The sequence below is a fragment of the Carettochelys insculpta genome, chromosome 30 (assembly GCF_033958435.1).
Source record: "Carettochelys insculpta isolate YL-2023 chromosome 30, ASM3395843v1, whole genome shotgun sequence".
NCBI classification, from domain to species: Eukaryota; Metazoa; Chordata; order Testudines; family Carettochelyidae; genus Carettochelys; species Carettochelys insculpta.
Window position 1 is genome coordinate 3,244,769 of NC_134166.1, and position 121,242 is coordinate 3,366,010.

The 121,242-nt window shown below is 56.1% G+C and overlaps 1 protein-coding gene and 1 non-coding gene across 2 annotated transcripts; one reads left to right on the forward strand and one right to left on the reverse strand.

Annotated features, from left to right (window-relative positions):
- The first annotated feature begins 4,490 nt into the window (after window positions 1–4,490).
- KIRREL1 (kirre like nephrin family adhesion molecule 1) lies at window positions 4,491–97,364 on the forward strand. Its single transcript, XM_074981077.1, has 15 exons — window positions 4,491–4,669; window positions 69,029–69,178; window positions 70,823–70,972; window positions 76,068–76,225; window positions 77,376–77,526; window positions 82,423–82,528; window positions 82,853–83,001; window positions 83,758–83,885; window positions 84,019–84,145; window positions 84,949–85,049; window positions 88,800–88,998; window positions 90,489–90,596; window positions 90,971–91,110; window positions 91,613–91,690; window positions 92,017–97,364. The coding sequence occupies exons 1-15, from the start codon at window positions 4,609–4,611 to the stop codon at window positions 92,485–92,487; spliced, it is 2,277 nt and encodes a 758-aa protein (XP_074837178.1). The 5' UTR covers window positions 4,491–4,608; the 3' UTR covers window positions 92,488–97,364.
- Window positions 97,365–98,293: 929 nt separating this feature from the next.
- LOC142004094 (small nucleolar RNA U3) lies at window positions 98,294–98,498 on the reverse strand. Its single transcript, XR_012642925.1, has one exon. It is a non-coding gene; the product is annotated as a small nucleolar RNA U3 (small nucleolar RNA).
- Window positions 98,499–121,242: the final 22,744 nt, after the last annotated feature.

The window sequence follows — 121,242 nt, forward strand, 5'->3', positions numbered from 1 at the left end:
GTTGCTTCTTATTGGCATCAGATCCACAAGCGACGTTTGGAGCAAGAGCTCATCCCGCTCAGAGAGGCCAACCCTCCCCCTTCCTCCCTGCTGCTCAGCAAGGGGCAGCGGGGTGCAAAGGGGTGAGAAAAAGTCCCTTCCAGTCAGTGGCATGTGCAGCCAGATGCACTGTGCATGCCACCAGCAGGGGCACCGAGCCACCAGTAATGGGCACTCGCAATGGAAGTGACCTGGTGCACAGGGGGCTGGAGGGCTGCTCAGGTTTGGACCCACCTCCCTGCCTTCCACACCCACACAGTGCTGGGGCGCTAGCCATGGGCACAGGTCCTGCACAGGGGCTGCCCCTAACTTCCAGCAGCCATTGTCCCTTCTGCTATGCACACAGGCCTGGCTAGGCCACAGCCCTTGGAGCTGCAGAGCCCTGCACAAGGGAGCTGGCCAGGAGATCACATGAAAAATCTCTGGGGGTATTGGAGCTGTACACGTAGATCTGAACGTTGGAGCTAGGCCTGAAGGGAAAGGGCCAATCCCCCAACCCCACAGGGCTGGGACAGGGCCACACATGGCTGCCTGAGTCCCTCTTAGCAGCATCTCACTCCTCCAGAGCTCCCAGGGTGTCTCCCAGAATCAGCCATAGGCCTAGCCCTTAGAAGATCTGCTGACGCCCGTCCCTAAAGCCTCCCACCCAACACTCCCCACATGCTGCTCTCCTCGCTGAGCCCAGAACTCTCAGTGGACTGGGCAGCACAGCATGCTGGAGACCCGCAAGGAAAGGGATGCAGAGAAGTCGGACCCTGGGAGGCCCAGAAAGCTGAGGAATGAGGCAGGTCCCCAAAGCTGCTGACCCCAGAGGCCCATGGGGTCAAATCTTGGTCACGTGGCCAGCAGTTGAGCACAGTTCTTCTCTGCAGGAGATGCTGCAGTCTCAGATCCCTCCCTGTCTAGGCACAGAGGTAGCTTATGTGAGTCTGTCTGGTGGTTACTGCCATCCTCTCTCCTCCACCTTGTCTATTTCTCTTGGGAGCTCTTCCAGGAGTCACTGTGCAGGCACATAGACAGTCCCTGCCCCAAAGCCCTTCCAGTCTACAGAGCCAAAGAGGGAATCAAAGGCACAGAAAGGAGTGTGGGAATAGAATCCAAGGGTCCGAGTCCCTGCACAGTCCCTACCCTTTGGGAACCACTGCCTCTCCCAGTGCCAGCTTGCAGGTGCAGAGAGAATGACACCAATGTAACTGAGAAGGTGCTGGGGGAAAAAAGTTACTAGAACTTTGCTGTTTTAAGCCCTCTCTCTTATTAGGCAAGTGAAAGATGATCCCTGAGATCCATTCTTGACCCTATCAACCCACACCGGGTGCAGCAGAAAAGAGAGAACACAAGCCAATTTGTGTGCGGCTGACAGCTTCAAAGCACCGGCAGGTGAGCTCAGCCCGAGACACCTGAGTGGAATTAGGCTCCCAATCTGCTATTCAGTAGGGCTCTCTGCTGAGCCTGGGAAGAGGAGGGCCACTGGAAAGCCCCAAGGGAAATCACTCTCAGCTCTGCGGTTGCTCAGAGCTCTCCCTATAGCACAGCATGCAAAATCTATGTGTCAGGCTCCCAGCTATTAGTGGCATTAGGGTAGTGGCTTTAGCCCCCAAATTTGGTCGGGATCTGCTTATGCTAGGCAATGCACCTATATAACGAAAGAGCTCCCGGTCCTTGAAGAGCCCAGTCCCGCTAAGTAGCCAGGACTAACTGAGGGAGTAACATCACACCCATGTTACAGCTGGAAAAACTGAGGCATGGAACAATTACGCCTTCCAGAAGACCTCCAGAAAAACCTCAGTAGAGCTGAGAAACGAAGCTGAAACTGATCCAGGGAGCACAAAAAGTCACTCCCCTGCTTTTCAGAGATGTTTGTGGCACAACAAACTGTTCTCTTCTTGTGCTCCCCTGCTTGTAAGAGCTCATGCCCTGCAGGAACCCATTTCGTCTCTGCCTGCCAGCCCAGTGGCTTATAGTTCCTTGCCCCAGGGTAAAAGAGTCACACAACCCAGAGCCCAGGGTCTTTACTTCAGGTTTCCAGCCACTAGGGATGAGCCCTGTGGGTCTTACACCCTGTTGCCTCAGGGCTTTCAAGTATCCTTAGCCCCTTACACCAGTGGACTTTGTACCCCCTTCCTAGGGAGCTTGGGGGAGGCCAGCCCCTTCCACTCCTCTGTGTTCCAGCCCAGGGAAGCTGCAGCAGGCTCCAAAGGTGCAATCATTTTACGAACTGAGCTAGTGAGCTCACGCTCACACCCATCACATTCTTGTCACGACTGTGAGATTCACCAGAGTCTGGGCAATTTCCCTTGCGGGGGCCGGGGGGTGGGGGAAGCTGCCTGCCTGAACACTGGGGCAAAAGCCGCTCCACTGACTCCCTTTTGGAAAGTTTTTTTTTTACAGGCCTAAGGGCTCGACACTGAAGTAAAACCAACAAACGCAAACGCTAAGATTTTGCCCAGAAAGACGACTTAGGCCTCTCTGATTCCTGTTGAAAATGCCTCACGCCTACAAGTGAAAAGATTTCTCAAGCCCCTGATATTTGGTGCCTGTAGTTTGGGCTTCTATAGTTTGATCAGATCGGTTTGCTCAAGAACAGAGGAATTTTCCTGTCTGTTTCCAGGCAGATGGTGAGGGCCAATGATACAGCCCTCCCCCCAACAGCAGAGATGTTAGAGGTTTGTGGGGAAGCACCCCAGGACGGGCATTTTCCTGTCTGTGTGTCCCTGTGGAGGTGTTCATGAGCTGTTCTCCCCTGCATGGCCCTGTACTTATGCTAAACACCTTGCACTTTGCTGTGGGGCTGGGGTACCCTGCCCAGCCCTTCAGACAAGCTCTGTGCAGCCAGAAAGATGTTTTGCTCCCCCACAATAGGAAATAGGGCCAAGAAAAGACAACCCCCACACACAGCCCCACACTTTGTCTGTGACTTGGGCGCTCCGAGCCAAAATGAAATACAGGGTCGCAACTTTCGTTAGGGGTCTGTGTTCAGAACCCTTGTGAATGTTGAGTTTTGCAAGTATGGGTGGTGGCGGGACTCAGAGCCCTGGGAAGCCGACACCACCAGTGCTCCTAGCCCAGGAGCCTGGGGGATGCTGAGGCAGCCACTGGCGCTCCCGGTCCCCAAGCCCTGGGGAAGCTGAGGCAGCCACTGGTGCTCCCGGTCCCAGAGCTGCTGGTGCTCCCAGCCCCGGAGCCCCAGGGAAGCTAGGTGAATTCATGAATGTGGCACTCGCAAATGTCAAGACTTGACTGTACAGGCAATGGGGCGTCCTGTCCCTTTAAAAACACAGAGCTAAGGCCTTCCTCTCCATCCTTGCCTCCCATGGATCTAGGGAGGGAGATACTGGGCTGGAGGGAGAGATGCTTGGAGGGGGGGACTGTGCAAAAGATGGGGGTGCAGGATGGAAGCCCAGCTCTCCAGGGAATGGGGTGAAGGGGGGAGGGATGCAGAGCAGACCTGGCTGAGCCAAGATGAAAGCATAAGAGACCCCCCAAAAATCTCTTCTTCAGTGCAGGATTCCGCCCTCCCATTTGCCCCCGTTAAGAATCCCCCCAACACACACACAGAGTCCCCCCCGTCAATGACTCCCCCGATTCACAGATTCCATCCCTCCAGGTTTCACCCCTCTTCTCACAGACCCCACCTCTGCCCCCCCACCTATATACTCCCTCCCCCGTCCGAGTTCTGCACCCCACCCTAACTCCAGGATCCTGCCTGCCCCTGCACTGTCTTCTGTCTTTGTCCAGATTTGGCCTCCCCATGTCAAAAATACCCCCATTCCCATAGGATCCCCTGCCCCATGCCTGGGATACCCCGCCCCAGTCAATTACCCTCTGCTCTGCCTCTACTCCCAGGTCAAAAATACCCCCATTCCCATAGGATCCCCTGCCCCATGCCTGGGATACCCCACCCCAGTCAATTACCCTCTGCTCTGCCTCTACTCCCAGGTCAAAAATAACCCCATTCCCATAGGATCCCCTGTCCCATGTCAAGAATTCTCCCCACATCCCAGATTGCCACCCCGCAAGTCAAGTACGCTCTGTCTCTGCCCAGAATCTACCCCCATGTCTAAAATGCCCCCACCTCTAAGAACCCCTCCCCCATGGCCTGGATTCCCCCTCTCCAATCAATTACCCCCTGCCCAGAATCTACCCCCATGTGTGATCCCTGTGCCACGTCCTGGACACCCCCACCCCCTTAATTAACCCTCTACCCCCCACGTCAAAATTGCTCCCCGCCTGGTACGATCCCCTCACGCCCTGGATCCCCCCCCACAGCTAACTACCCAGTACCCAGAATCCACCCCCGCTTCAAAATACCCCCACCCCCATGATCCCCTCCCCCTAGCCTGCACCCCCCGGGGCAGTCTGCTCCTCCCCCGCTCGCTCCCAGTGGTTCCTTCCCCGTCTCGCTCCAGCCCCTCGCTCCATCCAGCGCCGCCGCTCCGGAGCGAGCAGCCGGAGGGGCCCCTGCGCCCGAGCCGTGTGGACATGCTTCGGCAGCGGCGCTGAAGCCGGGCAGGGCGCGCAGGACACCCCCCGCCCGCCCCATTTGCCCCCCGCAGCCTCCGGGCCAGGAGCATGCGGCGGCTGCGGCTCTTGCTGCTCTGGGTGGCGAGTCTGGCGGATACTCGGGGCCAAGGTAAGGGGGGGGCTCGCCCCCACTCTTTTGTGTCCGCGAGGCGCGGGCTGGCGGGGGCGGAGGGGGAGTTTGCAAGTTGTTAGCGGCGGGAGGAGCGAGAGCACGAGGAGCAGGGGGGGGGGGCGATAGGGACAACCCCCCCCCCCAGCGCCCCACTAAAGCAACCCCCTTGCAAACGCGGGCCCTGATCCTGGCGTAACTCCGGTCGTGGCTCCGGATGGTTTAACCCCCTCCCGGGGAAGGGGGAGGGGGGCTCAGAACGCCCCCCCGTCCCACCGCTTCGGGGGGAAATCGGGGAGGGGGGTTGCGTCCGCTTGGATTTAAACCTGCGGGGGGGGGGTGTGTGAAAGCGGAGTCGCTTCCAATCCGCCGCCCCCCCTCGCCCCGCGTAAAATGCGGGGCGGGGGGGGGGGAATTCCCCGGCTGCTTCACTGCATTGAGGTTTTGTTGTTGCTCAGAGAAAAGTTTTGTGGCCCGAAGAGGGGGGGGGGCGCCCGGAAGGCTGAGGGGGGAAGGGAAGAAAAGGAGGCACAGCAGAGAGAAATCACACAGATGGCAGGGGAGGGGAGGGGGGCAGGAATGGGGAACGGGGGAGGGGCCTGGGAATGGCGTGGGGGGGGGGGGAGCGGGCTGCGAACTGAAATGCAAAAAGGGTGGGGGGATCTGAACCGTGTTTGTAGGACCCGGGCTGGCCAGGCCCTGGCGGGGTGCGGGGGGGGCGCTGATTTCCCGTGAATCTTCCCCCCCTTCCCGCCTGGGGAGTGGCCAGCAGGCCGAACCGCTGGCTGGGGAGTGGCTGGGGTTGTCCTGGTGGCAGGAGCCTTCCAGGGAGGGGGAGCTCGTGTCTGGGACGGCTGGAAGTTGGGGGGCTTTGTGACTGGCTGGCCTGGACATCCACGTGCCCCCTCCTGGCTCTGCCTTCCTGGGCATCTCTGCTGCCTTGTGCCCACAGGACAGGGGGGCGGTGTCTGGGGCAGGGGCCCCTTGGCTGGGACTCCCAGGTACTGGAGAGGGCAGGGGTGTGTGTGTGTGTGTGTGTGTGTGTGTGTGTGTGTGTGGTGGGGGGCTGGGAGGGTGTGGGGTTGGGGGGAAGATGCCCAGAGCCAAAGCAGCAACTTCAGATGTCTTCCCCCAGGAAGGCCTGACTCTGGAGGCTTCTGGCTAATAAGGCTGCAGGGGGTTGTTTATCTGGCTGGGAGCAAGGACCTGTGGAGCTGAAAGATTCAGGCTTGGTCCTTCCTTAGACAGCTGAGCTGTCTCTGAGGGACATGGAGGGACCCTAGGCTGCCACTGGGGGGAGAGAAAGCCCAGCCCCCCCAGGGCAGGCTCACCCACCAGGCTCTAGGCACTTGGGGTGTGGGAGTGATGGAGCCTGGCCGGTGCTCATCCTGCCTGGGAGCTGTTATGTCTGGTTGCATTTGTGGTCCCCGGTTGCACCAGGAGCTGTGCAGAGGCTGGGGAGATGGTCCCTGCCCCAGAGCACTCACAGGACAAAACCCGTAGGCCCGTGTTACGGAGAGGGCAGGGACCAGGCCAGGAGAAGCTTGCCTGAGAGCCCAGCCCCAACTGAGCCCTGCCCTCCCAAGTTTCAGGCTAGTGGCTCAGCCAGGCTGCCCTCTCTCCAGCTGCTGGTTGCTTGGCAGGCCCAGGGGTGGAATGAATTGGCTGGTTCTGGACTGTTGCAGGAATGGGGACTGGACTGTTGCAGGAATGTCATCACCTCTTGGGGCAAAATAATCCCCACCAAAGGGGAGCAGGAGCCTGGTTCCCAGTGCTGGGCTGGAGGGGTTCCTCCACAAGGGGATGAAATGCCCAAAGGGGCCAGTTTGCAAAGGTCCCTGGCCCTGCCAGCATCCTTGCGTCTGCAGGCCCCTCCTGCTACAACACTCATGGGTGGTGGTGGTGGGGGGCATTGCTAAAGCACTGGGAAGAAAATAAGACAAACAGGGTTTTAGGAGGGAAAAAAGCCTCTTAGACGGCAAGATCTTGGTGGTGATGGGGGGCTGGATAAATACATCTCCTCCTCCCCCGCCCTTCCCTTGCAAGGCTCTGGGAACCACCAGGGGTCTTCACTTAAATCCAAGGAACAAAAGCTGCAGCTTCCCGCCCCCCCCTGCAGCCGGTGACATGTGGATTTAATTGGAGAGAAGGTGGCCGTTATGCTGAGGGGGGTGTTTCAGGAGAGTGAGCAGAAACATTTCCCTTTTCAAAATCTAACTCTTGGAAAGCAGTGGGAGGGGGCCAAATGGTTGAGTCGGATTTATTCCTGCGGAAGGGCTGATCCAGAGGCTGGCTTATATCTTTGCCTGGGGGGGGAATACCCTTAGGAGAGCAAATGGCTTCGGAGGGTGGGAAGGGTTTAGGAAGCTGGATTCTAGGAAGAGGGGGCTTGGGACTGGAGTTGATTCCCTTTTGAATGACTCCCCTCCCCCACTTTTGTCCCTGCTCCCCCCTACGCCACATGATGCGATGAGACCCGCTTGTGTTATTTCCCCAGGGTGTGCAGGGGGATTCTTGTAAGTTTCTCATGCGGTTCCCCCCCCCCGCCCTTAGAAAGTTGTTTGGATGGATCAGTCTGGGGCAGGAGGGTGGTTCCTTCAAGGCTGGGGGGTGGGAGGGTGGTTGGGGAAAGAGATTGTTTTTCCCTCCCGAAGGAGATGATCATAAATGAGTGTGATAGCTGGAGGGGGAGGGGTGGTGTATGGGGGGTGGAGGCTGTGCCATTCATGTGGTCTGAAGGCACCCCCACCCCTTGCCCACAGCTGTTGAATGGGTTTCATCATTCTTCATTTCTCACTAAATAATTTTCGGTCTCTTATCTAAATGAAAGCCATTATTCTCCGCCCCATTTCAATCACTCCTGGTGATTGTGCCTCACACTGAAATATTTATTCATTTTCCCGGGGATTCGTTTTCTCTTTCTCCCAGGGGTTAGGGGTTTTTTTGCTCCCCTTTCCCTTCCTTTCAGGGAAGTGCTGCGAAATCACAACAGCGAAGCCTGCGGCTTATCAGAAGTGTGAGCTGGGGGCGGGGGAAATGTCACCCCATGAGGGTGGGAGGTGGCAGGCGTGCGGTTTTGGAGGGAGGGGTATGAGGAGGTAGATGATGGAGCCTGGCAATATCTGGGGTGAGGGGATAGTGGGTTTCCCAGATACCTCCCCTAACAGAAAGACGCAGGCCAAACGCTTGGTCCTGCACCCCCAGGGTGTAGCTTGCCCCATGCAACAGGGCCGGTGGCAGTAAAGTGCTCACTGATCTCTTGTCATGTGTCTCCCCCTAGGCACTTTGCATCTTGAAAGTGGAAGCTGATTGGGAGCTGGGACTCCTGGGCTCTGTCTCCCGCTTTGAGCGGGGAATGGGGGCTAGTGGGTAGTGCCAGGCGGGCTTGGAGCAAGGAAAGAGCCTTGGGTCCCTTTTCTGGTGTGCTGTGTCTGGCCTGCGTTCCTTACGTTGGTAGAACTGCCTCCCCTCTGGTATCTAGGCCTTGTGCCTGTCTAGGAAATGACGATAAAGATAAACCTCTCTCCTGGATGGCTGGGAGGTCTGAGGCTATGTTGTGAGCCCCAGCCAGCGACACCTGAGAAGAGAAAGGTTACAGACCTCACAGTCCCATTCTGCCTGGGCTTTGCCCTCTCCTCCAGCCTCAGTGGACAAGCCTGTGCCTGTGCATTTAATCCTCATCCCATCCTTCGTAACCCCCAACTTGGCTTCCCTTAGTGAAGACCAGGGTGCCATCCCTGGCCTCAGTTAGGATGGAGTTGCTAGGACTGGCGCATAGCAGGATAAATCCTTGAAAGACAGACAGACAGACAGAAAGGGGGGTGGGTAAATTGAATGTATCTCATTGTTTACTCTGCTGTTCTCATCAGTCAGTGAGTACATTACTAGTGAGTCTGATTTAGACAGACAGATGAGGTGGGAGGGGTTAGACAGATGGAGGGACGGACAGATACATAGATAGATAAGAGTATATGGGGCTAGATAGAGGGATAGGTACGGAGATGGACAGAGGCTGAAATAGGGTGTGTGGGATGGATGGATGTGGTGGGGTGTGGCTGGATGGTTAGAGGGTGACGTGGGGGGCTGGATTTAGGGATGTGTAGGTGGTAAGGGGAGTAGCGTGCATTGGGGTGGTTGGAGGGGCTGGCTGTTGGCTGGTTTGGTGGAGGAGTGTTCACAGGAATGGAGAGTTAAAGGGCTGCATAAGGAGATGGTCAGAATCTACAGTGCTAAGGGCAGTATAAGTGGTAGCCAGAGGGATACTAACGAGGATGGATGGGCAGGTGGGTTGGGAGGCGGATGATGGATGGACGGAGGGGTGGTAGAGCAGACAGACTGATGGGTGTGGATGGACAGAGAGATGAGAATGTGGATTGATGGATGGACATTGCAGCGTTAGTGCAGATAGACAGGCAGAGGAGCTGAGGTGCAGGTGGACAGAGGCAGTGCAGACAGACAGACAAAGGGCTGAGGTGCAGGTGGACAGAGGCAGTGCAGACAGACAGATGGGGTGGAGGTGGAGGTGGACAGAGGCAGTGCAGACGGACAGACACGGGGTGGGCGTGTGGCTGGACAGGCAGTGCAGACGGACGGACAGAGGGTGGATAGCCCGCCTCTGCCTGGAGAAGCGTTGAGCCAGCAGGACACGATTTCCAGTCCTGTGCAGATTTCACGCCCGGGGAGAGCTCGTGCACCTCCGCTCCTCTGCCCCCCAGGCACGGCCTCTGCGTTGCTGGCTCCCTCCCCCCACGCCCACATCCCTACGCGCCGCCAGACACCCCCCAGCGAGCAGCAGGTAAATATTGTGAGCGGCGCTGGCGGTAATAGCAGATTGATTAGTGCTGTGTAAAAACTCTGCTGCGCCCCCCCCCCCCCCCCCCCGCCACACACACCCACGCGCGCCGGCTGCTCCAGGGACCACTTCTTTGCCAGCCTCCTGCCTTCATGCGGCCTCATATAGCCTGGCCTGTCCACCCCACCTGGGGGGGTGGGGGCAGGGGACACTAGGGCAAGTGACTTCCCTTAGCAGCCCTGGCGGCCAGCACAGGGCTGAGCAGGGAGAGCCCCCTCAGCCAGCCGACCTCTATGGGGACAGGAGGAATACAAGGTGGTGTGGGGGGGGGGTGCTCTGCATCCACCCGTCTGTCTGTTCTCTGTCCGTGTGCCTGTCATGGCTGTCTCACTCAGCTTGCAGGCGGGGTGGAGGGAAAGGGGGATGTGTCATGCCCGGAGTATATTTCCTGCCCCGGTGATGTGTGGGGGTGATGTGACACTGCCCAGGCCTCCTTCTCCCAGGTAGCCCGTCGATGGGGCATGCAGGCTGCAAACTTTCCCATCTCTCCGTGGCCTGGTAGGTCTGCTGGAGCTGTTCCCTAGCCCCCTGCCTCCAGGACCTTGCTGTTGAGCCCCCCACACCCCCCCACACAACGCCTCCCACCCAGCACAGATAAGGAGGAGGATGAAGCCAACAGGTCCTCTGGCCTTGTCCTCACTGCGTGAGCAGCACCAGCCTCCAGTTGCCCTGTCCAGCCCTCTGACTCTGGCAGGGGCTCAGTGCCCTTTGCTGGCTGGTGTGGAGTTCCCCTACCTCCACCCCTCTGTATTTTTGACTCCGGCCCCTGGTGGCGTTTTCCACTCCCTCTCCAGGGCTGCCTCAGGGCCGGCCTTTCTCCTCCCACCCTGGTGCATAGGCCACTCGCGCCCTGCTGGAACCATGGGCCCGTCTGCGTTTCCAGATCAATTCCGTCGGCTGCAGGCATGCGCCTGGGCCCTCTCTGCCAGCCTCCATGCACCAGGGTCTGCTGCCAAAAGGCCAGAGCCCTGTATTTCCTTGGGCTGTTCCCCTACTGCATAGGTCTGCCTTACTCAGCTGCAGCGCCTCCCTTTCCCTGCCGAAACAGAGGTGGGGAGGGCTGTGTTCCCAGCCCCTTCCTGCATTTACAGCCCAAGCAGGGAAGTGACTTGTCCCAGGTCACACAGCAGGTCAGTGGTGGAGCAGGGACCAGAACCTGCCTTGTCAGGGAGCCCAGTGAGCACCTACCCATAGGCCCTATTGCTTTTTGCAGCAGCAGCATCATGGGAGTGGCTGTGAAAAAGGACGCCCCTCCCAACACCCAGGTGACTCCGAGCAGGCCCAGGCACCAATGGAGTGAGGGGAGCAGGGTGACCGGTGTCTGGTTTGGACGTAACACCTGGTCAGCCATGCCATCTGGGCCGTTGGTTGTCTGGCTGGCAGTGCCGCATCCCTGCCCGGCTCCAGGGTCAGGCAGCAGCCGGCATGTCTGGCTCCTAGGGGCGGCCAGAGGGGAGGGGTGTCTGCATGTTGCCCCACCCCCTGCCTGCAGGCAGAGATCCCATTGGCTGGAGCAGAGCATGGGGAGGAGCTAGTGTGACTGGCAAGCGCAGAGCGGGGGCACGGGGTGCCCACTTCCCTCCTGCCGCCCGGCGCGCTTCTTGTGGCGCTCCTGACATGGCTGAGCTGGAGGCGCAGGGCCTCCCTGCCCTGCCCTGCCGTGAGCCCGTCTGTGTGTGACCCCGCAGGCGCTGAGACCGGGGCCCAGGGAGAGGGAAGTCTCTGCTCTACAGCCTCGGCTGAGAGCCAGCTGGCCTCTAGCTCACGTGGTAGAGCACAGGGCTATAGCCCCTACGGCCGCAGGGTCGATCCCTTCTGCGGACAGCCCAGGACTGTCTGCGTTACATGTCTGTTGCCCCATTGCTGGCACCCCGGACTCGAGGGATGGGAGTCCCTGTGTCTGAGCGCTGGGAATGTGGCTGCATCCCTCTCAGTCCCAATGCCCCTTCATCCCTCCCTGCATCTGACCCACAGTCACTGCATCTGTCCCTGTCCCAACACCCCCATCACTGCATCCCTCCCATCCCACAGCCCCACACCCCCATGAGTCTTGTTCACCTCTGTACGCTGCTGCACTCCCATTACATCTCTACACACCCCTCCGCTTCCCACATCCTCCTGCACCTGTGGCCTTCTGAAGTACCCACACCTTCCTCTCTCCTTCACTGCCTGCCATCACCCCACCTTGCTTTCATCCTTGGCCTCTGTCCCACCTCCCACCCCATCTTTTCCCCTCCAGCTTTCACCCCCTTCCCAGCTGGGTGATTTAGGCAGTCCCTGGAAGAGTGTGCAGAAGAGTGTCTCTGTGTAGGCAAGTGTGTGCATGGTGACACTGTAAGTGTGTAAAAGACTTTGTGTCTTTGTGTAGGGGTGTGTGTGGACTGCCGTGTATGTGAGTACAATTTACAGTCTCGCTCTCTGACTTTTGTCCTTTTGCTGGCTTGTTCATGAAAAGTCGATGGCATGAAATATGTGCACGGTCATTTCATCGCAGAGATCAAAAAGAGAAGGGAGCTCTGAAAGGAAAGTGTCATTGGTTAGCAGGGGCCATGGCGTTGCTGAGCTCTGGCAGAGGAGCCAGTGTATCGTACATTTCCTGCCACCTTTGTCCAGCTGTGTTAGAAACACTTGCGTGCAGATTCTTTCTAGACATATGTCCAGCACCTACCGCCCTGGAGCTCTGATTTAGCTGGGGTTTCTAGGCCCCAGCCAAGAACTGTAATATTAACTCATGTGGAAGTGTGTGTCAGTACACACTAGCTTCGCACCTACGAATACCCATGTGATCTGCATGCAGGTGCAGGGGTCAGTTTCTACAGCTGAATTTATCCAGGTGTCTGGACAGGGTGCATGTTGTGGTTGTGCACTGTGGTTTCGTATGTCGGCTGCAGGAGTGGGCCTACATGGCCCCAGTCTGGCTGTGATAATGCCCAGTCCTCGTTCCACACCGAACATCACAATAACTTCAGTGAAGTAGAACCCTGGAGCTGGTTACAAAAAAATGGGAAGAGGCGAGGGGAAGAGTCAGGAATTCCACCTTTGTGGAATTTTGTGGTTTGAATTCTTTCACTGCCAGCTCTAACCCTTGGCCTTCAGCACTGGCCCTCTGACCATGCCAAGTCTGGTTAACAGGCTTTTTGGATTCCAGCAGGTTCAGCCTAGGGCCTAATTCTTGTGCACAAGTCTCTGCACCAGAAATGGTGCCCCCTTAGCATGATGGGGTTTTGCACCATCTTTGCATGGGTGCAAATCAGAAATGACATGCTGCCAAAGCCAATGCATGTTATGCCATTGATTTCAACAGGAGCGGGGTGGAACCCTAAGACAGCCTAATCTAGCTAAGAGATAGTGTGGTCTAGTGGCGAGAGCTTGACTCTGTTTACAGCCCTGACACTGACTTGCTGGGTGACCTTGGGTAAGTCACTTAGCCACACAGGTGTCAGTTTCGCTATCTGTAACCTGGGATACCGATGCATGCATTGCTGTGAAGCTGGTGGGTGTCTGCTCCTCCACAGGAACTAAGCACAGGCCTTGTTATTTACTTAGAGGTTAATCAATTTAATGTCAGGGATGCCCTGCCCTGAATGGCGTTTAGCAACACTATTCGAGCCATCCACAGTCCACCGTTTCTCCCTGTGTGAAGAGGCTCAGGGTTGCAAGGAAACTCTTGTCTGTCTGGGTGTGGGCATGTGCAAAGTGTAGGGAATCTGTGGAACTCCCTGCAGCAGGAAAAGCAGCAACTGAGTCTAGGACAGGCAGGAGGATGCGGGGGTTGCTGAGTGCAGAACAAGAGTGCTGAAAGATTCCTGGCCACGAAATTCTTGGGAATCCTCTTTGCCAGGGAAGCAGAAGGAACCTGTCGTTCAGGGCACTTTGAACACGTAGCTGGGGGTGGGAGCTTAGGGAAGGATCCTTCATCAACTGCGGGGAGATCAGACACATGGTGGTTATGCCCCCGTATGCCAGTCTGCAGAAAAGGACCATTAAACTAAGATATTTTACGTTGCAGAGCTACACGAAGGGACTTTAGTGTCACTGGGAATCAGGTCCCAAGGCTGTTCCAATAGTGAGGAGACAATTAAAAGGGCCCTCCACGCTCATGTGTCAAAGGCACATGGTGATTGTCCACCCCTGCCACTCTGATAGGGTGCAGTTAGCTGAGGGCACCCAGGGCCAAGTGGAAAAGGGGGTCTTTAGATTTCATGAACACTCACAGCCTTCTTGCGTGGCTGTGAAATTGCTGCCGTGCTTCACCCCAGAGGTGGCCACATTTCAGTGTCAGGAATCCTCACACAGCCCTTGCTTCATGCTTTTAAACAGCTGCAGCGTTCACCCCAGAGGTGGCCATATTTCAGCATCGGGGAGCAACCCCCATACAGTCTTGCTTTAAAACAGCTGCTGCACTCCACCCCAGAGGTGGCTGCAGTCTGGCAGTGGGAGACGCAATCCCAGCTGGCAGTGCATGCTTTGTGAAACACATCGTGGTTGTGAGATTGCCCTTGCACCAGGGCTTGTGCTGCCCCAAGGTGCAGGAGACTGGATGCCAGCAACAATGGCCCCCGCCTGCGAAAGCAAGCCTGCTGTGGAGCACACCTGGTGGCTCAGAAGTCTCAGGCTGGCTCGGTGCTGGCCCTGTTGAGAAGGGAGGATTTGAGCTAATAGTGGGTGAACCCTGGCCGTGCGGGGGCTGACCCAGCAAATTCTGTCCCCTGCCCTGCGTCACAGGCAAGAGATTTCTTGCTCCTCTGCCCATTTTAATATCCTGGGGAGCCTCCTCTCCCACCTGGATCGCCGGCACTCCGGCCCTCCCCAGCCCCTGCGCTCAAAGCCATGTAGGAAATGGGGATCTTGAGCGGGACCGGCTGGGGCCTTCAGCGATTAAAGGGCTCAAGTGCTGGGGAAGATGGAGCAGAGGCTGCTGCGCAGTTTGGCTCTCGCGGCCCTGTGCTCTCGCTCGCACAGTTGCTCAAGATCCTGTGGTTGCTCCATGGAGCTCTGCAGAGCCGGCGTGCTCGCTTGCTCCCCCGGCCCAGTGATCTCGCTCACTCGCTTCTTTGGCAGGCCTGTCACTCACCCCTTTGCTCCCCAAGCCAGTGTTCTTCCTCCCCTGTGCTTGCTGAGCTGGCGCACGTTAGCCTGGGCTTGCTCACCTGCTCTGTTGCTCGGCCTGTTGGCTTGCTTGAGGGCCTCTTTCTGTCCTTGGGCCCTGTTGTCAGTCCTGTGGGTGACTCTGCAGCCTCTCTTACAGGGTTGCCCTCATGTCCTTTGATTCTTTTTGCCTGAGAGGGCAGTGAAAGAAAGAAAGCAGGAAGTGCCACCTTGGAGACCATGTTTCATCAGCATCAAGGGCACCAGCTGTGGCAAAGTTTGTATGTCTGTTGCAAGAAATCATAAATGCCCCTCTGTGTGTCATAAGTCCTATAGTGCTAGCAGCTAGGGGAGATTCCCCACTAGTCCCCGTGCTAGGCCTCCTTTCAGTGTAGACTTGCTGATGCCTAAGGAGCCCAGACTCCCTGACTGCACAGTGAATATGGGGCAGTCGGGGCACTGAGGCCTGGCTGGATGTGCACCACCAATAGAAGCACAGGCTGCCAGCTGTGGGCACTCTGCTCATGAACTGAGCAGCACCTGACTCTCTCCTGGGCGGCCACCCGAGCACTCAGCTTACAGAGGACACCGGTCCCTTCCGTGCTCCTTTGAAATCAAGCCCCTTCTTGTTCCTCTGCTGTCCTAGCCCATTCCCTGGGTTGCCTCAGGTGAATCTAGATTTTTATGCAGCAAAAAGCCCCCGTCAGCTGCAATGCCCTGTGAAGCCTGGCAGGGAAGCAGCTAATAAGCCGTGGGCACAGGAGCGACAGAAGGGGGGCAGATAGATGCACTTGGTTGCGAGCAGTGCTAACAGGTTCCCTCTGGACTGAGGCCTGGGGAAACATGACTTCCCCAGAGTAGAAATCCATGTAGTGTCAAATATCGTTATCCCCAGGCACGTCAAGGGAGGGCACGCGGGTGAACAAGGAGGCCGGCATGGAGTGACGTGCACGTGGGTATGGCCGATCAGCTGGGCGCGAAAGAGCGCCCGGGGAGATGGCAGCTTGCAATCCACTTCCCCACCTAGCGGTGAGTTTCCCCAGAGTCCCCCTCTCCGATTTTACCACCCAGCACACAAGCAGGCAGAGGAGGGTACCCAAGGGAAAGCCAGTGGAATGGATTTCTAAGGCTGTTAACTATTAATCACGCTTTGCCCTTCTCTGGTGCCTGCCAGCCAGGGAGATCAAAGCTCTTCGCAACCCTTAGTGATTGTGCCCAGGAGCTGGGTAAAGATTTACAGATGGGGAAACTGAGGCATGAGGCAGAGATGTGTCTCACCCCAGCTGGCAGAGTCAAGAGTGGAACCCAGCAGTCTTGACCCTGCCTCTGGAGCCCCCATGGTCTAACCGTTAGCCCACATTCTCTCCCAGAGCTGGGAGTTAAACCCAGGAGCTGGAAGCAGTTTTCCTGTCCCGTGGAAGGGTTGGAGATTGTGAAGTATTTCCTGTTCTGCATTGGGACCAGCGTTCCCACTAACTTTTTCCATCCATGAGCAGAATAAGTTCTGCTAGGTGCACAGAGGCATGTGTGGATGTGCACCACCCATGGAAACACACACTGCTGGCTCTGGGCGCTCTGCTAATCAGCTGGGCAGCACCTGAATCTCTCTTGGGCAACTGCCCCAGCGCTCAGCTGACAGGGCATGCTGGTTGGCACCTTTAACTATTGTTCACAGAGAGCTAGGAAGAGAGGGAGACAGACCCAGCCCAGGACAGCCAAGAATCTGGTGTTTGGATGTTCATGCAAGATGGAGGAGAACACAGGGTCAGGTCCCTGTTCTTCCTGACACAGAGGAGGGACTGGCACCTAGCTGTCCTGTTTATATGTGCACACCTGTGCCTACCTAGGAACATACATGTGGCACGTGCGCACACACACACACACACACACACAGAAGGATGTACCGGGGCTCTCCAACAGGTCCACCCCATTTGCATACTCCTTCCTATGCGGAGCCGTGCCCCCTTGCACATAGATAATGCTGCCTGTAGGAGGGCACATCTGTCCAGCCTGCAGCACCCCACTGCCCCCTCTCCCCGACTGCTGGTCCTGGTAACTCAGGGATTATAGCTAACTCTCCATAAAGATCCCCCTAATTGCTGCCTTTCCTCAGGTTTTATCATCAAAGCCTCCGTTATTCCCTCTCCAGCCTCCTTTTCTTTTTATTATCTCTTAATTAATCACTCTGGCTTTCACACTTAGCCGATAATTATGGTCTCCTGGGCACCCGGCTCATTTTCATAACCTCCTGCTCTGAGTGGAGAGTGGGCGAGAGAATAGAGGAGACAGGAGGGAGGGAGGAAAAAGGAGAGACGAAGGGATGGGGCCTCATGTCGCCCTCTACAGGCCGCAGCTCACAGAGGATAAGGGACCTACTACTGCTGCAGCTCACAGGGATGCCAAGCCACATGCTTGAGCTGAAGCCCTCTACAATCAGCTGAGTTAGTTTGGCAGACCCTGGGCTGGGCCCTGCAGCCAGAGGCCCCACTGGTTTCAGCCTGGGTGTATGGAGCCCCGGGGGAGGGGTGCAGGCAGGGTATGGGATGCGATGGCTGAGCCGACCCAGGGCAGGCAGAGCCTGTTACCCAGATGCCTGGACAAACTGTGAGCTGGAAGGGAAATGTGGGAGGAGACGCAGCAGCACCCCACTTCCTCTGTGCCCTGCCACTGTTGAGAGTCCAGTCCTGCTTCGAGCAAGGGGCGAGTGACTCCCCAGGAAAGCTCTTAGCCAGGGCAGGGCTGGAGGCAGCAGGGTCTAGTGAGTAGGACAGTGGCCTGGGAGGCTGAGTGCTGGCCCTGCTGTGTGACTTGGGGCAAGTTGTTCCTGTGCCTCTTTGTGCCTCAGTTTCCCTTCTTAAATGATGAGCTTTAGTGTGACGGGACCATCCTTTGTCTTACCCAGAACCAGCACTTTGGGACGCAGGTTTGATACACTTTGGCCTTTCCATGGTGCAAGGAACAGATAATAGTAATCAGCTGTCTAGCCTATTTAGTGGATAAGCTCTCTGGGGCAGGGCGATGTCTCTGGCAAACCCTGGCACAGCCCAGGAGAGGGAGCGGCCGGATCCGTCGGCATGACACTGTTGCAAAAGAAGCAGCCTGATTCTGGGATGTGTTCACAGGAGTGGCATAAGCAAGGCTTGAGAAGTCATTCTTCCGCTCTACTCCATGCTGATTAGGCTGCAACTGGAGTAGTGTGTCCAGTTCTGGGCACCGCATTTCAGGAAAGATATGAAGAAATGGCAGAAGGTCCAGAGAAGAGCAACAAAAATGCTTTCAACATGACCTCGGAGGGAAGACTGAGAGAACTGGGTTGGTTTAGTTTGGAAAAGAGAAGACAGAGAGGGGACATAACAGCTTTCAAGTGCAAGTTGAATCTCTCTAGTCTGGCACTCTCTTGTCCAGCAACATCCGTATTCTGGCATGATGTTAGCCGGATGACCACTAATCAGGGGTGTGGACAAGTTTCCCACGCTCCCCATAACTTTGTTTCATGCCACCAGTCCTGGCTGTCATGTTCTGTGCTGTTATTTAGTCATAATTTATCCAAATGCCTTCTGAGAGCCCAGTAGGCAGTGCATGTGCTGGTAATGCTGTTCGACAACACTGACCTCCCATGATCCAGCCAGCTCTCAATATTTTCAAGTCATAACATGACTCCGGGAGCTGGTGTTTTTGCTAAAAAAAAAAGGTGTCATGGGTGTGTGTTTCCCACTTTGCTGGAAATGCAGAGGGGATGAGTTGTGATAGCCTCTACCTCTGAACGTCTTTTAGCCTACGTTATAGTAGCTCATGCTTTTAGTTCTGGATGCATGTGGTGGTTCGTTCCCTGTGTGACAGCCAAGAGGGCGGCTGTCACAGCTGCATGATTTAAAAAAGAAAAAAAAATCCACAATTTAGTGAAAGCAGTTTAAGACCCGCTCCCAGAACTGCATTATCTGTCAGTGTCAGCATCCAAAACACCAGACATGGGTGGGAATTTCTCTGTGGAACTTTTTTTTGGCCAGAAAATGCAAATATGTCAAGAATGAAACTTTTTGCAGGAAAGGGGACAGGTCTGACACACACATGTGGCTCTGCAAAGCTTGGAAGTGGTCAAAACATTTTCAAAATGACAAATTCTGGTTTGCCCTTCGAAAGGGCTGGTGGGTTTGCAATAGAAGCTCTTTTCCCATTTATTCTTTACATAAAAAATATAAAATGGTTGAAAAGTCCGAAGGAAACATTTCCAAATGAGTGGCATAAAATGTTTTGATCGTCAGATCGTGACGATTTTTGCAATTTCAACATTTCATCTCTGCAGGGTGGGAAGAATTCTGAGTTAAATGTTTGCAGGTCCTGGTGGCCTTTGCCAACCATAACAATGCAGTTTTCTCTCATGTTTTTTTCTCTGTCTTTTTCTTCTATCAGTTACTTTTCTGTGTTATTTGCCAGATCTGAAGAAGTGGGTCTGTCCCACGAAAGCTCACCACCTAATAGATACCGTTAGTTAGTTTTTAAGGTGCATAAATACCGTTAGTTAGTTTTTAAGGTGTTACAGGACTGCTTGCTTGCTTTGATGCAGAGCTGGTGTGTTTAGGTGAGAGAAAGAGTACATCTCAGTCCTTCGCCCTCTGACCTGGGGTCTCCTGGCTCTCTGGACTATGCTGACAAGGAGCTTACGTTACCTGTGCTGGGGGAAGTGGTGAGTTATGCTCATAGGAGACACAATTAAGCATGGATGAACTCAGAGCAGGGAGCAGCTTGCCTTGACTTTAACAGGGTTCAAAGAAGAACTAGAGAACTCATGGAGGTCCAATGGCTAGTAGCCAGGAAGGGTCCAAATGGTGTTCCTGGCCTCTGTTTGTCAGAGGCTGGAAACGGATATCAGGAGAGGGATCGCTTTGGTGATTCCCTCTTCTGTTCACTCCTTCTGGGGCACCTGGCACTGGCCACTGTTGGCAGGTGGGACACTGGCCTAGATGGACCTTTGGTCTGACCCAGTGTGGCTGTTCTTATGTTCTCATGTTGACTGTACGCTGGTGCAAATGGCTGCAAAGCAAGAGAGACTCCAACCCAGAAACCTCAAGAATGTTCTCATGTGCGCCCAGTCCCCCTCCCTGCTCCTGGCAGGGTAAAGGGGCCTTAAAGTGAGCGTGGCTATAATTTACCTGCAATTCAGGTCCACCACACCACACTGCCAGAGCCCTGTCCAGAGGTCTAGGTGTCCATCAGCCCTCTGGGCTGAGCAGAATTCCATGTTCCTGTCACCAACAGCTTGAGTGAGAGCGGACTGTTCTTTGTCTGTCAGCCAGCTGTCCGTCTGTCTGCCCTTCCCTGACACTCCAGGCTCGAATCTCACTGGATGGTGGGCAGGAGCTCTGGCAAGTGGAAAGGGGCCCCAAAGCGGGAACGGGGCCTCTCGATTGTACGTCACAGTGTTGCAAGTGGGGGTGTACCTGGGAGGCCTGTTTTACTTGCCCTCCACCTGTATCTCCCAGGCTTGCTGTATTTGGGAAAACAAAATAAGAGGCGAGAGAGACTGTAGTGAAAGGAAAAGGGGGAAACTTTTATTTCTCATCTGAGAGCAGTTGTATGCCTTGGAGGGGTTTCCATAGAAACAGCACAGAAAGGGAGATAGGCAAAATGTGTGTGTGCGCATGTGGGGCGGGCATCGGAGTGAGTGTTTAAAGGCATGAGAAAACCCATTCAGAGGCAATTAAGTAACAGACAGCAGGTTCCATAGGCACTGCCATTGCGACTGGATCCAAACCTTTTCTCTCCCACCCTCCCTGAAGCAATCAAGTCCTTGAATGAATGAATGAATGAAGGCAGGCTCTGTCCTCGCTCTCCTCCACCATCCCAGGGGTGCTGCATAAGAAGCACCTGGATGTGGGGAGAGAGGATCAGAACCTTTGTTCTTTGCATATTTACCAACCAGCGCGGCCCACTGGAGCTAAAGGAGGACTCCCTCGGCAGGCTGCAGTAGTAGGTCTTTTACCTTCTCTGTGGGCTGGCCACTAGAGGAGGCTACAAAAGGTAAGGCCTAATGCCCAGATCCCTGGAAATGCACCAGTCCTCAATTCTGGCCCCAAAGGGCAGCCAGAGCCATGCCAGCAGCCGCATCCCTTTGGAATGCCTGCAGTTGGGGGTTTTGGCCTCAGAAGCTCAAGGACCCCCTTCCCAGCTGGTGGGGTGGGCTTCTTCTAGCCCCCTTGCAAGACCTGGTGGGACCCTGCTGTGGCCCTGCATAGAGATAAAACACCATGTGGCTCATCAGATGGGATGGGGGGCATGAAACTTCTGATGTCACAGTGAGTCAAAAGCTTCCCAAGAACAAAGCCGGGCTAGTTTCCATGCCCCAGGGGAATGCATTTTCCTAACTCCGTAGTGGTGAGCAACTCTGAGCCTCATTAACCCTTTGAGGAGAGAGGTAGCTGAGTTCTCTCTGTTTTATTACTTGCTGGTGATGAAACTACCACTTGGTAAATAAAAGCTCCCAACAACATAAAGCGGATTTTCCAGAGGGCTGGGTGAATTGGCCAGTCTTCAGTCTTGCAAACAGTTATGCGTGGGCAGCACTTCACTGAGGGGCAGCCCAGTAGACCTTGCAAAGGAGTAAGAGGGTGGTTCAGTAGCAATGCTCCTAGCCTGTGGTGGGCTTGGTCCCACACGTGCTGCATTTCAGATCTAGGGCCTTTTGTTAAGTGCAAATTAAATCAATGCCATTTTGTGCATATGGAGAGGACACGTCAGGTGCTGATCTCTGGTCGAAACCAGCCCCATGGAGCTGGGGCAGAGCTGATGTTCTTTGCGTGGCTTTTGCTGCTGTGCCCATGGATGTGGGACAGATGGAATCTGCCTGGGAGAAGCAAGCAGGGCTCAGTACAGAACGTGTGGCGACAGGACTCTGGGGCTCTATCCCTTGCCCTGCCACCGAGTGGCTGCATCAGCCTGGGCAAGTTGCTGCATCTCCCTGTGCCTTGGGGCTGGTCGGCACATAAATTTCAGGTCTGTGTAGCTCCTGCGTACAGGCTGGGGTGAATTCTACAGCCTGGAGTGCCGCCAGTAGAAGGCTCAGGAGGCTTCTGTTGAAGCCCACTCCTCTGTTTTCCTGTAGCGAAGGAAAAACCCCTTCCGGCAGCATACGCCGCATCTACCCTGTGGGGTTGGGCTGGTGAAGGTAGTGCACCGGGGCTGTGCCCCTCTCATCCCCGATGTGCAGACAAGCCCTCGCTTCCCCATTCCCTCTGGGTGGAATACATTTTGTTTTCTGCACCCAGGCATACGTGAATGTGCACCACCCATAGAAACACACGCTGCTGGCGCTGGGTGCTCCGCCAATGGGCTGGGTGGCAGCCGAATAGCTCCTGGGCAGCCGCCTAAGTGCTTAGTTCACGGGGAACATTGGTTGCGGTGTGAGATTGCTCAGGGGCCCAACCCCCACCCCAGAGGTAGACGTTCCAGGTCCACAGGCTGCACTCTACATTGGGGGGGGGGGGCGACATATGGGGTGGGGGGTTATTTCAGGTCCAACTCTTGATTGTAGAGCTCAGCTGATTCTCCCCGTCTGTCTGGGAGATGCTTTAGACCTTGCTCGCTCTTTCCTCTTTCCTTCATGATCCCCTCAACCCCCAGCTCTGTCTCCCTGGGGTCAGAATCTAGCTGCTTTTCTGTCCCCCAACTGCTCCCCTCCCCCACCCGACACCTTGCTCCTCTCCCTGTAAAGCTAAAGGATCAAGGAGAAGTTGGGGGAGGGGCTCCTTAAACCCGGTCTTGGGGCGGGGTTGCCGCTTTCTCTGTTGGGGGGCTGCTTGCGTTCAGAAGGTGTGGGTGGGAGTGGAGAGGCCGGGGCTTTGATTCCTGCCTGGCAGACGACAAGGCTCAGGGGACTGGGTTGGGGAGTTTCTTTCATGTTGTTCAAGGCTTGGAACAAAAGGGGTCTCTGAGCTAGTAAGGAGCTGGGTGAGCCGGGAACTGGGATCAGGACCGCCCTGTGGGATGATGGAGCCACAGCAGAGAGTGGGGCGGGGGGGACGACAGAGACGTGGCAGGCCTGGAGGCAGAGGCTCATCAGCTAGCATTTCCATGACAGCAGGGCCAGAGAGGAGGCAGAGGAGAGACAGAAGGACCAGGACAGACAGACAGGCTTGCCAAGATGGGATCAGAGACAATCTTGAGGTGGCTCTGCCCCCTGCCAGCAGCACCCCTGTATGCAGGGAGACCTGGTGTTCAGGGGTCGCCCAGCCGGGCTACGGACTTGGACAAGGCTGGGATGGAGCTGGGTCCTGTGCCCCACGTAGGTTTCAGTGTGTCCTCCCCTCTGCTGTAATGAGGGCCAGGGTTTGGTGGGGCTAACCGAATATGAGTCACCTGGGTTATGAGCGTCACTGGCTCTGCCCACCCCTCCCCACTGAGAGGCTGGCTAGCCTGAGGCTGTGGTTGGGTGGTGGTTCTGTGTGTCAGCATGCCTCAGCATTATCATAATCAGGGCTGTGAGTTCAAATCCGCATGCTTCTACTGGTGTTCTTATGCCCTGCTAAGACAGGGAGAGTGGTAAGAAGAGAACTCCGAGGCTATAAGAAACCAGCAGGGGTGAGCAAACTTCTTACATCAGGCCCCACTTTTCATCCCTGAGAGGAGCTGCCACCCACGTTGTGCACCCTGGTGCTAAGAGATCTGGATGCAGCTTGTTCCCTTGAGCTGCAGATGTTGTATAACCCACACACCTAAGGGGTGGGTCACTGTCCCCTGTTGTGGCACCTAAGCCACTTACAGAGAAAGAATAAGTCTGCTTAGCAGCAGCTGGCTGTTAGCTCTGACTGTAGATGCTCCTGCACTAAGCTCCAGAGATCCTCAGTTTGAATCTGCCTGCAGGCAGTTATGTTTGCATCACCTTAGGTCTCTTCTGGAATTTCCCTCTCCAGTTCCGTTCCTGTTGCTATGCTGATGGCAAATAAAAAGACAGCAGAGCTTCTTGTTCCTAAAAACCTTCCAATTTTTAAGCCAGTCCCCTGATCTTTGGAGCATGATTGGTACCGACGGAGTGACGCTGTGAACTGGCCCAGCCGAGAGGCTGCCCTGTGAAAACTCTAGTGTTGCTCTGACCTGCCTGGTTTTGTGCAGCGCTGGCTACTCTGCGAGTGCTTAGACCCTGATTATCATAGCATCTGAGCAACTCACACTCTTTAAATGGATTTATCAACTTCCCAAGGAGTCAGGGAAAGACCTGGGTACAGGTGGGAAAAGATCCCATGGTACAGGTGGGGAAATTAAAGTACCGAGCAGCTTTACAGAGGTCACGCAGGAAGTTCGCAGCAGAGCAAGGACTGAACGGGGTTGTGTGAGTGTCAGTTTAGCGCAAGGGTGGGCAATAAGTTTTGAGGTTGGCCACCCCAAGGTTTTGCTAAGTGGTCGAGGGCTGTGCTTTCTTATGGGGTGTAGACTGGGAGGGATGCTGGGTGCAGGAGGGAGCTTGGGGTAGGGGCTGATGTGCAGGTTAGGGGGTGGGGTTTGAGAGGGAATTGGGGGCGAGTTGTGACCTGGGGTGTGGTACTAGGGTGCAGGGTCCAGAAGGGGGTGTGGGTGCAGGAAAGGATTCTTACCAGAGGGAGGGAGCTAGGAAGGGTGAAAGGTCTGGGAGGGAGTTGGGGTGCATGCCAGAAACAGGCTCTGGCCAATGGGAGCTGAGAATTTGTGCTGCGCTGACCCTGCTCTCAGCAAAATCTCTCAGCTCCCATTGGCTGGAAACCAAACAATGGGAGCTGAAAATTTGTGTGGCACTGCTTCTTCCCCCAGCACAATTTTTCAGCTCGCATTGGTTGGTTTTGTGCGCTGCTCTGGCCAATAGGAGCTGAGAGATTTTGCTGCAGGCAGGGGATAGGGGGGTGGAAGAGGATCACCCAAAGCTCTCTCCCTCCATAGCCTTAGGGACAGGTCATGGGCCAGATCAGAAGGCTTGGTGGGCCGGATATGGCCCACAGGCAGTATCTTGCCTGCCTCTGGTCTAGTGGGACCAGCTTGAAACACAGGGCTCTGTGCAGAATCAAGCAACCTCTCCTCCCACCCCAGCTCCCAACACCCCAAAAGTTTGAACCCCGGGTGGAATCACCCCCCTTCTCTGCTGGGGCTGCTCATTCTCCTGGCAGAGCAGAGGCAGGCGTGGGAGAGCGAGGGTTAATCACTAGCTTTCCTTTCCCTCTCTAGTCTTCCAGAGAACCTTGGCAGGAAATTTCTCAAATTCCAGGCTTGTAGGATCATTGCTGGGCTTTGACCGCAAGAGCAAGAGCAAGGGAGAGAGAGAGAGAGAGAGATAACTGCTCCAGCTCCAGATTTTCTCAGCAGGGATTACAAAATCCAGAGGGGGGACAGCAAGGAAGGATCCCCCCAGCAAATCTGCCCTGCTCAGGCCCTGGCTGATACACACAGGGCTGGAGGAAAAGCTCATTCCCCTCCAGAACCCAAACAGCGCCCCAACCTCCTTTTCCTAATGCGGGGGATCCCGAGAGGCCTCTCTTCCCTGTGTATGTGTCTGAAGTGGCAAGAGCCGTCTTGTTCCCCAGCCATGACGGAGCTGGAGTCATGATGTAGTGAGTGGCTCTTTTATTTGCCTCTTCTGGCTTCCGTTTGCCCCCAGGATCCCCGGAAGGCACCCCTGCAACCTGACAATCCCTGGGTTTTCACAGCACCAGAGAGGCGTGTACTCGTCTCCCATAGCCCAGCAGAGTTAATTAGCAGGGGGTCATATTATTTATTGTTTGCATTGTGGCTGCACCCAGCTGCTCGGCTTCCAGGGTGCTAGGTGCTGTGCAGCCGAGTGAGTAGGAGATGGGGCCTGCTCCAAAGACCTTGCCGCCTACACTGTCCACTGCGACCTTGCATCACTTTTGGGGGCTGCAGATGTCTAACAGGAAGGAGACTAGAGACTGGCAGAGTTCAGGGATCCAGGCGCTGAATCCGGCTCCACCCATCGTCCTGTGTAGATCTCTGCGTCTGTCTGCGCCTCCAGAGCTCTCTGTGTTCCAGCATTTCCTCTTCTTTCCATCCATGAGCGCAATACCCTGAGACATGTGCGGATGTCCACCACCAATAGAAGCACAGGCTGCTGGTGATGGGCCGCTGTGGGCCTTCTGCGAACCAGCTGGGCGGCCACCCAAGCGCTCAGCTTACAGGGAACACTGCTGTGTCCTCTCTGTGTGAAAGCCAGGGGCTAGGGAGGGAGTCAGGGCAGTGGAGAGAGGCTGCTGTACTGCCTTCGGGGCTGCACTTAGGCACCGGGCTGGGTGCCGCGGGACCAGGTGGCTGACCAGGTGGCTAACCAAGGTGGCTAAGCCAGTGCAAAACGGCTCCTAGAATAATGGGGAGTCCGGTAACCTGACGGCCCACGCGAGACGGGTACCACTCCGTGGGACCTGAGTCATTGCCATGCACCTCATCCGGTTGTATATACCTGTGCCAAGCAGGTTTTAAATCCCCATGTCAAGATGGTGGCGTTTGGCATCCACTTTGCAAGGCAGCAGGAAATCAGCTCCATCGGGGGCAGTCGCCCGCCACTAAGGTGCAGCCACCTCTGAGGTGGAACGCAGCAGCTGATTGCAAACACCCTAGAAGAGGTTAGCCCAGGAAGCAAAGAAGAATCCTGCTTCCAGTTAGGGATTGGCAGTCCCCTTCCACTCATGACTCCCCAAGCCTGAGCAAGCAGCTGATCCTACTTCTCTGCCCAGGCTGGGGGTGGGGTTGGGCTTCCTGCATCTTGGTGTTGAGCTGCGCCCGTTTCTGCACTGCCAGCTTTCTTGTCCTGGTTGTTTTAACGAGTTGCTTGCAAATGCAGAACAGCCCAAAGTTCTGGGTCAGGGCTGCCGGGAGAGGCCACCCGCCCGCTCCCCCCCATCCCCCGCGCCTCTGATGACTTTGCAGCCAGCCACAGTTAGGGAGGAATGTGCTGAAATTCCTTCCCATATTTTCTTTGAGTGCAGCAGATCCGAGGGGAGGGCACTGCAGGGAGGAGGACAAAGGGGAAAGGAGCAGGGCAGGGAGTCCTGCAAAGGAGGAGAGCGCCAGCCACCCCTCCAGCCGAGCTCTAATGACCTGTCCTGCTGGCTAATTACCCCTGCTGTCCTCCCAGGCAGGGAGAGGGTCCAGCTGGCAGGCATGAGGGAATGGCATGAGACAGGGAAGGAGATCCCCGCCCTGGCCTCTCCTGCTAGTGGATGCCAGGGGCGGGTGTCCTTTCTCTCCAGGGCCAGTCAGTGAGCAGGGAGCTCCCTGGGCCCCAGTGCTGAGGGTGCGAAAAGCGCCTGGGGCAGGGCAGGGCCTCATGCATGAGGCCTGACTGGGGGAGGCTGTTTTTTAATTAAACCCACCCATTTAGGTGCCTTCCCCAGCCCTGTCATACAGGGAATGTGCTTGGAGCGGATGCCAGGCCAAAGCTGGACTCTCCTGCATCTGTGGGCCAGGCTCTCTGCTGGTGTAAACCGGCAGGTCTGGGAGCTTCTGTGGAGCTGTGGATTAACACCGAGATGCTGGGTCTGGCCCACTGTTTGTGGGGAAGACAGTGGAAAAGGGGCGATGACTGGGGGTAGTTTGGGCTTGGCAGGAGGACCAGAGAGGGGAGAATAGGAACTAGGATGGGGATTGGAGAAGCTGGGGATCAGAGAGAGATGAGACTGAGCGTTGGGATGCCTGGATTCAGAACTGCCCGGCCATGTGTCCTAGCCCCTAGAGTGCATATCCACAATGGGGATTCTCCTTTAGCTCAGGCATGAAGGGCCTGGTGCTTTAGGAGGAGGGGGCGCTAAGCTCTGTCTCTGGACACTGCTGGGAGTGGGTGGAGCAGCATGCCCACCACTGTGGTGTTCTTGGGTAGCTGTGAATTCAGTTGCCAGATTAGTTTTGCTCTGGAGTTCTCCTGTCCCTGCCAGGGGTGGTGGTCCCAGGGCTGGCAGTGCCAGAGGGGAAGACAACACAGCCGGGGTTTATGGATTTGCTTTCAAATGCCATTTCTGTTCAGATTGGGTTTACGAGTGCCCGATGGCAGAACATTGAAGCACCTGGAAGTACCTCTGCCCCAAGGCGCAAATTCTAGTAACCATGGAGCTGCCCTCTCACTGAGATATTGAATCAAATCATGCCTAGTGACTGACCTTACGCTGGCCCCTGGCTCTTGAGGGACCATACTGGATGTTTTATCCCCAGTGGTCAGGGCCTTTTGGGCATACGTCGGTTTCACTCATGATCTTTACCTGGTGTTTTGATTAGGTCCGGGATCAAACATTTATCTGCTCCTGTAATCTGTCTGAGATTTCAAACACTGGTGGTTCACATGTTCATTGTGGGGTGTCGGAGACCCCTGGTTTGAATCCACTTGTTTCAGGCAATGTTCTCTCTATTTGTTCCCCCATCCCTGTCCGGAATAAATTTTATGCACTTCCAGGCACATATGACTGCGCACCACCCCCTGCTGCCGGCTGGGGGCACTGTGCTAGTCAGCTGGGGCTCTGACACACCGATGTGCTGTTCCATTTCTGTCCAGTAGAAGAAGCTGCAGCTGCTTCTGCCAAACCCGGAGCTGGGGCAGGTGAATAAAACCCAGGCCAACCAGTTAATGAGCATTATTTTCGGCCAAAGAGGATCAGTGCTGGGCAGGAGCAGGCACTGACTCATGCTTACATATGCTAAGCACAGAGGGCCCTCACATCTGCTCGCCCCGATTCGATTTGAATGATAATCCCATTATTAAGAGATGCCTTCATTAAGACATCTGTAGGGAGAGCGCTTACCAGCCACTTGGTGGAAGGAAGCCAGCCCTTCTTGAATATTTTTCCCTCCATTAATGATTACAGATTTTTTTTTAAACAAAAGTCTTAATTAGACATTGTTCCTAACAGGGATATTACACAAATTAATTAAACTCGAGCCAGTAAACAGCGCTGCTGCGTGATTCTGACAGCCGCAGACCTCAAGTTGCCTGTGAATGAAACACAAATAAGGATGAGGCGGGTGCTGATGGCTGGTCCTAAAATATATCGTGCATATATGCTCTTTGTGACTATCTGGAAGGGGAGGCAGCTAAGTCTAGTAGTGGAGGAGGCTGGGAGTCAGAACTCCTGGATGCTGTCCCTGGTAGGAGGATGGGTGTGGGGTCTAGTGGTTAGAGCAGTGGGTGTAGGATTCAGAACTCCTGAATTCTGTCCATGGCACTAGGAAGAGAGAGGGGTCTAGTGGTTAGAGCAGTAGTGTACGCAGGAACCAAGACTTCTGGATTCTGTGTTGGCACTAGGAGGACTGGCTGCTCTGAGAGGCAGCATGTCTAGTGGTGATAGAGGGAAATGGGAGTTGGGTCTGTGACTCAGCTCTAGGAGGCAGCATGGTCTAACGGTTAGAGCCAGATAGATCTGCTGAGGGAGAGGTGCTTTTCCCAATTCCTGCCTCAGGCAAATCCTTTTTCCTTAGTTTTCTGACCTACAAAGCACAGCTGCCGTTCACCTGCCTTGCAGGGGCATTGCGAATTAACGATTGCCTGGAAAGTGCACAGTGGGGTGGGCTGCACTGGCTTTGCCTGCCAGCTCCTGAAGCTTTGATGTTCCGAATATGCGGACCCCCGGCCTTCTGAGCCGTCCCGTCTCGCCTGGCTGCAGCCAGCTTCCTTCAGATGCCCCCTCCACTGAAAGGCTTCCTTAAATATCCACCTTCGTTGTGGCTGTGTGCCAAGCGGGCCTTGAGGAACCTTTCTGAGTCAGACCTCACTGGAGGTCAGGAAAGTTCTTCCTCCGCACGTCCCAGAGAGCAGCGACTTCCCTCTGGGCTTGGGAGCTCCAGTGCCACCGCAAAGCTCCAAGGAGACACTGGATTCCTCCCTGTTATTAACGGGATTGTGTCTGTCTAGATGCTCTGTTACTGTTATATCCCATGAGCACTTAGAAGCCCTAGGGGAGATCAGGGCTCCATTGTGCCAGGCGCTGAGGGTCCCTATCCCTAAAAGCTCACAAGCTGATCAGACAAAGGGCAAGAAGGGAAACCAAGGCACGGATGTAGCAACCTGCCCATGTTGAAGCTGGGAAGAGCTTATAGGTTGTGGTATATTGAAAGCTGAATTAAAATGGTAGGATTTCCCCTTAAAAGCCCCAGGTGTTCCTGGTGCTTCTTGCAGGCTAGAGCTGGAGGGACGTGTTGGATCTGGGGTTTATGCAGACCACCTAGAGTAGTAACCTAAGGTGATTTATATCTAGGGGAGCAGCCTGCTTCGTCTCTCTCTGCTTTGGGTTCTTGTGTTTAAAACTGGGGATTTATGATGTACAGCAGCATTACTCGGCAACCTTCCGAAAGCACTATTGAATGTTTTTTTACTAATCACTCTCTTTGTATGCCAGGAACGTAGGTCTCTCTGTCCTAGTCTCCCACCCATACCCATTAGGCCAGTGGTTCCCACCTTGGGATTCATGGATTCCTGGGGGGTCCATGAGAGTATTGTAGGGGGGTCCATGAAAGAAAACAAAAGGTAAATAAAAAAAATCATAGAAAATAAGTTTTAAATAAATTACAAAGTTACAATCAGTTGTTATTTTCAAATTAAACATCTTCCAGTAATGTTATTAATTGTCTGAAAATCTATGTGGTGCTTTCCTTTTCCCTTTAACGAAGCGTAGAATTGGCTTTGACAGGGTCCGCAAACAGTTTGACCGGTGGCTGGGGATCCATGAGTGGTTTAGGGGGGTGGTTGGGGATCAGCACTAGTGAAAAGATTGGGAGCCACTGTATTAGGTCATCTCCCCTGAATGCAGAGGAGCCCCTGCCAACCATCTGAGCTCGGGAACATCTGGAACCAGTTGGTGCGGTTGTGCCCTGCCACTCCCTTGGGGGTGGAATCAGAATTGTTCAGCCAAGTGTCATAGACCCTAGATGGGGAGACTAGAGAGGTGATTCTCCTTGCACTCTGGTAGGAGCGGGGCTGTACTTTCGGAGCAAGAAGGTTATTTGCTGCCTTGTCACTTATTGTCAGGAAGAAGAGGGCTGAAAGATTATTTCTCTGGCACATTCGTCCTCCTCTGCTTTCTCTCAGGTCACAAGAGGCAGCCCTGTGGTTCCTTTCCCTCTCACCATCCTGCCATTGCTGGCTGGGCACCTTCCCCACCCAGCCTGTCGCTCTGCCGCCTACTGGGAGCCAAGGCTCCTTCCTCCTGGTGCCCTGTTGGGCTCAGCTGCAGTCTCTCTCCGGGCCGGCTTCTGTCCTGCTCTCTCGCTGAGTGATGCCGAGGCCTTTCTCCTCCTTGTGGTTCACTTGTATTTTAGGGCCTAGGCGGGCACAAAGGGCCAGGTTGGCAGGATGACAACACTGCCGTTCAGCTGGCCCTGCTGGGTTTAATTACAGGACTCGGGCAAGCCCTGTGTGCCCCTCTCTGCCTCCAGGCAGGCCGGCTGGAGGGCTCGGCTCTCCGGATGGGAGCAGCGTGAACCAGAAGTGATGGGCTGGTCCTCCCTCTGTCCTGCCTGTCTGGTAGCCACTTGGCCCAGTGCAAAGCACATGGATTGCTGTGGTCCCATTTAGCCCTGGGGTAGACACCTCCATGGGGGTGGGAGTCAGGCCCAAAGTTGGTTTGAAAATTGTGGTAAGGGGTGGAATTATCATGTTTGAGTCAGTGGGGGTCAGATTCCCAGCTGGTGTAAATCTGCCGTAGCTTCATTGGAGTCAGTGGGGCCAGATCCGTAGTAACTGAGAAGGTCCTCTGGCTTTCTGCTCACAACCCTTCTCAATTCCTATGGACTCTGCCGACTGTGCTCTGGCATCCAGTGCAGACGATCCTGTGAGGCACACACACTGTGCTCTCTCGCAATCTACCATCTTCCTCCTACCTGCTGTGGTCTGGCACCCTGAACTCACGTCAGTCTGACTTGGGGGCTTGTTGGGGTGCAGAGAAAACCAAGTGGGATATAATTCCTACCTTGCTGCCTGCATACTCTAGTCTGGGGTGCTGGGGAGAGGTGGGTCCCTTGCATCCCCTCTGCTTTCAGGAACATCCTGAGGTGCAAAGCTGTCTCCCATCAGCTCCCTAGGGTGCAATCTGGGGACATGGCCAGGGCTTAGTTATGCCCTAGGTCAGGTGTCAGAAACCAAAATAACAAGAAGCGCTCTTTTGTTTTGTTTTGTTTTTGTTTTAATTTGGTAAAAACTCAGTAATTCAAGAGCCCCAAAGCATGTGAATGTAAGAGGGTCCTTAATAAATACCATCAAAGTGTACTTTTTGTAACCCCTGTTTTAAAAAAGTGTACACAGGGATTTGTAATGCGACACATTTACTGAAGGACGTTCACAAACTTTTTAAACATTCTCTTTCCTCACAATTTACATGCGTGTTTGTACCTTATCTTCCTGACCATCACTCCCCAACCCACTTGAGTTACGCCAATTTGACTTCATGTTTAATTTCCATTTTCTTTCTTAAAATGCGTGTTGCTGCTGTGAAAGGCAGTGCCGCCAGCTTCCTTCGCCTTTCCAAAATCAAGACTTTATCAGCAACACGATCAAAACACAGAGAGTATCGCATCCCCCAATGCACTGCACACATTAAAGGGAGAGTTAGCCAATATTTCGCCATTACGTATCATTTACCCTTTAGATCTGAGTTATTCATTCCCGGGGTTTTAGACATTCACTGTTTATCGAAAAGAATCAGGCAGGTGTTTTTACTTTGCAATTATTGTGTCAGGAGCCACAAACAAGTCCTCGAAGAGCTGCATGTCGCTCCAGAGCTGCGTGTAACAAACCCCTGTGCTAGGTACTTTGCAGCCATTGGGCTCGAGGAAGCAGCCCAGCGGACCCATAGCAGCACTCCCCCCTCCCTCTTGCCCCCCCCAACTGCTGCCTCCCCTTGTCTGACCCTTCCCTCTCTGCCCTGTACTATGACTCACCAGGCCAAGCTGCTGACTCTCCAAGCACCCTCCCCACAACTCCCTGGTACCACCTTGCCAGTCACCTGCTGCTCAGCAAAGCAAATCCCCCTGCAAGGCTGGGGCCAGCAGAGAGGGGAAAATCACTGTGGGAGGGAAGGATAGTTTCAGGGTTAGAGCAAGGTCTGGGCACCAGGACTCCTGAGTTCAGTAAATGGCACTGGGAGGGCACAGAGCCTAACTGGTTAGAGCAGGGTGGACAGTGTGGGCCAGGACCAACGCACCCTCTGATTTTTTCCATCCATGGGTGGAATAAATTTTGCTCTGTGCACCAAGGCATGCACATATGTGCACCACCTATAGAAACACAGGCTGCTGGCTGTGGGTGCTCTGCTAATCAGCTGGGTGGCACCTGAGTCTCTCCTGGGCAGTCAGCCAAGAGCTCAGCTTACAGGGAACACTGGCCAGGACTCCTGGTTTCTATCTCTGACTTCGGGAGGGGCATGGTGTCAGGTGGTTCCAGCAGGGAAGGGCCTGGGGGTCTCTGGGGAGCAGGACCCTTTGCTTCTGTTCGGGTCTGTGGGAGGGAAGTGAGGGTTAGGGGGTTAGAAAGGGGGTGGGGGAACTGGCTGTCAGGACTCCTGGGTTTCAGGGCTGTGCTAGCAAGGAAGGTCATGCACTGGCTGGAGGCCACTGGTCAGCTTGGGCTTGGCCTGGGAAGGCCAGTGGGAATGAGCGTGTTAGGGCTGAGGAGCTGCAGAGGCTGCTTTGGACCCAGAGGGGACCTGTCCGTGACCCTTACAGAGCAGCGGGCTCGGGTCTGGAAGTATCGCCCTGGGCTGGGGCTTTGGAGCAAATGGAAATGATAGGGAATGAAATCACATAGGATGAAACCCTGGCCCTGCTGAAATGGGTGAGGGGAGGGAGGGGAGAAATTGCCACTGATGCCAATGGGGGCAGGGTAACAGAGCAGAGCCTCTTCAGGACAGGGGCTGTCTCACACCCCCTGGCCGTACAGCACCTAGCGTACTGCGGTCCGGAGCTCCACCAGTGTTGCTGCAGTGCAAAGAATACTCCGAGGCAGAAGGCAGCGGGGTCTGAGCTAGAAGCCAAAGCAGCTTTTTCTTCCCTCTCACCCTCCCCCACTTCGCAGTGGTGGGGGGACTTAATCCACCATCCAGCAGAATATTTCTTTCCTCTGAAAGTTGCGGCTCATCCCTCGGCAGCTTAAATGGAGCTTGTCAGTAACACCAGGAGTGCCAGCTCCCACACCGCAGCCTTTGTCAGATTGGATCCCGCTCATGCACGAGGCCTGTCCCCTTTCAGAGAGTCAGCCCCGGCTGCATTATCAGGCGGGGTAGTCTTGCAGGAGGAGACAATCGTTGGGAAATGCACTTCTGTTATTGACACTGCGGCTTTTCTCTTTCTTTCTTTCTTTCTTCTCCCCATTGGCCTGGAACTGTGGGTTGGCAGAGTTCTGGGATTTATTTGCTCTTTGTTTTCCCATACTCCAGTTTTCCTTCCAATGGTTTTGTTCACGTGCAGAATAAATTTTGTGACCTGAGCTGAGGCGTGAGTGGATGTGCACCAGCGTGCCGAGTGAGTGCTGGGATCATTTAGAGGAGGTGGGACATGATGGCTCTGTTTTGGCAGCTGGCAGAACCGGCTGGGCCTCCTGCCAGAGCTTTGAGACATGGGTGTGAAGTGGCTGGGTGCTTTGGGAAGTGGGGCTCAGACTGTGGTTTGGTGTTTTCCAGAAGCACTCAGCACCCCCCTGGCTGGGAGTGGGGAGGAGGGAGCCCTGGTCATACCTTCATATGGTGGCCTGGTTGCTCCAGCCCCAGCTGCATGCACTCCGCCCCTCTCCCCCTGAAAACGGAGACAGACGCGTCCCTCACTCCATTCAGGAGCAGTGGGAGATCTCTGCCCCCACTCCCGAAGAGGCAGAGGTGGCAGAGGCCCCCCCCACCGCACTCCATGCTTACCCCCAGTGTATTGAGGGAGGGGCCTGCTGTGCTTGTCCCCCCAAAATCCCCCTCCCATTGGATAGAGTTTGGTGCAGCCCCCTTCTACCTCTGGGGCAGCATGTCTTGGATTTCACCCCGGTAGAGACGTATGGGGCAGCTTTCCCCTTTCTGAGTCGCTGGCTCAAGCTCTCTGCACACTCAGGCAGGTGTCAGCACAGCGCTGGCACCCACGTCCCCTTTCCCGGCTGTTCTCTGCACCCCGAGAGCTGGAAACTCACTTGGGTTTTCCGACGGGTGCGGAGGTTCTGAAGCAGGTCGGTGGCCAGCTCCTTCGTCAGACAAGGCAGTCTGGCTGGTCGGGCATGATGTGCCCCCGGTGAAACCATGCTGACTGTTCCTGGTCACTTTCCTTTCCACCAAGTGCTTCGAATGGATTCCTGAGGATCCCCTCCATGGTTACAAGCTGGGTGCTACATTTGCCTTTTTCCAGTCGCCCGGGACCTCCCCCCATCACCAGGAGTTTTCAAAGACACTGGCCAATGGCTCTGCAGCCATATCTGCCGGCTCCCTGTACAGCCTCAGATGCATTAAATCCGGCCCCATAGATCTGTGCATGTCCAGCTTTTCTAAATAGCCCTTAACCTTTTCTTTCCCCACTGAGCGCTTGCCAGCTCCTTCCCATTCTTTGCTGCCTAGCACGGCCCTCTGGGAGCTGGTCTTGTCTGTAAGGACAGAGGCAAAAAAAGCAACCAGTCTTTCATCTTTTCCTACGTCATCTGTCCCTAGGTTCCCTTCCCCATTCAGCAATGGCCCCAACCTTCCCTGGCTCCTTCTTGTTGCTCACATACCTGCAGCAACCCTTCCTGTTACCCTTCCCATCCCTTGCCAGCTGCCACTCCCATTGTGCTTTGGCTTTCCTGCTGGCTCCCTGGCACGCTCCAGCGATGTATTTATACTCCTCCCTGCTCATCTGTCCACGTTGCCACTTATTCCTTGTTGCATTTAAGTTCACCAGAGATTTCTCTGTTAGCTTGTTGCTCGTCGCGATGGTGTGTTCCTGTGCCTTCAGTACATCTTTAGAATGCTGCCAGCTGCCTGGGACTCCTTTCCCCCTCTTGTTAGCACCCCAGGGGACCCTGCCCTCAGCTCCTGAGGGAGCCCGTCTGCTGCAGGGCCTGTATTCGGCTGCTCTCCTTTTTCCTTGCGTCAGGATCCTGAACTCGGCCATCTCATGATCACGGCTGCCCAGGTTGGCACCCACATGTACCTCCCCTGCCCGTTCCTCCCTGTGTGCGAGCAGCCAGTCCAGCAGAGCCCAGCCCCCAGGTCAGTCCCTTCAGCGCTTGCACCAGGAAGTTGACCCTCCCAGCCAATGTCGGGGGATCGAAGTCCCCTGAGAGAACCAGGGCCTCTTAGTTGTTGCAAGAAAGTCTCCAGCTACCCAGCCTCTGTGGCACTGTCTGATCCCAGGTGGGTCCAGCTCTGCATATGGCGGCCAGGCTGTTCTCTGGATCACCAGCACTGGGTGTGAGCAGCAGCAGCTGGTTGCTCTCTGGAGCCAGCCTGGAGAGAAGGGCCCCTGCAGGCTGCGGGCAGAGGAGGCTTTGTTTGACCAGGGGCAAAGGGCACCATGCCTGGGAAGCAGGAATGCAGCTTTCCTGTCACCTCCCCCTCCTGGCCTGTCTCCCCTCCTCGTCTCCGAGTTCCCAGCTAACGTGCTTGTTCCCAATCCGAGCCCCCGGAGAACAAAGTCTGGGAGGGAGCCCAGCAAGGGCCGCCCCCGTGCACAGCAGGACAAGCGGTGGGACTGAGCCCCACAGCTGGGAGGGGTCAGGGTCAGCTGGGGATCGGACAGCTCACTGTTGCTTTACACCTGGGCCCCGATTCTGCGTTGCACTCCGGGTGCAGATGTGATCGAGGGCTGTGGTTGGTCCCCGCGGTGGCCTGCCAGCACGGTTGCACCCAGCCCAGGTCGTGGGCGGGCGTGAGAATTAGGCAGAGGGGCTCTGCTGGGCTTGAGGCAGCCCCAGCTCGCAGGGGGCTGCAGGGTCTGTGTCTGACTGGTGCAGCAAGTGAAGGGTTGAGAACCAGCCTGGGAATGGGACTGGACTGGCAGAGCTGGGGGGTCGGCCTGTGCGACAGCTTCCCCACCGCTGAGCACTCGTCAGTGGACACACAAACACATGGAGCTGAGACACATACAGAGAAAGCCGGTGCGTACACGCACAGGTGAAACACACGGTCGGCAAGTGCGCACGCACACACGCGCAGAGCCAGTACACACACACACACACACACACACACACACACAGAGCCGAGACACATACAGAGAGAGCCGGTGCATACATGCACAGGTGAAACACATGGTCAGCAAGTGCGTGCTCACACACGCGCAGAGCCAGTACACACACAGTGAGTGTGTGCGTGTGCACACAGAGCCAGTACACACACACAGACACACAGAGCCAGTACACACACAGTGTGTGTGCGTGTGCACACAGAGCCAGTACACACACACACACACACACAGAGCAAGTGTGTGAGCATGCACAGAGACAATAAACACAGTGAGTGTCTGCACACAGAGCCGATACACGCACAGCTGACACACACACACACACATGCAGAGCCAACACACACAGTCAGAGATTATGTGCTCTAATACACACACACGCTCAGAGACGATAAACAGTCAGTGGGTGTCTGCACACAGAGCCAATACACAGCTGACACACATGCGTGCGCAGAGCCAGTACACACGCGGTCAGCAAGTGCATGCTCACACGGAGCTCGTGCATTCACACACACAGCACCACTGCACACACATACACAAAGCTGGTGCGCTTGCACACCTTACAGCTCCAGTACACTTACGTAAGCACAGCTGGTGCGCGCAGACTGCACAGAGCCAATGCATGCACACACACGCACATTCACACACCCAGCCAATACACACACACACACACACACACACACACACAGAGCCAGTGCACGCAGACTGCACAGAGCCAATACATGCACACACACGCACATTCATACACACACACACACAGAGCCCACTCGTGTGTGCACACAGGCAGTGTGCGCACACACCCAATTTCTCTCTGACTTACGTCCATTCACACTCACCGCCCTCCGCTGCTCCCCCCTTTTCTCACTCTCCCGACCCAGCCAGCGCTTTTGTCTTTCTGCCTGGCTGCTCCCTTTCACTGGGATTAAAGAGAAAAAGAAAAAAGTTGTTCAGAAACTCCAGCGCCCGCTGGGGCCTTCTCCCAAAGCGCTGGGGCAGGTGGGAAGGAGACAATGAAAGGCCCGAGCTGTGGGAACAAGGGCTTAGCAGGAGCCAGCCCCGGTGTCCGGGGGGGGCAGTGTCACACACTGGGGGGAGCACAACCTCAGTGACCCTTGGGGAGTCCCACATTTGAGGAGACTTGGGGGCAGGGGAAGCTGATTTGCTGGGTTAATAAATGCAGGCGGACTCAGGAGGGGATGGGGGCAGTGGTAGGGAATTTGGGGCCGGTTGTTCATTGGGTTTTCCTGCCTCTGACCGGGAAGGGAGATGGACTGAGTGAGCCTAAGTCACAGGAGGAAGAGTGGTGGGGCCCAGGGATTCTGGGGGGATGGCGGGGGAGTTGCAGCGCAGTCCAGATTAGATCTGCCCAGCATTCAATGGAGAGTCAGTGGAAAAGAACCCAGGAGTCCTAGCTTGCAGGCCTCTATTCTGAGCACCTGTCTGCACAGCCTCAGTTATCTCCCCACTATGTCTGCTGGGGAGGGTGTGGCTGTGGAGGAGAGGTGTGCACAGGTTGGAATTGGCACATAGTACAGAAACTTGGCAATTGCTAAGCTGGATCAGAGCAGGGACCCAGCTAGCCTACAGAAGGCTGTTCTGGGATTCCCAGTCCCCCCAGGGGTGTTCCTTCCTGACCCCATTCATTAGAACTTGATGGATGCCCCGAAGCATGAGGGTTCTTAGCCTTTGTTTAACTGCTAATGTTTATTCTTCTAACTCTGGGTATTCACGTGATACATGTCTGGTCCTTCCTGGGCTCATGTTATGTTCTCGGCCTCAGCAACAAGCTGTGGAAAGCCTTGTAAATAACCGCTGCACAAGAAAGCATTTCAGCCCTTTGAATCTGCCACCTTTCAGTTCAATCCCCTCCCGTGCTGGGTGGATTTAGGACAGGAAGTCAGAAAAATGGGATCATACTAGACACAGGCTGCCAGGAGAGACAGAACTGACCCAAAAGGCCCAGTGCTCAAACTTTGCCCTGACCCAGGCATTCCTTTAAGCCTCTCAAAAAATGCAGAAGTGGTGAACTAGCCAAGGAGAGAGCAACTCCCCTTGCAAGATCTGTAAAGCACCTGCCTCAGTGCATATAACAAAACTTATTCTGCCCATGGATGGAAAAAGTCAGAGGGAACCCTGGTGCACAGCCGCAAATCAGGACCGCTGCTTCCCGGCGTGTGTGCATCTGTCTGTCTGTCACTTTCTGTGCGTAGGTGATCCTTGACTGGGGTTCCTATGCACTACCTTAACAATAATAGCGCATATATATACATGCACCACCGTCCTCTGCTGGATGGAACCAGGTCTGCCCAACTGTGTGTCATAAGCCCTGCAGAGCCAGCCCCTCTCGAGGATTCTCCTTTAGGTGTTAGGGCCTTGGCCTCTGGGCGCTGAGCTCCTTCCTCGTCGCCACTATGGAGCTCCAGACGTTGTAGCAATAGCCAGGTGGTCCTCAGTGGCCAGAGATTTGTTACTACCATGTATGCATGGGAATGGCTGAGCGTGGTGCATTTCAGTAGCAAATCCACCTCCCTCAGCTGCTCCTGGGATGCTGTGGTCAGCCCCGGTCACTTCATTACCAGTGCGATGCAGGGAGACGGGCGTTCAGAGGAGAGCAGCCCAACTGGCTCAGGGATTCATTTGAGAGGGAGATGAAACCAGCGAAATAGGCAGAGCTGAGCTGCAAGTGACAAGTGGCGGGGTGGGGGGCCGGGAAGCCAACTGCAAGGAGCAGGAGGTTGGCCCCTTCGACCCCAGGTAGCAGCTCCAAATACCTGGAGGAGAGAGACTTATGTGGCAGAAACAGAGGTAGAAGTAGCAAGAAAGGGACTGGAATGACCAGAGGGGTGAAGCCTGAATTGTTCACCCTGTGGTACAGCTGCCCCAGCAGGAGAAAGCAGCCCTAGAATGGCTGGACATGGCCCCTTGAAAATCTCCCCTTAGCAGAGCCAGCTCAGAAGAGGGGCCCCCCAAGCTCAGTTCACAGAGCCCAGGACTCTGCAGGGTCTGAGCAGAGGGACAAGGCACTCCAGCCAGCTCGCAAGAGGCCGAGGAATTGGTGCTCTGCAGTAGAAGAGCAAGGGCTTTGCAGGTGTAACTGCCCCCAGGCAGACTCACACCTGGGACCCCTGGAGCTTAGTACAGGCACCTCTGCAGTTAGAGCTGAAAGCCAGCTGACTCCCAGGTCTGGCTGCAAAGGAGACTCCTTTCTCTGTTGAAGTGCTCTAGGTGCTGCTACATGGGACAGTGATATGACCCACACCCAGTCGGTGCGCGGGTGACGCAGACAGCCCTGAAGGGTCTGAGAGCTGAGCCTGGAGGGTGAGCCAATGAGGGGCAGAGCCGTTCCTTTGCCTGGACTGAAATGGAATGGCTGGAAGCTGCAGACTTAGCCGAGCGGACAGCAGGGGGTGCTGGAATGGGAGAACCCTGCAGTGCCATTCCCTGGCTTTCCAGTACTGAGGTCCCCCTCCACACTGAGGCCCTGTGCAAATGGGGAGGTGATGGAAGGGTCTGCCCCTGCCCAGCCTCCTCACGTAGGGGCCGTGGCCAAAGTGCTTTGTACAGCAGCTGTTCTCTGCCTCCCTAGCACCCTTGGGATGGAAGATGGGCTCAGAGCAGAGTGTAAGTTAGAGTCACCTCCAGGCTGCTCTAACTCACACCAGGGCCCAGAATACTAGGGATGCCGATGGGGCAAAGCCACCTCCAGCCCCGCTCCTGGCACAGAACAGCAGGCTTGGGAAGCAGCCCTGGGGAGAAAGGCGCTGGCCCCGAGAGGCAAAACAGTCTGGACAGGGAAAGGAGATGGGGACAGACTGCAGGGCTGGCTACCCTGTGGGCTAGCACGGGATGGGCACGGATCCAGATGCTGGGGGGTGCTAATTCTGTTCGAGATCTCCTGGGCGCTAGGGCTCTGACGCAGCTGCTCAGGAAGCCAGCACCAGCAGGCTGCTCAACAGAGACTGGGGTTCAGCAGACGACTGGGTAGAATTACCCCAAGATCTGGGGGAAGCTTTGCTGTGACTTCTTAAACCTGGCCTGGCTATGACAAGCTGGGGTCCCAACTTGGACCCCCTCCCCATTCCAATACACACCCTGGAAGCTGCAGACTGAGGGTCTCCTATCTGCAGTATGGAGCTCTGGACACACGGTTGAGCTGTATGCTTCCTGCCAGTAGAGGGCAGTAGTGCAGTCCTGCTCCAGGGCTGACTTTCCCCGAGGTGTGGATGAAGCTCTGTGGGCACAGAGAGGCTCTGTATGCAAAGGTGGTCCATAGCTGTGCCCACATGGGAGAAACAGGGTTGAGAGAGCTGAGACTTTTGAAAAATCTGCCCTCCCACCCCCCAAATGGTCCACGCTTGAAGCCAGAGCAGAGGGAGTTGCCCAGATTCCTGTCAGATAATTCCGGCTTCCAGGGCTGAGAACTGGCCCCACATTCCATCCAGCAGCCGAGTCGTTGTAACATGGATAGGGAGGTGCGGGGTGAGGGTGGGGATTCGGGCTTGCAGGAAAAGAGGGATCGTGGGGGTGGGGGTGGGGTGGTATCAGCAGAGCTTCCACTAACACCAGAATCCCTGGCATGAGCAGCTTCTAATTGGCATTATGGCAGTGGTAGGTTGCAGCCACACTCAGGGCTGCATGTAACAGGAGGTCCACGGGGCAGGAGCATTATCCCAATGGGATAGCTGAAGCCTGGAGGGATAAGTACTTTGCCCAAGGTCACACAGGGGAGTCAGTGTCAGAACCAGGGATTGAAACACCTCTCAGGGGTCCAGGCCAGGTCTGACTCACAAGACCTGAGACTCGGGGCTATTGAGTTCTGTTCCCATCTCTGCCGCTGCCCCAATTTGCTTCTTGGTTCAATTGGCCAAGTTGGGCCCTGCAGCCTGCGGTAAATGCTTCGACACTGACGCACTGTGCAGCCTTGTGCACGTCACTCCATGCCGTGCCTGTTTCCCCCTTGATTCACTTGCCCTCGCATGGGCTCTTCAGCCCGTGGCAAACGTAGTTGACACCGACTCACTATGCAGCTTTGTGCATGATCTCTCCCACTGGGTCTTAGTTTCCCCACTGATTCAGGTAGCTGGAGGGGTGCTGGGTGGGTGGCAATAGGGCGGCTATGTGACATAATTAGTCAGTGCCTACAGAGCTCACCCCTCCCTTCCCACGAGTGCCAACCGCTGCCCACCGACAGGCGGCATTCTGTAAACTGCAGATAAGTCAGTGCCGTGAAAGAGCTTAAGGAACCTCTCGGTGGGAGCTCACCCCTGGGCTCGGCTGCTGGCCGAATTAACTGTCACTGAAGCAAAACAAATCGAGGCATTTCAGGAGGTTCGGCGAGTCCAGAATTGAACTGCCCGAGGGGCTGGGAGTCAGCGAGGGGCTGGGGCGGGGCACGTCTCCTACCCCAGCCCAGCACTGGTAAGTCCTTTTGCTTCTCTTCCTTTCTCTCGCCCCAGTGCCCGCATGCCATCCGCGTCCCCTCACTCCCCCACTGTCCTGAACCAGCCTCTGCCCCAGACTCTTGAGCTGCACCCACATGCCATGTACCCAGCACCATGTGGCAAAGGAGCCCCCCAGGCATTGAGCTGAGCCTGGTGCATTGTGCCCTGGCAGCTTCCCCAGACGATGCCACCGCTGGCTGTTTTTGGACACGTCTTCTCTTCTCCTGTTTTCCGTTTGCCCTGGTTTGCCTGGTTCCACTCCCACCCCGTGCTCCTCAGCCGTCCTTCCTGCAAAATCAGCCCTGACCACTGGCCCCAGGTGAGCTGGCCGTACTGCAGCCTCCGTCAGCCAAGAGAGATCAAACTGGTTGTCCTGCAAGGTCACCCCCCGCACCAGCAAAAATGCCACTCACCGAAGGTCGTGTGGTGAGTCAACGTGAGAACCCAGGAGTCCTGACTCCTGCTCTGTGGGGGCAGCCCCTTTCCTACAGCCAGGAATAGAGCCAAGGAGATCTGGTTCTCAGCCTCCTGCTTGTGCTGCCCGGGCCCTCTTCTAACCACTAGACCACATTGCCCAGCCAGGCTCCTGCACAGAGCCCAGGAGTCCTGACTGCCCACCTTGCTGTAACCTTTAGCTGATGCTTCTTTCTAGAGCTGTGAAGAAAAGCGGGAAGTCCTGACTGCCAACCCCTGCCTTGGTCCCCTGGAACGCTCGCTCTCTGCTGCTGGGGGCTGTGTCAGACCTCAGCAGAGCTGTCCCCACCCTACTCTCCAAGCCACTAGCTCCCACGCCCTGGGCAAGATCCAGGTGCTGGTCTAGACCCCTCTAGAAGCCGCGTGGAATGGACAGATGGGGTTCTGTGGAGGTTCCTGGGAGAGGAAGGGGGATGGTAGCCGCCTTTCTTGAGGGCCCCACCTTGGACACTTCTTTCTGGCTGTGCACATGCGCCCGTTGGCTGGTTGTAGGATCTCTTATAATTCCACACTGCTGTTTGCCCCCGCAGGGGTTGGGCTGCCCACGTTGGGTCTCTCGTTGGCAGGGTGCTGGACGAGGGACATTTGTGGGGCTTGGGCTGGCTCCCTTAGGTTGTTATTGTAAGGTTGCTTATGAGGGCTGCGCTATGTGCACTGTTGTTATTGTAGGGTCACTGCCAGGTACTCCGCTGAGTTCATGTAGTTGTTGGGATTTTTTCTGAATGGAAGCAGCTTTGCAAATTCTTTGCCTTTATAATCACTCCCAGATCTGGTGTGTGGGAAATGTCACTTTTGTACATCCCAGGGGCTAGCCACCCTCACCCCCAGCCTGCTGTCTAGTAGGGGCCCCAAGCAATGCCAGCTTGTCCGTGTGAAGCTGCAGAGCATTCTGGGAGCTCGTCCCTCCTCCGACACCGATTTACCGGACTGCAATACGGCAATTCATTTATTTTGTGGGCTTTTTTCCTCCCCATCCCTGGTTTGTATTTTATTGGTATCTTTGTGGCATTGAAAGTAATTGCGGGGGGATTTATATGTTCTCTGAGTCTGGAGTTCCTTTGTTTTTCTATATTATTATTATTAGAGGGGGAAATATTTAAGACTGCTCAGAAACGACAAATAGAACCCAATTCCATGGTGTCGTTTCACTTGGTATTTATGCCTCTCCTGGAGCGATTTTAATTGAAAATGGCTTTCTGTGTTCCCTCGGTAGCACATTTTTTGCTTGGCATCTAATTATGGCTCCCTCTGTATGCATGCAAGCTGGGCCCTCTGCGCAGGGTATCAGCTCATCGCTAGAGACAGAGACTTGAATGGAAAATTTCTGAATTGATTGTGAAGATGAACGTGGCCATGGTTTGACGGATGCCGCTTCTCCGGCAACCTCTTTCAATCAGCCTTCCCCTGTAACTGGCAGATGAGCAGATAAATAGTCAATGTTCAGGCCTGAATCCTATTTGGCAGCGCTTTGAAGGCTATTATGAATCTGTGAGGAGGGCCCAGCCAATCCAAACAGCGATCGGCTGGGAGGGCCGGATGGTTCACGCGAGGACCCATGTGAAAGGAAAACAAATGCATGAACCCCGTAGACCTTCCCCTGGATGAGAGTCTGAGAAATAGACACAATTAAAGCTCTTTGCATCGCTGTGAAATTTGCAAAGGACAAACAGTTCGTTATTCTTCATTGATTTGCATGGTGGCACCTGCTCTTGAGCTTTGAGGACAGGCATGTGCAGAGAAATAGTTTCTTTCCCACCTGCTGCTGAAATGCAGCCAGCTCCGGGGTGGAGCACAGTGGCTGTTTAAGAGAGCACAACAATGCAGTGCCCAGGGATAGATTACTCAGACCCAAGATGCAGCCACCTCTGGGGTGGGCTGTGGTAACCATTTTCCAGAGCAAAGGCAGTAAAGAAGGAATCCTCTGTCCATTTGGATGTGCAGAGGGCACTCAGTGGAGCAGAGTGGAACTAATTCCCCGACTGATCCTGGGTCAGGTGGCTAAAGCTTGCTCTGCAGGAAGTTTCATCACTACAAGAATTCACAGCCTCATTGTTGTCCTGTCCCAAAGACTCCTGCACCACAGCACTGCCTAGTCCAGCAGTGGGGCATTGTGGTCACTTCCTTTTTATAGGGGAGAGTGCCCCCTACTGACCCCTCTCATCCTCTCCCCTATCTCAGCATGCCCCTGCACACCATGCTGGGGTCTGTGCACTGGCTAGCCCTGTACCTCACCTGGGGCTTAGTGCATGTGAGCATGTCTCTTGCTACCTGTCTTTGAAGGAGTGTGGGCCAGCAGTTTGCGACTCAGGACTCCTGGATTCTTTCCTTAGCTTTGCCATGGACTTGCTGTGTGTCATGAGAAAAGTCAGGCCCTCCAGTGCCACAGTTTCCCCATCTGTAAAACGGGGATGATTATACCAGGGCCTGTCGAAGTGCATCCTAGAATATGTTAGGAGCTGTTAGAGGAGGTATCTGAACTCTAGCTATCATCTTTGAAAAGTCCTGGAAGTCAAGAGAGATCCCAGAAGACTGGAAAAGGGCAAACACAGTGCCCATCTGTAAAAAGGGTAATCCAGGAAACTACAGACCAGTCAGTTTGACTTCTGTGCCAGGAAAGATAATGGAGCAAGTAATTAAAGAATTCATCTGCAAACATCTGGAAGAAAATATGATCAGTAACAGCCAGCTTGGATTTGTAAAAATCAAATCATGTCAAACCCATCTGATGGCTTTCTTTGGGAGGATAACAAGCCTTGTGCATAGGGAGAAGCGATGGATGTTGTATACCTAGACTTTATAAGGCGTTTCAATACAGTTGTGCATTATCTCTTATCAATAAGCTAGGCAAATGTAACTTGGATGAGACTGCTATAAGGTGGGTGGATAGCCGTTCTCAGAGAGTAGTTATTAATGGTTTGCAGTCATACTGGAAGGGCATAACAAGTGGGGGTCCCCAGGGATCTGTTTTGGGACTGCTTCTATTCAATGTCTTCATCAACAATTTAAATATTGGCGCGAAGAGTCTGCTTAGTAAGTTTGCAGATGATACCAAGCTGGGAGCAGTTGCAACTGCTTTGGTGGATAGGCTCATAATTCAGAATGATCTGCACAGACTGAAGAAATGGTCTGAAGTAAACAGGATGATGCATAAATAAGGACAAATGCAAAGTACTCCACTTAGGAGGGAACAATCAGCTTCATACATACAGAATGGGAAGCGACTGTCTAGGAAGGAGTACCGTGAAAAGGGATTTAGGGGTCATAGTGGACTACAAGGTAAATATGAGTCAGCAGTGTGATGCTGTTGCAAAAAAAGCAAACCTGATTCTGGGATGTATTAACAGGAGTGTTGTGAGCAAGACACGAGAAATCATTCTTCCGCTCTACTCTGCGCTCATTAGGCCTTGATTGGAGCACTGTGTCCAGTTCCAGGTATAACATTTCAAGAAAGCTGTAGAGAAATTGGAGAAGGTCCAGAGAAGAGCAACAAGAATGATTAAAGGTCTTGAGAACATGAGCTGGGAGAAAAGACTGAAAGAACTGGGCTTGTTTAGTTTAGAAAAGAGAAGACTCAGAGGGGACATGACAGCGGTTTACAAGTACCTCAAAGAGGGTTACAAGGAGGAAGGAGAGAAGTTGTTCTTCTGGGGCTCTGAGGACAGGACAAGGAGCAATGGGCTTGAACTGCAGCAAGGCAGGTTTAGGTTGGACATAAGGAAAAATGTTGCTTTGGGAGGTTGTGGAATCTCCATCACTGGAGATATTTAAAATCAGGTTAGACAGACGTCTATCTGGGATGGTCGAGACGGTGCTTGGTGACTGCAGGGGACTGGACTCAATGACCTCTTGAGGTCCCATCCAGGTCTAGTGTTCTAGGATTCTGTGATACTTAACCAACTTCCTTGTGATCAGCTGTCATGGTGCTGTAAGTCTTGGTTCTGCAGAACCTTATTAGCATCAGTGGTCAGCTTGGCAAGAGGCAGTGTTGTCCAAAGGCTAGTACATTGCAGGGGAATCCGGGTTCTGTTCTGGCTGGAGGACCAAGGCCAGCAAGTCTTTTCCCATCCCGTACCTCAGTTTCCCCTCCCCACGCTTTTTGTCTCTTCAGCACAGGGGCTTGCTCCCTGTGTGTGTACAGCTCCTAGCGCTGTCAGGCTTCAATTTAGGGCTCCCTCTAGCCTGCCACAGTAATCAGTAGTAATGCTTCTAAATAGCAGGCTAACTAGAGACACTAATAACCCTGCTGTGCTTCTCCTGCCCACTTAAAAGCATATATAATGTATGTGGCGATGGTTCCGTGTCCTCTTTTTCCAGCTGAACACACACCCCTTGTTGTTTCAGCGCCTGACATGATAGCTCACAACAAGTTATTAAAAGGACCATGGTCCTATTCAGAACCTGCAATTCCCCCAGCTCCCAACACTTCCACTGAGCACAGCTGCTGGCAGAAGCAGCTTCCAGGCCTGAGGAGCAGCGGGAGAGGAAGAGACAGAAGAAAACGTGAGATTCACTGGGGTAGGGGACATGTTGCCACTAAACTTTTCCATCCGTGTGGGGAATAAATTTTTGATGTGCACCGAGGCTTGTGCGAATGTGCACCACCAAGAGAAACACAACAGCTGGCTATGGGTGCTCTGCTAATTAGTTGGGCATCATATGAGTTTCTCCTGCATGGCTGTGCAAATGCACAGCTTACTGGGAACACTGGTAGGGGGGTCTTTGCTTCCAGTCCCAAACTCTTTCTGTTAGCAGTTGTGTTCCACCCTAGAAGTGGCCGCATTTCAGTGCTGGGCCAGAGGAGGCTGATGCAGCTGTTCAGCAGCTGCCCATGGTGGCTGCATTTTCAGGTTGGAGGGATGCGCGGATATAATGGAGGCTGTCAGGCTGCCTGGACAGACAAACCGTAGAGTAGATAGACTGTTGGCAAAACGTTGTGGGAGCTTTCAGGTGGAGCCAGGAGGATTAAGCTGGCTCGTTTGGAACCTCTGAGCAGGCTCCCCTCTGTCTGTCGTGTGCTCCTGAGCCATCCCTCTGTCCCTGGCTGGCAGCAGACCACGGGCAGGGGTCCCACATCGTTGTCACTGAGAATAGGTCAAAATGTCACTCCTCTGCCCACTCTTCTCATCAGAGAAACGGCGCGTGACTGAAGGGCCCTCGCTGCTGATGGCATCGACCTGGGAGACCTGGCTCCACAGGTGCTGGGAAGGAGAGCGGCTGGTGGGCTCAGCCCCGGGCACTGGGTGGGGCTTTAGCCAAGGGCAGGTGCAGCTCCAATCATCAGGGAGGTTCAGTGCAGGGCAGAGGTTTGGCCAGCTGTGTTGGTATTTGGTGCATTGTGGTAGCACTGGAGGGGCCTGACCAAGATTAGGGGCCCATTGTTCTGAGTGCTGCCTGGGCATGATAAGAAACAGCCCTGAAGGGCTCCCAGCCTAGTGGGGTGAGGCAGGGTCATGGTCCCCATTATAACAGGGAAACTGAGGCACAGAGCGCTGTGGCACATGTAGTCAGTGGCAGAGCTGGACCAAGGACACAGATCTTCTGCAGAACAGCCCAGCACCTTAAGGAGTGAAGGGCCGGCTATGAAATTTGAAGGCAGATCCCAGCTCTGTGGTCTATAGGACTGGTTTAAGCCAAATCACAATAAAGCCCCAAAATCAGAGGGTTTGAGCTGGAAATCTGTGTATAGCTGGAGCCAAATCCTGCTTACCACGAGGAGGTGCTGTGTGATATTCAGGCAGCCACACCACAGAAGGGTCATTGTAGCAGGCCAGGTAGTGATATCAGTTTCACCAGCATGCCTATGGACTAGCTCATTGGCTTTCTGGGTTCTTTTCTGGTTTCCCCCCAGCATGACTGAGAATGGCATCTCTCCCACGGTCAGTAAAAACTCACCAAGGTGTCATTCAGGCCTGACCGTGGACAAAGCCAAGATCCTTGTACTCTGAAATCTCAGGCCCTGCTACCTGAACTGAAGTAGAATCCCCATTACGCTTGAGCACTATAGGGCTTATGACATATGGTTGTGCAATTGTGATTGTGTCCAGGAGAACTGTACAACTCATGTAAGAAAATAACACGGCTAAATATTATACCCAGCCTTGCTAACTTCCTGTGTTGTAGCATTTGCTTTCACCAGTAATCAGGGCTCAATGTATCACATGGTTAATAAAAATAACTTGTAAGGGGTTGTCTGTAGGGGTCCCTGTCCTGGACTAGGAGCCCAAGGTGCTAGGTGTTGTACAAACAGAAGAGAAAGACCCGTTCTTCCCTAGCTTTGTTGGAATCAACTGATTTACGTTGATTTAAGCTGAGAATTTTTCCCGTAGTGTTTTCATTTGACATAAAAGTGCCAGGAGGTCAGGTTTGCTCTGGTCCCTGATGGATGCAAACACTCCGCTACTCACCCTGACTCCAGCCGCCCCTAGTGGAACACCACTGCCATTACACGAGGGATAAATTTAGCCCCTCATTTCTGGCTGCCTGACCACAGTTGAAATGGTATCAACCCAGCCTGGCTCTATTGCCCTGTCAGACTGAGCTTGCGCTGGTTTGGAACAGCAATTCCTGTAAAATGAGCACTTGGGTGGCGACCCAGGAGGAATTCAGGTGCCGTCCAGCTGATATAGCAGAATGCCCACAGCCGGCAGTGTATGTTGGTGGGTGGTGCACATATGCACATGCTGTGGCGCATATAACAAAATTTATTCTGCACAGGGATGGGAAAAATCAGCGGCAGCATGGGTTTGGAATCTGTCAGCTTGCGGCATTGCTGACCGGTGCCCTGGAGTGGTCCAGGGCAGGCGTGAGACTTCACTGGATTGGAATGAAAGCAACGGGAGTTCAGTTTGCCCGAGTATAACCCAATAGACCAGGGGCCTGATCCTTGTTAACACTAACACCCCTTTTGCACCACACTGACAAGAGTCCAGCTGTGCACGTTTTAAGGGCCCTTTGCACAGCCAGAGTGGAGTCCAGGGTGAGGGAAACTCTGCTGCAGGGTGCAACATCATCAGTACTTCCTCCATTTCCATCCACTTGCCCATCCCCAGTCCGTGCACCCCCCCCACCCCCTGCAACTCCCTTCTCTGCCCCTCCCCCCAATCAGAAAATGAAATGATTGAGGCTGACGTCCGGTGGAGGTGTTTTCCACTCGTTTGGATGCGAAACGCCCCGTCTCTGTGGCCAGGAGATAATCGAGGTGGAATATTTGATCGGCCGGGAAATGAGGTGCTAAATTTGTTGTGAGATTGGTGTCACAACCAATCAAGCGCCTCTCTCCTGCTGGGAATGGGCAGTTAAATGAGAAATCATTAGGTTATTTCAGTGCCCAGGAGGGAGGGATTGGAGGAATAGAAGGAAGACGAGAGAGAGAATTAGAGAGGAGAGGGAAGAGAGAACGGAGGAACAAGGGAAGAGAGAACGGAGGAGCAAGGGAATGAAAGAAATCGTGAGCAGAAGCTGGCTGAGTCTCCTTACTGTTGGCAGCATCCAGGGGCCAGTGTTAATTACAGGCCCTGAAAAAACCACCCTGCCACGCAAAGGGGGCTCCTTGCAAACTGCACCAGGCCCAGCTGGTGTCAGAGAATTAAATTCTGCCCATCTCTGCTGTGTCAGCTCCCCGATATTCAGACATAGGGCAGACAAACTGGGGGATTGGTTTAAGAAGCAGGGAGATTAACAACAACATTATTGGAAGATGTGTAAGAACTGATTATAACTTTGCATGTTATTTTAAACATTTTCTGTGATCGCTTTTCTTTATCTTTTGTTTTTTCACGGACTCCCCCTGCAATATCTTCATGGACCCCCAGGTGTCACCAGACCCCAGGTTGGGAACAACTGGTCTAGGTGTTGAGCTTTTCTAGGAGGGGAAGGGTGTCCGTGTCTAACTTTTCTCTGCAAGCAGGAGGAGCTAGAGACTTGGCAGGAGGGTTAAAATGAACGTGGAGAGTCTCCCCAAATCACGTGACTCCAGGAGCTAGAGCTTGAAGGAGAATACCAAGCTGAGGCAGCTCGTGATGTGGTGTGATGGAGTGGGGGGAGTGCAAATGCGAGACTCAGGCTACGTATGAGAAACAAGCAGAATAGCTCCCAGTGGCTAAGGATGACCCTGGGGCTACAACTGGCAGGTTACCCTCTGCCCTGAACAAAGAGGAGGGAGGAGCCGAGCTGGGTTTGAATCGGGGGCGGCAGTTAGAGGCTAGGGGAAGAGCGAGCTGGAAGGCAGCCAGCCTGAGGAGGGGGAAAGCTACACCCCAGAGGGGCACCCCTCGGGGTCTTCTCCCCAGGACGGGTTGGAAGGACTGTCTCTGGTTGCTGTACTGTCGCTTCTGTGAGAAACTGGGGCATCTGTTGCCTAATAAACCTCCTGTTGTACCTGCTGAGTGAGAGTCACTCCTGCCAGCGGACAGGGTGCAGTGCAGGGGGACCCCTGAACCCCGTCACATGTGGTCGCAAGAGGTGGCTGTGCTGCTGTCACGTACGATTATTTATTCTTTGTGTGGTGGGAGCATCTGGGCAGCCCCAGTCATGGGCCAGCGTCTCCTGGCACTAGGTGCTGTACAGACAGATCAAAACCACTTCCCACCTCGTTCTAAGAGTAAGGATTTCTCACTCACTCTCTCGCTGTGGTGGGGCCCTGCCTCTTCCGTCCCAGCAGAAAGAAGGGAGTGACGACGGATTTGACGAGCCAACAGCTTTGAAAACATGGCCAGAAGGATCCAAGACCACAGTGCTCTTAGGCCTGTGTAACTTCATCTCTCCTGCATCAGCGCCGTATTGCACCCAACCCCTGCTGGATGTTTAATCAGCCTCTTAAACTCCAGTTGTAGCGCCAGGGATTATTTGATGTTCCAGTCGGTCTCGCTGTCTCTGAAATGTTCACTGCCCTTGCCAGAGCGACACTTCCCACAGTTTGGGGTTCACGCTGCCGCCCTGCTCCCAAGTGCCTTTTCCCTGCAGCTAAGAAGAACAAGACGGCCCTAAGTTCTTGCAAAATATACAAATAATGTAGAGTTCTGAATAGGCAGAAATTATGGAGCGGTGAGGGGAGGAACCAAATGGCTTTATTTGGAAGCAGCTGTGGGTAATTGGAGGGCGGAGAGGAAGGTTTAACCCCATCTGAGTCGGAGCTCAGAATTCCAGATGGATTCGTTAACACTGTAACCATTTGGCTTGGGCTGTGTTTCTGCAACTGTATGTCATTGCTGCCCTCTGCTGGATGGACTTGGAACTGCACAACTGTGTGTCATAGACCCTAGAGTGGCGCAAACAAAGGACAGCGGAGGTAGTTCATTTGTGTGTGAGAGACATTCCACTGCCTTCTGTTGGATTGATTCAGAGCTGCATGACTGTGTGTCAGAAGCCCTGTACTGCTAAAGATGGAGGAGGATTCTCCTTTAGTCCGTGTAGGAGCAGCCCAGGCTTTTGAAGTAGTAGAATGTGACGTCTGCTGGGTTTCTCTGTTGTGAAATTGAGTGACTTTCGAGAGGAGCACAGCGATGCCAGTGAGATCCTGGGTTGCCCCAAATTCGTTGCAGTCTGTTTTCCATCCATGATCCACAAAAAGAGAGAGGCCAAGGAGGCAGATCCCCAGATCACACAGGAGAGGAAAAGGCTGTCATGCCTGTAGCCGCACACCTGCACCTAGAGCCCGACGCCCAGCTGCTGCAAAGCAGAGACCTCAAGCAGGCCAGTTTCAATATATATACAATGTGCTGCCTGAGCCGCCCATCCCAGCTGGGCGATTTGGCACTGGCACCGAGTGACTGAGTCCTCCAGGGCCACCACCGTGGGTGGCACAAGCTGAAGTCAGTGGGAGCATCGCCAGAGCGTTCAGTGTGTGTGAAAGGCACTGGGATCCGTGAGTGTCCGACTGGAGAGCATCTCCCCACTTCCTGCCATCTCCCTCGCATTTGTTTTTATAATTCTGCCTTTTTAAAAATGAAAATAACTGGAGCGTCCTTCCCCTTAAGAGCTTTTCTATCTCTGACTTAAATACCAGGACACCAGCCACCCACTGTCTACTCAACAATCCCCCGCTGAGTAGAAACCCAAGGGCAAAATTGCCCTTCCTGGTTCAGAGTGCGCCTTGGTCATTACATATATTACAGTAACTGGAGTCCGTAGCTGAGATCGGGGGGACCCTGTGGTGCCGGGTGCTTCACAGCCCCAGAGTGAGACAGTCCTGCCCTGGAGAATTCATAGTCTGCACAAGTGAGACAATAGGAGGGTTTGTTAGCTCAATCTAACAGATAGGGAAACTGAGGCATGGGCTGGTGACATGCCCCGTGTTTCCTGTAAGTGGCCGCCCAGAAAAGATTCAGGTGCCACCCAGCTGGTTACTAGCGCAACCGTAGCTGCCCAGAGCCGGTAGCGTGTGTTTCTACTGGCAGTGCACATCTGGACATGCTTTGGTGCGTGTAACAAAATTGATTACACTCAGAGGTAGAAAAAATTAGAGGGAACACTGGTAATGGCTTGCTCAAGGTAACCCAAGATACTCTTGGTTGGAGGGGGGCCTAGAACTCAGGTGCCTGAATTTTGGCCAGTGCTCTGACCACTGGTCAACACTGCCCAATGAAGAGGGGAGCAGAGATGGCGGAGGCAGGGAGAAGGAACGGGGAGGAACTCACAGGGTAACAGGGGTGACTCCTTTGTGTCTGATGTCCTGGCTTCAAGTGACACAAGCCCTGGGCGGCATTGGGTTTGTGATGGTCCCAGTGCGCTATCAAACATTTAACCCCTCCTGCAGGAGGAGCTGGGAACAGCTGGACAAGTAGCACCGGGACCTCTGGTTCTGCCTCTTTGCCCTGTGCAGAAGACCCCCCCCCCAAGCCCCCCGCCCCCTGTGGTCTTGGCTCAGGCCGTGAGGCTGGGAGCTTATCCCCCGTCCCTATTGTCCTTTCCCAGGGGATTTCTCTCCTTCCCTTCCGCCGAAGTGCTCAAGTCCTTAAAGTGGGTCTGCACATTAGCCTGCCCCTTCCTTCGCCTTCCCCCTGCTAGTCCTCCCACTCTGCACAGTCCAGCCTGGTGCGACACAAGCCTGCACTCACAGCTGGATTCCACTGCGGGACCCTCCCCACCCCCCAACAGCCTGCCTGGCTAACCTCCTCCTTTGAGGGGCAGCAGGGGAACAGGTTATGAACTCGTAGGCAGCATCCCCTGCAGTCCACAGGCAGGAAACGGGGTGGGAACCCAAGGGCCGGTGCAAAGGCGGAGGACCGTCGGGCCTGAGAGAGTTCCAGGGGTTGCATGCACTGAGCCTGGTGAGATTCACCAGGGAAAAAGCTCGTTCCCTGCTCCTCAGCTCTGGCTCTCTGTGTGGGGGGGCATTCCCAGGCTCCACCCTTCCCTCCCCCAGCCCACGACGAAACAAAATCGAATTGCGGCTGCAGCATTCCTGGTGCCTGTCGTGCCCGTCACTGCTGGCATGGGTGAGAACCACTTCTCTTCCGAGTCGTGTTACCTGGAGAGATTTGTATCCGCCTGTCAGTCGGGGTTTGCCTCACACTTCCTTTGTAGTTTCTTCTGTTCGTGCATGGGTTTGGGTTCTGGCTCATGGAAGACAGATGCCGTCTCATGAAATTCGGAGGGGGGGGTTGAATTTAAGTGGTGACTGTTTCTCCCTCTCCTTTTCCCTGTGCATAAGAGCATTGAGAGATGTGTTAGGTTCATATCTAGCACACTGCCTGTTCACCGATATTACCCAGTCGTTGGCCTGGAGAGAGGGGGAAGAACAGGATGGACTCTGCAGTCATCACTTAGCACTGCCCCACCTGTTGTCTCCTGCAAACTACACCAGCCAGGACTGTGTGTTTTCCTCCAGGGCCTTGATAAAATATTAGCCAGTGACCAGCCAGGATCAGATATCCCAGAAACACGCCCAGCTGGCGATAATCCCCCTCTGCAGTTACACTGTGAGACCTATCGCTTAGCCGGCTTCCAAACCATCCAAAGGGTGTAACGGTGATTTGACGTCATTCTAGTTCCTTAATCAAACCATCGTGAGGTCTCAAGTGAAATTCCTTCCAGGAGTCGAAGTCTGTTACGTTATTACCTTTGTCAGCCAAAACCGTCAGCTCCGCACACAAAGATTATGTCAATTTGACAAGATGCATTTTCCATGGAACCTTGCAGCGTGACTTTCATTACATCGGTAATTCTCTGTTAATCGAGCCCTGTGGCACCCAATCCATTACTTTACCTGGGATCGGTCTCAGGCTGACAGGCCTGTAATTACTCAGGTTGTCGCATTTACCTTTTTCCAGTATTGGCACATTAGCCTTCTCCTGGTCTTCTGGAAGTCCCCAATATGTTGCGTATGCTCGGCCAGCTCTTTTAAAACCCTTGAATGCACATTCTCTGGACCTGTTGATTCCAAAACGTCTGATTCCAGTAGCTGCTGTTTAACTTCCTCCTGTGTTACTGTTGGAATAGAAAGTATTTCATCATCAACCTATGATATGATTTTATCATCTGACTTTTCCCAGAGTGGGTGTGTTTCTGGGATATCTGTTCCTGGCCAGTCACTGGCTAACATTTTATCAAGGCGCTGGAGGAAAACATACAGTCCTGGATGGTGTAGTTTGCAGGAGACAAAAGTTGGGGCAGTGCTAAGTGATGACTGCAGAGCCAAAGTTCAGAGGTGCTTAAACTGCAGATGTAGCACTAAGGAGTCAAGGCTTAGAGGGATGAAGTGAATTCAGTCTTCCCTGTGAGCTGTGTACTTGTGCGCCTGCTCAGAAGAGAGTCAAATGCTGCCCAGCTGATTAACAACATGCCCACAGACAGTTTTCTATTGGTGGTGCACATTTGCACGGATCTCAGTGCACATAAATTTATTCCGCCCCGGGTGGAAAAATATTAGAGGAACATTGGAAGTGACCGTCCCAAGGTTGCAAAGTTGGGAGAAGACCTGGGAACAGAACCTGGGAATGCTGATTCCGAATCACATAGTATCCAAAAAGCCTCAGCCTCTTTAAACCTGCCTGCTAACACTCGCCTTCCCTGCTGCCTCTACACTCAAGAAGATTTGGTTTTGCAAACCCTGCTGCCTCCTGGGCCTACCAGGGCTTATATTGATCCCTCTGCCCTCCCTAAAGTGAGGGGTCTGCTGTTGGCTGAGGAGGGAATCTCATGAGCTCAGAGCTAAAAGTCAAGGGCTCCGTGGATCTTATGGCTTAAGCTGTGCTTTCAGCCGTCCTGCTGTAATCCAGAGTTGGTGGGCCCAGTGCCCCACGTGCAATGCACCAGTGCAAAGTGATCCTCCTTCACTGGAAGGCCACAGGGCGGCTGACTGAGGCTCTGCCTCCTCGAGGGCCTAAGGAACGCAGGACACTTGTACCTGGCTGGGAAGGCCGCCAGCGCAGGTTTGATTTGCAGGGGGGCATTTACACTCTCCTCCTGGGTTCTAAGTCCTGCTCCGAGAGTGTCCCCGAGAAGTGGTGGCTCACGTGATGACTGAGCTCCCGGCATGGAGAAGGGGACACAGCACAGGCGGAAGACGGTCCATCCCGGTGTCCCACTCGCACCCACTGTGCAGCCAGCCAGTTGCTCGAGTGGGTCCCCTGGGCCGTGCCCGAGTTAGGACCGAGGTTCACAAGCGTTCACCAGGTGCCGGCCAGGAACAGGCAAGCTGCCCCGACTGAAAGGCCCTTGCCGGAGGGTGCTGCCTTCTGCACCTTATTTATCCACGGGACCCTCTTTGTTTTATTGCTCTGCCCCACCTTCGCCTGTAAGGCCTTGCCCCTGGGGGGTGGGGGGACACACAGCCGCTGGCTTTCGCCCCAGGCCCTCTAGACTGAAAGGCCCAGGAGCGAGAAGCTCCAGATTAACAACCTCTTTGTGGCTTGGCCAGTACAGTGCTATGGAGAGCCACGTTGCAGTTCCACTGGCGGTGGCTGACTTGGCCACTGAACGCCCCCGGTGCCATTCAGGGGGAATTCCCGCCTTCCACCCGGCCCGCCCAAGCTGGGGCTGAGGCTTGTCTCTGCATCTGCCCTCCATGGTGGGGGACGCGCCTGCAGCTTGCAATGTCTTTGCTGAGTTGCGAGGCTGCATGGCAGCTCTGCAAATAGCCCCCGCTCTCCTGCCTAGTGTAAATGGCGGGGGGTGAAGGGACGTGTCGCGTCTCGGCTCCAGTCATGCAGCTCCTACCAACTCGCAATCTCTGCCCTGTATCAGGGATGGTCAGGCCAGGCAGCATGTGGGTGTGTGCCCACCGCCCTGCTGCTGCCCTCATAGCACAACCAGCCAGCTGGATCAGGGTGGGGGTCCCACCAGCCCCTGTAAAACTTTGGTCCATCTCTGGGGGAAAAAAGATCAAATCTTCCCCACCCTGGGGCACCCCTGCCCCTGGTAAGCTACTTCACAACTGAAGTAGGGAGGGAGGCATGACCACCTCCCTCTGGGCCTCAGTTTCCCCTTGCCTAGAGAGCTCTTGGGGTGCTTGGGCAGGGCGCAGGCGAGTTGGGTAGTCGCTGCCGAGGGGGCTGTGTGAATCCGAGGGCGAGCTGGCTGGGGACAGGTCGCCCCATTCCCTGTGTGTTGTTTGTTGGGTTGACACAGGGATGGCGGTGAAGCTTTCTTGCTCCCGGGCTTTGAATGGAATCGTGCTCAGCAGCAAATCGCTCGCTGTGCCGGCTCTGAACTTTGGAGCTGCCGTCCCGTGGCGTGCTCGGCGAGTGGGGGAGGGGGCTCGGCGAGTGGGGGAGGGGGCCCTGCGGCTGGGAGGGGAGAAGTTCAAGCTGCTGCCTTGCGGAAGAGGCTTTGTCAAGGTTTGCAGCGCTGTGCTGCTGCCCACGGGGGCACCCCGGGAGCTTGTTTTTCGGAGCAGTTGGGGATGACAAGGAACGAGGCAGTGGGGTGTAATGGGTAGAGCTGGGAGAGCTGGTGTGGGATCCAGGTGGGTTCTACTCCCAGCTCTGACACAGATATGTCAGGCAAGTCACTGCCCTGCCCTGTGCCTCAGTTTCCCCTTTCTTTCTCTGCTTAGATGTTAAGCTCTTCCTGTCTCTCACCAGGTGTGTGCAGCACCCAGCATGGTGGGGTTCTGGTTTCTCTTGGGCTGCCATGCATTGCGCCAAGAAAGGATTGACATCTGTGTGCTTTGTATTAAATTTGGCTGACAACCATACATGGAGAAAGGACAAGCTGTAGCAGTAGCCAGGGAGGGAGACAGGAGAGGGAGACAGGTGCTGGTAAGTGAGGAGAGCCCTGAGAGAAGAATGTTCTACCATAGCCTCAACAGACTGAGGAACAGGAGGGAAGAGCTTTGGGGCTGGACCCCAGCCAGGTGGCTCTCATACTTGGAACAGGCAAGTGGGGGCCATGGGGTGATTATACCCTGATCTGTTCCACCCAGCGTGGCCATCAGTGCCACTTAGAGCAGCCTCAGGGCTGCTGTAACTCACTGCTCCCTGAGGCTCTCGCAGAGCAGAGAATGGCCCCAACACAGTGCACTCTAACCGTCCTTCCTCGATTTTAGAGCAGCCTCAGGGCTGCTGTAACTCACTGCTCCCTGAGGCTCTCGCAGAGCAGAGAATGGCCCCAACACAGTGCACTCTAGCCGTCCTTCCTCGATTTGCCCCGTGCTGGGGTCCAGCCTCACACCAGGCCCAGAAGCCCTTGCATGGGGCTGTGGGGGGAGGAAATTCTCAGCATCTTTCTGCTACCATTCTCCCCCTTGCTCCAGAGACTGAAGAGGGATCAAAGAGGAGCCCCATATACACAGTGCGGGGAAGGAGGACTCTCCCCACACCTGCTGCAGGTGCAGTCACCCCGACACAGCAATGGTTCCAACCATGGTCCAACCACAGCTCTCAGAAGAGGCCCCTGCTCCTTCTAGTCCCCCAGTGCCCCCCCCATTTCTCCCTATCCCCCCCTCCTGCTCCCACCCTTCCTTCCCCACCCATTGTGCAAATCTCTCCCTTTCCGCTCTGCCACGCATGGCCAGGAGACTCCAAATCCTCTTTTCTCTCCCCGAGAATAAACCCCCCCGGGAAGGGGGGGGAAGGAATTTTTTCCCCTTCTGTAGTTTGTTTATTTTGCATTTTAATATAAATAGAAGTGGAAAAACTCGGGGATGGGGGGAGGGAAAGGCTTAAATTTAAAAGCATCGAGAAGGGGAACGGGGGGTGGAAGGGATAAAATATATAGGGAAAAAAGTCTAGAGCGGAGAGATTTAGTTCCATCTGAAAGCTGTCGGCGCGAATAAAAAGCTTTTCTTTGAACCCTGAGTTTAACAGCGAGAGGAGAGAGGGAGATTGGAGCGCCAGCCCCAGGGTTTAATCAGTCCTTCGTTTGATAAATAGAGGGAGACAGGGCTTGGAGTGTGCATCCCCCCGCCCCCCGCCTGTGTGTCTCCTCCGCCGTGCTGCTCTCTCGCTCGCTTCTTTCCCCATGCAACGTGCTCTCGTGTCTCCGTCTCACCTCTCCCTGCTCTTCGCTTTGGTTCTCTTCTCCGCCCGCATCCGGCCAGCCCGCCCTGCGTCCCCTGCAGGCCGCTGGAGAGACAGGCGTGCAAAACAGACACACAAACCCACACAACTAGACACTCGTGCCCAGAGAGAACCGCATGCACAGCAGCGTACCAACGGAGAGGCAGAGCGACAAGCAGATGGATGCTGAGAGAGACTCTCTCGCACACATGCATACAAATCTGCAGGGCCAACACAAACAGGCACGTGCACACACCCACGTGGAAATAGACACACGCGGGTGTGCAAATGCACGCTCGATTGGGCACAAGCGCCAGTGGAGATGCGCACACGGAAGGGATGGGAGCGTGCACGGCGCACAGTGGAAGGGTGTGAAGCTCGGATTTGGCAGAGGAGTGGGAAGGCCCAGCCCGGAAGGTGTGAATAATTTATCTCCCGCGGACGTTGCGGCTGACGCACGGGGTCGAGGCGAGGCTGGACACAACATGCCTTTTAAGCTGCATGCCTGCTGGAGGACAACAGTCTCCTTAGCCTAACAGCCAGGCCTGGCGACAAGAAATGACTGGCAGCTCATTGTGCCGCGAGAAACAGCCAAACCGTCGTCTTCTCCCGGATCCCTCTGCCAGCGTTCCCTGTAAGCTGAGCCCTTGGGCAGCCACCCAGGAGAGAGTCAGGTGCCGTCCAGCTGATGAGCAGAGTGCCCCCAGCTGGCAGCCTGTGTTTCTGTGGGTGGTGCGCATTTGCACATGTCTCAGTGCACATAACAAAAATTATTCCTCCCATGGATGGAAAACACCAGTGGGAACATGGCTCAGGGCTGCCTCTCACCTGCCTGGATTCACTCTCCCTCTGTCCCAGATGGCTCAGAAGCCCAGGGCAGCAGATGTGGGGACCAGCGGGACAGTGAAAGACACAGGAGGTGGGAAGACCCCATCAATCTGCTCCCTCCACCACAGCCCAGCTAGAATCCTCCGCAGGGCACGGCCCAGGCAAGCTCTGAACGTCTCCAGTACTGGGTCTGCAATGGCTGGGGGCTGGAACAGCCACATCTAACCATAATGCACTGCCGGGAAGTCACGGGGGCATCTCGGGTAGCTTGACAGCAACCCAGCCTGACAATAACCCTGCAGCAGCAGGGCTGGATCTGCATATCATTTGCATATGCAGATCAGACCGGGGCACAAACGGCAAAGCTGGCTTGGATCCAGGAAGGGATTAAAGGAGTGCTGAGGCCAACGTCCGGGTTTTAATTTCCTGTTCTTCCTGGCGTATTCCTGGCTCTCCGAGTGTCGCTCACAACCCGACAGCCTTGGCCATGGAAGGCCCCATGACTAGGTGCTGGTACCCTGACGTGATGCTCTGAGATTATTCTCCCAGCTCAGATCCTATCTGTTTCCCCACCGGAGCTGGCTGCCCTCATGGCTTGAGCCACACTCCTGACAACGACGTCACAGCTCCGCAGGGCTAGTCAGACAGCCAGGAGCTGGTGGCACCAGAAGATTCCCCCCGTCTCGTTTCTGCCCATGGTTCTGAGCAGCGTTTAGTGGGCGGAGACCAGGGCTGGCAGGCAGGACCCCTGTGATTTAGCCCCGGCTCTGATGCACAGTGTGAACTACTGGTTAGTGCTGAGAGTGAAGAGCTGTGCCTCCCGGGTTCTCTTCCAAGCTTTCGAAAAGGGTGAGCTGGTGATTTGATTAGGTTAATGGCAGTTTGGACCCTTGGGGTTGACTCCTGGCTCCGTCTCTGATGCATCCTTAGGCAGGTTAGGAGTTTTTCTTTGCCATGCCTTGGTTTCCCCATCCTTTGGGCGAGCTCTGCCTTCCCAAGGAGGATGAGATTTTTAGAGTGGGCTGGGACGTGTTTCCCACCTGCTCCTTGTGTGTTTCTGCAGGTCCCAGCAGGCCTCGGGAAATCACCTCTCCTGGTCAGACCTTGGTGGGAGTCCTGCTGCGTCAGCCTGGCATGTGGTTTGTGATGTGCCAGACAGACACACCAGAATCTCAGCAGGGGACCAGCAAACTCAGTCAGCTGCTGTCTGGGCTCTGATTTGAAGCCGGGTTGAACAACCCCCAGAAGCTTCTTGCAAGCTTGAGTCAAACCAGCATCATCCTCACACCAGCCAGATCTGGACGCGCATGCCACCGAAATGTATCAGACTCAGTAATGGCCTTTATGACAGTCATCCCTCGAGGCCTGCCCGCCCCCCATTACGCTAGGTGCTGTACACAGACTTAGCAAGAGACACTTCCCCAAGTCTGAGGCGTGGCACTGACCCACGGACAGCCACTTCCTAGGTTCCCAAATTCTTTTCCAAGGAAACCCAAACCTCTCAGAAGGTTTTCAAGGCAGCAGAGCTGTGCCTGTGGCCAGTGCTGCTGTGCATGTGCAGAATAAACATTGTTCTGTGCACCAAGGCATGAGTGGATGTGCACCACCAGTACAAACACACACTGTTAGCTGGGGCACTCTGCTATCAGCTGGGCGGCATGTGAATCTCTGCTGAACAGCTGCCCAAGTGCTCAGTTTACAGGGAACCCTGCCAGTTGCTCTGTAAGCTGGTGGCTAATGGACAGGTCCAGCGTGGGCAATGCCCAGGTGAGGCATGGCCAGGCCTGGTTTGGGGGGAGGGAGGGGGATAACTCTGCTATGAACTAGCCCCCCTGGAGGTCTCACATCCCCAGCCGCACACTTGCACACACCTCGCGAGGCCTCTCCCAATCAGGGGTCCTGCGAATATTTTCCATCCATGGGCAGAATAAATTTTGTTATGTGCACCAAGGCATGTGCAGCTGTGCACCAGCCATAGAGATTCATGCTGGTGGCTGCGGATGCTCTACTAATCAGCTGGGCGGCACCTGAATCTCTCCTGAACAACTGCCCCAGGGCCCAGTGCTCAGCTTACAGGTACCCTTGCTCCCAGTTCAAAGCAGCTCCCTGCACCTGGCTGTGCAGGGGCAGCAGGCGAACCCTTGGTAATGCCCGGGGAAGTCCCTCCTTTCTCTGGTTTCTAGCATGAAGGCACCTGTCGCTGCATCACACTGGCTGGTCCCATAGAAAGATCTCCTGTGAGCTGCCTCAGCCATTCCGTTTCCTCCAGGATCAACACAGCTGCAGGGGTTTCTGTGACTCTGCCTGGCTCAGAGACCTTTATATCTCACCGAAATCTCCGTGCATGTCTGCAGCGCTGCATAGCTGGAAACATCCTGCAGCATGCTATGGAGAGAGTGAATGCAGCCGCCTTTGGGGGCCGGTGGCAGCTCTGAGGAAGGCAGCTGGAGGACAAGCTGTGTGGGGCGGGAGGTGGTTTTGTACAGCACCATGCACTGGGCGGGGTCCTGGCCCAGGAGTGGAGCTAGAAGCTATTGCAATGGGGATGCCTCGTTTGACCTCCAGGAGCAACAGAAGGGATTGACCGAGATCACTGCATCGCCGGGGCTCGGAAGGAGCAAGGGGTTGTCTGCTCTGTCTCTTGCAGAGAGCCGCAAGGTGGCTTCCCTGAGCGTGGGGAGGGCAGTCTGCTCCCCAGGGCGTTGTTTCTGATGGCACTTGGAGCAGAGCATCTCCTGCTGTCCCCAGTCCCTCTGTCTGCACAACCACCCAGCCGGGTCCTGAGATCTGGGGGGAGCCGTACTCCAGCCTCCCCTCCTTGGTGTGGCTGCCTGGCCCCCTCCCTGTCCCGCCCAGAAGGTCCGAGGTAGCAGCTGGGCAAGAACAATCGGAAGGGTCAATGGCATGGCTCCATTTTTCCATCTATATGTGGAATAAATTTTGTGATGTGCACCGAGGCGGGGCGGATGTGCACCACCGGTAGAAATGCACATTGCTGGCTGTGGGCGCTCTGCTCATCAGCTGGGCAGCCCCTGAATCTCTCCTGGCAGCTGCCCGAGTGCTCATCTTACAGTGAACCTGAGTACATGGGCCATAGAGATCAACAGGGCTGGAGACCTGATTTGCCGCTGCTGCGGCTCCGACCCAGCAGGCACCTCGCTGCTGGCGCCGGCTGTGCCGAGGACTCAGCAAGCAGGAAGAGAACCCTCCAGCCAGGGCTTCGCCGCCTGTTCTTTACCCACGTCTGCATTTGTGCTTTATCGCTTTGCTCTGCCGCATGTCTCACCGGCGCTGGGTAACGTGGCTGCTCTGTCCCTCCTCCCCAGCCCTGTCCCTGGCGCCCAGGCGTAGCCTCCACCCCGGGTGTTTCTCCGCGGGGCCAGGGCTGGGTTTGTGTTCCGCTTGCCGGGCTGGAGGAGAAACCCACACCTGGCTTGGAGCTGGGGTCTGGCTTTGCACCCACCAGCAAGGCCGGAGGCGAGACCCACCAGAGCTCCGGGGGAGGGGTTCCGTCTTTCTGTGAGGGCTGCTGCTGGCTGGGGAAGGGGCGGTTTTGAGGTGGCAATAGCTGGCCAGAGCGATGGTACGTCTAACACAGTCGCCTCTGGCTGCCCCGGCTGGGCTGTGCACTGCAGCCTCTGGTCCCTGCGCCCGACAGGCTGGGGGCTGCTCCAGGTCCTGCTCCTGCTGTCTCGGCTGCTCTCCCCGCCCCTTGCTCCCTCACTCTCTGATCCCATGTGCTTCTCCTCCCTCCTGTCGTCCCCCCTTCCTCTCCTCTGAGCTCTCAGTACCTTCCTCTTTGATCTCTCTCCTCCCCCCACAACCACCGCTCTGTCCCTGTCCCCTCCTCCCCCCCAGAAGCTCCCCGCCACTCCTTCTGCTCTGCCTCTCCCCCCTCCGCAAATGCAGGGCCAGGGGCTTCAGAAGATCAAAGCGCTCACCGTGAAATCCCATTGAGTCGGCCGCCAGGTCCCAGATCTCCGGCTGGCCTTGGAGTGGTGGGGCCCGGCCAACCCTCCTCGCTCTGCGTTAAAGAGCTGGGGAGCAGCAGCGAGGGCCCTGGGGAGCCCTGATGGGTCACCTCTCTGCCCCAGGGCTGCAGGAGGGGGGCCCGTCACATCTCACCTCCATCCGGCTCACCTTAGTGCTGTCCTGTGCCACCACCGCAGCCTCAGAGAGGCACCAGTTCCGGCCAACCCAGCAGAGGCCAACCTGGCTGGGCTGTCGTTAGCGCCCCCTGCTGGGCAGGTGCAGCTGAGCCCGAGGGTGGGCTGAGACCTGCCTGCAGAGCTGGTGAGATGGTTGGAGGGGGCCCCAGAACCAATCCCAGCCGAAGAGCTGAAAGTGCTTTGTGAAGGAGGCCAGTGTTTTTTGGCAAGGGGTAAACTGAGGCCCAGAAGGGGAAGTAATATGCCTGCGGTCACCCAGCTTTCCTCAGTGTTAGGCCAGTGTTCCAGCCACTAGGTAACACTTCCTGTCCTGGGCTTTTCTCAACAAAGGGCCTCGAAGTCTCCAGTTGTGGTGACTTAGCTGTAGGGAAGCACCTAAAAGGCCCTGGTCAGAGCCCCCTTGTGCTGGGAGCTAGGTGCGCCTGCAGGGAGAGTGAGCCCATCCCTCAAAGAGCGTGCAATTGAAATAGAGACCAAAAGGGTGGGAGGGGAAACTGAGGCACAGAGCCATGCTCTGACTTGCCCCAGTCCAGTTTGCCCTCCCTTTCCCTTAAACCACCTTCTCCCCACTGGCAAGTCCCTGCCATGGGCCGTGGGCCAGGCTGGGCCCTGATGCCTCTGTGCCCCATAGCCCAAGTACCAGCGGCTTGGCTGCCTGCAGTAGTGGGCTATTATCCTCTCTATAGCCTAGCCCAGGGGTCAGCAACCTTTCTTAGGTGGATTGACAAAATTTGACCTTTTGACCTCTATGTACAGTCCGAGTGCTGGTGATACTTTTTAACGTCACTCATAGTCCTACTTACAACAGCGTCACTAGTAAAGAAATCCGGAGGCAAAGCTTTACTGGTAATTCAGGGGTGGTTGGCAGCATTAGCTGGTCTTTTGTGAATCCACAGGCGGCCTGGCTTTGAGCCAGCTCCTGGCTGCATGGGGGAGGAGGGGTGCCTGTGAAAATCAGCTTGCATGCTGGGGGTTAGTTGACCCCTGCCCTAGCCACTAGAGGGGCACCTGGGGCATAGTGTTCACCTTTATTAGCAGCAAATGCCCTCAAAGGGCCATGGGATTTAACCAGATTTCGCAGTTGGTTTAGGACAACTTTCGTCTGCCCACGTGCCAGTCACACCTCCGAGTGCAGCATAAAAACATCCTCAGTCCTGGACGTGCTTACCCACGACGGTGGATGCCGCAGTCTCTGTCTGCTGCCAGCCTTCAGGTTGCAAAGCTGCCCAAGGGATTTAGCAACCTGGTTCCCTGTAAAATTAACGGGAGTTTGCAGTTCAAATCCCCTAGCCTGCTTTGAAAGCCCACTTGGCCAGCTTCAGAGACCGTTCCTCCGTCCTCACTGGCGGGGCTCTCGCATCTGATCCTGTCACTCCCTGGCACAGCAACCCTCCTGCTCCGTTCGAGCTTGGAGGTAGATTGCACGTCTGTGTCGGAGAGGAAGATCTCACCAGATTCGCTCCCTGAGCCCGTGACCCAACACCGATGAACTCACATCTCCTGCAAGCTGGGGACCACCCTGTCACACCAAGGCTCCCCAGCTTGCACGGTACAACTGTCACTTGTGTCCTGAGTTCTCCTGCGCCATCCCTTCCCCCTGGGCCTTGGAGGCCTTGAGGGAGATGCTGGATTTACTGGTAGGATGAGCTGCAGCTGCTCCCTCAGCACAAGGGAGATAAACCCAGTGTTAGTTTTTTTGTTGCTAATCACTGACAACAGCCAGAAATGGACCAGCCCAGAGGTCTGTCAAGCCCAGGGTCCTGCCTGTGACGCTGGTTGGATGGATGGATGTGAGGTGGGAGAAACTCAGCCAGCATTCCCTCTAATGGCGGAATAAATTTTACGTGCACCAAGGCGTATGCAGCTGTACACCACCAGTAGAAACACATGCAGCCATCTGTGGGTGCTCTGCCAATCAGCTGGGTAGCACCTCAGTCTCTTCTGGGCGACCGCCCGGGTGGTCAGTTTACAGGGAACACTGCCTACCAGGTCTCACTCTGGTCTGGAAGAGTCACGGTGAAGTTAGAGGCTGGCTATCCCTGCCAAAACGCCCGTCCGCATTCACTGGTACAACTCCACATTGTCTTGCTAGCTGTACACATCTCTGATTGCCTCGTTTGTGCACCTTGCTAAATTCTTGACTTCAGCCATTTCCAGAGTTCCCCTAAGAGTAGGACTTGGGCCAACTTGGTTCTCTCTCTCACACACACACCCCACATCATGGCATTTGCTAGCAAGGGAATAAGTGCTAAGAGGCAGCGAACCCTTAAGGAGCATCTGCCTGGTGCTGGGCACCAGGGCTGGAATCAGCAGTGACCGAAAGCCTTTCCCTGGTAGACTTGAAGGCCGGAAGATCATTGGGATGATCTCATCTGAGCTCTTGCATGACTGAAAACAGCTAATGCTGCCCTGAGCCTTCTTCACCCCCCACCCCACTTCTTTATGAAAATCAGCTCATGAATATAATAGGCCATCATTCAGAGATGCTGTGGACAAAATACCACCTGTGACCTATCCATTGTCACACGACAAGCAGCTGGAGCTCTGTGTTCTCTTCGGATAGCTCAGAGGAGGTATTTTGTCCGAGCACGTCTGGGAGACTCCTATTTGTATCCATAAGCCAATTTTCATAAAACATGGGGTGTGTGGTGACCATCACAGGTGGGTCTTAGCCAGAGATGTTAACATTTAACTGATAAGGGCGCCCAGAATAGCCCCGTCAGAGGTGGTCCGGAGGGGATGTGCTGGGAAGCAGGGAGAGGCAGCTGGGGGGTGGGGGGGCTGCTCCAGCCTGGGCAGACTGGAGAATCCTTCCCCTTCCTGTGAACAGGGACTGCTCCAGCCAGGCTGGAGCGCCCCTGCCTAAAGTGCACCAAGCATTTAATCGGGTAACTAATTAAGCAGGATTATACATCCTTCGACTCAGCCTAGTTCCCAGTAAATGTGATGGTGATTGGAACTGATCAGCTGTTGGGTTGCTCTTTCTCAAAGGCGATGAACAAGGAGACCTGGCCCTAGCCCCCCTGCTCTAACTGCTGCAGCATGGAAAGAGAACCCAGCCATCCGGACCTCCCCCTACTCCCAGCAAGTCTAACCACTAGACCCCAGGGCAGGGCTGAGGTGCAGAGCCACTGCAGGGCACAGTTTGTGGTGCTGAGCCACCAGAACATGGTTTTCTGTCAGTTCCTTCTCCTGTTTTATCCTCCAATGGTCGGCTATCCCAGCAGGGCCCGAGTCCTGTCTTTGTCCAGCACCTAGCACCAGTGATCCCTGTATGCTGAGTACTTGGGTGGTGTCCAGAGAGACTGAGGTACTGCCCAGCTGATTGGCCGAGCTTCCGCAGCTGGCAGCATGTTGGTGGTGCAGATCGGCACATGCCTTGGTGCACATAACAAAATTTATTCTGCCCTTGGATGGGGAAAAATTAGTGAGAACCCTGCCTCATGACAGGGCTCTGGGGCCCTACCATAATCATCAGAGCACAGAACCCAGCCAGCTCCCCTATAGCAGCATGAACTGTACCAGGACAGAGACTTGCTTGTCTAGCCAAGTGGTCTGTGCACGTACAGCACCGAGCACCAGGGGTCCTGCTTTGTGCTGCAGGTCCGCCATGTCCTAGGATGCTGCAGATTGCAATGGGAGAGAAGCAGCACAGAACCGGCAGCTCCGCAACCCCTTCATCCGTCCCCTTCCCGGCCCTGCCTGGAGGCTGGGAATTGTGGAGATCTACCCCCACACTCCCTGAGCTTCCCTGGTCCCCAGTCAATGCCCGCTAGCCCCTGGACTTGCTGCAAATGTGCTGCCACGTGACCAGCTGCTCTTGTGGAAAGAGGCTGCTATTGATCTGCCTGGCTGGGCGGGAGGCAGCGGGGGGGGCTGGGACCCAGGGCCCCGGCTGTGGTTAGGGCCCACAAGAGGGCTGTGGAGGAGGGCAGCTGGTCCAGCTGCGGGGGGAAGGGGACAGGTGGCAGATGCAGAACGCCAGCCCAAGGCACAGCGTAACAACCCAGATAAACACACACACACATGCACTGTGCACAGCGTACTACCGTCACGCACACCCCTACCCACTCCCTGTATGATCCTGACACACAGCCTAGCTACACACACACATACAGGCGCTACACAATATGAACACAAACTCACTGCCATGCAACACAATCTAGGTATACAGTCATACTCAGGCAGCTCACAGCAAGCACACATGCACTGTATACAGCATAACACCCATTTAGATACACACACAGGCTGTATACGATGGAACACACCCATGGACACACTACCTGGGAGAATGCACAGCTAGATACACACAAGCAGATACACACTAGCACTCGCAGGCTGTGCAGAGCACAACACACAACACAGACTATTGCAATGCACTTGGCAGATACATGCACACACATACACACGACACAAATGTTGCATAACATACACACCCACTGTCACAGGTGTCTAATGCCGGTGGCAGAACACACAACCACAGTGCACGTTCACACATGCTGTCAGGCGCCTTCTTCAAACCCCCCCCCCCCAGTCGTGCCGGACATGTCCTGTCTGGGGGTGTAACAGTCGTACACCATGTGACAGCATCAGTCCCACAGAATGCTCCCGGTGTAACGCCCGGCCCAGCCCCAGCTCCACACGGTTGTGCACAAGCCAGACACACATGGGGTCAGAGTCCCGCACACTGCAACTTAGCTCTGCTCACCTATCCCAGCGCTGGCCCCATTGCTCCAGGGTGGCCCTGTGGGGCACTGTGCCTCAGGGATTGGAGTGGGGGCTCAGTAGGTGGCGCTCTGCCCTAGGAGTCAGTGCTGGCCCCAGTGCAGTGCTGGGGGCGCAGGGCTGCCAGGAGCAATAGGGTGTGGGCTCAGTAGGGGGCACTCTCCCCTGGGGTGCCCCAGTGCTCGGTGCTGTACTAATGCTCATCCCCTCTCCCTCCCCAGTTGTCCAGACCCGGTTCAGCGAGGAGCCAGAGGATCAGACGGTGGTGGCCGGGCAGAGGCTTGTCCTGTCCTGCGTGGTGCTGAACTACTCCGGGATTGTGCAATGGACCAAAGACGGCCTGGCACTGGGCATGGGGCAGGGACTGAAAGGTACCGTCGCGCCAGCTGGGGCAGGGAGGGGAGGTGCCCAACCTGGAAGTCAGGGGCTCAGGCTGATTCATCGCTTCCCTGTTGGCTGTCTGTCACCTGGGGCACAGCCTTCTCTGCAGCATCAGGGCTGGAGCTGCAAGGCAGGAACAGAGACACAAGTAACCCTTCTCCCTGCTGGTTGGGCCGGGGAGTTTGGTGGGGGCAGATTGCTGGCTCCCCCAGTGTGAATTTCAGTGGAGTAAATGGACCCAGAGGCTCCCGCGTATTAACTCGGCACCATCAAGGGACCACTAAGAGCCACCCAGACTCTGGAACCCACCCCAGGGAGCCCCAAGCTCGTTGACATCCACCAATCAGCTGGTGGTGGCTCCAGGCAGCCCCCTCCTATGCGGGATTCATGCATTCACAATGCCTCCCTCCCTCCTGCCCTGCCATTCCCTTGCCCCAGAGCCTGGCGGGGTGTGGGGACGACGGGTGGCTTGCCCATAACTGGGAAAACAGCGCCCCCTGCTGAACGAGCTGGAGAAAGGGGAAGAGGCAGGCTGGATTGTGAACCCCAATCCCGGGTGTAACTGTTGATTTCCAGAGACTAACACCAGGGATTCATTTGTCCCACTCCCTTCCTACGCCCTGAATTTTTCTCCATGATCCAGGATTTTTATTAGTCCTGGAGCCTCTTCTTCACTGCAGAACTGACTTGGCCTGCGTAACTGCCTGCCACAAGGGGTTACCGGCTCCCAGAGGACAGCAGGGTTCAGGCTTTGCAGACAGTAAAACAAGCTCTCCGTAAGCCACTAGCTCCCTGGTCTAAGGAAAGAGTCACCTGAACTGAGCAGGTTATTCCAGAATTAATAGTGGCCCGGTGGCTCTTATTGGCTGTGGATCTCCAAGTGCTTTAGGAAGGAGTGGCGCATCACTGCCCCCTTGCAGAGAGAGGGGAATTAAAAAGGGAAGCAACTTGCCCAAGCTCATCCATGGCAGAACTGGGACTAGAACCCAGTCCCCCAACAGCACGTCAGCCTCTTTAGCCACTAGGCCACGCTGCCTTGCTTTCAGGACGGGTTACAACATCCTGTGCAGCACCCGCTGGAGACACGATGCCAGGATAGATGGGCTCCAGCAGCTCTTCTGTCTCCCAGAGGAGATGGAGAACTGCAGTCACAAGCTCCTGTACTCATGTCAGAGCCCACAGCACCTTTCCCATGAATCATAACCACATTATCCTGGCCCCGTTCCACCTGTGGCAATGATGTACTAGCTCCCACTGTGTTTCTGTTCCTCCCTTGCTGTCCTATATGGTAGTGTATCAGCATTGTTAAGCAACTGCCATGTCCTACCCCAGATGGAGTTGCATTTCAGTGCTTGATGACTGATTCCCATGTGGTAAACAGCTGCCACGCTCCCCCCCAGAGATGGCGGCATTTCAGCCCAGGGGTGAGCAATTGCTGTGCAGTGTTGTGCTCCACCCCAGAGATGGCTGCAGCAATTCCTGCTGTAGCTTGGACATCATAATTCACATCTGGAGGGGGATTTGTGCCCTTTGCCCTGTCTCTAGTGCGACCGGCCTGTGCCATGTCCCTTCCGCCTCCACACGCTGTGTTTGACCTGCTGTCACCTCACTGCCTGTCCTGCCTCTTCCTGCAGCCTGGCCGCGCTACCGCATCATTGGCACGGCAGACTCCGGACAATACAACCTGGAGATCACCGGCGCCGAGCTCTCGGATGATGCCTCGTACGAGTGCCAGGCCACAGAAGCGGCGCTGCGCTCCCGGCGGGCCAAACTCACCGTCCTGAGTAAGGAGCCACCGACTCCCCCCAGCTCCTCTGCTGCTGGGCTCCCCCAGGCCCCTCCCCTCTCCCCATGGCAGGAGGTGCCCGGCTTTGGGCTCGGCTCTGTGTCTCTTGCTGGATTGCTGCAAAGTGGCTTGCCGGGTGAATCTGGGTTGGTGAGAGTGACTCAGCTGGGGGAGCTCTCCCCTCTGCATCCGTGCTGATACTGGGGTACCCGAGTGAACCCTGCTCCCTGCTGCACAGCACCCCTAGTACTGGGCTGGGACACTGGGGTCAGCGCTGCTCTAGGGGGAGAACGCCCCTACAGTGCCCCCACCCCAGTCCCCGTGGCTCAGCACTCTCTTGTGCCCTGCTGGGACACGGGGGTCAGCGCTGCTCTAGGGGGAGAACGCCCCTACAGTGCCCCCACCCCAGTCCCTGTGGCTCAGCACTCTCTTGTGCCCTGCTGGGACACGGGGGTCAGCGCTGCTCTAGGGGAGAGCGCCCCTACAGTGCCCCCACCCCAGTCCCTGTGGCTCAGCACTCTCTTGTGCCCTGCTGGGACACGGGGGTCAGCGCTGCTCTAGGGGGAGAACGCCCCTACAGTGCCCCCACCCCAGTCCCTGTGGCTCAGCACTCTCTTGTGCCCTGCTGGGACACGGGGGTCAGCGCTGCTCTAGGGGAGAGCGCCCCTACGGTGCCCCCACCCCAGTCCCTGTGGCTCAGCACTCTCTTGTGCCCTGCTGGGACACGGGGGTCAGCGCTGCTCTAGGGGAGAGCGCCCCTACGGTGCCCCCACCCCAGTCCCTGTGGCTCAGCACTCTCTTGTGCCCTGCTGGGACACGGGGGTCAGCGCTGCTCTAGGGGAGAGCGCCCCTACAGTGCCCCCACCCCAGTCCCTGTGGCTCAGCACTCTCTTGTGCCCTGCTGGGACACGGGGGTCAGCGCTGCTCTAGGGGAGAGCGCCCCTACGGTGCCCCCACCCCAGTCCCTGTGGCTCAGCACTCTCTTGTGCCCTGCTGGGACACGGGGGTCAGCGCTGCTCTAGGGGAGAGCGCCCCTACGGTGCCCCCACCCCAGTCCCTGTGGCTCAGCACTCTCTTGTGCCCTGCTGGGACACGGGGGTCAGCGCTGCTCTAGGGGGAGAGCGCCCCCTGCTGAGTCCCCACTCCAGTCCCTGCAGCTGAGCGCCCCAGCGTGCTGTGCTCGGGTATTGGGATCAGCACCCCCCAGAGAGGACATCTAACCCTAGTCCCTTTCCCACAGAGGACACCCGCTCAGCAGACCCCACTAAGCTTGACAGCAGCTTCCTTGCTCTAGCACCTCCGTCGGCAGCTGTTTCCCCTGGGGGTGCGGGTGCAGCTTGTGCACCCCATCTGTGGGAGAAGATGCCGTTCCCCAGCCTGGCCCAGAGCCTGGGAGCGTGGCTTCTGCTGGGTGACCCTAATCTGCTGGCCACCCGGAGCATGTTAACCAGCCATTGAAACCAGCCCGCTGAAAAATTAAACACAGAGACCTTAGAGCTGCCTCCCCTCTCCCGCTTTCCCCAGCCTAGGCGGGCCCTGGCTGTGCCGCTCTGTTTAATGCCTTAATCTATATGCGCGCCGGGGCTGGATTACGGCAGCTGCGGGTGCCATAACTTTGATTTCCCTGACTTTTGTGCCTTGTAAAAAGCTGCAACCGAAATGTTGCATGAATGGAATTTGGGGCCGAATTTTTCCCCGCTTTTCTTGTCTTGAAATTCTTATTCTAAGGCAGAGAGATAAAATGACAGGGAAGGAGCACAGGCGATGTGGCTGGATTGCTGAGCATGCAGCTGCCAGGGCAGAGTTCCTCTGGGTCGCCCGTGTTCAGGGGCGCATGGGCCAGTGCCTAGGAGCGGTTAAAAGTGCTCTTCTGACGGTGTCTTACAGGGGCAGGGGGCTTAAGAGATGGGGAGGGATGTTTTGAACAGGGTCTGAAGCAATTTTCCCTGGAAGCTGAGCGCTGGGGCGGCCGCCCAAGAGCAATTCAGGTGCTGCCCAGCTGATGAGCAGAGCACCCACAGATAGCAGCTTGTGTTTCTATGGGTGGTGCACATCCTCACATGCTGCCGTAACGGGAGGGACATGCACCAGCCTGCCCGAACCGGCCAGCTTCTCGTTTAACGGCAGAAGGGTGGGAGCAAAGATCTTTTCTCACTGCCCCAGTTTCCTTCTTTTAAGGTTTTGTTCTTGGCTCCAGACAAGCTCTCCCCCTCCTCCTCCTCCTCCTCCTCCTCCTCCTCCCCCTCAGTCTTTATTTTGATTTTTAAATTAAACCCTAATAAATCAGTAATGGAGCTTTCGCTGTCAATCACCAAGTGCAGACACACAAAGAAAAGCAACTCCCCCAGAGCAGCATCCTGGTTGACAATCAGCTGTCAAACCGCAGCGTCACTTACAAAGAGCCAGCACCAGGGCCGGTGTCTTTTTTTTGTGCTGCTAATCAGTTTCCCTTTATTAGAGCATCATCAATTTTTCAGTGTCACGCGGCCTGGGTTCATTAAGATGTGCGCCGTGAGAAGAGCCACCCAAAAGCTCCACTCGCTGCACAAAACAACTTGGTAGGGCTTTTATTAAAGCCCTTTTCCCCACAGAAAGATTTTCAGGTTCAAGACAGAGCTCCCAAGAATATTACATAAAACCCTTATTATAAACAGAGCCCTCTGCATATTTCATCGAACAGACGAGTGCGCGTAACCGCCTTGAGCCTGCATCTGTGGCTAGTCTTGCCGAGCTGCTTCTGTGTCTGTCAGGGACGGCCAACTTTGGGGGTTAGTGCTGGTCAGGAACTTTTTGGCAAAATGATTTTTAGCCACTTTTGTCCAGGCTGAAAGGGCTGGCAGGCAAGGTTTGGTTTTGACAAATGTCCAGACTTGAAAAGCAGTTTAGGAATCATCAGCATTCGAAATGTAACTTCATTTATACCACCAAAAAGAAAATAAAAGAAGAAGCAAAGGCTTGAAACTGAAATGAAACCTTTCAGAACAAGGCCCAGAAAGTGTTGCGACAGATCCAAAGCAAATTCTTTTGTTTCTTTTTCCAGATATTTGGCTCACAAAACATTTCAGGATTTCAATGGTGACCCCAATGGGAGCCTGGAAAACTGGTTTAGGTCTTAAAAATTCTCATGGGATGGGCAAACCACTTCCCACCCAGCTCTAACATGGGAAGGTGACCCTCCCGGCCCCATCCGAATGGAGAGCGGTGCGTTTCCTGGGGTCCCAGGCCTGAGCTAGGTCTGTCTCCCCGCAAGGGGGACGGATGGACTGAGGCCTGTGACCCATGCAGGTTTTCAGTTACAATGACAGGGTGATCGGAGCTCAGGGAGGACAGTGTGAGCAGGTTGCCTGAGCAGGGAGGGCCAGGAATGACTTCCTGCCCTGGTATTGTCTGCCCATTGAGACAGGGAAAGTGGAGGAGTGTTGAGAAGTGCCCAGTGGAGACCAGGGGTGAAGTCAGAGTAGGGGGCAGGCTGGGCAGTGGACAGGTCCAGGGAAGCAGGAGGAGGAGATGCGGGAGTGCATGGACAATGGCTCAGTTCAGATTTGGCGTGAATGGTCTTGGCTGCTCCCAGCATCTTAATGCTCTGCCACAGCATGCTGACCCCTGGGTTCCCGTACGCTGCCCCTGGGTTCCCGCTCGCTGACCCCTGGGTTCCCGTATGCTGCCCCTGGGTTCCCGTATGCTGCCCCTGGGTTCCTGCATGCTGCCCCTGGGTTCCCATACGCTGACCCCTGGGTTCCCGTACGCTGACCCCTGGGTTCCTGCATGCTGTCCCTGGGTTCCCACACGCTGACCCCTGGGTTCCCACACGCTGACCCCTGGGTTCCCGTACGCTGACCCCTGGGTTCCCGCACGCTGACCCCTGGGTCCTCGCACACTGACCTCTGGGTTCCTGCATGCTGCCCCTGGGTTCCCGTACGCTGACCCCTGGGTTCCTGCATGCTGCCCCTGGGTTCCCGTACACTGACCCCTGGGTTCCTGTACGCTGACCCCTGGGTCCTCGCACACTGACCTCTGGGTTCTCACATGCTGACTCTGGAGTCCCCTCACACTAACCCCTGGGTTCCCACACGCTGACCCCTGGAGTCCCCTCACACTAACCTCTGGGTTCCCACATGTTGACCTCTGGCTTCCTGCACGCTGACCCCTGGGTTCCCGCACGCTGACCCCGGTGTTCCCTTATGCTGACTCCGGTGTTCCCCGTATTCTGTGACAGGGGTGACTGGTGAGGAGCAGACACAGGCCCATCAATCACAAGACTGCCCCCCCTCACTCCCTCCAGGAAAGGGCCAGGACAAATCCCCTCCCCCTTGAGCCCCTCTTCTCCTCACCCTGCGCCCTGTCCTCTCCATCCTTGCTCCACCCTCAGCAGCTTCCCTGAGCCCCTCCCCTGAGCAGGGCTGCCCAGGGAGACCAGTGGGGCTGGTGAGCCAGAGCTGAAGCAGAGTCCAGCCCTTCCTCTCTCATCCGTAGCAACAGGGGAAGCAGAGCAACGTGACCCTGGCTCATTCCGCTCTGGCTTCCCCCTACCAGCACTGCTGGGGTGGGGCAGATGCCTGCTGCAGGCCCCCTGCTAGTCCCCACACACACCCAGGGACTCTGGTCCTGCTGGCTGGCCCCTTGCCTCTCCCACCCATGGCACTTGGGGTGCATGTATCCCCTCTTCCCCCCCATGTGTCAGCCCTGCTCCTTACAGCGTTTGCCAAGCATGTTCTCCAGGAGTCCCTCTAATTTATTCCATCCATGGGTGGAATAAATGTTGTTAGGTGCACCGAGGTAGGTACAGATGTGCACCACCCATAGACACGCCCACTGCCGGCTGGGGCGCTCTGCTAATCAGCTGAACAGCACCTGAATCTCCCCTGGGCAGCTGCCCAAGTGCTGCGCTTACAGGGAACCCTGGTGTTCTCCCACCTCACCTCTTCCTTCACATCCCCAGCTGCCTCTCTGTGCTCACAGCCGGCGGTGCCAGCCCATGCGCAGCGAGGCCCTGGGTGCATTGTGGGCTGCAGGGGGTGAAGGGTCAGCCAGCACCCCATGCCCAGATCTGAGCCAACCCGGCGCTCACCAGGCTCTCTCTCCCGTGCTCCCAGTCCCCCCCGAGGACCCGGTGATCGACGGCGCCCCTGAGATCCTGCTGCGGGCAGGGACGCCGTACAACCTGACATGCCGGGCTCGCAGCGCCAAGCCTGCCGCCACCATCGTCTGGTTCCGGGATGGGCTGCAGCAGGAAGGAGCCGTCACCACCACGGTATGGAGCCAGCCGTGGCCTTTCCCTGGGAGCTAGCCCGCAGGGGGTGTCCCTCCTCCCTGGGGAGGCGGAGCGCTCTGTGCAGCACCCCTGCAGCAGGGACGCAGCACAGCCCTCTGACCCGCCTGCTGATCTGTCATGCGCCACTCAGAACCCTGTGCCCCTTTTCCCCTACATCCATGCAATGAGTTGGAGAGGTCTCAGCTCAGCCCCAGAGAGTGAGCAATGACCTCTCCCCCTGCCATCCCATCCCCGTTGGCCCTTGAAACACATGGGCTGAGGACAGACCGGGCCAGGGAGGGGCTCCCCTTCCCACTCCTGTAGTCAGACATCCCATGGGGGACAGCAGGGCATCTCCTCCCTCTGCTGCGCCCGCTGCTGGTGCATGTGGAGGTCTCGTACCCGGGGCTGTCGCTGGATCCTTGTTCATCCCTGGGAGGAAACGCTGTCTCCTCCATTCTGATTTCAGCTTTTTACCCCTCCCCTGGCAGAGCCCTCAGAGCCAGACATTCAGACCCGAACCGTTTATAGCGCGAGAGCTTTAACCCCAGTGGACTTGTGGGATGTTTTATGGGCATGTTGCGGGTCATTCTCAGGGCGGAGTGCAGTCTAGTGGTTACAGCAGGACACCTAGGTTCTCCCCCCATCCTTGGGAGAGGAGTGGGATTCAGAGGTTAGAGCATGTGAGGCCTGGGAGCCAGGACCTCTTTGTTCTCTCCTCAGCTCAGGGAGGGCAATGGAGTCTAGTGGTTAGAGCAGGAGGGATTTGGCCTGGGACTTCTGGGTTCTCTCACCAGCTGTAGAAGGGAGTGCTATCTAGTAGTTAGGGCAGTGAGCTACAAGTCAGGACTCCTGGGTTCTCCTCCCAGCTCTGTGCTGGGAATGGGACCTAGTGATTAGAGCAGTAAAATGGCAATTAGGGCTCCTGGTTCTTTTCCCAGGCCTCAGGGGAGCATCGTCTGGTGGTCAAAGCAGGGGGAAGGGAGCCTGGGTTCACAGACACTGGGTCTGGATCTGCCACTGCCACGCCGGGCAGCCCTGGGCATGTCTCTTGCCATCCCAGCTTCTCCACCTGGGCCATGGGGCACAATAGCAGCAGATGCCTCCTGCTGCCAGGCCTGGGGCTTGATCTCTTCTCCCCTCACGGCAGGAAGTGTTAGCCGACGGCAAGAGGGAGACCACGGTCAGCCTGCTGCTCATCAACCCCACCGACCTGGACATTGGGCGGGTCTTCGTCTGCCGCAGCACCAACGATGCCATCCCAGCCGGCAAGGAGACCTCCGTCAAGCTGAACGTGCACCGTGAGTCCGCTGGGCTCTGGGGCTCAGCCGGATGCACATGCAGGAGCGCTAGAGAGCCTGGGTCCCCACCTCCCCTGCCCTCATCAGAGTGGGGCACAATATGGTCATTTCCACCCACTGGGGTAAACCACCAGGTCAGGGACCTGGCAGCAAGCAGGAGCCCTCACCAGACTGCATTGGCCTTGGGCAAGGAAAGCAGCCTGGGGCCCTGATCACTTTCAGGTCTTGGTTCATAGATAGCGGAGTGTGTAAGCACGGGAGGGACGCAGGGATTGTGGTGGGGAGTCTGGGGATGGATGGATGGATGGATGGACACCCCGCTGGAGGGTGGATGGAGAGGAGGTGTCTGTGGACGGATGGGTGGATGGATGGAGGGAGACGGGATGGAGGGTGAATGGAGGGGGCGTGTCTGTGGATGAATGGATGGATGGACGGACGGAGACGGGCTGGAGGGTGGATGGAGGGGGGGTGTCTGTGGATGGATGGACGGACGGAGACGGGCTGGAGGGTGGATGGAGAGGGGGTGTCTGTGGATGGATGGACGGACGGACGGATGGAGATGGGCTGGAGGGGAGATGGAGAGGGGGTGTCTGTGGATGGATGGATGGACAGAGGGAGGGAGACGGGCTGGAGGGTGGATGGAGAGGGGGTGTCTATGGATGGATGGACGGACGGAGACGGACTGGAGGGTGGATGGAGGGGGGGTGTCTGTGGATGGATGGACGGACGGAGACGGGCTGGAGGGTGGATGGAGAGGGGGTGTCTGTGGATGGATGGATGGACGGACGGATGGAGATGGGCTGGAGGGTGGATGGAGAGGGGGTGTCTGTGGACGGATGGATGGATGGATGGACAGAGGGAGGGAGACGGGCTGGAGGGTGGATGGAGGGGGGTGTCTCTGGATGGATGGATGGATGGATGGACGGAGATGAGCTGGAGGGTGGATGGAGGGGGCGTGTCTGTGGATGGATGGATGGATGGACGGATGGAGACGGACTGGAGGGTGGATGGAGGGGGGTGTCTGTGGATGGATGGATGGATGGATGGACGGACAGAGACGGACTGGAGGGTGGATGGAGAGGGGGTGTCTGTGGATGGATGGAGGGAGGGAGGGAGACGGGCTGGAGGGTGGATGGAGGGGGGGTGTCTGGATGGATGGACAGATGGACAGAGGGAGGGAGACTGGCTGGAGGGTGGATGGAGAGGGGGCGTCTGTGGATGGATGGACGGACGGACGGAGACGGGCTGGAGGGTGGATGGAGAGGGGGCGTCTGGATGGATGGACGGATGGACGGACGGACGGACGGAGACGGGCTGGAGGGTGGATGGAGAGGGGGTGTCTGTGGATGGATGGAGGGAGGTAGGGAGGGAGACGGGCTGGAGGGTGGATGGAGGGGGGGTGTCTGTGGATGGATGGACGGATGGACGGACGGACGGAGACGGGCTGGAGGGTGGATGGAGAGGGGGTGTCTGTGGATGGATGGATGGAGGGAGGGAGGGAGACAGGCTGGAGAGTGGATGGAGAGGGGGCGTCTGTGGATGGATGGACGGATGGACGGACGGACGGAGACGGGCTGGAGGGTGGATGGAGAGGGGGTGTCTGTGGATGGATGGAGGGAGGGAGGGAGGGAGACAGGCTGGAGAGTGGATGGAGGGGGGGTGTCTGTGGATGGATGGAGGGAGGGAGGGAGGGAGACGGGCTGGAGGGTGGATGGAGGGGGGGTGTCTGTGGATGGAGGGAGGGAGGGAGGGAGGGAGACGGGCTGGAGGGTGGATGGAGGGGGGGTGTCTGTGGATGGATGGACGGACGGACGGAGACGGGCTGGAGGGTGGATGGAGGGGGGGTGTCTGTGGATGGAGGGAGGGAGGGAGGGAGTGAGACGGGCTGGAGGGTGGATGGAGGGGGGGTGTCTGTGGATGGATGGACGGACGGACGGAGACGGGCTGGAAGGTGGATGGAGGGGGGGTGTCCTTGGATGGATGGATGGATGGACAGATGGAGACGGACTGGAGGGTGGATGGAGGGGGGTGTCTGTGGATGGATGGATGGATGGATGGATGGATGGACGGACAGAGACGGACTGGAGAGTGGATGGAGAGGGGGCGTCTGTGGATGGATGGACGGATGGACGGACGGACGGAGACGGGCTGGAGGGTGGATGGAGAGGGGGTGTCTGTGGATGGATGGAGGGAGGGAGGGAGGGAGACAGGCTGGAGAGTGGATGGAGGGGGGGTGTCTGTGGATGGATGGAGGGAGGGAGGGAGGGAGACGGGCTGGAGGGTGGATGGAGGGGGGGTGTCTGTGGATGGATGGAGGGAGGGAGGGAGGGAGACGGGCTGGAGGGTGGATGGAGGGGGGGTGTCTGTGGATGGATGGACGGACGGACGGAGACGGGCTGGAGGGTGGATGGAGGGGGGGTGTCCTTGGATGGATGGATGGATGGACAGATGGAGACGGACTGGAGGGTGGATGGAGGGGGGTGTCTGTGGATGGATGGATGGATGGATGGACGGACAGAGACGGACTGGAGAGTGGATGGAGAGGGGGTGTCTGTGGATGGATGGAGGGAGGGAGGGAGACGGGCTGGAGGGTGGATGGAGGGGGGGTGTCTGTGGATGGATGGACAGATGGACAGAGGGAGGGAGACTGGCTGGAGGGTGGATGGAGAGGGGGCGTCTGTGGATGGATGGACGGACGGACGGAGACGGGCTGGAGGGTGGATGGAGAGGGGGCGTCTGGATGGATGGACGGACGGACGGACGGACGGAGACGGGCTGGAGGGTGGATGGAGAGGGGGTGTCTGTGGATGGATGGAGGGAGGTAGGGAGGGAGACGGGCTGGAGGGTGGATGGAGGGGGGGTGTCTGTGGATGGATGGACGGATGGACGGACGGACGGAGACGGGCTGGAGGGTGGATGGAGAGGGGGTGTCTGTGGATGGATGGATGGAGGGAGGGAGGGAGACAGGCTGGAGGGTGGATGGAGAGGGGGCGTCTGTGGATGGATGGACGGACGGACGGAGACGGGCTGGAGGGTGGATGGAGAGGGGGCGTCTGGATGGATGGACGGACGGACGGACGGACGGAGACGGGCTGGAGGGTGGATGGAGAGGGGGTGTCTGTGGATGGATGGAGGGAGGTAGGGAGGGAGACGGGCTGGAGGGTGGATGGAGGGGGGGTGTCTGTGGATGGATGGACGGATGGACGGACGGACGGAGACGGGCTGGAGCGTGGATGGAGAGGGGGTGTCTGTGGATGGATGGATGGAGGGAGGGAGGGAGACAGGCTGGAGAGTGGATGGAGAGGGGGCGTCTGTGGATGGATGGACGGATGGATGGACGGACGGACGGACGGAGACGGGCTGGAGGGTGGATGGAGAGGGGGTGTCTGTGGATGGATGGAGGGAGGGAGGGAGGGAGACAGGCTGGAGAGTGGATGGAGAGGGGGCGTCTGTGGATGGATGGACGGATGGACGGACGGACGGAGACGGGCTGGAGGGTGGATGGAGAGGGGGTGTCTGTGGATGGATGGATGGAGGGAGGGAGGGAGACAGGCTGGAGAGTGGATGGAGAGGGGGCGTCTGTGGATGGATGGACGGATGGACGGACGGACGGAGACGGGCTGGAGGGTGGATGGAGAGGGGGTGTCTGTGGATGGATGGAGGGAGGGAGGGAGGGAGACAGGCTGGAGAGTGGATGGAGAGGGGGCGTCTGTGGATGGATGGACGGATGGACGGACGGACGGAGACGGGCTGGAGGGTGGATGGAGAGGGGGTGTCTGTGGATGGATGGATGGAGGGAGGGAGGGAGACAGGCTGGAGGGTGGATGGAGAGGGTGCTTCAGGGTGGATGAACCGGGTGTGTCTGGGGATTGAGCGTGGCAAGACCAGGTCTCTGAGGGTAATTGCTCTGCGAGGTATTCAGGGCTCTCTGTGTCGTGCCCCCTAATTACCAAGCCTGGCCGGCTCAGTCTCCCTCTCGGTGCCAGGACGCCCCATCCCTGCAGGCTGGCGGCCGTTCCGGAGTGGGCAGTGCCTGGGCATGGGGTGGGGCGGGGTGGAAGCTCCAGCTATGCCCAGCCCAGGGTGACTGGAGGAGCCCAGAGTCAGATTGAGACTCTGCACTTTGGGCCCCTTCCTCCCCACTGCAGTCCCCCATCTGGGTGCAATGGGTCCCTGACACTGGGCTGCCAGGCGCCTGGGAGTGGGGCTGGGGGGGTTGGAGCACAGGGCTGGTACTCAGGACATGGGGGCTCAGCTCTGCCTCTCATGGGCTTGGGCCAGGCTCTGCCTGGCACGGGCTGGACTGGCTGCAGCTTTGGCTGCTCGACTTTCCCAGCGGTCTGTGCAGCCCAGCGCTGACACCCAGTGGCTGTGGGGGGAATCGCAGCTCTCGCCAGCCCCCAGAGCCCCCTGCCAGGTGGCCGACCCCCATGCGTGAGGCACAGACGTTAGGGGCACAGATCGGAGGAGGCCGATCGGTTTCCTATCGAGCTCCCAGTGCTTCCTCCCCAACCCAGCTTGGCCATGGTGGGAGAGGGGCTGTACTGCAACCCCCACCCTCTCCAGACCCGGGGGCTCAGCTGGGTCCATCTCCACCAGCCAGCCTAGACCTGGCATAACCCAGTCCAAACGAGCTGTCCAGGGCTCCCAGCCCCTGCCCTGGGGTGGCCGAAGGAGGGGGCCTGTGGGCAGAGCCCCCCAGCGGTGATGTGCAGACTCGGGGCTCTGCCCTGGCGTGGGTGAGCCTCGCTGCTGGGCAGCAGGGGGAGGGCAGCTCCCATCCTGGTCCACAGGAGGAGCTCTGTGCCGGGATTGCAGAGCGTGCAGCTCCCTGCCCTAGCCTCCCCCAGGGGCCTTTTCCGTCCTGCCTCAGTTTCCTTCCTGTCTCCCTGGCAGATCCCCCCACGGTCACCCTCTCCATCCAGCCCCAGACGGTGCAGGAGGGCGAGAGGGTCGTCTTCACCTGCGTGGCCACTGCCAACCCGGAGATCAGAGGTTACAGGTGAGCAGAATGGGGAGAGCCGGCTGGGGGACCTCCAGCCAATCGGCTTCTCAAGCCGGGTTCCCACTGCTAGGGGGAGGAGCCTCTCACCTCGCCTGCCGTCCCCTTCCCTCCAGGGGGAGGAGCTTGTCTGCGCCTGCCTCCCCTTCCCCAGCTGGGGGCGGAGCCTCTTTCTGTGTCTGCCCCTCCTTTCCTAGCTGGGGGTGGAGCTAGTCTGTGTCTGCCCCACTTTCCCCAACTGGGGGAGGAGCCTATCATCCTGTCTGCTCTCTCCCCGCCCCAAGGGGGTGGAGCCTTTCATTGCCTGCCCTCCCCTCCCCCCAGGTGGGCCAAAGGTGGCGTGATCATCGAGGAGGCCAAGGACAGCAAGTACGAGACGCAGGTGGATTATTCCTTCTTCACGGAGCCCGTCTCGTGCGAGGTGCACAATGACGTGGGGAGCACCAACGTGAGCACGCTGGTGGACGTGCACTGTGAGTGCCACGGGAAGCCACTCCCCCTGCTCGGCCTGGGTGGAAGGGGGTTTGGCGTGGACTGACCCTGCGGTGCTCGCTGGCTCCCCACCACCCAGGCAGCCCCAGGCCATGTCCCCTGAGCATCACGCCCAGCCCCAGGTCACCGGCAACATGGCCCGCGGTGCAACGTGAGGCCATTGGCACCGAGGGACAAAATGCCCCCCCACCGGAGCCCCTCCAGCTGGGCCAGGTCGGGGGCTAGTGCAAACCAGGGACATGTGTGCATACATGGGGCACGCACACACACGAGCCGTGAGTTCACACGTGCACACACAAGTCACAAGTGCACATACTGGGCACACACACACACAGGCCATGAGCGCACACAAGCATGGACACATAGGCAAAAGCCCCCACACACCTGGGGATGGACACACAGATGAGCCACAGGGGTAGGGATGGACACGCCTTGGGACACACACCCACATGAGCATGTATGGACACACCAGGGTTCCCTGTAAGCGGAGCTCTGAAGCGGCCGCCGAGGAGAGATTCAGGGGCCACCCAGCCGAACAACAGAGCACACACAGCCGGCAGTGTGTGTTTCTATGGTGGTGCACATGTGCACAGGCTTAGTGCGCAGAACAAAATTTATTCCACCTGTGGATGGAAGAAAATTGCAGGCGACACAGGGACACACCCACCCAGGGGAGCCAGGGACACCCCGCGCACCGGGGCTGCTGCCCTCACGCGGCTGATGCTCCTGTCTTGCAGTCGCCCCTCGGATTGTGGTGGACCCCAAGCCCACAACCACCGACATCGGCTCAGACGTGACGCTGACATGCGTATGGGCCGGCAACCCCCCGCTGACCCTCACCTGGACAAAGAAGGAGTCCAACATGGTAAGTTCCTCCCCGTGTCCCCTGCCCCCACTCTGGGGCAGGTTCTGCCTGTTCCCCCAGTGGGGGCAAGTGGGGGGGGGGGTTCATAGGCCCCCCCAGCCCTGCTCATGCGCTGCCCCATGTCTGCGCCCAGGTGCTGAGCAACAGCAATCAGCTGTACCTGAAGTCGGTGACCCAGGACGACGCAGGGCAGTACGTCTGCAAAGCCATTGTGCCCCGGATCGGCGTGGGTGAACGGGAGGTGGCCCTTTTCGTCAACGGTGAGCCCCCCACCCATGCCACCTACCCCACGGCCCAAACCCCACAGCTCCGTACTCCCAGGTACCCTAAGGTTCATACCCACAGCCTCGTACCCCTCCTGGTCCACCCAGGGTTCATACCCATAGCTCAGTACCCTGGGGCACCCCAGGGCCTGTGCCCATGGCTTCAAACCCATGGCCTTGTATGCCTCCGGGTCCACCTGGGGTTCATACCCACAGCTCAATATCCCTGGGCAGCTGGGGACTTGTGCCCATGGCCTCTTACCCTAGGGCACCCCAGGCCCTGTGTCCATGGCCTTGGAGATACTGGGAACCCCAGGGGCTGTGCCCATGGCTTGGTATCCCTGGTACCCCAAGGTTCATACCCATGGCCTTGTACCCCTCCAGGTCCACCTGGGGTTCATACCCACAGCTCAGTACCCCCAGACACCCCAGGCCCTGTGCCCATGGCCTTGTACCCCTGGGCACCCCAGGCCCCGTGCCCATGGCCTTGTACCCCTGGGCACCCCAGGGCTTGTACCCACAGCTCAGTGTCCCAGGTGCTCCAGGGTTCATGCCCATGGCACAGTACCCCAGCACCATGCCCTGCACGTGGCACTTCAAATCTTTCAAAACCCCACCGCATGGCAGCATCTCCTAACACCCCCCTTACACACCCTCCCGGTGCCCCTCCCCAGGAGCTCACTCCAGCCTGCTGAAGCAGTAACTGAGGACCCCCTGGGCCATGCCGGAGCCATGCGGTGCCCGCATCTGGCTGACAGTGCCTGTGTAAATCCCTCCGCCTCTCTCCTCTGCCCCCACAGGGCCCCCGATCATCTCGAGCGAGGCCGTGCAGTACGCGGTGCGCGGTGACCGTGGGAAGGTGGAGTGTTTCATCGGGAGCACGCCGCCCCCCGACCGCATTGTGAGTGCTCTTCCGGGGCGTGGGGCTGGTAGGCGGGGGCAGAGTTCCCTGCAAGCGATCGCCCAGGAGAGATTCAGATGCTGCCCAGCTGATTTGCAGGGCGCCCCCAGTTGGCTTCCTGTGTTTCTATTGGTGGTGCACATCAGCACATGCCTCGGTGCACATCACAAAATTTGTTCCACCAGCATTTATTCCAACACAGGGGAGAGGGGATCTCGGGTCAAGAAGGGGATAGTCCAGCCTGGGCTGGGGGCCCTCTAGAAAACACAGCAGGGCAGCAGCTTCCTCCCCATCCTCGATACCCAGGCCTCATCCCCACAGTCCCGGTGTTTCTCAGCCCACCTGGGCTGTGGGTGTGTGTCTCTTGCCTGTGCGGGAGGGCGGAACTGGCTAGAGCGAAGCCCATTGATGCACCAACAGCTAAACAGTGTGTTAGGAGCTGAGGCACATTCGCTCTGCAATGGGCGACTATCCCTCCGTCCCTGGCAGTGCTGCCAGGAGGGGGCGTGCCGGGAAGGCCACTGGTGGGTGGGCCAAGTGCACCTTTCCAGTTCGTCCCTTCCCACCTTGGCACTAAGCACAGTCAGACAGGAGTGGCCCCTAGCACAGATGGAAGCCACCTGATGCAAATGGACGTGAGACAAGCCACAGTCCTTGAGGGGGCTCCCTATTTAGCAAGCTCAGTTTCTCGAGTGTGGACTAGCCATTGTGTTTGGGGTTTCTGCTGATCTAAAGCCAGTCTCGATTCATAATCATGAGTCACCACAGGTTGATTTATTGGACTGGGTGGGGAGCCATCAGTGGGCTCATGAACCTTTCTATATGCTCCAGCCGCTAATGGAGACAAGAGTCACGTTAACGACAGTAGCATGTAAGCTGCTTGGAAATTCTGAACCTCCCTCTTCCAATAATTGCTGTTCTGACTTGCACAAAAAGCTGGAGTTTTGACCCAGAGTTTGGCACAGGAGAAACATTCCCCAAAATTTCTCTTCAAAGCCACAGAGATGTTTCATTTTGCTACCACAAAAACATTTTCCTCCAATAATGTCGATTCTTTTCCACTTGGATATCATGTTACTATAATAAATACAATCGATACAACCTACAACAGTAAATACTGTACAGTAGATGTCCTGTTCAGAGACGTAGTGGGAGGTTGAGGAATCCGTACCATCGAAAATCCCATAAAATTGAGCATCTCAGAGTTGAGGTGGTTATGGTGCATATGTTAATTTATTAATTGTTCAGTGATCGGGCACATAATAAATGAATTAAGTGTGTCTGATTTTTCTTTGAGGAAACTGCTTTCCTTTGTGGCTGCTCAATCTCTCAGACTTTTCAAGCCTCTCCAGCCACTGCTGGATTGCAGAAAGATGGCTCTTGTAAGCAGTCATTCATAAGCCTGATGTTCCTAAGAGTGGGATACTGCTGTATATAAACATAATCTACCATTAAAATGAATATTTTATAAAACCAAAAGCTGAACCAAAGGGAATCAAAGTGATGAATTAGAAACTCAGCTGAAACCAGGGAGTTGAAATGATTTGTCAAAAATGCTATTGAAATTGGTGGGGTCCCATGAAGCTGACAGGTTTCCATGAAGCAGAGAGAGCTGGTTATTTGGAATCAGGATGTGCAGTTTTCCGAACCCAGTTCTCGTTGTGTGCTCCCAACAAGCAATTGTTTCCCCTTCACAGCTCTCTCCCTCGCCTCCTTTTGCTGTGAACTGATAATTGAAAGAGCAAGGACTGCGGGGGAGGCAATCTGAAGAGGCCATGTATTGACCTTGACTTTGACCTTGACTTTGCCTGAGTTAGAGCCCTCTCATTCCCTTCCCTTCACCTGGGATCTGCCATCGGTTGTCCCTGACGGGGATGCGATGGGCTCTGCTTGTATCAGGTCTGAGCTGCCACTCTGGAACCTCGAGAGAGAAAAGCCGAGAAGGAGTGACAGGATTAAAGGCACAAAGAAACTGCTGTTTACACAGAGAGCAAAAATAAGGAGCAGTGAGCAGCGTAAAGCAACGTCCTGCTCTGGTTTGGCCCAAGCACTGCCCCTTGTGGTGACACCGTTACTGGACTGCTGGTGCAGCTGTGGGGGGGCACACAGGCCCTGGCTGGCAGCAGCTGTTTAAAAAAGCCCCCAGCCCCAGCACTGAGGCTCCATTGAGAACTAAACACAGCGGCAGGGAAGGCTTAAAAGAAGCCCCCGAAGGTGATTGGGACTGGGGCACGTTCTGGGCTTGCTTCCGGGAAACGTGCCGGGGCCCGTGGGAGGCTCGCTGGGGTGAAATGGCTGTGGCACTGTGTGCCTGTAGTGAGCGCTGGGGCTGAACTAACTGCCCACCCGCAGGGGCCTGCGCTGGGAGATTTCCTGAGCTGAATTTGTCCTGGAGCACCGCGGTATTAGCATTGCTCACATGTCGCTGCTCGGTCTGTCGGCGTCGCCCTGTCAGTCTCACATTCCCTGTCTCTCCCGCTCTCGCATGCCTTTGTCTCTGCATCTAGCTCATCCTCCTGTCTTCTGTCTGTCCATCCCCATACACGCCTGTCCTCCTGTCTTCTGTCTGTCTGTCTCCGTACACGCCTGTCCTCCTGTCTTCTGTCTGTCCGTCCCTATACACGCCTGTCCTCCTGTCTTCTGTCTGTCTCCGTACACGCCTGTCCTGCTGTCTTCTGTCTGTCTCCGTACATGCCTGTCCTCCTGTCTTCTGTCTGTCCGTCCCTATACACGCCTGTCCTCCTGTCTTCTGTCTGTCTCCGTACATGCCTGTCCTCCTGTCTTCTGTCTGAGCGACCCTATACACGCCTGTCCTCCTGTCTTCTGTCTGTTTCCGTACACGCCTGTCCTCCTGTCTTCTGTCTGTCCATCCTCATACACGCCTGTCCTCCTGTCTTCTGTCTGTCTCCGTACATGCCTGTCCTCCTGTCTTCTGTCTGTCCGTCCCTATACACGCCTGTCCTCCTGTCTTCTGTCTGTCCGTCCCCATACATGCCTGTCCTCCTGTCTTCTGTCTGTCTCCGTACACGCCTGTCCTCCTGTCTTCTGTCTGTCCGTCCCTATACACGCCTGTCCTCCTGTCTTCTGTCTGTCCGTCCCCATACATGCCTGTCCTCCTGTCTTCTGTCTGTCTCCGTACACGCCTGTCCTCCTGTCTTCTGTCTGTCCGTCCCTATACACGCCTGTCCTCCTGTCTTCTGTCTGTCTGTCCCCATACACACCTGTCCACCTGTCTTTTATTTGTCCCCATACACACCTATCCACCCGTCTTCTGTCTGTCTGTCCCTGTACGTGCCTATCCGCCTGTCTTTTGTCTGTCCCTATACACATCTATCTGCCTGTCTTCTGTCCGTCCAACCCCTTACACAATCATTTGCCTGTCTCCTGTCTCTCCCCATATGCACCTATCTGCCCGTCTCCTGTCTCTCCCTTACACACCCATCCATCTACCCACCTACCTTTCGACGCAGCCCTGGTGCTCCCTTGAGTATCCCCAAGTTGCAGATTATGGCTGAGTGGAGGAATCCCTCCCTGGTCTTTCCACGTGCCCATTCAGTTTGGGGCAGGAAGTGATAGGGACGGTTGTGTCCTACTGGAACTGCAGAAGCTGGTGGGCTGTAGTTACCCAGCAGGGATTTGGCCAGGGTGCCGGGGTTCTCCAGAGTTTAGCAGAGGGGGAGGGGGCAGGAGTTCCTAGAACCAGATGCTGACCTGGCCTCTCTGCTATTTGCACGCCCCACCCGGCGGCAGGCCTGGGCCTGGAAGGAGAACATCCTGGAAGCTGGCACGCTGGAGCGCTACACGGTGGAGAGAACCAACACGGGGAAAGGGGTCCTCTCCACCCTGACCATCAACAACGTGATGGAGGCCGATTTCCAGACACGCTACAACTGCACAGCCTGGAACAGCTTCGGGCCAGGGACGGCCATCATCCAACTGGAGGAGAAAGGTGTGTGGGAGGGGAGACGGCCACGGCACAGCAGGGAGAGAGCCAGAGGCAGGCAGGGGGGTCTGGGAGCAACTCCAGCTCTTAGAGGGGGGCAGGCTCTAGTGGTTACAGCACAGAGGGGCCAGGACACCTGGGCTGCGTCTACACGTGCACGCTACTTCGAAGTAGCGGCAGTAACTTCGAAATAGCGCCCGTCACGTCTACACGTGTTGGGCGCTATTTCGAAGTTGAAATCGACGTTAGGCGGCGAGACGTCAAAGTCGCTAACCCCATGAGCGGATGGGAATAGCGCCCTACTTCGACGTTCAACATCGAAGTAGGGACGTGTAGACGATCCGCGTCCCACAACATCGAAATAGCGGGGTCCTCCATGGCGGCCATCAGCTGGGGGGTTGAGAGATACTCTCTCTCCAGCCCTTGCGGGGCTCTGTGGTCACCGTGGGCAGCAGCCCTTAGCCCAGGGCTTCTGGCTGCTGCTGCTGCAGCTGGGGGTCCGTGCTGCATATACAGGGTCTGCAACTAGTTGTTGGCTCTGTGTATCTTGCACTGTTTAATGAAAGTGTGTCTGGGAGGGGCCCTTTAAGGGAGCGACTTGCTGTTGAGTCCGCCCCGTGACCCTGTCTGCAGCTGTGCCTGGCTCCCTTATTTCGATGTGTGCTACTTTGGCGTGTAGACGTTCCCTCGCTGTGCCTATTTCGATGTTGGGCTGAGCAACGTCAAAGTTGAACATCGACGTTGCCAGCCCTGGAGGACGTGTAGACGTTATTCATCGAAATAGCCTATTTCGATGTCGCAACATCGAAATAAGCTATTTCGAAGTTGGGTGCACGTGTAGACGTAGCCCTGGGTTCTATTCCCGGCTGTTGAAGTAGAGTGGGCTGTAGGGGTTAAAGCACGGGGCAGGAGAGGGGGAGCAGGCCACCTGGGTTCTGTCTCCAGCTTTGGGAGAGAATCATTCCTAGTGGTTAGAGCAGAGCCAAGATTTTGTCCCAGCTCTCAGAAGGGGGCATGAACCAGTGTTTATGGGGGATGGGAAGCCAGGACTCCTGCCTTCCATTCCCAGCCCTGGGCAGCACTGTTGTCTGGTGGTTAGAGTAGGAAGCTGGGTGAGTTCTTTGGTTCTCTGCCGCTGTCTGGGAGCGACCTGGGGCAGCTCGGTGCCTCAGTTTCTTCCCTAGGGAGCTGGTCTCGCCACACCAAACTAGCAGGGTGAGCAGTGATCCTGTCCCAATTGCCAGGCACTTTGCCACACCCAGCCACCGGCGCTGAGGATCCCAGGGAACCCTCCCTTGCCTCGAAACCTAGACCAGTGGCACAGGACTCAGCAGAGACAGATGTCACAGGACAAGCAGAGCCACCCCTGCTGCCAGGGCCTCTCCGCCTTGGGGAGGGCCCTGCTCCACCCTGGGCAGGCAGGGCTCTGGGGCGGGGATAGGCAGGAAGGGGACAGAGAGGCTCCCCCAGCTAACGCTCTCTTGTGTCCCCTGCAGAAGTCCTGCCGGTCGGCATCATCGCCGGGGCCACCATCGGCGCCAGCATCCTCCTTGTCTTCTGCCTCATTGCCCTGGTCTGCTTCCTCTACCGGCGCCGCAAAGGAAGTGAGTGCGGGGGCGGGCACGTCCCGGGAGCCACGATCATTTCCTCCCAGGGACAGGCAGGAGGGGAGCAGCTGCCCCAGCTGGCGCCCAGCAGCCACACAAGGCATGGGGGCGGGTACCAAGCAGGGGTGCCCCCCGCTCTGCAGGAGCCGCTGGAAGCGGGGGAGCCGTGCTATGGGGGAGCACTTCCGTGGGGCCCCTGGCGGAAGCCCCGTCCCAGCAGGGCGACAGGCAGGTGTGGGAGGCTTCCCGGGAAGGAGGCCAGATTCTCCCGGCCTGGGGCAAGGAGGAGGCCAGGGCTGGTGTCCCTAGTGAGGAGAGGCTGGGCTGCAGCTGGTAGAGCCCCCCTGGTCCCTGTGTCTGCCCCGCCCCAGGCCGAAAGGACGTGACCCTGCGTAAGCTGGACATCAAAGTGGAGACGGTGAACCGGGAGCCCCTGACGCTGCACACGGACCGCGAGGAGGACACGGCCAGCGTCTCCACGGCAACCCGTGTCATGAAGGCCATCTATTCGGTGAGGGTCCCCCCCCATGCACCCAGGGCCCTGGAAGGAGCCCAGCAGCGCCACAGATTGTGACCGTTCCCAGCCTCTCCGAGCTGGAATCCTGGGCTCCGTGCCCAGCTGTGGGATGGCGAGCGCGGGCTAGTGGTTAAAGTGCTGGGGGAGGCGGCCAGGACTCCTGGGTTCTGTGCCCAGCTGTGGGAGGCGAACGCAGGAGACCCAAGAAGAATGGGGAGGCCGGACTCCTGGGTTCTCGCCCTGGCTCTGGGACAGGAGCATGGGCCAGTGATGAGAGCAGGGGAGGCTGGATTCTGAGCTGTCCTGGCTCCGTGCTTCACGAGAGGGAGACAGGTGCAAAGCCAAACGGCGCCCTCCAAACAGCCCCGTAGGCTAAGCCCCATGCCTCAGCTCTAGTCTTGCCCCAGGGCTGCAGCCCTAGCTATCCCCCTGGGCTCCGTGACCAGGAGGGGTGGAGAGGAAAGCTGACCCTGCCCTTTCCTGTCACCCTCCCCAGTCATTCAAGGACGACGTGGACCTGAAGCAGGACCTGCGCTGTGACACCATCGACACGCGGGAGGAATACGAGCTCAAGGTCTGGTGCCCTCCCCGCCCCCGCCCCAAAGGGCCTGGCTAGTGATTGTGCACCGGCGAGTGTTCATGGGTGTGAAAGGTGCAACTGCATGTGCACATCAGCCGCTCTGGATGGGTGTGCATGCACAAGGGATTTCACACGTCGCTCCGGTGGGGGTGGGAGCCAGGACACCTGGGTTCTTTCCCGCCTCCGGGGGTGGGGTTCCAGTGGCTAGAGCAGGGGACTGGGAGCCAGGACACCTGGGTTCTTTTCCTGGCTCTCCCCCTGAAATACTCCTCAGGCACAACCTGCTGCAGCATTGCCTGAACCCACCTTTCCCCGTCCAGGACCCAACCAATGGCTACTACAACGTCCGGGCCCATGAGGAACGGCCAGCCTCCCGCACCGTGCTGTATCCCGACTACCGCGCCCCGGTCAACGCCCGCTACGAGACGCGCCCCTCCTCCCGCCTCTCCCACTCCAGCGGCTACGCGCAGCTGAGCACCTACAGCCGGGGCCCCACCTCGGACTATGGCACCGAGCCAGCCCCCGGCCCCCCGCCAGGCCCTGCCGCGGGGGAGGCAGCCAGCCAGCTCTCCTACGAGAACTACGGCGGCCACACCGCCTTCCCACCCAGCGCCGGCTACGCCACCTACCGCCTGGGCTACAGCCAGCCCCCCCCGCCCAGCCTGGACCGCGCCCCCTACGAGGCCTACGACCCCATGGGCAAGTACGCCAGCGCCACCCGCTTCTCCTACACCTCCCAGCACTCGGACTACGGACAGCGCTTCCAGCAACGGATGCAGACACATGTCTGAGGGGCCTGGGAGTTGGGGCAGGGGGGCCGACCCCGGCGGGCACGTGGGGGGGTCACAGGTCCTTTGTGACTGGCCTCTGATATTCAGGGGCTTTTCTGGGCCTGTCCTGATCCCCCCGCCCGGCGGCACGACTCTCGGCCTGTCCAGCGACTGCACCCCTCACCGCCCAGCTTGCACAGGACCCTGGCGTCTGGCTGAACTTCCAGCCCGCTCCCATCTCTTCCTCTCCATTCATCCTTTGCAGCCGGCGTCTCCAGGGCTGGCGACTGGGGAGCCTCCCAGCATGGCCTGGCCCTGCGCCTGGGTGACGGCTCTCCTCCCAGCGGGCTGGAGACCGGCTAAGCTGCCCCAGTAGCTGTGGGTGCAGGCTCCCCTCCCACGCCCTGGATCCCACCCCTCTGCTCCAAGCAAGACTCCAGCTGCCTGCCCCCAGCCGCGCTGGGCAGACCTGATCTCTCTGCCATGCATCGGGTTTCTGAGGGGCGACGGGAGCTGAGCCCCACGTCGGGGGCGGGAGGTTGTGACGAGGGGGAGGGAAGTGACCGTGGGGCAGCGAAGGACCGAGCGGCGGTGGGGGTGGGGAGGAAGCCAGACTAAGCTGTGTGTTCTCTCGGGGGCTGTGGGATCCCTGCGGTCTGCAGCTGGCTCCCACTCGCCTCGGCTGCTAGTGGGGCCAGCGAGTTGTCCCATCCCTGGTTGCTGGCTGGGCTCTCAGGAGACCCCGGTGGGCACAGGGGACACTGCTCCAGACTGGCATGTGCCCAGCTGAGGGATGCGGCGCCTGGCGGGTTGGCTAACCCTGCAGGTGCCCGTCTGCCGGCCCTGGAGTAAGCTGGCCCCCGATTGGCCCACAGGCTCTGATCCCGCTGGGCCCTGAGCCTCCTTGGTACCCACTGCTCAGTGCCTGGCAGGATCAGGCGCTAATGTAGAAAACTGCCCTGGAGCAGTGGCTCTAGACCTGGTCCATGCCTGGGACTCCCCCATCCAATACCAGGGACTCTGTTCTATGCAGGGACCCCGTATCCAGTGCTGGGGTCCCCAGTTCCATACCAGGGCCCCCAAACCAATACTGGAACTCCCTGTTCCACAGCTGCCCCCCTCTCCCATAGTGGTACCGTGCTTGCCCCACTTAGCAATATGACCCCTAAGTCGAGGGCCCCTGACCTAGGGACAAAGGCCAGCCCCACTCCCGAGTGCTTCCATTCACAACAGCACAAGCCAGCCCCTGGCTAGTCCAGGGACCCTGGGGAGGCCAGGCCCCTCACTGCTCACACCCCAAATCAGCTCTGTCCCCCTGGCGTGGCGTCCCCCTTCAGGAGGAAAGCGGGGGTTGAGGGACCCCGATTGCTCCCCCAATACCCTGTCTGTCCAGGGCCGAGCTGTCCCCCAACCCCCATTCCCAGCACTGTGGGTACAGCTGGTTTTGGGGGGTTATAGAGAGAGAGAGAGAGATTTTATATGGGGGGCGGTTGTTTTTGCTCTGAAAGGACCAATTGGACTCCGGCCTCTTCTGCCACTTCCTGTGCCTTGAACTTCAGCTTTCTTTGGCCAATCAGCCTCTCGCTCGTGGTGGCACAGAGCAACAGGGGCAGGGCCATTACACATTAGGGGCTGGTGGGACGTGGGGGCCGGAGTTGGCAGCTCATGTCACCCCCTCGTACCTGGCAGCCGCCGCTGTGGCAGCTGGTGCCCCAGGCTAGGGGCAGAGCTGCCTTGCTCACTTGAGGCATTGAGCGCTGTGGTTTTAGGGCTGAGGGTCACAAGTTCAGTCCCTGGCTGCAGCTTCTCACTGGTGCTATGGGTTGGCCATTGGTGTCCTAGCCCTGTTTCCGGGAGAGGCATCCTTCCAGCTCCCCAAGTTTCCCAGCAAAGCTGCACCCCACTCCAGGAAGGGGTGAGGGAGTGCTGCTTATTAACATGGGGTCCTGCCCTTTGGTAGGCACAATGCAAGTTCCCAGCACCAGTGTTCCCTGTTAGGTGAGTGCCTGGGGGAGAGATTCAGGTGTGTCCTAGGCAATTAGCACAGCATCCACAGCCGGCAGCCTGTGTTTCTATTGGTGGTGCACATCCACACCTGCCTGGGTGCAGGTAACAAAATTTATTCCACCCATGGATGGAAAAAATGGGAGGGAACCCTGCCCAGTACCTGTCTCCACTGGCCTTTCCAGCATTGCTCAGCTCGGGGACGGGACACAAACCCCCACCCAACTTTCTCCGCAGTCACCTCTGGCCCACGAGTGGAACACTGCTCTCCTGTAGGGCTGGGCAGAGCACAGAGCCAGCCACCCTGTCCCAACTATCCCGCTGACAGCCACCACGGGTCCCAGGGCAAGGTGGGAGGGAAGGGCTGGTTCCTTGGCCCCAGAAGGGGCTGCGCAAAAGGTGGAAGGGACGGGGTGGAAGGCAGTCAGCTGTCCTGGCCCGGGACTGGGGCCAGGGACTGATGCAATACAAGTAACAATGACAGATAGTAATAATAAGTGGAGCTGGCTAGTTTGCTGGCGTGAGTCAATCACATGGGCCGAGGTGGTTTTTTATATGAATGTATCTAAATATATATTTTCTACAACGATCCTGCCAAGCACATTCTTGAAAGCCAGAAGCCAAGTGTTGCTAATGCTCAGCAGTATATAATTAAAGATTAAAAGCCCCTCCGCCCCCCGTACCACACACACGTCGGCTTGTGGCAGACAGCCGGCATGGACAATATCAGCCCCAACCTTAAAAGTCTGGCAGAGCACCTGAAAACAGGGTCTTTGAATGGAACCTGTTGGGTACCCTTAATGCTGGCAAGGGCTCCCTGTGGCGTGTAATGTTCTGCTCTCTCTCCATGAGCAGCTGCAGAGCTCCTGGTGCACGTAGCAGGCTGAGGGTGAAGCAATAACTCCTCCAGGGAGACTGCTATGTCTGGGTGTGGGAGTGGGGGAAAAGCCACAGCCACATCCTGCAGCAGAGACTCGTCTTTTCACTCCGTCCTGGTCTGGGTTTGGGGTTTGAATAGCACCTGGACGGCTGCCCTGTGCCTTCCTGGCTTGCACGTTTGTGCTTTGCTGTGTGAACTTCCTTTTAGCCAACTTGTGCTCAGTGGGACAGGCCACCAGTGCTTTGCAGGGGTGAGAACTAGCATTCCTGGGTCCTAGCTCCAGGAGGGGAGTCTAGCGGTTACCGCGGACAAGGCCGGGAGTCTGGATTCTACCTGGTTTCCATCAGTTAAACTGGGGTGACCCAACCCCACCTCTGTGCGGGGGTGTTCTGGCTCCCCCAAATGGCAGCCTGGCCACAGCTATCAAGAGAGGTGTTGGCCACAGCTTGGCTCCCAGATCTGCTCAGGCCTAGCAGAGGCTCTGCTTGAAGCCCCAGCAGTCCCATGCCCAGTTCCTGCTGGCAACAGCCCACCCAAGGGTGTGGAGGGATGGGCCCATGACTGAATTTACAAGCGGAGGGGTGTGCATGTGTTCCTCAACACCGGTGCGAGTCCTGAGTGTGTGGAGCAGCCCCAAGGGAGTTGTGGACCGGTGTTCCCTGAAAGCTGAGTACTTGGGCGGCTGCCCAGGAGGTATTCAGGTGCTCCTCAGCTAATTGGCAGAGGACCAGCAGCGTGTGTGTGTGTGTGGGTGTGTGTGCTGGTGGTGCACATCCCCATGTGCCTCGTTGCACCTAACAAAATTTATTCTGCACACGGATGTGAAAAATTATTGGAAACCCCATTGTGGACCCACTTGCTGGTGAATTGTGCTGGGCACTGAGTTGACTTTAGTTGCTTTGCAGCCCCCAACCCACTGCCTCTTGCATGGCTGCTCCAGGGGACTGGTTTGGCCACATGGCTAGGCCAGAAAGGCACCGGCTTGGCCCAGCGCCAGAAGCCAGCACAGAATACAGCTGAGTCTGGTGGGGGGGATGCTTGGTGATGGGTTGGGAGTGGCTCTGGGCTGTATGTGGCAGCCCCTTCCTTGCCTGTCTTGTCCCAGAGTTATAGAGGGTTCCTGCAGCTGAGCCCTCACACCTGGGCAAGGACTGGGCAGCTGTTAGGTGCAGGATGGCACCACAGTCCCCCCCGTGGGGTCCCCTGCCACCTGAACCAACCTGCAGTGAGGAACAAATGCATCTTGGTTGGATGCACTCCCTATCCACTGCACCCCTGCCCCATGGCTGAGAGAGGGATGGGGGGACCCCGCACCTCCCATGTTGTAGGAGCTAGCCTTGAGGCTCCCCCATCCTCAAAGGTACCTTTAAAACAGGCTCAATCCTGCCAGGCCCTGAGCCGGATCCCAGGGGCTGTGCTCCCAGCCTGCAGCTTTAATTCAACCACCACCACTATCCAGGCCATGTGGCTTCTCCCCACGGCCCCAGCAGTGCCTGTGTTTAATGCTCCCCTCCCCACCCTATGCCTGGGGCCCCCACAGTCACCCTTCTTCCCTGTATAGAGCAGGAGGGTTAGCAGTGGGCCTGGCCGTCCCCCCAACAGGGCCAGGAGCCTCATTAGCAATAGAAACCTCTGACGCAGAGGCAGAACCATGCAAAGCTGCGAATGAAACCCGCAACTTGGCGTGAAGCTCACTGTGGTGGGATTCGGTCTGTGGTTACACATCCCCTTACCTGCCACTCCTTTCAGGTGTTCAGTCCGAAATGCCCAGCCGCACCGGATCCCCCAGGGATGTGGGGTGGAAGCGGGGGGGTCTTTGTCTTCGCACGGGCCCTTTTAGATCCCTAGAGACATGTATCTGTGATTCCCCTGCACCCTGGTCCGGCCCCAGCCAGGATTCTTTTTTTTTTTCTTTTCCTTTTTTTTTTTTTTTAAATATTATGTACTATATTTTTAGTCTTAAACACGATATATTATATATATTTAATTTTTTATATATATAAAAATATAAATGCTACCAAAAAAAGAAGCTGTGTGTTGCCTTTGTTGCGTGAAAGTAGCCCTCGGAGTGGGTGGGTGGGGGATGTTAGATGAAAATTTGGGACCTGAACAATCGCATGGGGGTGCAGAGGATAACGGGTGCATTGAACAGGCCCTGAGGAGGTCGCTGCTGGGCGTCACGCTGAGGAGCTGGGTCGTGTTCTGCCCCTTGGACAGAGTGAGGGAACGGAGTCACAGAGCGGTGACAGGTCAGCGCCGAAGGCCCTTGGAGAGGCGGCACTGGAGTGGTTTGTCCTAACTCACTGTCACTGCCCATGGGGGCCACTGACCACAGCCTCCCCCACCTTTTCCAATCCTCCTGCCTCCCTGGGGGGGAGGGGGGGAGGTCATGTGACAGCCAAATCATGTGACTGAAGCCAAGGCCTATAAAGGAGCGCGACCACACCCAGGCTGCCCATCAGTACCACTCCCAGCACGTGGCACCTGGAGGGCCAGGCTGGGGAGCTGCAGGCGACGGGAGGAAGCAAGTGCAGGTGGGTGGGTGAGGGGGGGCAGCTGTGGGCAGCAGCCCCCCCGGTGCGGTGTCCTGACAGGTGTGTTGCTCTGGCTGCTGATGCTCGTGGATTGTCTCTGCGCGCCCCGAGTGCTGCGGTGCCTCTGCGCAGGTAGCGAGCGCGGCGGACCAGGAGAACCCCGACAAGAGCTCGCCATCAGAAACGGGTGAGAGGCACCTGGCTGCTTTATTGCCCCCGGCTCAGATGGTGGTGGTGCTGCTAGTACGCACCTGACAATGGACCCAGCTCAGTCTGGGGGATTTCCCTCTGCCCCCCCCCCCGCCCGCCCCCGACTTCCCCTCACCCCCCTGGCCCAGGTTGGCCACCCCCTGCAACTTCCCCAGGTCCCTGCTTCTCTAGCGATGTTCCAGCAGCTTCCCTGCAGCAGCCCTGTTGGGAGCGGCCCTTTCCCCGGGTTTTCAAGGCAGCGGCTCGGATTTCATCAGTGACAAACACGGACTGCAAAAAAGCAGCTCTGCCTGTTCGCTTCGCGCTCGGAGCGCTCCAGCTCCTCGTGGGCAGCGAGACCGGCGCCTTTCAGCAGCACTTCTCTAGTCACACGCCCTAGAAATGATCCCTGAAAGTAGAGTCGATATAGCGGCTCGGATTCTCCGAGGTGTTCTGCGCTCAGGGGAGCCCAGGCCACAACAGGTCCCGCACAGGGCTGGCCAGAGGCTGCCGTGTCTGGGATAGGCCCTGCCCCCCATCCACAGGTAGAGGTGATTCTCCTTCAGCAGGGAAAACAGGCTGGTTGTTAAGCACACGGGACGCAGCGTAGCGCAGAGTTGTCAGGACCATCCTTCTTGGGGAGGAGGGGCCCAGAGGGAGTCAGAGTCGGGACCCTGGTTCCCCTTCCTCCCTCTCCAGCCAGACCAGACTGCCCCACTCGACAGCCCAGCTGCAGTTCAAACCAGCCAGGCCCCTCCTTTGTCCTGTTTCCCGGGGAAGAAAGGGGTCACCTGGTGGCCTAGGTTACAAAGGCCCTGGAGGGCCGTTGCCTACGTGTGAGAAGTCATCACACTGAAACTCCCATCTCCAGCTGTGCACTGGTCGTGCCTGGGGAAACTGAGGCACACCTACGGGGTCAGTACAGGGCAGTAGGAAACACATGCACCCAAGCCAGGGGAGTAGGAAGTACATGCTACTGACCCAGGGGAATATAATCCCCACTAACCCCCTGTCGTCTCCTAAGGGGCAGTTTGCACTCAGCCCAGCCTAGAATCAGGCAGTCAGCAGCTCCTGTTCATGGCTGATGAGCAGCTGCCAGGTCTGGGATGGACCCTGGAATTTGTGAGGCTGAGTGGGGGGCTTGGGTGGGCTGAGCCAGATCCCCTCTTGCGCTGGAGCCTTAAGGTCTGAGCTCCCTTTATGCAGCCGTCCGTGGGCGCTCTGCTGCAGTTCCCCTTCCATTACAGCGTAAGCTCCCTGGGTCAGGAATTGTCTCTCATTCTGTCTGTGCAGCTCCTGACACAATGGGGCCAGAGTTCCCTGTAAGCAGAGCACTTGGATGGCTGCCCAGGAGGGATTCAGGTACCGCCCAGCTGATCAGCAGAATGCCCACAGCTGGCAGCCTGTGTTTCTATGGGTGGTGCATGGCTCTTGGTGCACATAACAAAATTTATTCTGCCCATGGGTGGGAAAAAAATGAACACTGGGTGGGGTCCCAAGCTCACCTGGCCCCTCCAGGTGTCACCTGCCTCCCCATAACTCTAGTGTCTGGACCCCAGGTGGCAAAAGACAACCGTGTCCTCTTGTGCTGGTGCGAGGCCTCGCACGATCTCCACTGACCTATTTCACAGATGCTTTCGGCGGGAGCTGATGCCTGGCCATTGTGACCAGCAGGGAGCAGAGGCAAGGGGCTGGTTTGGTTTGGTTTTTCACAAGCAACCCGGCAAACAGGCTGGCTTAATGATTTTGTTTCTCGACAAATGTAGCCTCTTCCTTGGTGTGTTTCCATGCCTGGTTTATTATGCATGAGCCAGGCACTTTGCTTGCTGCTCCCGGGACCCATCTGCAAAACAAAAAGGTGCTTCGTCAATCGTAATGGCTTTTGCTGAAGCAAGGAATGAGGGCGCGAGGGATAAATAGATAGAGGGTGGGGCTGGGAGTGGATGGCTGGATGGGAAGCGACAAAGGAGGAATGTGGAGAAGAGAGATGCTGGGTTTTTTCTGTCTTGTGTCCCTGGTCCTGTATTATCATTAGAATCAAACTGTATCGCAGCTCCCCACATCTCTCCTGCAGGCACAGCCACCTTTCCCCGCCAGCCATGCCAGGGGGTGACCTTCCACCTGCCTGTAGTCTAGATCATCTCTGAAACCCGCTTGCCGCAGGCCTCTCTCCCCAGCCAAGCAGCAGCTTTTCCCCAGGAAATCAATCTCACCCGCCAGCTAATTTATGCCAGGTGCCTGCGACATATTCTAATGTATGCGACCGGCTGACACGCCCACCAGCGTCTTTTGGCTGTACTGAACTCTCGCTCCTCAGTCTCCCCTCCTGCTGCCTTCGTGCCACCGGGACAAGGCTGCAGCCTTCAGAAGAGCCAAGACAGAGAATTTCTCTTCCTTGTGCTTTAGTTCTCCCCTTGATGCGCTGTGCCCTGGGCGAGTGCTTCGGATGAAAGGGAAACGGCTGCTCCCACGTTCGGGGGCTGCAGGAGAAGAGACACCAGGCCTAAGCAGAGGAACTAGCAGCCCTGGGTAAAAAGCACAGTCGTGGGGCTAGGAGCCTGGCTTGGTTCCTGGTGCTTCCATGGGAGAACCTGGGCAAGTCATCAAAGAGCCTGATTCCTCCCCACCCGCTGAGGAGGTGATCACCTACCTGTCTGCAGAAACTCTGACTTAGAATCACTTTGCTCCTCTGCCTGTGGTGCTGAAGTGTTCTTGTAAGGAAAGCATCCCTGTGCTGCTGAGTCGTTAGCCTATTTAGCCTCACCACCCCACTAGGAGATGGGTTGTTGCCCCGAGAGTACTGAGGGGAAACTGAGGCACTGTGACTTTGCTCACTTGGCCATGGCCATCTGTGGCAGAGCAGTGGGTTGAACTGAGGCCTCTCAAACATGGCCTTGGGCATCTGGGAGATAGCATGAGCTACTGGGGGTACCGGATGCACTGTAAACAAAAACCCCATGGTGCTCTGTAGCGCAGTCTGGGTCAGGTCACTGGAGGAAGAGCTAAAACTAGCCATGTGGACATTTGGGTGCAGGCAGGAGCCCGGGTGGAAGGTCTGGGAGCCTGAGCTCCTCTTTACTATTTTTAACCTCCCCATCACACACCCAGCCAGGCTGAGTCGGTCGGTTTGGGCGGTGGGATTTGGTACCTGTGGATTTTTTTGTGCACCGTACCCAAAGCCTACGCTCTGGCCACCCTGGGCAGCACTGCCCACGTTAGGCCCAAGTTCAACCTCCCCATCAAGCAACCGTCCACCCGGGATAACAAGTGAAAGTTGATGTAAAGTCTCTGATGGCAGGAGGAGGGGAGTGAGCACAGATCAGGGGCTGGGACTTGGGATGGCGGACGGGACGTATTTTTCAGACATACTTTTCATTCTTGAGCTGAAAAAGGCAGAGCTGGGTCAACCACAACAATTCGCCGCTCCAGGCTGATTTCACTGTTCTGGGGGTGGTGACAGGGAAGGGGGACCCCTTTGACACAACAGTTTTGACTTTTCGATTCCAAATGATTTTGAAATGGACTTCCCAGTGCCTTTTGAAAAGGCCCAACACGAAACCCAATGCCAAACGGTTCATTTCTAAGGAAACATTCAGCCTGAATTTTTTTTTTTTAAGCTTTTCAGTGAACTGAAAATGTTTCATGTGGGGCTAACCTGATACGATTCTTTTTTTTCCCAAATTTTCAGTGCGGCCAACAAAACAAAACAAAAAAAATCAATGACTCACCCAGCTGGAGGCAGGAGACCTGGATTTGAGGCCTGTCTCCTGCTGTGTGACCGTTTTACTCCCGGTGCCCTGCTTGTAAAGCAGTTGGAGATCGATGGCTGAAAAGGGCTCCTGAAGCCCTGCATAGGATTCTCCCTATTATTAAGGCAGAGACGGTGAGCTGCAGACAAGAGCAAATTCTTTAGCTGATTATTCTTGTCAATTACAGTCCCACCTCCTCCAGCCCACTTGGCCCAGATAGGAGCCCAGGAAATTACAGGTCTGTCATCCCACCTTGAAATCCTGACATGAACATGCTCAGCTGACAAGTCAGCAGAAGCCTTTTCTCTTTCCCTGATATTCTTGCCTGAGTGATGACCTGAAGACAGGAAGAGACATGTAACTTTGCATTCCTCTGCCTTCTTGGAACCTGGCTTGCCGCAAGGTGGGAGCAGGCTGTGATTTAATGCCATGCCAGCCCTGACAGTTACATCAGGTTTGAATAAATAAATAAAGATCCCTCCATCCCAAGAAAATCGTCATTTCTCTCAGGGCCTGATAATAGCAGGCTGCATCCAAAGCCAGGGATGAGGCCCGCTTCCACTCGTGCTGGCAGGCTGGAGCGGGCGCTTTCAGCTCCACGCTGTCTGAGCTGGGGAGAAGTATAATTGGATTTCTCTCCTAAGACACTGGGAACACCTGGGGAGAAAAAGACAGGCCCAGGTTAAGGATACTATTTCCAAAGCTTAGCAAACAACCCCCACAGCAATGCAGGCACCCACATGATGTTTGCTCTTTGCATTAGAGGATGCAGGATGTGTCTCCCGAAACTGGGACTCTCTAGTCTGGCAACATCCATGCTCTGGCGAGAGCACAGATGTTCCCGGGCTAGAGAGCCCAGTGGTCAGGAGTCAGGCAGTAGGAAAGCCGGCAGCTCAGAGCCCGGGGCAGTGGCAGCCACAGCAGGAGACCCAGAGCAGCTGTGGCAGCAAAGCCAGGGCCGTGGCAGCGTGGCCACCCAGGCCAGAAGCAGAGCTTACAGCTGGCTGGGGTGCCAGGGAACTCCCTTTGTCTGGCAAATTCCTTTGTTCTGGTCCAGTCTGGTCCTGGGGATGCCACACCAGGGAGATCCAACATGTATTGTACTCTTTAAAGAGGGAAGGGGGAGGGGAGTGCTTGAAACAAGCCTGGGGAGCCAAGACTCCTGGGTTCCATGGCCAGCTCTGGGAAGGACTGGTGTCTAGTGGTTAGAGCAGAGGAGTGGCTCTCAGGACTCCTGGGTTCCATTTCCACCTCTGCCTGTTGCATGCCTTTGGCAAGCTACAGGTTAGCCCCTTAGTTCTCCTGGCTGTAAAATGGGGCTAAAACCAAATCCCTCCTTCCCCGATGGAGTGGAGGGAAGGGAGGAATTAAGGTTTGCACAGCACGCCAGGCTGCCCCCATGGAAGAGGCTGCGTGTAAAGTGCTAAGTATTGTTGTTGTTGTCCTGGCCTCAAAAGGGAATATTTTATAAAAGTGAATCTCAGGCGCTGTGCTAGTGATAAATTATAAAACACGGCCTTTCTCTCCTGCCTGTGTTCTCTCGCCGTTCCCCATGGCGGCTGGTTCTGTTGCAGGCTGGTCAGAATGGCCTATTTCACAACATGGGCTTTTACCAGGGGGCAGGAGGTGGTTTGAAACACTTTTTGTAAAAAAAAAAATATGTACAGCAGGGACACCCAACACCTTCCTTTTGTACTTTAACAGAGCAGCATCTTTTATCTGTGGTGCTCAGAGCGTTTCACAAGCCCTAAAGAGTGACACCTCCAGCAAGATTTCCTCTATTCTTTCCTGTCCATGGACAGAATAAATTTTATGTGCACTGAGGCATGTGCAGATTTACACCACCAGTAGAAACACAGGCTGCTGGCTGGGGGTGCTCTGCTAAAGTTGGGCAGCATCTGACTTTCTCCTGGGGGGGGGCCACCCAAGCGCTCAGCTCACAGGGAACCCTGACCTCAACCCACATCTGCAGTTTGCATCCCTTAGATCCATCCAGGTGAGATAGGGGATGGGATAAGTGCCTCCAAAATATAGGACCTGAGCCTTTAGCCACTCCCTGGAAGGACTAGATGGCTCCTGTCTGGGCACTCAGTGACCCCCAGGTGGGGAAGTGAGGCCCAAGAGATGAACCAATTTGCCCCAAATCCCACAGGAGTTTCTGGCAGAGTCAGAAAGTGACAGTTGGCTTTCTCCTCCCCCACACTCTGGTGTCTGAACCCCAACCCCAGTTCTTCCGCTCGACAGCCACAGCCAGGAAACGCAGACCCTGCTGCTGTCTAGAATCAAATCCAGACCAGCTCTTCGCTAGGCCTAAGCCACTGGGCCGTTCTGTCCCTGTTTTCTATGTCTGCTGCTCCCCTGTTGCTTTCTCCAATGGACGGTGGTTTTACTTGTCAGATCTGAGCCACATTTTGACCCACCAGCAGCTTAATTTTAAATACCTCCAAAATTGCCTCTCACCAAAGATGACCCGCCAAAACCCCAACCCACCTTCCACAAGCACCCAGAGAGAAAAGGGGATTTTTCAGCTGTTTGATCTTAGATCCTCACCAGGCCCCAGTATATTACCTTCACAGCCCCCTAGTGAGTCAGGGCAGTGCTATTCTCCCCATTGTTCAGATGGTGAGACTGAGGCACAGAGCAACTTGCCCAAGGTCACAAGGAGGCTATGGCAGAGAAAGGAGCTGAACTCATGTCTCCCAAACCCTAACCACACCACCATCCTTCCTAACACATCTTCCTTCAGGAGCAAGAGAGGCAGGCTCTGGCAGCGTAGCTGGGGGGCAAACACCTGATTTTTACAGTTTGCCGTTCACCTTGTCTGCTGCGCTGAGTAACGGGGAGAGCAGCAGGGCTCTGGGGCAGCCAGGCCCACTTATAGGGGGGTCTAAAGGCCAAAGTTAACAGCTAGTGGCGATGAGGACGCCAGTACAGCTGTTGCAGAATGAAGGCTGAGCTTTTGCTGATGCCTCACTCATGGGGAGCAGAATAAATGGCTCCGACTGTCAGCAAACTGCCAAACTGTCAGCCACCGGGAAGAGCTCTGAGCCCCTTGCAGCTCCAGGAGGGCAAGCAGCCCAGTGCCTGCTGCCACTCAGTGGGTAAGGAGTCCTTGTGGTAGTGAAATGATTGACAAGCTCCCAGGACCCCAACACCCCCTTTAAGGTACAGCCCTGCAGAGAGTGAAAAGACGACTGCATTAAGGAGCAATCAGTATTAAAGCATCCCAAGAGCCAGCCACAGGCCACCTTGGCTGAGCTGGGAGTCAGCGCTAGACACAGCAGAGGGAAGTGGTAGAAATACCATAAACCTGAGCTCTTGGCAGTAGGACACATCAAAGAACATTGCAAAGGATGCCCAGTAACATCATTCCCACAGTAAAGAGAGAGAAACTGAGGCACAGAGTGGACAAATGGTTTGCTTGATGCCAGACAGCAGGTTAGAGGCACAGCTGGGAACAGAAATCAGCAACACTGACATCCCCCACCTCCCACTGCCGCACACACTTCAGTTCTGTAGCCGCTAGACCATTCAACCTTAGTGTACAGGAAAGGTGTCCCTAAGGCTGGGTATTTGGCCATGGGCTTATGGCCTAAAAAAGGAGGATTTATAGCCCTATTTGTATTCTCTGTCGAGGCACAGGGGCTGGTTTTTGTGGTCATCTTATTTGAATCCAACCAAGCCCCAGGACTCAACATCACATGCTGGCAAGTTCCACCTGCTAGTCATATCACAGACATAAAAGAACCCACTAGCGCAGCAGCATTGCTCCACAGGGCAATCCCGTGACATAAGGCCCTTTAAACTAGGTTTGGCAGGGCATAGTGACACCCTGAGGTAAGTAGGGTACAAGAAAGTAGGATTCCTGGGTGAAGAGGAGAAAGTGGCCCAATCAGCCACTTCTCTAAGGTGCTTGTACACAAATGCCAGAAGCCTGGGAAACAAACAGGAGGAACTAGAAGCCCTGGCACAGTCCAAGAAGTATTAAGTGGTTGGAATAACAGAGACTTGGTGGGATGATTCGCATAACTGGAGCACAGTGATGGAGGGTGTAAATTGGTTAGGAAGGACAGACGGGAGAAAAGGAGGAGGAGTTGCGCTGTGTGAGGGAGCAGTATGGTTGCTCGGAGCTCCAGTATAAGGAGGGAGAAAAGCCAGTTGTGTCGTTGGGTTAAGCCTAGAGGCAGAAGCAATAGAGGTGAGGTTGTAGTTGGTGTCTGCTATAGGCCGCCAGCTCAGGGAGGAGAGGTAGATGAGGATTTCTTCAGACAGCTAAGAGAAGCTTCCACACCACAGGCCCTGGTTCTCATGGGAGACTTTAGTCATCCAGACGTTTGTTGGGAGACTAATACAGCAGCACACAGACAATCCAGGAAGTTTTTGGAGAATGCTGGAGATAACCTCCCGGTACAAGTGCTGAAGGAACCGACCAGCGGCCATGCACAACTTAACCTGCTGCTCACAAACAGGGAAGAACTAGTTGGAGAAATAGACGTGGGTGGCAACCTGGGCTGCAGTGGTAATGAGATGGTAGATTTCAGGATCCTTACAAAAGGAAGAAAGGTGAGCAGTAAAATACAGACCCTTGATTTCAGAAGAGGAGACTTCGGCTGCCTGAGAGAACTGATGGGCAGCATCCCTCTGGAAATGAAGACAGAGTGGAAAAGAGTTCAGGAGAAGTGGCAATATTTTAAAGAAGTCTTGCTGAAGGCACAGGAGCAAACTATCCCACTGCATAGTAAGAAATGCAAATGTGGCAGGCAACCAGCTTGGCTAACAGGGAAACGCTTGGTCAGCTTAAACTCAAAAAGGATGTGTATAAGAAGCAGAAACTTGGACAGATAACTAAAGAGGAGTATAAATATATGGCTGGAGAATGCTGGGCAGTAATCAGAAAGTGAAAGCACAATTGAAACTGCAGCTGGCAAGGGATGCGAAGAGTAACAAGAAGGGTTTCTACAGGCATGTTAACAATAAGCAGGTTATCAGCGGAGGTGTGGGGCCGTTACTGGATGAAGGAGGTAACCTAGTGATAGGTAATGTAAGAAAAGCTGAAGTACTCAATGCTTTTTTTTGCCTCAGTCTGCACAAACAAGGACAACTTCCACACGACGGTGCTAGACAATACAATATGGGAAGGTGGAGGGCAGCCCTCAGTGGGGAAGGAACAAGTTAAGAGCTACTTAGAAAAACTAGATGTACACAAATCCACGGGTCTGGATTTAATGCACCTAAGGGTACTGAGGGAATTGGCAGATGTCAGTGCCGAGCCTTTGGCCATTATCTTTGAAGACTCTTGGAGATCAGGAGAGATTCCGAATGATTGGAAAAAAGCAAATGTAGTGTCCATCTTTAAAAAAGCAAAGAAGGGCAATACAGGGGACTATAGACCAGTCACCCTTACCTCAGTATCTGGGAAAATCATGGAGGGGATCCTCAAGGAATCCATTTTGGAGCACTTGAAAGAGGGGAAAGTGATCAAAAGTAGCCAACATGGATTCACTAAGGGCAAGTCATGCCTGACTAATCTGATTAGCTTCTATGATGAGATAACAGGCTCTGTGGACATGGGGAAGTCAGTGCATGTGATATACCTTGACTTCAGCAAAGCTTTTGATCCAGTCTCCCACAACATTCTTGTCCATTAGTTAAGGAAGCACGGATTGGATCCATGGACTATAAGATGGATAGAAAGCTGGCTCAACGGTCAGGCCCAATGGGTAGTGGTCAATGGGTCAATATCTGGATGGCGGTCAGTTTCAAGTGGAGTGCCCCAAGGTTCAATTTTGGGGCCAGTATTGTTCAAAATCTTTATTAATGACCTGGATTAGGGACTGGATTGCACCAAGTTTCCACAAAGTTCGGGGGAGAGGTAGATATGTTGAAGGGTAGCGATAGGATGCAGAGTGACCTGGATAAATCGGAGGATTGGGCCAAAAGAAATCTGATGCAGTTCAATGAGGAGAAGTGTAGAGTTCTTCACTTGGGTCAGAAGAATCCCAAGCATCATTATAGGCTGGGGACCGACTGGCTAAGCAGCAGTACAGCAGAGAGGGACCTAGAGGTTATGGTGGATGAAAGGCTGGATATGAGTAAACAATGTGCCCTTATAGCCAAAAAAGGCCAACGGCAGATTGGTTTGCATTAGGAGGAGCATTTCAAGCAGATCTAGAAAAGTTGTAGTTCCCCTCTGTTCGGCACTGGTGAAGCCACATCTGGAGTATTGCGTCCAGTTTTGAGCCCTCCAGTATAGAAAGGATGTGGATGTGCTGAAGCAGGTTCGGTGGAGGGCAACAAGAATGATTAATGGGCTGGAGCACGTGACCTATGAGGAGAGGCTGAGGGATTTGGGCTCATTTAGTTTCCAGAAGAAAAAAGTGAGGGGTGATTTGATAGCAGCCTTCAACTTCCTGAAAGGGGGGCTCTGAAGAGGATGGAAGGAGGCTGTTCTCAATGGTGCCAGATGGCAGAACAAGGAGTAAATGGTCTGAAGTTATGGAGAGAGAGGAGTAGGTTGGATATTAGGAAGGACTACTTCACCAGGAGGGTTGTGATGCACTGGAATGCGTTACCTACAGAGGGGTGGTAATGCACCCCTAGAGTTTTTTAAGTCCCAGCTTGCCATAGTCCTGGCTGGAATGACTTAGTTGAAGTTGATCCTGCTTGAAGCAGGGGCTGGACTCGAAGACCTCTTGAAGTCCTGTGCAGCCTATGAGTCTATGATTCTATGACCTGGTAGCAGACGCTGGGATCCGTCAGGTAATACAGCAGGTGCAGTCCTGGAGCCTGCTTTATACCAGGCTGTGTGTAATGCCATGTAGTAACGACCAGGCTGTATTATCCCATGGCTGTTTGGTGCACAGTGTAAAAGGAGTCGGCTTCTGCCACTTCGGGGTAGTGGTGTGGTGAGCAGCCCAGCTCGGGGAGTGAGGAGTGTGAGCGGCCTGCCTTCACCTCGGGGGCTGCGAGGCTCTCGGGGGCGTCCTGTACCTTCGCCGCTTGCCCCGTGTGGCAGACAGACAGGACACTGCAGTGTGGGGCATATGGGAATGGCCGACCCGCAGCTCTTGGAGCCTTTAAATGCAGCTCCCCCAAGAGCTGCACGCGGCGAGTGCCACCTGCCTGCCCAGCGCGTATGCCCCACCGCTCGGGGGAGGAAGCGTGTGGCAGCGGCAGCGGCAGACCCGATGGCAGCTCTGGCAAGTCACCAGCGCGGAATTAGAACAGGGGGCTTGCGTGGCCTGGCTCTGCGGGAGGGGAAGGGCGTTTCTTTGGAGGGGGCAGGGGAGCTGGGGGCGCCTGGCTCTGGAAGTTTTGTATAATAGAAAGTGGCGAATATAGAAAGCCGCCAGCCCCAGCGCAGGGAGCTCTGCATCCCTGCTGGACACCACCGACCACACAGCCTCCCTGGACAGCGTCGACTTTCTAGCTGCGCCGGCGTGCTGAGAATGTGCCGATTGGGTGGCGAGCCGCGGTCGCGTGTGGGCTGGCTGCACAGTCAGTGCTGCGCAATCGGCACGGCCATTGCTTCATGGGCCTTTGCTTGTCGCACGCGTCGCTGTAGTAATCCTGTCTGAGTAACACAACGTAGATGGGAACCAGCGCAGTCCAGCCACCCTGCGCATGGGCAGCGGGGAACAAAAGGTCTCCTGGGTCACACGCAGGACACAATGGGCCACCTGAAGCCTGCAGGTTGCCCACCAGTGTCCTGATGGGACTGAGATCCGCAATGCACAACCACCAAGTCTGCTGAGAGCCCATGGGCTGTGCAGACTGGACTTCCTTCAGGGCAGAAAGGAGCTGCACAGGTTGAGGGGAGGTGTCCGTGCCGAAAGTGTTCAGAGCCTGCCACTGGGCTGTGCCGTCAGGCCAGGACCTTCTCCAGCACTGATATCACTTAAACGCTGCAGGGCAAGAAGAAGCTGAGCAGCACTAAAGGTGGAACAAGAAACCCCCTGGTATTAGGAGACCCTCCAGGCGAGGGCTGGGATTCTGCCAGCTCTTGACACCAAGAAGCGGTATCCTAAGAGGGGCAGCACAAGTGTCCTGCCCTCCTGCCTCATGGGAGCAGCCTTGCCCACCATCCGTCCTGTGGGGCCAGCCTCTGCCCCTCAGTGCCCCATAGGGAAATCCCACCCTCTCCTTCCCATCTCACAGGGAACCCCGCTCTCCATGCTTGTCCCGACACCCCGCGACATCCCCGACTCAGCCCCTTTCCTTTGGTGAAATTTTTCTAATTTTACAGTTGCCGTTCAGCAAAATCTTGGAAAACTTGCTCCTGAGGTGCTGAAAACCCAAGCGTCCATTGGAAGCTGAAGTCACTCAGCACCTCACAGGATCAAGCATGTTCTTATGTTCTTATGGTAACGTCACCTAGAGGACGTTGCCCTCCCTGGTTGGCCAATTCCACAGTCCACCCTTAGAAATCCATCCAAACTGGTCTCTTTTTCTTTCCACTGTGGGGATGGGAGAGGAGGGGTGGGAGGATTAATTAGGGTGTGTAAAGTGCTCTGGGACCCTCCCAAGGAAGATGGTGCTTGCAAAGTGCTAAGTATTGTCTTTGTCAGGCCAGCCTCAGGAGGGAATATTTTATAAAAGTGAATCTTGATCACTATCTGTTAGTGATAAATTATAAAGCACGGCGTTTCTCTGCTGCTCTCTCTCGCGCGCCTCCCCACAGCAGGCCGATTCTGCTGCCTGTTGGTAAGAACGGCCTATTTCTCAACTCCAGCCTTTATGGGTAGCAGGGGCATTTTTTTTTTTTATCTTTGCCAGAATGATGCACAGTAACAGCTCTTTGTACTTTAATGCTGTAGCATCTTTTATCTGAGACGCTCAAACCCTCTGACAAACAGTAATGAATTAAACCCCCTGTGGAGACTTTTCATCCTCTGGAAAACAGGAAATTGTAGCATTGCCTGGAAATGCAGTTGGAAGTGTCTAAGATTTGGGAACCTGTGCAGCAGGGCTCGACTCACCATTGTTTTACACCTTTCGTGATGGCTTACAGCTGTGCAAAGGCTTACAGAAGGCTATCAAATCTGAGCTGAGTTTTACAGCTACCTTGGAATAGTGCAAAGGTGGGGATCTGGCCCATGCAGTCCCCTGACCCCTGTGGTTGTAGGATTTGAGCACCTGACAAATGCTAATGCACTCATCCTCACAACGGTGATGCAGTGAAGTAGGGTTAGTGTTCTCCTTTAGACAAATAGGAAATTGAGATCCCCAGGGAGCGGGGCCCTAGCCCTGGAAGCACTGTAGCTTGTGTACTTTACTGCACTGTAGCTTGTAACTTTACTGCTGGGTGTAGGAACTGGTGGGGACTGGGACTGGGACTGGGACTGGGACTGGGACTGGGCATGGGGATGCTGGAAAAGAGGAACTTCATGCCCACCGTTTTATGCCTGGCAGCCTAAAGCAACCCCCTGAGACAAAGAGGAAGCCAGGGCAGCTTGGAAGAAATGAGGTGATATTAGCCTAACCTAGACTACTAACCAGCAGGCGTGTTTTGCACCCGCTGTAGCTTTGAACGTGGTCCCCACATGTAGCACTATGCAGTGATCTGCCCTGAGGAGGGCTGGATCCAAAGGAAATTGTCACCAACCCTGGACACCTGTGTTAAAATCTGATGTCGCCCTGGATGTGGGAATCCCCGATGTTGAGAGCCAACAGGCAGGGCTGATTTGGACCAGAACTCAACCCCTGTACTGCCCTTATGAGCCTTCCCTCAATCCACCAGCACCACCGGTGGCCTGCCCATGCTGAGCGGTTGCTGCTGTCTTGTTTAAGGGGGAACAAACAAGGTCTGAACTCACTGGAGCCAGCAACTGTCAGCCAGCAGGGAGAGCAGCCAATGCCCTGCAGCTCTGGGAGGGTGACCAGAGCGCGCTGCTCCCAGCAGAGCAGTGGCTGGGGACCCTTCAGTGAGTATCGATTCCTCTGTGCTCTCAGCTGCCCATGTGAGAAATATGGCTCTGGTCAGGCTGGTGCGTACTGTATTGGTCTGATTACAAAGCTGTTGTGGCTGCTCTCTGAGGGTCTTGGGACTTAACGGCAATCCCAGTTGTAAGTGTGCATCGCTAAAGCATCATCGTCGCGCAGCAGAGCATAGGGAATTGCCAGGGGAATTGCCAGCATAGGGAGTTGCCTAGTTCAGGCTGCTTTTGTGGTATGGTGGTTACTGTGATTGCATTACATGCAGGAGATCCTGAGTTTAAGGCCCAGGGAATTTAGTAATCACATTAGTAGGCATTGTGGTCCAGTGGGCAGGGGACGTGAGTGACAGGAGAGCTCGGCTCTGTCTGTGAGCTCATGACTTCAGGTGAGTCATATGGCTGCTGCTAGCTGTCTCCTGAGGAAGGCGAGTCGGGTGCAACAGTCTCCTCTAAATTTCTTTTCCATGCATGTGTGGAATAAAATTTTTTATATGGAGATGTGCACCACCGGTAGATACACGGGCTGCCAGCTGTGGACGCTCTGCTAATCAGCTGGGAGGCATTTGATGCTTTTCTGGGCAGCTGCCTAAGCGCTCAGCTTACCAGGAACACTGGTCTATTGGTTATGGCACAATCATGAACTGCAGGCTTCCTGCTTTAATACCCTGCTGCGCTTTCTCGTGTGACCTGTGGCTCAGTTTCCCTTCTGTACAATGATTCTCTACCCCCAAGGAGGGGCTGTGTGACCCATGTATTTGAGCACCTGTCAGGCTGCTGCTGCTGCGGTGGGGGCCCGGTAGCCAACTAACGTGCATGGTTTTCTGTGGCGTCTGGCCCTCAGTGAGACATGGAATCCACTGTGGCATTTCTCAGCACTGGGTCATTTTAGCAAAGAAAATGTAAAATGAGTCATTTTTAAGTGAGCACAGTACCGCCACCAGGGACCAGCAGGTAGTGCAGCTCAGAAGGGTTTGGATTTCATTAGGGCCAGATCCTGAGTAACTAGTTTCTGTGGGCATCACATTCCAGGAGAGCCCTCAGTATCACACAGGAGTGTTCAGCAGTGGCTGAAGTCAGTGGGTTGGGTAAAGTGAGAACCCTCATCACTGCATTCGATAATGGGAGAAGCTGTTCATCTTCATGCTTCAGGGCATGCAGTGGTCTCCTTCAGAGGGATCAGGAAGGAACAGCTCTGTGGACGGCATTGCACAAGAGGCCAGGTGCCTTCTGGGTGGATGTCACAGACTGTCGGGGTGGGTCACCAGGTCCTGCACCCCCCTCCACAGTCAGACGTGATTCTTGTTCAGCAGGGAGAACAGAAGAGTTATTAGACAACAGGGCATAGGACAGACTTGTCAGCACAGAAATCAGAAGCCATCATTACAATCCATCTTGTGGACAGGGGTCTCCGAGCTGGGGGCCTGGCTCTCTGTCCTCTCTCCTAAGTCAGCTGAGTCCTCCAACTCAAATGCCCAGTTCCAGTTATACAGAATCATAAAATCATTCAAACCAGCCAGACCTCTCCTCCCGCCTTTGTCCTGGCTCCCGGGGAGGAAAGGTGTCACCTGATTTTCTATGTTACCAATGGGATGGAGGCACCTGGCGTACACAGGAGAACTCATCACTCTGAAACGCCCACCATCAACTATGCACTGATGCTGTGCCTAGGGAAACTGAGGCACCCACCTTGTGTTACTCCAGGACAGTAAGACACACTGGCAGCCTAAGCAGGGGAATAAAATCCTCACACACCTCACTTTGTCACCGTGGACTTTCCCCCTCCCCACAGGGCCAGCGCAGGAAGTGGCACTTAACTGATGTACGCACCTTTGTTACGCTGGTGAATTTTGCCCCATGAGCAGCGTTTGCTCTTGCAGAGGCATCATTCAACTCTGCAGGCAGGGCTCCAGGCTCCAGCTGATGCTGCAGTCGGCTGAGCTAGAGTGGTAAATCTTTACAAAGTGACTCATTTTCTGTCTCTAGCAGGTGATAAATGGCCTTGACTGTCACTTTGATGCATGTCTGGGCTGAGGGAAGCCAGGCTGTTTCGCAGAGCTGAGGCAGCTCTTTTCCTGGGTTTGCACTTCCCTCTGGTGGATGGCAATGGCGATGCAATCGCTTTGGGGCTTGTTTGGCCTGGTTAATTGTCATCTAAAGGGGGCAGGGGAACCGGGAGAGTTTTCTTCAGTTTTCAGGTTTTAACACAAAAAGTCTGTGTGTCGGCTGATGAACATAACTCTGGGGCATACGTGCCTTCACAGGGAGGAGCTGCTGGCTGCCGAAGGGCTGTGTAATCCGGCTCAAGAGAGGCATAGTGCCCAGGGCCACATGCAGGGTTCCCTGTAAGCTGAGCACTTGGGTGGCTGCGCAGAAGCTTGAGGTGCCGCCCAGCTGATTAGCAGAGTGTGTGCATCTATGGGTGGTGCACATCTGTATGTGCCTCGGTGCACATGACAAAATTTATTCTGCCTCCAGATGGAAAAAAAAATAGGGGGAAGAATGGCCCCTGCTGTAGGGGGCATTGCAACACTAAATTGCTCAGGCTTCAGCTCCAGCCCCAGGTCTCCACGCTGTGATTCCACATGGAGGGGCTTTGGCTTTCGGCCCTGGGCTCTTGCAAATCTCACACCAGCCACATTTAGCAGAGCCCCTGAAACCTGTTGGCAGCACCTCAGGTTGCCTGCTTTGAGAGCCGCTACCTTAGCCCAACCCAAGGCTTTGGGCTCAATACCAGGGTGGAATTTCCTTGCTCCTGTTATACAAGAGGCCACATTAGATGATCTAACCGTCAGTCTGACCTTACAGTCTATGTTGGATGTGTGCTGGCTCCAGGATCATGTTCCTCTTTAATGTTTCCTTACCTCTGCTCTCTGCATGCTCTGCCAGGGGGCAGGCCTCTGCTGAGGCCTGTCTGGCTCAGATCCCCACTCAGGAAACCTTCAGGGTGGTGACCTGGTCTTCTGGTCACACCTTCACTGCCCACTGCACTGGTGGTTTTCAACCACTGTGCTGCGCACAGGGCGTGTGGTGAGACCTGTCCAAGTGCGCTGTGAAATTGTCAATGTCCCCTCACTGGAGCTCTCTGCAGGGGGCGGGCGCTGCGGGTGTGGAATTGATGACCCCAGCCAGCTGGGACTGAAGTAGCAAGGCTGTCTGAGTCCCAGCGGGTGCGGGGTTCATCCATGCCCGCCTGCGGTGGTTCTTTGCAGAGCCACGCTGAGGAGAAATGCTACTCTGCAGGACCCTGCTGCGCTGGGAGTCAGCAGAAATGCGGCTTCCTAGCCTGAAGAAGCCAGGGGGAGCCCACCCCCACTCCCTCCTCTGGCAAGAGAGAGGGCAGGAGCCTGTTGGAGCTGGGACATGGTTTAATTGCCATCTCCTGGCTCCAAAGGGCTGGCGGGTGGGGAGCCGCTTTGAGCGGTCGCTCGTGTACTCAGCATCCCTAGCGGGGCAGTGGGCAGAGCTGGGGGGCCTGGCTGTTCTCGCTGTCCGAGACGGCGGGTTGGAAATGTTCATACAGTCAATGCTCGTTTAGCTTGTCCTGCGCGCTGCCCCGATGCAAACCTCGTGGGTAAGACCAGGCAATGTGAGTGGGGGCGATGTTCAGGAGCAGTCGAGTCAGCTGAGAGAAGTGGGGGTGCCGTGGAATCATCTGTCCCCACGAAGCCTCCCGCTTGACTGAAAAGTGGGAACCACCGTGCCAAGGCGGGGGACGGTGCAGCGCGGCTCCAGTCCGTGCGTGGCTCTGCCCCCACCTGGCGCAGGCGGGTGGGTTGGAACGCGCTCTGGGAAGATCAGAAGCCCCTGGCCTTCGCAGAGCGGTTGTTCTTCGAGGTGGGGTGGCCGTGGCCATTCCCCTACCACCCTCCTGCCCCTGCGTCGGCGTAGCGGGAGAGAAGGACGTGAGGAGGGGCGGCTCGGCTGGGCTCTACACTAGACGCCCTGAAGGCGGGACACTGGGGGTGCCCCAGCTGAGCCTCCAGCTGCTAGGGGAGAAATCTTCCAGCTGCCATGCGTGTGCAGGCGCCTGATCGGAATGGGCATGAGCAACACGTCTGGAGGAGGAACGGTTACGAGCAGGTGAGAAAGGAGGAGATGGGGCTCCTGGGATTAGGTCAGAGGTGACTGGTGAGGGGGACCTCCAGGGACCGCATCAGCCCCTCCCGCCCTTGGTCTGCCCCATCCCCTCCCCATCCTTGTCTCACTCCTGCTCTGCACCCCTTCTGGTGAATGCAGGGCAGGTCCCCCCGCCCTTTCCTGGCCCCAGGGCGGCCAGCTCAGGCAGCTCTCAGGCTGCCACTCTGGGAGAGAAGCAGGCCCGCTTGTGGACTCGCTGGAAGTGGCTGGAAGGTGCTGCTGGAGGAAGAGGCAAGGCCGGAGTGGGTCCTGCCCCTCTCCTGGAGTGGTGCTGCCCAAAAGCAGCTCCACGCCACTTCCACTGAGTGCTGGGCGGCAGGGGGTGGAGAGTTGCCCTCATGCACCTCCCAAGCGTCGCCCGGGATTAGGCGCGTTCTCCATGGTGACTACTGTCACGCGGGCTGCGCTGTGGGGATGTGCTGATGCACGGCTGCCTGGATCAAGGCTGATTCGCTTGCCAAACCTGAGCTGAGGCGCGTACGTCCAGCCTGGTCTCCGGCCACTTTCCAAGGTTTGCCCACGTTCCTGGAGCCCGTCTCTCGTGCGCTTGCCCAGTGAGATATGAAGTTATTTGTCGCTATAGGATTCAGCCAGTAGATGTCTCCATGTGCCACGTGCAGGTCACTTTTTACTTCTTCTTCCCCTCCGCTATATAAACCCTGAGTTCTGCTTTCCCACTCCCCGTCTTTTCCTCTGAGGAAGTGGGTTTTACCCGGGAAGCTCATGATTTAATAAGCGTGTTAGCCTATAAGCTGCCACAGGACTGCTTGTTACAGAGCAGTGTTTCTCAACCCTTTTTAAAAAAAAGTTTAACAGTAAATTTGTTGAGGGCAGGAGCTTTGCAGGATGGGGGTCGGGGCAGTGAGCAAGGGCAAGCGGTGGCTTGCAATGCCTCTGTTTAGCAATCACAAGAATGGGAATGTCAGCCTCTTCTTCAGAGACACATCCCTGGGGGGTGAGTGGAAGGCAGCCCTAAAATTCCCCTTTCCCACCATATTCTAAGGTGCTATGGAACGTGGTGAGGAGGCCATGGGGTTCACCAGGGACGCTGTGCTTCGTCTGCCTCTCTTGTGTCTGTACCAGGCACCTCAGCAGCTCTGTTTGCTACCCATGAGCCTCAATATCCCCTCCAGGGTCCCTTTTTAAAAAACTGATAAGTACACCCAAACGTCTCTCGCGTACCCTGCGGGTGTGTGTACCACCACTTGAAAAACACGGTCCTAAGTAATCTGAGGACTTGAAACAAGCACCAGTCAACCGTCCAGATGACAAAGACACTTTATCGGGCCAGATCCTCAGGGTGTGTAAATCAGCGGAGTGTCACTGATGTCAGAAGAGCAGCACTGATTTACGCCAGCCAAGGATCTGGTCCCCAGAGCTTTGGATAGGTGATTTTCTTTCTGCATTCGTTCTAATTGACTATATACGTGAAAGCCTTTGTGCGTCTGTCTGTCTGCATGTCTATGAGTCTGTTTGGTCAAGAAAAAGGTGTGTTGTGAACAAGACAGGAGAAGTCATTCTTCCGCTCTACTCTGCGCTGGTTAGGCCTCAGCTGGAGTATTGTGTCCAGTTCTGGGCACCGCAGTTCAAGAAAGATGTGGAGAAATTAGAGAGGGTCCAGAAAAGAGCGACAAGAATGATTAAAGGTCTAGAGAATGTGACCTGTGAAGAAAGGCTGAAAGAACTGGGCTTGTTCAGTTTGGAAAAGAGAAGATTGAGGGAGGACGTGCTAGTGGTTTTCAGGTATCTAAAAGGGTGTCATAAGGAGGAGGAAGACTTAGCCTCTGAGGATAGAACAAGAGGCAATGGGCTTAACCTGCAGCAAGGGAGGTTTAGGCTGGATATTAGGAAAAAGCTCCTAACTGTCAGGGTGGTCAAACATTGGAGTAAATTGCCTGGGGAGATTGTGGAATCTCCATCACTGGAGATATTTAAGAACAGGTTAGATAGATGTCTATCAGGGATGGTTTAGACAGTACTTGGTCCTGCCATTGGGGCAGGGGGCTGGACTCGGCCTCTTGAAGTCCCTTCCAATCCTTGTATTCTATGATTCTATGAACACCTCCTAAACCGTAAGAGCTGGGACCCCTAAACTTGGTAGGCAGCTTCCTCTCCTCTTAAAGCCAGGCCAGGATTTGATTGTGCCAGGACGATGGGACGTGCCTGGAATGGGATTGTTTTGCATCAAACGATTAGGGGAGGGGTGCAATAGGAGGGACCGTTATACTTGCGTATGAGCACAGGGGGCACCAAGTACCCCAGCCTCGCGGAGCAGCTGCTGGCCAACAGCGTGGGCCTCCACCACCCTAGCCTGCCACGGGGAGCAGCTGCCAGTTGCCCCCGCCAGGCTGCGCTGTCTCCAGGAAGCTAGAGGACCACATTGCCCTATGGCAAATCCGGGAGTGGGGGGCTTCTGTTCTGCATCAGGGCTCCTCAGCGATGGGGGCAGCCACCCCACAGTGAGGCACCAGGGCTGGGGGGTCCTGCAGCCTCCTGATGGGGCAGAGGGGAGGATGGGGCTCCACAACCTCCCAGCAGGGCGGAGGCAGGGAACGAAGAGGCCGCCCCATGGCAGAGCTCACCGGCAGTGGGGGCTGCCTCTGTGGGGTGCCAGGGAATGGTGCAGCCACCCAGCGGAGGGGCTGTCTGGCAGTGGAAATCGCCACCTCCAAACACCAGGTGCCACCAACAGGGCCAGCCCCAGGGAGAAGCCAGTGGGTGGGTGGAAACACCCCCCCACCCCCTAACCTCAGTCTGGCCCTGGGCAAGGCTGGTCAGCCTTCTAGTGTCACCTAAAGAGCTGCCTCGCCAAGCATGTTCTAAGCCAGCCCTCCCACAGTCCCTCCCTGCCCAGCGGAGGATGGGAGTGGTTTCCACTCTGCTCTGCTTTTCCTTTGCTCTGAGTCCAGGACTGACGGTCACGTTTCCTCATGCGCTGGCCTGCCTTTCCCCGCAGAGGCGGCTTGCAGCGCCTGGAGCTCAGGGGCCATCGTTGTGGCTGTGCGACCGGCGCTGCAGAACAGCTGGCCTCCCGGGGCTTTGGCGTCAGCACAAAACCCCAGTGTGGCGGTGGAAGGAGGTGAAGGAGCTGGCGAGGGAGATGGGCCTTGTTCCTAGCTCCCAAAGTCTCTCCCTCCTCCTTCGTCATCTTGCAAGCACGTTTCTGCCCACTCCCTGCGTGGCCCTGGCCAAGTCGCTTCCCTGTCCTGGGTCCGTTTCCCCAGCTGTAAGATGGGGATGCAAAGGTCCGCCAGAGTGTTCAGGGCAGGCAGGCTGTGGCAAGAGCATTTGGTGCTCCCTAGGTGGACGGGCAGAGGGTTATTGTTAGGTTAGACTGTGATGCCTGAAAGCCAGCGTACCTGCTGAGCAGCAAAAAGACAGGCCCCAGTGCAGCCAGTCCCATCCCTAGCTGGGTCTCCAGCTTAACCCCCGAGCACTTCAGGGTTATTCCCATGGTTTTAGTGGGTTCTCCAGGCTGTATTGCAGGGGTGGACAAAAAAGGGTCCATGGCCCAGATCTGTCCAGCCAAACCCCTTCCGTGTCACAGCAGGGTGCTCAGGGCAGGCTGCTTCCTGCCAGCTGCACCCCCACATGCTGCTCAAAGTGGCTGGCTGCTGGGGCAAAGCGTCTCTGCGTTTGCACCCCTGGGTGGGAGGGAGGCAGTGGTTTGCTGCAAGCTTCCTCCACCCTCAGCACCATCCTCGAAGCTCCTACTGGCTGGAAACTGACCAGTGGAAACTGCAGGGGTGGTGCTTGCGAGGGCTGGCAGCGTGCAGAGACCCTCTGTCTCCTTCTACCCAGGGGGCACACAGGGGTATGCTTGCGCTTGCAGCTGGCCACTTTGAATGGCTTGTGGGGGCTACAGCAGGCCAGCTGCCTACCTGAGAACCCCACTGGGCTGCCGGCCTGGAGGTGCCTACAGTATGCGCCTCCCGGCCAGTGTCTGTACCTGGCACCTCCTCCTGCCCTTATCCCCTCCCAGACCCTGCACCCCTGCCCCAGGTCAGAACCCCCTCCTGCACCCCAGTCCCCTGCCTGGAGCTCCCTCCAGCTTCCAAACACTGTCCCAGCTCCTGCACCCGCTCCATTAATTTAGTAGAAAAGTGTGGCCTGTCACCACTTACCAAATTCTTGGGGGTGGCCCCCTGTGAAAATTACTGGCCAACCCTGCGCATTGGTTAGAGAGGGAACTGGGAGCCAGGACTCCTGGGTTGCCTTCCCCTGTTCCGGGAAGGTAGCGTTGTCTAGTGGTTAAAGAAAGCAGTGGGGCGCAGGACTCCCGGGTCTTATTTGTAGCTCCTGCACTGGCTTGTTGTGTGATAAAAAGCAAATCGCACCCTGGCATACAGAAGGGGAGATGTTTCCTTCCCTCCGGGCTTCTGTGAGTAGTTAGTTAATATCCCTAAAGGGCTGGATGCATGTTGTCCTTTCAGCCCTGATTGTAGCTGACACATCACAAGGCCACTCTCAACTTGCTGCTTTGACCTCTCATGGGCTGTGACCTAAGAGCTTCACAAGAACAACTGTAAATCACTTGTGAGACTCACAAGCCCCTGCCCCCCCCCCCCCCCCCCCGGCCAGGCTCAGGCACAGTGCTAGTGTCAATTACACAGAGGTGTCTCGCTCTTCTGCCTTGGCCTGGTGTGAGGGTGTAATGTAGATCCTTAAGGCTGAACTTTGGTGGTTGAAATGTTCCCGGTTCTCTGCCCCTTAGTGACGGTGCTGGTGGATGTTAGGGATGTTAACGATTACCCAGTGGGGGCTGAAGCAGCCCCTGGCCTAGTGCAGGCAGGGGGGGTGCTCCAGCATGACCAGAGCAGCCCCTGTCTGCAGTGCCCAGCTTCCAACAGGGATTGCTCTTGCCCGGCTGGAATGTCCCCGCCCCGCCCTGCAGTGTGCCAGGGACTGGTTCTGCTTGGGAGGGCTGCTCTGTCTGTGCTGGAGTTCTCCCCCTCCCACAACCCACAGCAGCACTATGAGCAGGGATGCTCCCACCAGGCCAGAGCAGCCCTGATCCCCAGTGTGCTGGGGAGGGGTACGCTCCAGCCCAGCCTGTCTGTGGCAGGGGGGCCACTCCAGCACATCCCCTCCCCATTTAACAGGTCAGGTCTAGTGGATAAGCAGTTAACTTGTTCAATGGGGTTTTGCACCCTGCATGGACGGCAGGGTGGAGAAGATGCTCCTGAAATGGGAGTTGTAGATACTTTAAGCTGTGAATTAACACCCGTGCGATTGTGCATTAGGCTGTAGGGAGTGTAGGGCAGTTAGCAGGCCCGTGTTGGTAAAGGGCTTTTAAGCTTTAATTGTGTTGGTCACTGGCCAAAATCCACTTCAGGCTGGTGGAGATC

Coding starts and splice junctions, on each gene's coding strand:
- KIRREL1 (XM_074981077.1), top strand. CDS start 4,609: ATGCGGCGGCTGCGGCTCTTGCTGCTCTGGGTGGCGAGTCTGGCGGAT. Junction 69,179..70,822: donor CATGGGGCAGGGACTGAAAG/GTACCGTCGCGC, acceptor CTCTTCCTGCAG/CCTGGCCGCGCTACCGCATC. Junction 90,597..90,970: donor CTACCGGCGCCGCAAAGGAA/GTGAGTGCGGGG, acceptor GCCCCGCCCCAG/GCCGAAAGGACGTGACCCTG.